The sequence below is a fragment of the Panthera uncia genome, chromosome D4 (genome assembly GCF_023721935.1).
Source record: "Panthera uncia isolate 11264 chromosome D4, Puncia_PCG_1.0, whole genome shotgun sequence".
Taxonomy (NCBI): domain Eukaryota; kingdom Metazoa; phylum Chordata; class Mammalia; order Carnivora; family Felidae; genus Panthera; species Panthera uncia.
The window spans coordinates 37,136,405-37,280,583 of record NC_064807.1 but is presented as its reverse complement, the minus strand read 5'-3'; the positions used below and the strand labels follow the sequence as shown (position 1 = coordinate 37,280,583).

Sequence of the window (144,179 nt, the reverse complement as noted above, 5' to 3'; positions counted from 1 at the left end):
TGAGTTCGAGCCCTGCGACAGGCTCTGTGCTGACAGCTCAGAGCCTGGAGCCTGTTTCAGATTCTGTGTCTCCCTTTCTCTCTGCTCCTCCCTCGCTCATGCTCTGTCTCTCTCTCTTGCAAAAATAAACAAACATTTTAAAAAATTTTAAAAAGAAAGTGGGCTGTAGATAGGAAATGAATGAGCATCAGGCACATTAAAAATGGATATAAATAATTCACAAATGTCTAAGATGTAGTTCGTGTCTTCAGGAGCACCCAGTACATGTAAAAACAACCTATTTGTTAATAGGTTAATTTATTAATGACTTATTCATTACATAAATGATTAAAATATATTATGATTTGTATACAGATCTTACTGGCATATTGCATTTGAAAGGAATACCAGTTAACAAAATAAATATTTTAAATTATATTGTGTTCACTTAGAAAGAGCAAGATTAGCTAGTTAAAACAAGGGATTCTTATTTGGATGTTTATAAAGTCTGAAAGCAAACAATACTTGAAATCGGGTTCAAGGGGCGCCTGGGTGGCTGAGTCGGTTAAGCGTCCGACTTTGGTTCAGGTCATGATCTCACAGTTCGTGCACAGCTTGTAGGTTCGAGCCCTGCTTCTGGCTCTGTACTGACAGCTCAGGGCCTGGAGGCTTCAGATTCTGTGTCTTCCTCTCTCTCTGGCCCTCCCCTACTCATGCTCTGTCTCTGTCTCTCAAAAATAAATAAATGTTGGGTCGCTTGGGTGGCTCAGATGGTTAAGCGTCCGACTTCGACTCAGGTCACTATCTCGCGGTCCCTGAGTTGGAGCCCCGCATCGGGCTCTGGGCTGATGGCTCTGAGCCTGGAGCCTGCTTCCAATTCTGTGTCTCCCTCTGTCTCATGCTCTGTCTCTCTCTGTCTCAAAAACAAATAAACGTTAAAAAAATAATAAATGTTAAAAAAAAATTAAAATCGGGTTCTATTTTTTTTTTTCTTTCAATTGTAAAGACTGAAGTCACTCAGAAAATGCATGCTGTGGGTGAGGCAATTCCTTAGTGGAGACAATGGAAACACAGAAAAGAAAAGGGGGCAATCCTGAATCACTCATCACAATGAGTTTGTGTTAAGCCTTAAGTTTCTGTCCAAGGGAAACAATTCGGCAGAGTGATTTAAGAATTATGCAATACCAAAACTCTCTGTCTTGGGTCAGTGGTCAGTGTATGTTAGACTGAAAGAAAATAAAAGAAAAACATTTCTATCGGAGCCTTAACCACTCATAAGCAATGCACAATGCAGTTTACTCAAAGGTAAATGGACTTACTGTGATTGAGCTGGTTTATATGAAGGATGATCCATTACTTAGACTTGCAGAGCATCTATGCAGGTGATACAACTTTTGACATTGTAGACTTCCTTAATGTATGGGCTGTGAAAAACCTGCTGGACCCTGAAGACTGTGTTCTGAACAGGAATGATTCAAGCTGTTGCAGACCTTAGTACTTGACTAATGGTAACTTTCACACTATTTCTTGAATTTATTTCTACCCGTACTTGTTAGTGACTACAACCTGCTCACTGTTTGAAGGTTTGCTTCTAACATGATCCTTTGGGCTTTGGGCTTTTTAAACTAACTGAGAACACATCCTTCAATTATTCATTCATCCAGTACATATTTACTGAACATCTACTATGTGCCTGCGACTATCCTAGGTGGTAAGGTACAACAGGGAACAAAAGAAAAGCAAAGGTTCTCTGCTCTGGCATTTTGGCCTCATGTAATTTGCATGTAACTTTGCTATACTGGCCATGTGCCTGAATTGAGAGGGGGTGGGGGAGTGGGGAGGGGCAGAGAGAGAAGGAGAGAGAATCTTTTTTTTTAAGTTTATTTATTTTGAGAGAGAGAGAGAGAGAGCGCACACATGTTCATGCAGGAGTGGGGGCAGGGCAAAGAGAGAGAGAGAGAATCCCAAGCAGGCTCCAGGCACTCAGCTTGGAGCCTGACACGGGGCTCGACCCCACAAACCAAGAGATCATGACCTGAGCTAAAATCAAGAGTTGGTTGCTTAATTAACTGAGCCACTCAGGTGCCCTGGGAGAGAGAGAGAATCTTAAGCAAGCTCCACACTCGATGCAGAGCCCGAAGTGGGGGCTCGATCTCACAACCCTGAGATCACGACCTGATCTGAAATCAAGAGTTAGATGCTTAACTGACTGTGTCACCCAGGTGCCCCATGAAATGCTTCCTTAATTCCTTCACTTCATGCTTGACTAACCCCTATTCATTTAACTTAAATGCTACTTGTTTAGGAAGGCTCTCATTTCCCTCCCTCATACTAGATTGGGCTTCCAATATGTAAATTTTTGTAACTCATTATATATTCTTCGAAGCACTTACAACAATTTGAATTGGGTAGTTACTTGCATAAGTAGCCTATCTTTGGACTGGCACTATGATCTGTCTTATTTACCACCAAATTCCCAGAATCTGTAACAGTCCTGGACACAAAAGAAAATGCTATAATATAATCCAGTTTTTCGAAAAAATTTGCATGAGATAGATTCATGTCAGGTTGGGTATTTGACATTTTAATGTATCAGCCTTATGTAATATAAAAACACTTTAATGTTTTGTCTGTTTTACCCCCGGCCCTGTACTCTTTCTGGTCACTGATTGCATCATATTATAGATGCCCCAGGTCTCGTTCTTTGACAGATGAAGTATTGAAACCTTCTGCACCACCCCCCCCTTTACACATACACCTGTACTTGTCCAGCTTCAGTGTTCACATTTATTCCCCTTCTTGCTTTTGTGTACTGGTTTACAATTTTCTCTATGCCATGGGCTCTAGAAAAACTGGGAGGGCGTCACGGATAAACTTCCCATCCCACACCATTCAATATTGTGTCATGTGTCCACCAAATCCACCTGCATTGTAAAATCCATTTCGGGGCGCCTGGGTGGCTCAGTCGGTTTGACGTCCGACTTCGGCTCAGGTCATGATCTCGCGGTCTGTTGAGTTCGAGCCCCGAGTCGGGCTCTGTGCTGACAGCTCAGAGCCTGGAGCCTGTTTCGGATTCTGTGTCTCCCTCTCTCTCTGACCTTCCCCCGTTCATGCTCTGTCTCTCTCTGTCTCAAAAATGAATAAATGTTAAAAAAAAATTTTTTTTAAATCCATTTCATTTCCAGTTTCTTTATTCTTTTAATTTTTTTAAATTGTTTTTTAATGTTTATTTATTTTTGAGAGAGAGAGAGAGACAGGCAGAGCGTGAGTGGGGGAGAGGCAGAGAGAAACGGAGACAACAGAGTCTTAAGCAGGCTCCAGGCTCTGAGCTGACAGTTCAGACAGGGGTGAAATCATGACCTGAGCTGAAGCCAGCCAGGTGCCCCCAATCTCTTTATTCTTAACTAGAGCAAAATAATTTTTTATGTCTCTTTCTTTCCATTCCAACTTTTCTGCTCTCTCTCTCTGCCCCAGGACCAGCTGAATCACTTGTACATATTTGCACAAAGCACCTGGCTTAGTGCAAATGAAAGCAGGAAGGAACCCTTTGTTACAGAATTAAAAATGTTAAGACACCTGACAGCAGGGCATTAAACCCAACTTGGAATCTTTCGAAGTGCAAGGCCTGGCCACTGTACAATGCTCAAGTCCAGGGATCTAGCCTTGTCCCTCTTTAATTTTATTCTGCCCCTTCTTTTCCTCAGTCTCCTTCTATCTACCCCTATTTCTTTCTCTCCCTGACAGATGTGACCAAGTCTCTTTCCTTCCCCCATGAATATTTCCATTTCCTGTGTTAGGCAAATTGGGATCAATCACCAAAAGTTAAAAATGCAAATAAAAACGTTTGTGGGCGGAAAAAAAAAGAGAAGAGAGAGCCAAGCCATATGAGACTCTTAAAAACAGAATAAACTGAGGGTTGATGGGGGAGGTGGGAGGGAGGGGAGGGTGGGTGAGGGGCGTTGAGGAGGACACCTGTTGGGATGAGCACCGGGTGTTGTATGGAAACCAATTTGACAATAAATTTCATATTAAAAGAAAAAAAAAGTTTGTGGTCTTGTCTGATTTTGTGGGTAAAATCAACATCAATTTCACTGAATACTTGCTATTCATTTTTAAAACTGTATTTTGAATGAACTTCCAAGTTTTAATGACCAGCCTAACACCATTTGCAGTTTCTAGCTTTATTTTTTAAAAGAAATTACAGCTGGAAATTCTTCAAGGATGGCTACTGTACATTTCTGGCTTTGCTCTACAAACCTGGCAGATAGATAATAATGTAATGGGGACCAGAAAAGGAATACATGTGTGGGGAAAGCCCTTGAAAGTATACTGTTATCCCCACCATATGAAGTGAAAATGATCGCTACCTGGGTATTCCAGCTCCAAAATCAGGGCCTGAAAGTCTTCTTTCAGGACCAGTTTAAATGTCTTACCTGGTTTCTCCAGAAAGCAGAGCTTGAGGCCAAGTGTTGTGTCCTCCTATTTTCCATTAGGCAATGCAATGCCGGGGAGCAGGAATAAAGAAAAAAGGTAGTGAGGCAGGTTAAACCAATATAAAGTTTGCAGCTTGGTCTTTTGGAAACATTCGCCAAGAAGGCTTAGGCATTACATTATAGGACTGTTAATCATGTGGGAGAAAAGGGAGAGAATCTAGCCACCAGTGACTCCTTCCCGCAGGTCCGTAGTTTGTCGACAGGATATGAACTCCCTTGGGCGTGTGTGAGTGTGACCAGGGCCTGCGGTGAGCCAGGCCTCTTGCAGAAGGCAAAAGGCGCTGTATCGACACGAAGCAAATTGTGTTAACTTGAGCATAAGAGAATCGGATAGAAATTAGGCAAAGCAGGCCATGAAAGCAGAGCGGAATTAGCAAAAAGGCAGTGTTAAGAGGCGAATCTGATTTCAAGCACGGTATGAAGTAAACTGATACGTTGTGTCATTGAAGACTAACAGTTCCATGGATCTATAATGTATATTTCATGTCATGGTTTCATTCATGTGCCCTGATCCATTGAAACATTTCCCGACTATTAGATTAGTAGGTTATTTCCGTTGTATTATTAATATATTGTCACATGAAGTACTCCAGCTTAGTTTGGATGCCTTATTAATCCTCTCTTCATATTTAACTCAGGCTTAACTCTGGGATCTTGGCTTCAAGTACCCTTGCAAGCGGGCTGTTTTCCCGTGATGTTGGTCTGTGGCTGACATAGAAAAATCCAAAATTCCGTTCAAACCGGATCTTACCTTTCTAAATGGTGTCACTGTTTAACGGGAGAGCCGGGCAGGCTCCCCTCTTTCCATACGATGCTTCATTTGGAGTCCATTTGTTCTTTCAGGATTTGTTGAGCTCTTCCTGTGTTTGGCCAGAGGCTGGAGATACAAAACTAAACGAGACACCACGGTCCCTCACAAAGCACTCCTAGTTCAGTGCCGAAACCAGCTGCCACAGACAGCAATAGACTTCTTAACATTTCCTGTGTACATAATAACTAGGAAACATAATAGCTAGGAAAATGGGGACGGTGTATTTGCAACTCAAGTAGTGGTAGAGCCCATAACAAGGATTCTGGTTCTACAAAATCCAGGCCAGGTAGGAAGATAACACAGTTTTTGTGGCAGAATGTTTCTCCGAGTTTGGGAAGATCGGATCCAATGTGATCTCCCGGCAGTAATAACACCACAGAGGAGAAAGATAAAATGTTACTGTTGATACATCTCCTTTTACCATCACTTCACTGGGAATTAATTCTCTGTGCCAGAATCGAGTGGGGTCACTTCTCCTTTATGTTGTCCTGGAGTGAGGTTGTTGGGGTGCAGGGAAGGAAATTGGCTTCTTTGCACTGGACATTCAAATATTTACACATTGTCCTTGAGGTAACACTGAAACGCCTATGAGCTGAAAAGCGGGTATTTTATACCTCAGTGGTGACAGTGACAGGATTTTAGGGTGAAAGATGTGGGTAAAATGCAATCTGAGTTAACTAACCCAATTCGAATCTGCATGACCGCCAAAGCACATATTAAACACTGTTCATTTTGCGGTTTAGCACCTTAATGCTCTCTGGCACACTGTAATGCTGGTCATAATCATCAAAATAACAAATGAACTCTCTTTAGTGGATACTTTTCATAAAGTAGTTACGGTCTCTATTCCAAAATCCTGATGGAGATCTCACAGGAATTAGGAGAGTCTGTGTATTTAGAAAATCACAAAGCACTTTTATTGTACTTCTTTCCCTAAGGTGATTAAAGCCATAAAATCTTATAAAATGGGACAGAGGAAAGGGAGAAGCAGCCAAATTAATATTGGTTGTGGGACTTCTCATAGCAATAATGCAAGATTTTCAGTATCCCTATCCATACTCCCTCCCTTCCTTCCTTCCTTCCTTTCTTCTTCCCTTCCTTCCTTCCTTTCTTCCTTCTTCCCTTCCTTCCTCCCTCCCTTCCTTCCTTCCTTTGTTCCTTCCTTCCTTCCTTCCTTCCTTCCTTCCTTCCTCCCTCCCTTCCCCCTTTCCCTCCCTCCCCTTTTCCCTAACTTCTTCTCCTTTCAAGGTATTGTAATACTGTGATATTTTTCCCCCACTGGTAACATTTCAGGTATTTCTTTCAAGTTCACCTGACTGCCATCCATTTCCCATCTTCTAAATGGTGTTACAACAAAGAGAATACTTTACTTAAAAATATCTGATAATTTTGGAATCACAGGAAAGAAGATGATTTTCTAACTTTATCCTGTTGCTCATGTGACATAAGAATTTTAATCCATTAGAATATGTTTGCTTTAAATATGCTCTGGTATGTTTAAACAGTACATACAAAACCAAGCTTTTTCAGTAGGATTACTCTTCCGTACTGATGACAGACAACATCTTTCTCAATGTTCTGCCGTTAACAATAGATTTTATAGAAATGGGAAAAAAAAGTTCAAGAGGATAATCTTTCTGATTTCTCTTTTCTGTACTATATGTCTTGTCAATATCTCCCGCCACTAATTAAATTCATCTCTGACTTTGTTCTTCTCTGTTAAGTCTTAGTTTTCCTCTATTGCCCAAATACCTTCTTGTCTTTTTGGTCCCATAAGGAAATCTTCTGAAGTTTAACATCAGATAATCTGGGACTGATGGAATTGTGTGTTCTCTCTCCAGGTTGCTTTGTGAGAAAGCTCTACTGAAAAAGCCTTGTGTGCATTTCTAAGTCAATGGCATCTGTCCAGCAATATGTCCAATTTGCAAGAAGGTCTGATTGAAGCCCTTCATGATCATACATTGGCGAAATTTTGCCTGAAGGGGAAACGACTCATTAATAAGAGGAATGAATTGCACATTGTTTTTGCCTAATAATCACACAGCTTCCTTGTAACACACGTTCCTGGCATTTGCTTCAAATTGTCTACCTGCTTAGTGACCCTGTGTATGAGAGTTGAAGCAACAGCCTTGAAGAGCTCCATGTTGTACATGCCAAAGTTACCTCTGAATCACAGAGTAGATCAGAAAGTCTTCTGTGTGTTCTCCTAAAGGGACTAATTATTACAAAATATATCTATCTAGGCTCGTAGGCAGATTCTAGATCTGGATTCAAATTAAGGCCAAAGGTAGTACTGAGAGTGCAGGTATGTATTTCAAGAAACAAAAGGCTCATTTTAGAAAAGACAGCTAGACTGGCTCAGTGGTTTGAGTCTTGGCCTCTTGATTTTGGCTTAGGTCATGATCTCATGGTTCACAAGTTCGAGTCCAGCATTGGGCTCTGCGCTGACAGCGTGGGGCCAGTTGAGAGTCTCTCTCCCTCTCTTTCTTTCCCTCCCCTGCGTGCTCTCTCTCTCAAAATAAATACATAAACTTTAAAAAAGACAGTTTATAGTTAAATATATTTAAGAAATATATTTAAATATATATATATATATATATATATATATATATATGTAAAATGGCCTTCTTATAGAAAACCTTTTCCCATCCTTTTCTAAAGGGGCTGCTTCCCAGCATCTACGTTTGTTTTGACTCCTTGTAAGGACCATGAAGAGGTTGAGGCAACCTCTCTCCCTCTCTTGAAAACTGAGGATACAGAACAAGAAACAATAAATTTAATTCTGCACGAACTCAGGAGAGTGGAGCATCCATATTCTCCCATGTGCATTTTGAAGCCGAAAGAGCCAGTTTTCACAGAGACATGTATGTAAAGAAAGTTGGGAATTCCCTCAAGGGTCTTGATATATTTCTTGTCCCTTGAGGATTGCCTGAATTCCTTTTTCTTTTTTCCTTTACTTGAACTAGACCGAATACTTGCCAATTATTTGCAGTCAACGATTGTGGACTAATACAAATACATAAGTAAATACAGGTAGATGCTTTCTTCTATTCCCACTTAGAAATCGGAATTGATTTACAATTGTACACAGAAAACAGCCAGAGGCAAAGCATTATACTTGAATAATATGCAGCAGACGAAACACAATAATTAAGAATTGACAAATCCCTTAAATTGTGCACAGGCTTATGCAACAATCAAAGCACTAGAGAACAGAGACACAGCAAAAACTCAAGTTTCTAAGGAGCCCACATCAATGGCAGCTTTAGTGGGAGTAACTCAGGATAAGTTGGGCTGGAACAAATATTTACATAGAAGAGAATTCAGTAATGCAATGTTATGGCAATGGTTATTTGTGAAAACAGATGTATCACTACAAATCATAGTCTCTGGAGGGATAATTTATAACCAAAGCTATTTTAATTGCTTTGCACCACCCTCCTTTATGATTGTTTTACTGGGAAAAGATGTTAAAAACAAAGTATCTGAAAACAAAAGGCTGTGGATTCCTTTTTTTAAATCAAGAAATAATTTATGTAACTAAAATGTGAATACCCAAGACTTTAAAAAATGCATTCCTGGTGTTTTGTTTTTGTTTTTTGTTTTCTGCTGTGGAGAATCTTCATTCTTAAGGGAAAGGCAAATGGTGTCTATGAGTCATCACAATAATGAATAGAACATTTCAGGCCACTGGAAATTACTCTTTAAATTTTCTCATCTCTTATCAAGCAATTATACTCCAATCATATATTTCAAAGGTAATTTTTGTTAATCGTCTAGGGGAAGTATGACTTCATTTCTCCTGAAAAACGAAAACATATTTCTTTATTAAAAAAATTACTCAGTACTTGATAATTGCAACATACATTTATTCAGCATTTCCACCATGGTCAGGAGTAATGTTGTTAGCCTAAAATTAGGAAAGAAATGGGATAACATCAATTTCCCTAGACAACAGTTTATTTTCATATCCATTTCTATTTTTTGAACAAGCGTCATTTCTATTCTTAAAGTTGGAAATCCAGATACAAATAAATTATGAAGTTTGTCCACACTTCCAACGGCAGGCTAATTGAGGAGAAGGCACTAGGCATGCGTTTGTTAACTGGCCAGCAGACCTGGATACCGGGGGCAGTCAGGGAGATGAAGACATATTGTACTGAAAGGTGAGCTATATTCAGCACTAAATTCCATGTGTCTTACTAGGGACGTGGAACTAGGTGTGGCAAGTGCTGGCAGGAAATCTGAATTATGCAATTATAATCTGAAAGGCTCATCTACTGTAGGGCCTTGGCTGGAATAGGAACTATCAAAATGACAGCATACAGGAACCAAATTAGGACTCTAGACTTAGTGACCCGGATACATAGGAGCTGGTGGATTGAAAACTCGGTGGTGTTGGTTGGAAAGTGGATATGTGAAACTGCTCTCAGGCCTGGAAGGAGGAAATACCGAAGTTGTTTCAACCATGCCTGCTCTATATCCGAGTGGTTTAGGGATATTGGGATGATACTGATTTTGCCCACAGGTCATAGGGAAAGCAAAGGATTAATCCAAGTTTTTTACTCACATAAAACACTATTGTCTTGGGGGTCCCTGGGTGGCTCAGTCGGTTAAGTGTCTGACTCAGTTTTGGCTCGGGTCATGATCTCAGTTTTGTGAGTCCCGCATAGACAGCACAGAGCCTGCTTGGGATTCTCTCTCTCTCCCTCTTTCTCTGCCCCTGCCCCCATTCATGCTGTCTCTGTCTGTCTCAAAAATAAATGAACTTAAAAAAAAAATAAAACTCCATTATCTTACTCCTATTGTAACCAATTTACTTAGTGTTCAGGGGTTTCTTTTGCCTGTAATGTTTCAGCTTCATTTCCTTTTTTTTTTTTTTTAAAGTTTCTTTCTTTTTTTAAATTTATAATAAATATAATTTATTGTCAAATTGGTTTCCATACAACACCCAGTGCTCATCCCAACGGGTGCCCTCCTCAGTGCCCATCACCCACTTTCCCCTCTTCCCCAACCCCCGTCAACCTTCAGTTTGTTCTCAGTATTTAAGAGTCTCTTATGGTTTGCCTCCCTCCCTCTCTGTAACTTTTCTTTTCCCCCTTCCACTCCCCCATGGTCTTCTGTTAAGTTTCTCAGGATTCACATGTGAGTGAAAACATATGGTATCTGTCTTTCTCTGCCTGACTTATTTCACTTAGCATAATACCCTCCAATTGCCTTCATATACTCATCAATATAGCCAAACTTGTCTGTTTTGTCTTCCCTTTGGGCCGTGCAGTTGTGTATCTTTGGAAAATCCTTTCATCCTGTCTTTATTTGTGTTAATTCTATCTGTTCTTCAAATCCTAGTTCAATTCTTATTTTCTGCTATTTCTCCAGAGTTGGAAAAAGCATTAGGGATTCTGAATTCCTTTTAAAAACAGTTATTACTATAAAATATATCACATTAGATATAAAAGTACAGAAAACAATTAATTTGAAAGACTCATCACTGTAACCACAACCCAGGTGAAGAAAAAAGGTAGTATTAACCTCCCAGAAGCCCTCAATGTGATTTACCTCTTGATCATTTCCTGTTTGTTCTTCTTTGGAGGTAATCACTGTCTTGACCTTCCAATAATCATGTCTTTCCTTGTACTTGTTCATTTGAGCTTTCACTGTTCATGCATATCTCCAAGTAACATTGTTGCTTAACTTTGCATAATGGCATCTTACTGTATGCATTTTGTACTTCTTTTGCTCAATATTAAATTTATTAAATTTATGCTAATAAATTTTATCTATTTCACTGCATGTAACCACAGTTCATTTACATTTTTGCATAAGATTCCCTTTTCTAAATATTCCACAATTTATTTATTCATTGTACTGTGTGCATATAGGATGAGTTCTTTGACTATTTAACTGTGTATTTGTATTTAACTTTATGAGAATAAAGAGAATAAAGATTCTCAATTTAAAAGAGAAAAATGACTTGCCAATGTTGTTGCACACATTTATATTGACTGCTTGTTTTTAGTAGAAAATTGTTTTTGGAAGGGAGACCCAACATATCTTGACTTTAGGATCAAATGATCTCATATTATAACCATTTATCTACATGTTCTTTCTCACCTAAGTCAGGAAAGAGATATCCTTTCTTCTTCTTCTTGGTTGCTAAGGACCACCTAATTTTTTACCTCTAACCAAAATTTTGGCAGGCTATTCTTGATATTGTCACAACTAGATTTCTGATGGAAGGTAGTAAGAACATTAGATTGATTTTAAATGGTAGCAACCTAGTAATTTAATGATCTTGGTGAGCAAAAAATGCATTAGAATACATATGTATGGCAATTGTCTGTTAAACAATTAAATATACTTTATTTTCAGTACTATCTCCAAACCAGGATTTTTGCTGCAGATTGGTTCACATGCACACAATTCTATATAAAGAAAAGAAATGGACAAATGCTTTATTAACGGGAAGGTGAAGTCAGTTTGTCCTTTTCACCAACTCATTACGTTCTTCCCAAATCCGTTTGCCTGAGGCTGACTGACCGTGACTCTCCTTGTTTACTCCCTCAGTGACTGAAATCAGTGGTTGCAATATGTGGAAATAAAAGGTGATGAATGACACTGCTTGTTCCCCCAAATTGGACAATTGCGGGTATCATGAATCAGTGCAATTATGACATTTGTGGAAAGGGGCAATGAAAACAATGACCATAAAATGACCTGCTGAGTCCACTCCTAATAAGGTAACTGGGGGAGTTCAGTAGTCAGTCTTTAGCTGTTCTGTAGGATTCATACAAGAAGAGGCTATTTATTTTATGTTTTTGCTTCCCGATGAAAACGTGTCCTACTTTCTATATACGTCTGTAACTCTGTCTTTTGCTTGTTATAGAAAAGGGACAAAGGTGTGTACGTGTGTATGCACTTTGGTATAGTTTTAGTATAGTTTTCTATATGAATGTATATTAATATATACTAATATGTTTAAAATTTATATCTATGATCAATATATTAATTTGATTATGTATTTACTATTAATATTTAATTCTAAATATTTTCATATTTATATATACTTTTGTCTAAAAATCTTGGTGTATAATAAATATTAATACTTATAAATATTAAATGTTATTATTAAATTATATGTTAAATATTAATATAGTAAGTTATATGTGCATATATTTACATATGCTTTTGTATTAATTATTTATATATTTATATATACTTTTGTCTATCTAAAAGCATGGAGATATATATGTGTATGTACATATATATCCACACTTAAAAAAATTTTTTGTAAATGTTTATTTATTTTGAGACAGAAAGAGAGAGACAGAGAATGAGTGGTAGAAGGGCAGAGAGAGAGGGAGACACAGAATCTGAAGCAGGCTTCAGGCTCTGAGCTGTCAGCACAGAGCTCGACGTGGGGCTCAAACCCACAAACCACAAGGTCATGACCTGAGCTGAAGTTGGACTCTTAACTGACTGAACCACCCAGGCTCCCCAACACTTTTTAGTAATACAAGTAAGATTTCATTTTTTTAAATTTGGAAAAGTGCTTTTTGTGAATTTTAACCACAGCATCATGCATAATACCTTCTAAGACTCATAAATTAACGTTAAAAATACAGGTTCCACATTTTTAGTGCTAGTCTTCTTGAAATGGATTCCTTATCTCTTTTTTTGACCACTGAAACCTTTTTTATTAATGTTCTTTTTTTTCTTTTCAAATTTTTATTTAAATTCTAGTTAACATACGGTGAAATATTAGTTTTCAAAATAGAATTCAATGATTCATCACTTATATACAACATTCAGTGCTCATCACAGGTGCCCTCCTTAATACCCATTACCCATCTAGCCCATTCCCCTGCCCACCTTCCCCCCTTAGTCCTCTGTTTGTTCTCTGTCGTTAAGTGTCCCTTATGGTTTGTTTGCCTTCTCTCTCTCTTTCCCCCTCTCCTGTATGTTCATCTGTTTTATTTCTTAAATTCCACATAGGAGTGAAATTGTATGGTATTTGTCTTTCTCTGACTGACTCATTTCGCTTAGCACAGTAACACTCTAGTTCCATCCACATCGTTGCAAATGCCTATATATATATATATATATATCATACATTATATATATCATATATTATATATATGTATAATATATATGTATATGATGTATACATATATTATATATAAGTTATATAATTATATTTTATATATGTACCACCTCTTCTTTATCCATTTATCATTCGATGGGCACTTGGGCCATTTCCATGATTTGGCTATTGTAGATAATGCTGCTACAACCATCAGGGTGCATGTACCCCTTTGAATCTGTGTTTTTCTATCCTTTAGATAAATTCCTAGTAGTGCAATTGCTGAATCACAGGGTAGTTCTATTTTTAACTTTTTGAGGGGCCTCCATACTCTTCCAGAGTGGCTGCACCCATTTGCATTCCCACCAAAAATGCAAGAGGGTTCCCCTTTTGCCACATCCTTGCCAACACCTGTTTCTTATGTTGTTAATTTTAGCTATTCTGACAGGTGCAAGGTGGTATCTCATTTTGGTTTTGATTTGTATTTCCCTGATGATGAGTGATGTTGAACATCTTTTCATGTGTCTGTTAGACAACTGGATGTCTTCTTTGGAAAAGTGTCTATTCATGTCTTCTGCCCATTTCTTAACTGGGTTATTTGTTTTTTGGTTGTTAAGTTCTCTAAGTTGTTTATGTATTTTGGATACTAACCCTTTATCAGATATGTCATTTGCAAATATCTTCTCCCATTCCAGAGGCTGCCTTTCAGGTTTTTTTTTTTTTTTAACGTTTATTTATTTTTGAGACAGAGCATGAACGGGGGAGGGTCAGAGAGAGGGAGACATAGAATCTGAAACAGGCTCCAGGCTCTGAGCTGTCAGTACAGAGCCCGACGCGGGGCTCGAATTCACGGACCGCGAAATCATGACCTGAGCCGAAGTTGGCCGCTTAACCGACTGAGCCATCCAGGCGACCCTGCCTTTTAGTTTTAACAAATGAAATATCCAATCTTACATCTGGAGCACTTCACTTCTCATGCAACTGCTATGGCTCTTTTCTGTGAAGAATATAGCTTGCTTACTTCCATAGAGGCTTCTTGGAGTTCCTGGGAGGTAAGGGACTCAGGACTGCAGATAGGGTTTCTAAGTTGTAAAAACAGGGTCATTATCTTGATACTAATCTCATCCCAGTAGAGGCCATGGATGATTTGTTTAGTTTTCTCTTTTATTCTTCTCCAGACATCATCTAGATTCTCTTCTAACAGTTTTCCTCCTTATCTCATCTGAGGACAAGAATCAAAGGAATTAGAGGGAATTCAATAAAGATATTACATGTATTTAAAGCCACTTGGTAGATGAAAAAACCCACTGAAGTAGCATGTTAAAAATGGTCATGGACCCCCATTAAGTTGTAAACGTTTCATAATCTTGTCCCATCTAAATTCTTCAGCCTCCCACCACTTATACCTCAAGGTAGTACCTAAACATATTGAATGCCTCCCATTTCACTAAAAATGACATATAATTCTGTTCAAATTCATTCTGGCAGACCCTATCATCCATTCCTAGTCATGCAAAAACAAAAGTTTTATCACCCATTTGCAATCATAGAATAATCATTTCTGGGGTATTCTCCCCTTTAAGTGTATCCCTAATATTCTTCACTATCTCTTTAATGTTATCCCACATCCCTTGTGCTTGTTGTAAGCATAGCACATACAATATAATTATCACAGTGTATTTGGCACTCTATCCTTTTTACTTGTTGCTTAAATACTACACTAGATTGAAGAATCTCTGACATTTCAGAATAGGTTTTGATATCATAAAATAAGTAAATGAATGAAAGTAGCCAGGGACACCTGGATGGCTCAGTCAGTTGAGCGTCTGACTTCAACTCAGGTCATGATCTCATGGTTCATGGGTTCGAACCCCGCATCAGCCTCTGTGCTGGCAGCTCAGAGCCCGGAGCCTGCTTCAGATTCTGTGTGTGTGTGTGTGTGTGTGTGTCTCTTTCTATGCCCCTACTCGCTCATACTCTGTCTCTCAAAAATAAATAAAAATGTTAAAAAAGTGTTAAATAAATAAATAAATAAATAAAAGTAGCCAGTAAAAATATAATAGAAAATACAGCTCTAACCTCACAATTTATGGAATAGGGCCAGATATTTTGAAAATAAAGAATCAATACTTTTGTTTGCCTGTTTATAAGTAAGTAAACTCTCCAAAATTCAATTACCAAATAATATGGATTCAATGTGAGTTGTCTATATAGCTACTTCTAAACCTGGGCTGATTCTTTCAAGTTTTAAAATGGAATGGAGTGGTCTTGTTTAGGGAGATTAAAATGAATCTTATGCATAATCTTTGAGGGAAACACTAAATCTGTTCCATTCCATTGTGTTGAATCAGACTAAGCATATTGCATTCAGTGCCTAAAGTCAGCTAGCAAAACTAAGATTTTATTACCACTATGTCACCATGTACATAAAGAAGATTCTCATATCTTTTAATGTAGAGTACTGATCCTTTTTCTTTTTTGGAAAATAGGAGACTGGAATGCAAAATCCAAACTTCTGTGGTTTTTTTCCCATACTCATTCTTGGAACAGAGATGAATAAAAATATACATATGGGCATTCAGATAATCAAAACTAAGGAGAGATTTCAGCCTTGAGGGCAATTATGCTTTTACTCCCATATGATTTAATATTTTAGTGAAACTTGTCAAATAAAAGTAGTTTCAAATCTACTTGGATTATCTCTAAAGGAATAACAAACTACTTGAGCGACATCATTATAAATGAAATGGAAAAACACATCTAGAATCTAACTGTTGGTTAAGACTGTGGTTCTTATTATTTCTCTGTGTCACAAACCTCCCGGAGAATCTAAAGAAAATGATGGTCCTTCTCCTCCTAATGTTGTTACACACAATTTTAATCAGTTAAAAAAAAAAAAAAAAACTGCCAAGTTAGAAACACTCTATGCCTCATATTAAAAAAAAAAAAAAAATACAGGGACCAGAGCAGAACCTAATCCTGAAAGAGATTGCTGGGCAAAGTAATCTTTTTCTACTAATTTAATTGAATGCATTCCTCAGATCATGTGAAGGTCAAATGGCAGAAAGCTGATGTATAAAAATTTAGATTTCCAAAGATGGAAACTAAGACTGGCTGAGAAGCTAAAACCGTAGGGGAGACTTCCTAGAAAATTGTATACAGAGAAAATGAGTCCCAAAATCTGGTATAAATTCTGCCCAAATCCTTGGCTGCATGCTAAATTATGCAGACCCAGGAGAAAATGCCAGGAAACTAAAAAAGAAAAACAACACAGATATTGAAGCAGATATGTCAACAACTATACACAACAGAAGAGATACAGTTTACAGTTTGAGTTGAGACAAATTAACAGCATATTCAAACAAACGAAAGGTGAACAACACTCAAAAGAGTGCAGAAGAATCCAAAGTTGCTACAAAGGATTTTATATAATGTCTGATTTTCAACTAAATATCATTGGACATACAAAGAAAGAGGAGACTGTGACACAAACTCAGGAAAACTAAAAATCAGTAATATAAATTGACTCACAATAGGTAGAGATATTGTATATATTGTATATAGCAGAAGGAAATTTCAAAGCAGCTACTAAAAAACATATCCAAAAATTTAAAGAAAATACATTGGATCAGATGGACTTGACAGATATATTTAGAACTCTGCATCCCAAAGCAACAGAATATATTTTCTTCTTGAGTGCACATGGAACATTCTCCAAGATAGATCACATACTGGGCCACAAACCAGCCCTTAATAAATATAAAAGAATTGAGATCATACCATGCACACTTTCAGACCACAATGCTCTAAAACTTGAAATGAACCACAGGAAAAAGTCTGGAAAACCTCCTAAAGCATGAAGGTTAAAGAACCCCTTACTAAAGAATGAATGGGTCAGCCAGGCGATTAGAGAAGAAATTAAAAAAATATATGGAAACAAATGAAAATGAAAATACAATAATCCAAACGCTTTGGGATGCAGCGAAGGCAGTCCTAAGAGGAAAATACATTGCAATCCAGGCCTATCTCAAGAAACAAGAAAAACCCCAAATACAAAATCTAAAAGCACACCTGAAGGAAATAGAAGCAGAACAGCAAAGACACCCCAAACTCAGCAGAAAAAGAGAAATAATAAAGATCAGAGAAGAAATAGACAATATAGAATCTAAAAAAAAACCCAGTAGAGCGGATCAATGAAACCAAGAGTTGTTTTTTTGAAAAAATAAACAGAATTGATAAAACTCTAGCCAGGCTTCTCAAAAAGAAAAGGGGGATGGCCCAAATAGATAAAATCATGAATGAAAATGGAATTATCACAACCAATCCCTCAGAAATACAAGCAATTATCAGAAAATAGTATCAAAAAATTATATGCCAACAAACTGGACAACCTGGAAGAAATGGACAAATTCCTAAGCACCCACCCACTTCCAAAACTCAAACAGGAAGAAATAGAAAATTTGAACAGACCCATAACCAGCGAAGAAATGGAATCAGTTATCAAAAATCTCCCAACAAATAAGAGTCCAGGACCAGATGGCTTCCCTGGGGAATTCTACCAGACATTTAAAGCAGAGATAATACCTATCCTTCTCAAGATGTCCCAAAAAATAGAGAGGGAAGGAAAACTTCCAGACTCGTTCTATGAAGCCAGCATTACTTGATTGCCAAACCAGACAGAGACCCAGCAAAAAAAGAGAGAATTACAGGCCAATATCCCTAATGAATATGGATGCAAAAATTCTCAACAAGATACTGGCAACATGAATTCAACAGCATATAAAAAGAATTATTCGGGCGCCTGGGTGGCGCAGTCGGTTAAGCGTCCGACTTCAGCCAGGTCACGATCTCACGGTCCGTGAGTTCGAGCCCCGCGTCAGGCTCTGGGCTGATGGCTCGGAGCCTGGAGCCTGTTTCCGATTCTGTGTCTCCCTCTCTCTCTGCCCCTCCCCCGTTCATGCTCTGTCTCTCTCTGTCCCAAAAATAAATAAAAAATGTTGAAAAAAAAAATTAAAAAAAAAAAAAAGAATTATTCACCATGATCAAGTGGGATTCATTCATGGGCTGCAGGTCTGGTTCAATATTCACAAATCAATGTGATACATCACATTAATAAAAGAAAAGATAAGAACCATATGATCCTGTCAATCGATGCAAAAAAGAATTTGACAAAATTCAGCATCCTTTCTTAGTAAAAACCCTCAAGAAAGTCGGGCTAGAAGGAACATACTTCAACATCATAAAAGCCATTTATGAAAAGCCCACAGCCAGTATCATCCTCAATGGGGAAAAACTGAGAGCTTTCCCCCTGAGATCAGGAACACGACAGGGATATCCACTCTCACCGCTGTTGTTTAACATAGTGTTGGAAGTTCTAGCATCAGCAATCAGACAGCAAAAGGAAATCAAACCATCAAAATGGGCAAAGATGAAGTCAAGCTTTCACTTTTTGCAGACAACATGATATTATACATGGAAAACCCGATAAACTTCACCAAAAGTCTGCTAGAACTGATTCATGAATTCAGCAAAGTCGCAGGATACAAAATTAATGAACAGAAATCAGTTGCATTCTTATGCACTAAAAATGAAGCAACAGAAAGACAAATAAAGAAACTGATCCCATTCACAATTGCACCAAGAATCATCAAATACCTAGGAATAAACCTAACCAAAGATGTAAAAGATCTGTATGCTGGAAACTATAGAAAGCTTATGAAGGAAATTGAAGAAGATACAAAGAAATGGAAAAACATTCCATGCTCATGGATTAGAAGAATAAATATTGTTAAAATGTCAATACTACCCAAAGCAATCTACACATTCAATGCAATCTCAATCAAAATTGCACCAGCATTCTTCTCAAAGCTAGAACAAGCAACCCTAAAAATTTTATGGAACCACAAAAGACCCTGAATAGCCAAAGTAATATTGAAGAAGAAGACCAAAAAGAAGCATCACAATCCCAGACTTTAGCCTCTGCTACAAAGCTGTAATCATGAAGACACCATGGTATTGGCACAAAAACAGACACATAGACCAATGGAATAGAATAGAGATTCCAGAATTGGACCCACAAAAGTATGGCCAACTAATCTTTGACAAAGCAGGAAAGAATATCCAATGAAAAAAAAAGACAGTCTCTTTAACAAATGGTGCTGGGAGAACTGGACAGCAACATGCAGAAGAATGAAACTAGACCACTTTCTTACACCATTCACAAAAATAAACTCAAAATGGATGAAGGACCTGAATGTGTGACAGGAAACCATCAAAACCCTAGAGGATAAAGCAGGAAAAAACCTCTCTGACCTCAGTCGCAACAATTTCTTACTGGACACATCTCCAAAGGCAAGGGAATTGAAAGCAAAAATGAACTATTGGGACCTCATGAAGATAAAAAGCTTCTGCACAGAAAAGGAAACAATCAACAAAACTAAAAGGCAACCAATGGAATGGGAAAAGATATTTGCAAATGACATATTGGACAAGGGGCTAGTATCCAAAATCTATAAAGAACTCACCAAACTCCACACCTGAAAAACAAATAATCCAGTGAAGAAATGGGCAGAAGACATGAATAGACACTTCTCTAAAGAAGACATCCAGATGGCCAACAGACACATGAAAAGATGCTCAACGTCACTCCTCATCGAGGAAATACAAATCAAAACCACACTCAGATATCACCTCATGCCAGTCAGAGTGGCTAAAATGAACAAATCAGGAGACTATAGATGCTGGCGAGGATGTGGAGAAACGGGAACCATCTTGCACTGTTGGTGGGAATGCAAACTGGTGCAGCTGCTCTGGATAACTGTGTGGAGGTTCCTCAAAAAATTAAAAATAGACCTACCCTATGACCCAGCAATAGCACTGCTAGGAATTTACCCAAGGGATACAGGAGTGCTGATGCATAGGGGCACTTGTACTCCAATGTTTATAGCAGTGCTTTCAACAATAGCCAAATCATGGAAAGAGCCTAAATGTCCATCAACTGACAAATGGATATTGAAGATGTGGTTTATATATACAATGGAATACTATTTGGCAATGAGAAAGAGTGAAATATGGCCTTTTGTAGCAACATGGATGGAACTGGAGAGTGTGATGCTAAGTGAAATAAATCATACAGAGAAAGACAGATACCATATGTTTTCACTCTTATGTGGTTCCTGAGAAACTTAACAGGGAGGGGAAGGGGAAAAAAAAGTTACAGAGAGGGAAGGAGGCAAACCATAAAAGAATCTTAAAAACTGAGAACAAACTGAGGCTTGATGAGGGGTGGGAGGGAGGGGAAAGTGGGCGATGGGCATTGAGGAGGGCAGCTGTTGGGATGAGCACTGGGTGTTGTCTGGAAACCAATTTGACCATAAATTTCATGTTAAAACAATAAATAAAAAATAAAAGTATAATCGTTATTTTATTCACTATAATTTTTTAGTTTCTCTCATGGTATTCTTATGCATTTTAATATTCTTTTTTTGATCATATCTGTAACAAATAAGAACTTTTGTAACATTTTTCTTTCTTCCAACATCCATTCTTCACCAGTACAATGGTATTTTACTTATTATATATTTTTTAGTTTCTCTGATGTTATTCTTATTCATTTTAGTATTCTTCTTTTGATGTTAATTTTGAGAGAGAGAGAGGAGGAGAGGCATTAAGAGAGGGAGAGAGAGAAAATCCCAAGCAGGCTCCATACTGTCAGTGCAGAGCCCCATATGGGGCTCGATCTTATAAACCAGGAGATCATGACCTGAGCTGAAATCTAGAGTCGGATGTTTCACTGACTGAGCCATCCATGTCCCCTGCATTTTAATATTCTTACACCCTTATTACTTTGTTTTAGTCTTAAGTAATTGCGTGCCCCTGTATGTGTGTGTGTGTGTGTGTGTGTATTATGTCAACTAAAGTTCCAAACAAACCTGGCACTACAATAGATAACAACAACAAATGGATAAAAATGTTTAAGCGATATGAATAACTGAATAGAAAATAAAAACGGGCAAATTTTAGAGGTAAGTCAACATTTGGAAGAAGGAAATGGTATATGGAGATTCTGCCATTTGTGTGACTGTTAGAATCCCAAGCAGGCTGAAGTTGCTGATTTATGGAGTGGTTAAAACTCTAATAAGAATCCTGCAGACTTCCAGGCCTGAAGAACCAAAATACTGAGTTTAAGGCAACCAAAGTCACTAAAAGTGAGGGAGAGTTCTCAAAAGGAGAGTGTGAGGGAGGATTCCCAAATGGCATATAAAACCACGCCCACATCTTTGAACCAGGCACAGAACAAAATCCTGATAAGGATACAAGGCCGGCATGAGATTGGAGCAGATGAATGGACAAAGTTTGCTTTTTCAGTCCAACCAAATTAATTAATTGCTAAAACTAACAAGCCAATGGATTCTTCAGAAGAATATAACGGAAGCCAGAGTCTTTACAATGTAACATTGACAAAGCCCAACATAAAATTCAAAGGTAAGTGACACACAAATCACTTCAAAATTCTTCAAAAAATGAAATAAAACAGAACAAAATGATGGAGACCAAGTCTGAGGTAAAAGAGGTGTTGGAATTCCCAAGGATTTTAAAACAGCTATTCCTTTGGTGTTTAAAGATATACAGGACTGGGGCGCCTGGGTGGCTCAGTAGGGTTAAGCGTCTGACTTCAGCTCAGGTCATGATCTCGTGGTCCATGAGTTCGAGCCCTGCGTCAGGCTCTGTGCTGACAGCTCAGACCCTGGAGCTGTTTCAGATTCTGCCCCTCCCTCTCTCTGCCCCTCCCCTGCTTGCATTTTGTCTCTCTCTCTCTCTCTCTCTCAAAAATAAATAAAAACATTTAAAAAATAAATAAAGATATAAAGGATAATACGTTCACCGTTAATGAAAAGATGGAAAATGTTAGCAGAGAAACAGAAAATACAAAGAGAAACCAACTAGAAATTCTAATAATGTGATTTCAGACAGGTAAAAAGGAACAGGGAGAATTTTACTATCTTTACTTTTTAACATTTTATCGTGAAAAATCTAAAAATTATTCAAAAGATAAAAACTATACCAAATGAGCACCTGTGTAATACTGGTCACTCAATTTCAAAAAAACACAACATGAAATGATTCTTTTATTTTATTTTATTCTCTGCCTCCTACGTTTTTGACTAGATATTTTAAAGCAAATTGTAGTTGTCACATCATTTCATCCACACGTATGCAGCTCTGATAAGGAATTTGAAAAATGTATCTATGTTTCCATCTACGAGAAATATCATTATTTCTTTAGTTATCTGATATCAATGATATGTTCAAATTTTAATTTTCCCAAGGAAAGCTTTATATCTAGCCAGTTTGTTTCAATTTAGCTTCAACAAGGTCCACATATTATATTTGTCTGCTAGGTATCTTAAATCTTTTGTTTAATTTTTTCACTAAAATTTCCTCTTCCTTCCCTTGTCTGGAGAAACCTGGTCTTTTGTGTTATAGAATGGCCATATCCTGATTTTGGGTGATTGCTTTTGCATGTACTTAACTTGCTTGTCTATCTCTAGTATGTTTTTATTCTCTGGTCATTAAATCTAGAAGTTCAATTAGAATAAAATGGTTCCTGTTTTCAGGTATTAAAATTTAGATGATGTTAATCACTTCCTATTACATGCCATCATTAGGTCCATAATGTCTGATGTTTCTAATTTTTTCCATTTATTTAAAAAAAATTTTAATGGTTTTATTTTTGACAGAGAGAGAGAGAGACAGAGCGTGAGTGGGGGAGGGACAGAGAGGGAGGGAGACACAGAATCCGAAGCAAGCTCCAGGCTCCGAGCTGTCAGCACAGAGCCCAATGTGGGGCTCGAACTCACAGACCACGAGATCATGACCTGAGCTGAAGTCAGCCACTCAATCGACTGAGCCATCCAGGCGCCCCTCCATTTATCTTAAATTGAGAACTCATCAGCCTTCCTTTGCATATGTTCTCTTTCTCTTGACAACTTTTTTAAAACTTTTTTTAATGTTTATTCATTTTTGAGAGAGAGAGACAGAGCGAGACACAGAGTCTGAAGCAGGCTCCAGGCTCTGAGCTGTCAGCACAGAGCCTGATGGGGGCTCAAACTCACAAACTGTGAGATTGGGACCTGAGCCGAGGTCAGATGCGTAACTGACTGAGCCACCCAGGTGCACAGGTAGCATCACATTTTAATTGATAAAACCCCACATAGCTCAGCTTCTGAGTTTCTTATATACGTAAATAAACATATTTTCCTCTTCACAAATTCAAGGAATTCTACTAGGTTCTGGGGATTAAAGTGAGGTTTTCAATTCTTTTGCGAGAATTTGATTCAGACTCAATCCCACCCTACACTAGAAACTAAAATAGCGGTTAACTTGGGAAGTTAAGAGAAGAAAGAAAGCAGGCATAAAGAGTGGGATATAGATACTCTCAACTGAGTGCTATTTCAGTGAGAACCATTTACCTAGTTTAATTAAGAAACCCAGCAGGGCCACACATGAACAATGTACAAATCAAAAAGGTAATTGTGCCAGGCTAAGAAGTAAAGCACATAATTATAAAATTGAATTATACCAAATCAAATTAGAAACTTGTTTTGAAACTAACTAAACAACATTAAAAGTCTTTCTGGAAAATGACTAGTGGGTGAGATATTTTTTCTGGTATTAATCATATCATACGTACTTACTGAGTGTCTATAATGCATTTGACACTACATGAAACAGATTCATTAATTCTTAGTTCTGATAGAAAACAGTCCTAAGTGCTGATAGCTTTGACTAGTTGTTTAAAAGTCTTTTCGTGGGTGGGGGTCAGATATTCCTTTGTGAAAATCTCAGCGTGAAACCAACACCTTAGGTTTCAGTAATAGCTGGTTACCTTATCTAGTTTTCATGAACCTGTAGCATTTGCAAGAGAATCTTGATTTTTAGAATATTTCATACAGAAGACTTTCAAACGAATCATGGACATCGCAATCAGCAAACAATAAATGATTGATAAGGGCTTCCTCTGAGAGCCGCCTTTTATGGAATAGTGCAGAACCATGTCAGAAGTAAAGCAGGAGGTGTGTTCTCTAAATTTTGTGAAGGATTTTCAGTTAGATACTGCTGTCTGATTTACTCCTCACGCAGTTTTCAAAGAGAACTTTTCCACAGAATGCCCGAGGAAACGGTTTTGCAAAGGATCATGTAGTTTCTCAGTGGAATCTTCACCTTGAAACCAGTTCAGTTGACTATGACCCTGAAGAACTTCGCAGTAGAGCACGGGAACCTCACGCTTACAATGGCATGAACTTGACATTTCCGAAAATAAACAACTTAACGCTTAATCCATAGAAATCTAACCTATAAAAATAAAATTAAATAATGTATGTGAAAATGCTTTACAAACTATAAAACAATAGAGACATTCATTTCTATACATGAATCCGTGATCAAGATATCAACATATGACACTAAGAATCTAACAGTCTTCATACTTAAAACAGCCGTTTAGAATAGATATTGCAGGGGCACCGGGGTGGCTCAGTCAGTGGAGTGTCCAACTCTTGACTTGGTTCAGGTTATGATCCCAGGGTCATTGAATTGAGCCTTACGTGGGCTCTGCATGGAGCCTGCTTCAGATTCTCTCTCTTTCCCTCTGCCCCTCTCCCTGACTCGTGCTCTCTCTCTCTCTCTCTCTCACTCTCTCTTTAAAATACAGTAGATATTGCAAGTTATTTTTACCATTAGTATAGAAAATCATCTACTTAACCATAAACGAAATACCAATAAAAATGGGCAAAAAGTAAACAGTCTAGTCATAGAAGAAAAAATAAATGCCAGTTAGGATCAACAGATGCTCCACCACACTAAATATTAGGGAAACAGAAAAAAATAACAGTTGAAAATATTTTTTAAACTAAATAAGTAAAGTTTAAAAAGTAATGTAATATCTAAAAATAGTGAAGGTGTTGAAAAATGGACTCGTTGGGGTGCCTGTGTGGCTCAGTTAAGTGCATCTGACTCTTGGTCTTGGCTCAGGTCTTCATCTCAGGGTTATGAGTTCAAGTCCCACACTGGGCTCTGTGCTGGGCTTGAATTCTACTTAAAAAAAAATTTTTTTTAAAGGACTCTTAAATGAATATTAATTAGTTGGTATACCTTAGTTTATCTTTATTTAAAAAAAATGTTTATTTTTGAGAGAGAGAGAGAGAGAGAGAGAGAGACAGAATGTGAGTGGGAGAGGGGCAGAAAGAGAGGAAGACAGAATCTGAAGCAGGCTCCAGGCTCTGAGCCTTCAGCGCAGAGCCCAACACAGGGCTCGAACTCACGAGTCGTGAGATCATGACCTGAGCCAAAGTCAAGAGTTGGACACTTAACCGACTGAACCACCCAGGCGCCCCTGCCTTAGTTTATGTTTAACTTAAAAAATGTAACTGCTATGTTAAAGTGTTTCGTAGTAAAAATGGAAAAAAATACCACAAAAATGAATAAGATAAATTTCAGATATGCACATATTCCTTTAGAAAGTTGCAATCATTCTTCATAAAAAGTTCAAGTATTTGTCACTTTATATTTCATGAAATATTTTATTTTACTGTGTAAGCTTCAAATTATTGTTATTAATAGTTCTATTAATGATTGTATCAATATCATTTCCAGTGCATACCGTATTAGCTTTTTCCCAATTGCTAGGTATTTAAGTTATTTCTACCTCACTAGTTTAACTAATGTCTTGATAAACATTTGTGTATTTATGGCTTTTTCCTCCTTTGGGATTACCTCTTATATGTTTTGCTCTCAAAACTTTTAAATTTAAATACTTTCAAATTGTAAAGAATAATACAACCTTACTTGTATACAAGCAATTTATGTATACCAATATATTTTTGAAGGTTTGGGGAATTTAAGAAGCAAAATAAAACCTTATTTTTGGTCATTATTTAATAAGTACTGAAATTACTTCCTATTTTGTTAACTGAGTTCCTCTTTTTTGAAATTTTTATGTCATTTATTTATTGGAGCACTGATGCTTTTCTTTCTAATTATATTCTTTTTTATCATTCCATTTGCAGCAATTATATTTGTCAATCTATTTTTTTCTGAATTTCAGAACTTTTAAGTGTTACATATAAAATTTTTCATTGTTTTAAGATCTGATTTTCATCTCAATATGTTTAAATTTTAAGACATTTTCTTCTCTAGCTCTCATGGTTATTTCAAAAATCAGCACTCTAATACACATGGGATTTATTTTGGTTTATAGTATGAGCTGTAGGTCTGAAACAGATTTTTGTCTTAAAATTCCTAACATGTTACCTCAGTGTCATTGATTAAATAAACTATTTCCCTATTGTTTTCATACGTTTCTTTTATAAATATTAAATCTTTATGTATAATTTTATCTATTCTATTCCAGGAGATCTTTTTTCTTATATCAGCAACACATTGTCTTAATTATTATAGTTCTAAAAAAATAATTGTGTGGTAGGGATTTTTTTTTCCTTTTATTCTTCCTTTACTGAATATATTCGTCCATATTTTTCCCAGTCTTCTCCCTAGATGAAAATTAGAGTGGATTCTTTTTTTTTTTTTCTTCTACAGCCACCTATATTACCATCTTATTTAGCTCCATAAACTAATTGGAAAAATTTATGCATTTAAAATATCTTTCTATTTTCCCAAGTTTTATATCATATCTTTCTGAAAGGTTCATAGTTTCTTGGGCTTTGTTTTGTCCAGATAGATCAAATCATTTCTCATGAATATAATTCTTTTTTTTTTTTTAATATATGAAATTTATTGTCAAATTGGTTTCCATACAACACCCAGTGCTCATCCCAACAGGTGCCCTCCTCAATATCCATCACCCACCCTCCCCTCCCTCCCACCCCCCATCAACCCTCAGTTTGTTCTCAGTTTTTAAGAGTCTCCTATGCTTTGGCTCTCTCCCACTCTAACCTCTTTTTTTTTTTTTTTTTCCTTCCCCTCCCCCATGGGTTTCTGTTACGTTTCTCAGGATCCACATAAGAGTGAAACCATATGGTATCTGTCTTTCTCTGTATGGCTTATTTCACTTAGCATCACACTCTCCAGTTCCATCCATGTTGCTACAAAAGGCCATATTTCATTCTTTCTCATTGCCACGTAGTATTCCATTGTGTATATAAACCACAATTTCTTTATCCATTCATCAGTTGATGGACATTTAGGCTCTTTCCATAATTTGGCTATTGTTGAGAGTGCTGCTATGAACATTGGGGTACAAGTGCCCCTATGCATCAGTACTCCCGTATCCCTTGGATAAATGCTAGCAGTGCTATTGCTGGGTCATAGGGTAGGTCTATTTTTAATTTTCTGAGGAACCTCCACACTGCTTTCCAGAGCGGCTGCACCAATTTGCATTCCCACCAACAGTGCAAGAGGGTTCCCGTTTCTCCACATCCTCTCCAGCATCTATAGTCTCCTGATTTGTTCATTTTGGCCACTCTGACTGGCGTGAGGTGATATCTGAGTGTGGTTTTGATTTGTATTTCGCTGATGAGGAGCGACGTTGAGCATCTTTTCATGTGCCTGTTGGCCATCCGGATGTCTTCTTTAGAGAAGTGTCTATTCATGTTTTCTGCCCATTTCTTCACTGGGTTATTTGTTTTTCGGGTGTGGAGTTTGGTGAGCTCTTTATAGATTTTGGATACTAGCCCTTTGTCCGATATGTCATTTATGAATATAATTCTTAACTATTTTATATATTTTTCCTTATTGTGAATGGTATCTCTTGCCCCATCTCTCAGATGATATTATTTTAAAACATTGAATTATTCATTTTACTAACTCTTATTAATTTAAAAATTTTAATATGGCAATTTTGGCTTCTCTTTGAGAGACAGAGTGAGTGAGCAAGGGAAGGGCAGAGAGAGAGGGAGGCAGAAAATCCCAAGCAGGCTCTGTGTTGTCAACTCGAGTCCAATGCTAGGCTCAATCTTAGGAACTGTGAGATCATGACCTGAGCCAAAATCAAGAGTTGGGTGCCCAACCGACTGGGAAACCAACTGGCCACCCAACCATTCTAATATGTTGATGGTACAAATGGTAATGGTAATGATAATATGTTGATGGTATGAATACTTCCTTCTAAAGATTTTAATGGCTGAGAAAATACTTTTATTTATTTGTCAGGGCTTAAAAACAAAGTCAACTAATTTACTTCTAGAACTATCTGTTGAACACCTATTGAGAATGAATATTATAAATTATATAACCTTATAGGCAATCAGGAGCTGAATGTGACTCCATCTTCAAAATGCTTATACAAACATACACTTGTGTACACATATACTCACATCATATAGCAAATTCTTAAGTAACAAGACATGTAGTATGTTCAGTGCATACTACTGGTTTATGGAAAAGCTGACTGCCACCTGGAAAAGATAGATCTTCAAAGATAAATGGAAGAATTAGGGTGTCTGTTTGCCTCAGTAGGTAGACCATACAGTTCTTGATCTTGGGGTTGTCAGTTTGAGCCCCAGGTTGGGGGTATGCATTACTGAAAAAATAAAAATAAATAAAAAAATAAACAAAGATGAATGAATTTGGATGGATAGAGCGCAGAAGGAAAGGAATTCTTGAGCACGAAGAAGAAAAGGCAAAGGCATGAATAGAGTACTCTCAAGGCATATTCTGAAAATAGGCAGATCCATGTTCAAGGAGAGAACAGGTGGTTTGTTTGACTTTCCGTGGCTCATTTATCTAGCTTGACTCACTCATGACCCATGCCTTTGCTGGTCTCTAGAACTGCCTAATCTCTTGGATAGTGGGTGAGAGTTTACCCATTTGAACCCACACCTCTCTCCCTGGTTTCCTTTGTCAAAAGGTCGCATACTTTTAGCTTGGTATCTTGATTAACTCTCTAATGTGGCCTCTTTCTGTTTATCTCCCTGGCCTCTGGACCTTGGCTGTTGGGCCTGATTTGTAGTAACTTTTGGCAATTTTTTATCATTGACTTTACTTTTGAATTTTATTGTTAAGAAAATCTTCAATGAAGATTTTATCATGTGGTTTATCCTTAGATCTTTATGACGTTTTTTAGTCTTTTTGCTCCTCCTGTTGGGAAGAAAGAATGCCCTTACATTGTAAAGCTAATACTGGGCAGATAAAGCTGTAGGTTTGAAGTATAAAATGAGGACACGATTTGCAATAGAAGGCTCTTAAAGGGAGTATGTTAGAGTACAGAACTACAGAATAACTATGATGAAACGGAAGTGTTTTTTTCTTAAAGTTTATATTTGTTTTGAGAGACAGGGCATGATCAGGGAAGGGGCAAAGAGAGAGATGGGGAGAGAAAGAGAGAGAGACAGACAGACAGACAGAGAGAATCCCAAGCAGGCTCTGCGCTGTTAGTGTGGAGCCCAATGCAGTGAACCGTGAGATCATGACCTGAGCCAAAGTCAAGAGTCGGGCACTTCACTGACTGAGCCTACCAGGTGCCCCACAAGGGAAGTTTTAAGTAAAACATGTTTTATAGTTATTTGTTCAAAATTAAGCTGTGTGAAATATGAAATTGGGTAGACTTTTATAGTTAGGAACTCAAGCCTCTGCAAGAATATGGAAGTATTGGCTTCATTAAAGAAAGGGATCACAGTATTTATTTAAAAGTAAAGTGTTTAACTTAAAGCAAACTTAATAATTCCCAGTTGCCAAATCACAACGACACCAGCAATGAATAATTTAGATTTCACTGTAGCATTCTTAAGATATAATCTTGTGGAGGGGCGCCTGGGTGGCTCAGTCGGTTAAGCATCCGACTTCAGCTCAGGTCACGATCTCACGGTCCGTGAGTTCGAGCCCCGTTTCGGGCTCTGGGCTGATGGCTCAGAGCCTGGAGCCTGCTTCTGATTCTGTGTCTCCCTCTCTCTCTCTGCCCCTCCCCTGTTCATGCTCTGTCTCTCTCTGTCTCAAAAATAAATAAACGTTAAAAAAAATTAAAAAAAAAAAGATATAATCTTGTGGAGAAAAGTCCATATGATTTGTTTTTCTTTTCCAAGTTTGTGAGCAAAACCTTGAAAGTGAGTTCTTAAGGCTTTCAAAACCTCTGAGTTCATACATGTTACTTATCAAACCTAGTAACCTCAAATCAAAAATGAAGGACTTTTTTTATGGTGATATTTTCATTTTTTTTTCCATAATAGCATTCAGCAGGCCCAACCTGCGTAACTTTGCAAGTTCTTTGAGAGACCTAGGGTTTTATGTTTCTGCATTAGTCTGCCATCTTAGAATGCGCTAGATGAGATTTCAGCCATTTTTATAGACCTGTCAGTGTTTTGGAATTTGGGTGTATTTGCATTGTGACTCTCATTACCTCAAGAGGAAGCCTCTAGTCATCAAGGTGATAAGGACTTTCACTCTAACGGCAGGCAAATAGATTTTTTTAAACAACAATTTGTCCTGCTAGCAAATACTTTTAACCTAACATCATGCCAGAGAAACTCCACAAGAATTTGAATGTTCCAAAGTTCTACAAGTGGCAACAAATTTGGAAGAAGGTAGAGTCTTGATACAGTTTTGATAAATCACTTGGTAAACTTCTACTGACTTAAAATGATCTCTTTGTTAAATGGCATCTCAGACTATAAATGATATCGCCAGCCATCATTTTTCACCTATTATCTTCTCACTGATTTCACAAACCTAGTAGGAAAAGTAGGTCAGGTTTGGTTAGATTTTTAATTCTACTCTTATTTATATTGGCTGTGTTTTTCAGTCTGTAATAAATCTACCAAAGTAAGTCATCATTTATCTGGTATTATATCTGTAAGGGACCTAAAAGAAGAAAGAGACATACTACATAAATACTTTTCCCCCCATTATTTTAAACATAGCTCCAAGTGAAATTTGTGACAGTAAATTAACAAGGCTTTTAGAAAATCTTGACATCTGAAGAATTCTTTATGAACCTTCGTTGGTTTCCAGAAGCTAAATTTGAGAAGACCGAATCTGAATTTAGCGCCTTCTCATTATTCTGAAAATTTGACTGTTACTCTAAAGCATGTACCACTATAAAGCCAAACGCTTGTTCTTCTTTTTAAAAGATCCCCAGATTTATTAGCTACATTATGTTGACCCTGAAGACAGAAGAAAAACAACTGTGTTTAGTTTCCTTAATTCACTTCTGGCACTGTGTGTTAATGGTCCTAAAATACAAGTTGTAATTTTAATGCGTTTTCTTGCAAGAGTTTCACAACGGCCATAGGAAATGAGGATGTACGAATCTCAAAATATTCTGAGTTCAAGAATGGTTTATATAAACAGTTCAGAGTCAGCAAAAGCTTTTCCAGAAACCCCTGTCAACTTTCTACTTACAGCTTATTGACCAAAATTTTGTTTCCTAGCCATGACTGACTACAAGGGTGTTGGCGACAAGTATAACTATTTAACCTCCGCAGTCTCTTTGGAGGAGGTAGTCAATAGAAGAAGTTGGTTAGAAACTGCTATTGGATTGGTCTTTCAATGCTATGTATACCTAAATTATTTGCAAGATGATGGGCCAGTCTTCATTTCTTTCTTCTTATATATAAAAGAGGGGCGCCTGGGTGGCTCAGTCGGTTAAGCGTCCGACTTCGGCTCAGGTCATGATCTCGCGGCCCATGGGTTCGAGCCCCGCGTCAGGCTCTGTGCTGACAGCTCAGAGCCTGGAGCCTGTTTCAGATTCTGTGTCTCCCTCTTTCTCTGACCCTCCCCTGTTCATGCTCTCTCTCTGTCTCAAAAATAAATAAATGTAAAAAAAAAAAATTTAAAATAGATTCCCTTACTTCATTACTTATTGTAATAACAGTGACGTTATTTATTAAGCATTTCCCTGTACTAGGTAGTATATCAAGCACTTTCCAAATGTGAGCTAATTCTCCAGCAATTCTGTGAGTCAGGTTCCATTATGCCCATTTTACAAATGAGAAAACTGAGATACCAAGAAGCAAAGTTACTTATTTCAAGTGTGCGCATCTTCTGATTGGCAGAACAGAGGCACTCTGTGACAGGGGACTTCACACTTTAAACCACCCCTTAATTATAGGTTAATTACAATGACATTTCACTCCTTAAATGTCTTTTTCCTTTTTACGTTACATTATTTATATTTCATTTTATTTTTTTAAGTTTATTTATTTGTTTTGAGAGAGAGGGAGAGAGCATAAGTGAGGGAGAGAGAAGGAGAGAGAATCCCAAGTAAGCTCCGTGCTGTCAGCACAGAGCCTGACACAGGGCATGGACTCATGAACCATGAGATTATGACCTGAACCGAAATCAACAGTCTAATGCTCACGTATAACTGCATGTATATACATATTTTATGTAAAATATTTTAAATATTTTAAAAATATTTTATTTACTTTTGAGAGAGAGGGAGAGAGAAAGAGAGAGAGAGAGAGAGCACAAGCAGGGGAGGGGCAGAGAGAGAGAGGGAGACATAGAATCTGAAGCAGGCTCCAGGCTCTGAGCTGTCAGCACAGAGCCTGATGCAGGCTCGAAGTCCTGAACTGTGAGATCATGACCTGAGCTGAAGTCAGCTGCTACTGATGGAGTACCCAAGCACCCCCTACATTATTTATATTTTAAATGGAATTCATTATTTTTGTTTGTTTTGGGTCAAAAACCTTGAGCCACTCACTCTTTGTGGCAAGTGTGCATCAGGTCATTTTCTGAAACATAATTTGAAAAGACAACTTGGCCATGTTGTCTAGCATATAGTACAAGTTGCCCAAGAATGTCTCATTTTCCTTATTTGCAGAATGAGGGATTATTTTACATGTCCTTCAGCAGATCTTGAAAAACTAATACCATATAATCACTGAATTTTTTAATGTTTATTTATTTTTGAGAGAGAGAGAGAAAGAGAGAGAGCAGGGGAGGGGAAGAGAGAGAGGGAGACGAAGAATCCTAAGTAGGCTCCAGGCTCCAAGCTGTCAGCACAGAGCCCCACGCGGGGTTCAAACTCATGAACCTCAAGATCATGACCTGAGCGGAAGTCGGATGCTTAACTGACTGAACACCCAGGCACCCCCATATAATCTCTGCATTCAAAAAAAAAAATTAGGTCTTTTAGGGCCCAGTGCAGTTCAATTTTTATGGTGGACAAAATTTTCTGATTGCTCAAGAGAGTCATTGCTAATAAGTTTGCAAAGAATCTTCAGTAAAAAATGTGAAGATAATGCTTTGAGGACAAGGCAAAGTGACAAGAAGCTGGAATCCATCAACACTAAAAGGAGTGAAAGATGTTATGACTTTTCACATATATTCTTTTGCATGAAAGGGAAAAATGCAGAGTGGACCACTAGAGCTGTCTTTGATTTATAGGTGGATTTGGGTGATGTAAAAATAATTGCAGTAAATTACTCTGAGGAGAATCTAAAATCATCAAGAATGCAGCATTTATCGGTACATGATCCCTCATTAGTAAAGAATGAAATAATGCAGGCTCTGACAATTCTTTCTCCCACATTGGACAAACGGGCCCTGTGCATGATGTTAATGACTTGAAAGAATGCCAACTTCGGGCAATGTTTGGAATTTAACTAGCACTCATAAATACAGGTAGATGTGATATGATCCCAGCACTGCCTCTGGTTTGACTTGACCAGACCTTAGGTTAAGCATGCTACACAACAATCATTCAGAATGATAGGTGAGGAGATTTGAAAGAGTGTTGCTTAGTGTTTAATGGGAATGCTTTCCTAAACATTTAGGCAATGATAACAGTGATTACATAGGCATCGTGTAAGATTGATGCGTTAGTCAATAAAATCCAAATAGCAACTATGTCCTGCTGGGCAGGGAATTCAAACGTTGTGCAAAACCAATTCTGTCTACTTTCTTCTCTCTCCTTCTATCACGCCCCTACTGCATTTCCACACTTACCCAGAGAAATCCTTCTTCTTGGCAAAACTGGACTCAAAAAGCACGATATTGGGCCATTGCAAAACTATGTTGGCTGTAAGTATGACTATGCTGACAAACTTTCTCTTGGTTCATCTCAGGTCAGGAAAAGCCACTTTGAGTTAAGTAAAATATTTTCGTGCTATAATCTGCATGCTGTAAGAATTGGAGTCTGTAAAGCTTAAGTTAGTGTCTAAAATCTGACCATTACTATTTGAATGAACTTGAGTCGTTTATGTGGAGATTTCCTAGGATTGAGATAGCATGGGTTTGCTGCCATATTCAAGGTCATCAGACTCCTCCAGCAGAATAGTGTTCTCAATTACATCTAATGCAGCTCCTGATATTCAGTATCTGGTATTAATCACGGAAATAGGTATTTTCATTCACTTTTGTATTTATGTTGGCTGTGTTCAATAACTCTATCCTTTGGAATAGGTAACATATAAGTGCTATGTTAGCAAGGAATCTATTAACAAACTCTAAGTCATCAATTTATTAGCATTATCTTTTTTAAATGTTTGTTTATTTTTGAGAGAGAGAGAGAGAGAGAGAGGGCACGGGTGGAAGATGGGCAGTGAGAGGAAGACAGAGGATCTGAAACAGGTTCTGTACTGACAGCTGAGAGGCTGAGGTGGGGCTCAAACTTACAAACAGTGAGATCATGACCTGAGCTGAAGTTGGACGCTTAACCAGGTGAGCCACCCAGGTGCACCTAGCATTGTCTTAAATGGTTCTCTTGGAAAATTGTCCAGGACAAGAACATAAGTTAATCTTGGTAAGGTTTATGCAGAGATAATTTTATTAAAGTATCTCTCTTAATAATTAATAAAAAAAACCCTAAGATATGGTTTTAACATTTCTCAAATATATAGTTTACTGATTGTTAGAAGGTGAGGGGGACAGTAAAGTATCCCACAACCTGAGAAGGCAAGTTGAGACCAGAAAACAAAGCAGGTGACTCCATGCAATTTTCAGTCTTATTTAGTAACTTATTGATGGGGGTGGGTGGGGGGTGGCATAGATCGGGTGGAAGATGACCCACGGCAACTGCATGGTTGTTGTCCTCAAAGTCCAGAGCTTAGTCTACAGATTTTCTAGAGCAAGGGGACACACAGAAGGGCATTACTGTGAGATCAAAGTGTTTACATGCACCTCAGAGAGTTTGCATGCTCTTAATTGACAGCTCACCTATAATTAGACCTTGTGGGGCACCACTTCTGTGTCAGGAAGCAGAAAGATTATGTTATCCCTAATAGATTCGTGGGAAGCCAAAATAGGGTTCCCTCCATCTTAGTAGGCATCCCTTGGTGGGCATTTCTAAGGTACGGATATTAATCTCCAAGCGGCCTGGAAACATGCATCCCTAAGAGAAGTCTTGAGGGAGCACAAACAAGATGGAGGGCTAGGAATGGAGTCAGTATTGTCAGCACTCCTACAGTGATTTTGTGATAATTCAGTGATGCCTCTTTCCCTATTAGACCATGCTTTTTATTTTTTCTTAAAAAAAAAACAAAAGGTTTTTTTAAATTTATTTTGAGAGAGAAGGGGGAAGGGCAGAGAGAGCAGAAGAAAGAGAGAATTCCAAGCAAGCTCCATACTGTCAGCACAGAGCCTGATGTGGGGCTTGAACTCATGAACAGTGAGATCATGATCTCAGCCAAAACCAAGAGCCTGTTGCTCAACCAACTGAGCCACCCAGGCACCCTGACCACGCTTCTTATTTGACAACTATCATACTGTATTATAGTTATCTTCATTCTTCCTTAATTATATGTTCCATATGGGCAAGAAATATGACTTTTCAATATTAATGACTAAAAATATTTTACAAAATGTTGGATTCCTTGCCTGTGGTTCAGGTGATATTTAAAATATAGAGAAAAAGAGGCGCTGTTACTGGTTACAAATGCACTTTATTGAAACTAATAAGTATAAGTACTTTTTAAATATCCATTTTGACAATACACAAAGTGTATATGAAGCTCAAGGGCTCCTCAAACAAATGACCATCAAGTGGTAAACACTTCACGGTGATTGATAACTCTGAAGGATCCATAAGAATCATTGGAGAAATAAGCAAGTGACAATTACAATCTTGTAGAAATTAAAATATGTAGTTTTACAAGATGGATGATCTCCCAGTTGCTCGGTGTACCAGAGAGGAGATTATAGTGCATACAACTGATCAGTCCATGCAATATGATTCAACTCACCCTCCTAAGTGTTTTTGTGCTTCTCAGGAAGAGAGGACTTTCAGGGATTCCTCCTAGAGTGGAGATTGATAGTGGTATAACTTTAGCTGTTAGGAGCGCAGGCATATTTACAGTAGACATCAGGTTTACTTACAAAGTCAGAAGGAATGGGAGTTTTGGGCCACATAAATTGTCTTAAGACATGATTTGTGAAAAATGTGGCCAGGTGGTCAGATCTTAATGTACTCACTTTCTTATCTTTTAGCCCAGAACTCCTCCTTGTCCAGATTTCTACTTTTTTCTCTGGTAGTAAAAAACAAAAAAAGCACAGAACTAGAGCAGAGAGAAAGGCTTAGGTAGAGGCAGTGTATTATTGAGGTAACAAAAGGTAACATAGTCATAGGTTTAAAGATTAAGAGGGATCTTTGATTAGGATGACTCTCTTGGGGGAGAGGGTATTGCACTGCATACCAAAGTTGACTCTGGCCCCCCATAATGCACGTCCATCTTATGTGCAAACTACGTTCACCCCATCCAACATTTGCAAATGCCTCAACTCATACAGCATCAACTTTGAGTCCAAATTCTCTTTTAAATCTCATCACCTCCAAAGTCCCCCATTTCCTTACCTAAATCATTTAAATCAGGTAAGGGTGAGGCTCTGGGGATAATCTCTTCTAAGGCACAATTCCTCTCCATGTTGAAGCCTGTGAAACTCAAGAAACAAGTTATCTGTTCCCCAAATGCAATGGTGGGACAGGCAGAGGAAACCGGAGCAGGCATTTCAGTTCACAAAAGGAGAAAAGGGAAGGAAGGGTACCAGTCCTAGGGAATTTAAAAATGCAGTTGAGACGCTAACATTGGCCCTAAGAATAACCCTCTATAGTTTTCAGCTCTGCCCTTTGGGTTTATGACTCATTCCACTGAGGCTGCACCTCCACCCTTGGAGTCACCCCCCACCCCCCTCTTTTTTTCAATGTCAAAGATAGCATGTATTTGTAGCTGAAGAGTTTTACCAGCCTGTCTTCTGCCTATGGAATTATGGGAACTCTACAGTCTTTTTTCATTTGGACCTCTCTGTCGCCTTCAGTCCAAACTGGCAGTATTTCTGCTGGCATGAAGTTACTATGAACTTCATGAGTCTCCTATGTAGGTCACAAGGATTCGCTCCATTAGAAAAGAAGCCCCTTCCACGGGCCTTTCTTAGATAACCTCATCTCTAGTTTTGGCTTCCGCTGAAATGGTGGAGATGGATCCATGAGTCACAGGCCTAATCTCTTCGAGGAAGACGTCTCTTTGTGACTGAATATGTTGACCTTTTGTCCCTTCTGAGGCACTAGAAGATGGTTGTCTAGTCACACTCTTGGCCATCTTTCCAGAACGCTCTTGACAGTGAATCTTGCGGTTTTAGAGTCTTCTGCAATCTGGATAGCTGAGAATTTCCCATTTCATCAAGTCCTGGTTCCTTTTTTATTTATTTCTTCCCCCTTCCCCCTTCTCTTCCCTCCTGCAATTTATTATAAGAAGCAAGAAGAAACCAAGCCCTGTTTTCAACACTGAGAATTTCCTCAGAAAAACCCAAGTCCATCACTTACAAATTCTGCTTTCCATGTAACTGTAGGACACAGTTCCACTCAACTTTCTTCCACTATATAACAAGAATTCTCTTTCTTCCAACTTCCAATATGTTTTTCATTTCCTTTTGAGCCTTTACCAGCAGTGCATTTACTATCCTTACTACCGTTAGTCAGCTTAATGATGATTTAAGTATTCTCTAAGACAATATAGATTTTCTCTCCTATGCTCCTCATTTCCTTCTGAGTCTTTATTAGCAGAGTCATTAAAATTCATCTTTTTACTAACAGTCTGTTCAAAGCAGGCATGGCTTTTCTAACATGCTCCCCAGAGTGGTCCAGTTCCTACCCTTTCCTCAATTCCAAGGCCACTTCCACTTTTTTAGGCATTTGTTACAGTAACATTTCATTCCACTTCCAATTACCAAGATTTGCAGTAATTTGCTGCTGTAATAAATTACTGTAAATTTAGTGGCTTAAAATCCTAATTTATTATCTTACAGTTCTGGACATCAGATATTCAAAATGGGTCTTACTTGTCTAAAATCAAGATGTCAACAGGGCTCTAAGGGCATATCTATTCTTTGGTCTTTTTCAGCTTCTAGAAGCTTCTCGCACTTTTTTTCTCATGACCCTTCTACTCTCACAGCCAGAAGTTTAATGTCCTCATACTTTTCCCTCTGACACTTCCGCCTTACTCTTATAAGGACCCTTATAATTACATGGGGTCCACTCAGATAATCTAGGGTCATCTTTCCATCTCAAAATGCTTCACTTAATTACATCTGCAATGTCCCTTTTCCCATGTAAGGCGTTCACAGGTTCCAGGGATTAGGCCATGGACGTCTCGGAGGGTGGGGCATTACATTTCCTTCCAGAGAAACATACTATAAAAATGAGTTCCTTGAAAGCAGAATTCATACCTTCCTCCTTTCTCTATCATCAGAACCTAGTACAATCATGTTCCGGCACCTAGAAGGCACCCAACAAATGTTTTTAATTGCTTTAATCAAGAAAAATATGTATTTGGTATCTGTTATGTGACAGACACTCTTTTAGGTGGTTGGGAGAAATAGTGAACAAAACACAGTTCTTATTCTTACAGGCCTTATATTCTAGTGTGGAGAAGCAGAAAGTACATGCCAAAACTATGTATTAAGTGATGATATGAAGAAAAACAAACCAGGATAAGGACAGAATGTGTATGTAAGAAGTCCTCTCAGAAAGGATGCCATTTGACTAGAGACCAAAAAGAACTGGAGAAACAAGATTTATGAGTATTTGGGAGAAGAATATTAAAAAAAATTAATGTTTTATATTATTTTTGAGAGAGAGAGAGAGAGAGAGAGAGAGAGAGAGAGAATGAGCACGGGAGGGGCAGAGAGAGACACACAAAGAACTTGAAGCAGGCTCCAGGCTCTGAGCCGTCAGCACAGAGCCCCATCCAGGACTCAAACCCACTAACTGTGAGATCATGACCTGAGCCGAAGTCAGATGCTTAACTGACTGAGCCACTCAGGTGTCCCTGGAAAAGTATTTTAGAAAGATGGAAGATAGGTGCAAAGATTCTGATTTAGGAACGTGGCTTGGATTTTGAGTTTTTAAGGATAGTAAGAATACAAATGAGGGTCACAATGAGAGAGGGAGAAAATAGTATCAGATGAAGTCAGACAGGTAGAAAGGTGACAGAATGCATAGGATTTTGTAGTCTGTGGTAAATATTTGGATTATACACAAGGAGAGAAATGGAGGTACATTTCAGGGTTGGAACAGAGGCTAGTAAATATCTGACTTGTATCTGAAAAGATTAATCTGGTTGCTGTGTTGAATACCAACTGTGGAAAGGTTAACGGTGGAAGCAAGGAAACAAGACAGGGCTATTGGAATAGACCCAGGAAGAAGTGATGGTGATTTGGATTAGTCTGGTAATAGTAGTAGGGGTAAGAATGTGTAGTCCATTCTGGACACATTTTTAAGGTGGGGCTTGTATGATTTGCGTGATGGATTGGATGTGGTGTGAGAGAAAGAATGCAATTATCTTTCTTGGATTTGGCTGAGCATTTGATGAGTGGAGACACCATTTTCTGAACTGGAGAAGATTAGAAAATAAGAACAAAATCCCAGTTTTGTATATGTTGAGACTAATGCTTATCAGACATTAAGTCAAATTCTTATGGAGGCAGAGAGACATGGGAGACTTGAGTTCAGGAGAGAAACTGGGGCAAGAGATATTCTTTTGGGAATCTCAGTGCACGGATGCCATTTAAAGCTCTGGAACTGGGTGAAATTCCCAAGGGAGACATTTTAGAATAGAAGTGATACCAAGATTGAGAAAAGGGGCATTCGTGTGTTTGGAAGTCAGGAATATGAAAAGAAAACAGCAACAGAGTGTGCCAACAAGAAGGTAAGTGGGGGATGATGGGACCAAGGGAGAGTGATGTCCTGGAAGCCAAATGAAGAAAGTCTTTCTAGAAATGCATAATCTAATGTGTCATCTGCTGCTAAGGTATAAGATAAGGACCTCAAAACAACTATTTTTTGACAGAATGGAGGTAATTGTGTTTTGCTGGAGTTGGGGATACATTAAATGCCTGATTGAAGTTGTTCGTGGAGCTTCAAATGCCTTTATAATTTACCCAACAGCAAAGAATCCTTATTGCATTTCTAAGTGTTGACAAATACTTAACACTTTATGTTATGCAACTTGGGGCTGACTGGTAGTATAATTATTGGAGGTTTTTGAAGTTTAATTAAGGCTTCTAAGTTGGTCAGAACGCCTGGGCTTGCTCAGCCTGTAAAGCACGTGACTTGATCTTGGGGTCGTGAGTTCCAGCCCCATGTTGTATGTAGAGATCACTTAAAAAAAAATCAAAAAGTCTTCTAACTGGGTCATCCAGCATTTCTTTATTTGCAATACCCTTAAAATGTATTCTAAATTTTCAAACTTCCTTACCTCCAATTATCTCCTTCTCATTATAAGGCAGATGGGTCTATAAAATGGAGAGATTTATAGAACCAAGGACAGTTTCCATTTCTCTGGGAGAAGGCAGCTCAGTGCAGGCAGAATAGTTCACAAGGCATTTTTGCTTTAAATTTTTACCCCATTTTCTCATGATGCTGACATAGATCAAATATCAGATGCTCCAGGTCAGAGATTAGTTACGGGGATTCTTTAGTTAAAAATGCATTCATTCTTTTGAAACAAATAAATATGTTAGTAATTAGTGTTGTTTGACTGTATATTTTCCTCCACTTAGTAAAATCAACAATCAAAACATTGTTGGCTTCGTAGGACTCTAATATTTAAATCATAGACTTTATAATTGGTACATTTTGCAAAAAAAAAAAAAATAAATCAATAGGAACACATACATACAGTATGTAAAGCACATACAGTAGTGAAACTCATAGAGCCAAAAAAATTCTCGAGTATTCTGCCAGTGTTCATGACAGTTTCCCTTAAAATACAATGGATCAATGAAAACTATTCCACACACTTTTCCCATATTATACTCTTTTGCTTTTATAATATCCTTTCCACAGATGGGACACATATAGAGAGCATGGGATTGGCAAATAGCAGGGGAAACTGATTAGGAAGAGGAGGATGTGAAAGAAATTTGCCACATTTGATTTACAATCTGCAGGTATGATCGGAGGACAGAAATCACTGTTCATGTACCTGGCTTGTTCTAGGCAAATGCTGGCTTGTGATGGGGTGAGAATTTTCCCTTGATGCCTCTTATACCCTTGCTGTCTGCTTCCTTCCCTCTTACTGAGGATGTTCTTACAGTGCTAGACATCTGGTTACATATTTCATTACCCTCTGCTTGAACGCATCAGTCTTGGTTCTAAGGATGTTTCTCTGGTAGGTCATAATGAACATTCTCAGATTTTAATTGGGTAAATAATCTGTGCTGAAAACGGCTTGGTTTAATTCTAGGTTAAAACTGAACAGAATAGGCAATCAGCCAGCCTTTGCTAAGTTGAAAGTAAAAATAAGCAGGAAGGGGAAAATACATTAGTAACGGTTGGCATGTCAAATCCCCAATTCACCTGTAGGAACAAAACTGACTCTGGACATGTGAATTCAGGAAAGGGCTTAGAAAGATTAGTATTGGGAAATGTGGGTTCTCACTCATTGGAAAGAAAATATTGGTCTTTTTTTTTTTTTTTGGTAATGGGCTTATATTTGCTTTTTTATCCATAGTTTATTATTTAACTTCAATAGGTATCAAAGGGGCCATTGTTATTGTTATGGCTAAGAGACACTCAAGTTCAAATCCTAGTCTTGACACTTACTGGTGATTTGATCCAGTTACCTACCTTCCATGTGCCTCAGTTTCCTCAAATATAGAAAAGAGACAATTTTCACATCATGAGATTGTTGCGATGTGGATTATATCAAGTAATTTATGAAAAAAAGACTGGTGTAAAATATAGACCCTATAGATTTTAATTGGAAATGGAATAACATATGTTCTGGAAGCAAAAAATACATTTGACAAGAGTGTAATAGTTATATATCAACAAAGGAAATTTGGGGAAACCATTTCTCAAGTATGGACATTTTTCAATTATAAATAGGAAGCCTTTTTGATTCATACTGTAAGGTGTTTAGTACAGAAACATATTTACAAAGAAAAGTTTGAAATCTCAATAATTCACTCATGAGGAATCATTAAGGTAAAAGAATGTGGAAGATTCATAACACACCAAAATGAAATGTTTGTTTACTACATGAGTTGTATTTTTGGATGTCATTTCAGAAAACTAAGAGATTATTTACTCCAGGATGACAGGATATATTAGACTTCATAAATGGTGATTCTAATTCCCACTTCATCCATCCATCCATCCATCCATCCATATATGTGATTTATGTGTTTGTATATCATATCAGAATCACAAAACACCTATAAACAAATGTCAACAAAATCTCAAAATACAAGTTAGAACCTCTCTAATCACCTTCATGTATCTAACCTCAATTATTCTTTGAAATCTGGGAGAATCATATATATTATCACACAACTAAGCTTATATAGTTTGAGTTAGAGTCACTAAAGACAAAAGTACGATCCAAAGTATGAACTCAAAGTTGAAGTGAGCAGATTTCACAGAGTTGTGGCTTCCGAATAATTGCCACGTGGAAGTATGTGACTAGCTGTATTGTTTATTTTATACTAGGAAGTTTTTGCCTACAAATAATGCCTACGTTCGTTGCAACTCTTTTGTCCAACCTATGATACAAATCCTAATAAACTTCAGTATGTTCTGGAAAATGAAACTTTGAATTGTTTAAGCATACAAAGAACAAAATAAACTGTTGTCAGACTTTGGTTTATTGTAAAATTTAGCAAAGATTTATTTTTTGGTAATCCCTGACCCCTTGCTCTGAAAACAAAAGCAAAAACATAATTATTGCTTATTCTTTTTCCCCCTACTTTACTTGTGTCACTGTAAAGAAGGGAGAAAAATCATTGTAATAAATAAAAATAGAGATGTACGAGAGAAAGATCAATCAGTCCAGATAAGAAATATTAGGAGCAACAGAATTATCATCAAGCAGTTTCAAAATAAGCTTCTTTTAAAAAGGTTGTCATATATATATAAAAAAAAAATCACACCAAAAAGATAGCAGCAGAGAAGAAGGATAAATACAAGTTAATTGCACACCAATCCCATGCAAAAAACTGGGTCATTAGCCAAAGCAGTAGTATTCAGAATCCAGTTTGGGGTGCTTGTGCAGTGCTTGTGAGTCCTCTATTATGGAGCTGTCACTGAATTGGTCCAAGTCTGATGGGGTCTGATGGCCTGGGACATCATCTGCCAGAGTGTCCAGAAAGCTCCCCACGGAGATGCCATCCAGCCCATCACTGCCATCATGCAGGCTATTGTAGCTGCCATGTAAGGAGGTGCTCTGACTCTCCAATAAACTGCACAGGCTGCCACTGAGACTGCTTCCTCGGCTGGTAATGGTGGCCTTCTCTTCAATCATCCACTTGATGGACTCAATGCTTTCGTTGATAACAAGCAACTGGCGCATGAGCCTCACATCTGTGGCTCTGAGGTTAACCTACAGGGAAGAGGGGGGAGACGAAAGACACGCCAGTTATTCTACCTGTTTTTAAAACGTGTATTTATTATTGAGAGACAGAGAGAGACAGAGCACGAGCATAGGAGGGGCAGAGAGAGGGGGAGACACAGATTCCGAAACAGGCTCCAGGCTCTGAGCTGTCAGCACAGAGCCCGATGTGGGGCCTGAACCCACGAACCGTGAGATCATGACCTGAGCCGAAGTCGGCCGCTCAACTGACTGAGCCACCCAGGCGCCCCATCTACATTTTTGAAAGACTCAAAATTCATTTGGATCCTGTCTTCTGCAGTCTATAACTTGCAATGCACAGAACAGAATACAAATTCACTCCATCTCAGGATCTTTGGAAATCTCCTGACCGATGGCAAAAGTCATAAACAACTCACTTCCTGCCAGATGCATCGGGTCCAAAGGGGACTGTAAAACTCCCACTGCATCCCTGGCCCTAACCAAGTTGCCTGGGAATACCATTTTGAATGTCAGGTTTTCTGCTCAGAAACACATCCTCTCTCTGGCCAGACTAATCACTTATCCATATTTACCTGGGGATATATATATATATATATATATATGTAGATGCTGTGAGGTGGGGAGAAGAGAAATGTGTCGAAATTAAGGAATCACTACCATTGTAGCAGCTCCTGGTTTTTGCATGATAATGTACCAGACATCATTATGCAAGGTCCAACCTTCATTAATAGCAACCCATTACCATAGATTATTATTTTTATCCCCATTATACAGATGAAGAAGCTGAAATCTACAGAAAAGAGTTAAGACTACAGAAAAGGTCTGCACTCTTTATAGCTATGTTGAAAAATATATAGTACTAAATAATGCTTTTACTTTTAAGAACAAATTGCTTTAATATTCCTTGAATCCAAAAGGATGCCAACCAATACTGTTCCACTTTACAAGATGAAGCATACAGGTGTCTTCTATAGACCTGGTTACTTGCCTCAGACATGTCAGGGGAAGTCCCGCTCCAAATTGGTATATGAAAATCTGAGAAAGTTCTAGAACTTCCCTAGATGCCTTCTAGGTGTGTAGTCCTAAACGACTTCAAAGAAATCTGTCTCACAGCACAAAGTAGAATTTCTTTATAGGTCCTACAGTTAAATGGGGGACATTCACTAATATCAAAAGTGTGGTGGTTCTGTAGAATATGGAAAGAGGTAGGCTGCACGAACTCTCATGATTGCCCCTATTCTAGTTGGAAGTGAAGAGACATAGCTCCCATAAAGATTCCAGTGCCTAGATTAGGAGCCAGGAATACATTTGGCCACCAGAGGTCCTGGTCACATTCATTATGGTTTGAAATGGATTTCTGGTTTTGTTTTGTTTGTTTGTTTGTTTCAATTTGGGGTCATTAATCCAAAAGGCTGGGCCCTGATAATTCTTTCTGTCTTTTTTTTTTTTAATTTTTTTAATGTTTATTTATTTTTGGGGTCATTAATCTAAAAGGGTGGGCTTTGCTAATTCTTTCTTTTTTTTTTAATTTTTTTAATGTTTATTTATTTTTGACAGAAAGAGACAGAGCATGAGCAGGGGAAGGGCAGAGAGAGAGGGAGACACAGAATCTGAAGCAGGCTCCAGGCTCTGAGCTGTCAGCACAGAGCCCGATGTGGGGCTCGAACTCACAGACTGCGAGATCACAACCTGAGCCGAAGTCGGACGCTCAACCGACTGAGCCACCCAGGCGCCCCGCTGATTCTTTTTTTAAGATACAAGGCTAATTCAGACTTGTGGGTTTCTAGAATTATTAAAGGCATTCAGTCATGAGTGACTCAAGCCTTAAGGGAGAAAGGAGCTATTGTCTTCAAATGTATGCATTCATATTATAAAAGTACTTCCTGGTTAGGAGTTAATCCATAACTGAAGGTGAACTTTGGATTGAGTGACTGTAGTGAACAAACATTAGGAGAGATGGAATGTCTATCAATGACTTCGAAGATGTGAGGTTACCAGTTATGTATGTATAAATACCAAAAAAGCATAAAGTACGATTTTAAACCCTTCATTTTGTGAGGATATTACATACAGTAACCAGGGTAACTTCCTTATCTTCTCTGAGAAAAGACCAAAACCAACTGTGTAGAAGGTAACAGTGACAATCATTCATCTCTGAGGTGTCCATGAACAGAAGAATGGAAACTGAGTACGTTTTGAGAGGCTTTCCTGTCTTAGTGTCTCAGTGACACTGCTGTCTCAGTGACCTTGCAGCGGTGTTGTGTTGAGGAAGGAGGCTTTCTGGCGGTCTTCATGCTCATAATCACCCACACACCCCATGGGCCATCAAGATACTGTTCAGGTTACACGTGATACAACAGATATTTGTCAAGCAACAAATTGTCTAGGTCTGCTGAAGAGCCCAGAAACCCCATATGAGCCAAAGTCTTACAAAATTCTTCTGTTAGGCATCTGTAGCTGATGAAACATGCTGTGCCCGCTGTAGGCATGGTGCGACATAAATGGGACCGTTTCCCGTCAGCTCACCAAATGAGCCACAGCTGCATTTGTTCGCAGCCCCGCCCTGTCGCGTGAAAATGTTCTGGTCTTTTCCAGCTGCGGGTGTGTTCTCTGTTAGTCCCCTCCCTTGAACTACTTCTTCTCTTCCTCTTCAAATCTTCCCCATTCCTGAAGTCCTCTTCTTCTATCAAGCACTAAAGCTGAGTCCAGCCTCCTCTGCTGGCCCATGTAAGAAATGTCTTACAATTTTTCCATATCTTAACGTCTGACCTGAGGACTGATTTTTTTTTTTAGAAATAGGCATAATGTTTTTAGAAGTAGGCCCCTGGGTGACGCAGTCAGTTATGCGCCCGACTCTTGATTTTGGCTCAGGTCCTGATCTCAAGGTTCATGGGATCGAGACCCGAGTCGAGCTCTTGTGCTGATAGCATGCGGAGACTGGCTGGGATTCCCTCTCTTCCTCTTCCTTTGTCCCTCCCCCCCCCCCCCAAAATAAACTTCTCAAAAAGAAAAAAGAAATAGGCATAATTTTAGATGTGTGAAAGTTCAGCTCTTAAGGCGGTAATAATGCACATTCCCAACAAATGTGTCACTCTGGGGTTTTAGCATACTCAGGACAATTTTTTTTTCCAGAAATTTTGGTCTGAGTCACACAGTGACTGCATCAGATACAAATTTTTCAATTTCATTGAGCAATGCAAATCAGAGAGGAGTAGACTATGAAGTCACAAAAGCTTCCTTTGACCATTTTTTTTTTTTTTTTAATCTTTTTCTACTGAAGGTAAACATTCACAGGCCATTGAACCACGGCTGGGGGAAACATGACGAAAGCAAGTCAGTTAGAACGAGTTGATCTGGCTGATAATGATTACAGATTTAACTTCCACCTCTGTCCTCCTGGGGAGAGAGTAAACAGCTGTCTGCTGTAGGAGTGCCGGGCCGGCCGGTTCACATGGCTGCCTGTCCATTACCTGGAGCTCTAGGCTGCTTCCTACCGCTTTCTTCTGGAACTGAGGTGTGGTTTTGCTATCGCCAATGAACCTTGAAAGGCTGAGCAATCTGTCACGGAACTAAATCACAATGATGCTTCTGTCTCCGGTAGCTACCCCGCCTTTCCTCCCTGTTTCTCATGTCCATCTTTAGAACGTCTGGCCATCTATCAAGGAGACAGTAGCCTGGCCCGTTGGTAGGGAACTTCCAGTTCTTTCACCTGAGACCTTATAAGGTCCAGTAACTTTAAGGATATAGAGAGTTGGGAGGCCCTGTTCATGGTCTGGGTTTACATTCCCTTTCTTGGAGAACTCTTTCCTGATCTATCATGGTATCCAATCTCCATGCTGAGTTCCATACTACTCTTCTATGGTTTTTGTGTTCCCTTCACAATATTTACAGCTAGTTGAAATCATCCTGCTTATTACATTTATGCTCTGTTTTCCCCATGAGCATGTAAGCACCACAGAGTGCAGGGAATTTGGTCCATTCTGGTCACCACTCTGTGCCCAAGACCTGCAAGAGTGCTGGGCACGTAGCAGGTGCCCGATTGGTATTCATTCAAGGGCAGAATTATTGCTTCAGATTGGACCATCTGTCAAGTACACCCCTCCCTTGGGTTCTGCGGTGGGTCAGTGATATGGGACTTGAGAGGGAGGAGAGAGGCAGCTTCTGGAAAGAGCATTTCCGTACTGAAGCATTCCCAGCATGCAGTCCCATCTGGATTCATTCACAGGATGCAAACACTGAGTACCTGGCACAAGGAAACTGGCATTCCTAGCTTAAATGTACAGATTCTGAGATAGTGTCTCTGAAAGGACGTGGACTTCAAGGTGTGACTCACATTCCAAACACCATTCTGTTTGTTCTGATGTGATAACTGGTACTAGCACAGCACACACACAGGTATTCTGTAGACACTTGATGAAATGAGTTAAACAAAGGGAACAAATAGGACATTTACAAAAAGAAAAAGAAAAAAAAGAAAAAGAAAGGAAAAAGGAAAAAGAAAAAGAAAGAAAGAAAAAGAAAAATAAAGGAAAAAGAAAAGGAAAAAGAAAAAGAAAGAAAGAAAGAAAGGAAGGAAGAAAGAAAGAAAGAAAGAAAAAAGAAAAAGAAAGGAAAAAAAAGGAAAAAGAAAAAGAAAGAAAGAAAAAGAAAGAAAAGAAAGAAAGAAAGAAAGAAAAAGAAAGAAAGGAAGGAAGAAAGAAAGAAAGAAAAAGAAAAAGGTTTGTACTGATTGATTCAAAGAGACGTGAATGTCACTCCCTCTTTTCTTCCTCCGCCTTCCCCCACTTTGGTCCTTGTAGTTATCGCAATGTAATTCACCTTCAGGCTTAACCGAAGTCTCTCATGCTTCAGGATTGTAACATAGCAGGTCTCTAGATGGGGTGAATGCTGAAATTTCGTATCATTTTTGGACAAGTAGTGAGCTGGGTGTACAGCAGAACTTGAAATGAGAGATCCGGAAAGAGGAAATCACCTTTATTTTTTTTTAACATTTATTTATTTTTGAGAGAGAGAGAGAGAGAGAGAGAGGGAGAGAGAGCACGAGTGGGGGAGGGGCAGAGAGAGAGGGAGACACAGAATTTAAAGCAGGCTCCAGACTCCGAGCTGTCCGCGCAGAGCCTGATGCACACCTTAAACTCACAAACCATGAGATCATGACCTGAGCTAAAGTCGGTCACTTAACCGACTGAGCCACCCGAGCACCCCAAATAGTCTTTTTAATATATATATATATATATATATATATATATATATATTTATTTTGAGAGAGAGACAGAGACAGAGAGACAGAGAGAGAGCATGCCTGAGCAGGAGAGGGGCTGAGAGAGGGAGACAGAATCCCAAGAAGGCTGTGCGCTGTTAGCACAGAGCCCAACTTAAGGCTCAAACTCACGAACTTGAGATCAGGACCTGAGCTAAAACCAAGTGTCGGGCTCTTAACCGACTGAGACACCCAGGAGCCCCAACAGCAAAATATTCTTAATAATAAGCTTTTCCAGATCTGTGTTTTCTTCTAGGCCATCATTCTAACACTGAAAGACTACAAAGGTTATGAATTAGCATAATGAATCCATGAAGGCAGGAATGTGGTCAAATTTGCAGTGAACCAGGGAGTTGCTAAACAAGTCAACTTCTTTTGTGCTGCTATGTGAGGAACGCGGCACAGGGTTCCAGTCACTGTCACTGTCGACCTGTGTGAGCTTTGGGCAAAGTGGCTGGGCACACGGGACCTCGGCCTCTGCGTTCATGAGGAACAATGATGAGGCTGTATTCTCAGCTCCAGTGAGTCACCTGCCTAGGTGGAGGTGATACAGCAGTTTGTGAACAAAGGTCATTTCTGCCGGGGTTGAAAATTTAACTCAACTCAGGACCTAGCACTTGTCTGCTTTTCACATTGAGGTTTGTTTTTTTTTTTTTTTTTTTTTTTTTTTATGATGTTATTTGATCCAAAGGATCTGCAGATCAGATCATGTCAGAATTTCCCTCCATTTTGACATCCTGGATCCTTTGGTCATTCCTGTGGCCATTTGATTACTAGGTTGTTTCTGCTAGGAGAAAAGTACGTGGGCTCTGGAGGAGAGGGAGCCATCAGTTTTGCTAGTCAACAGCTCCAGCCAAAGTTTTAGCTAGTAAGAACTCCTGGCCCGAGCCAGCAGTTTGAGCTCTCCGTGAATTTTAATCTCCTTATCAGAAATTGGGAGATGACAGTAATTTTGGCTCTTTCTGTTTGGCTTCTTGTTTGTGTTCTGCCCCAGGATAAACATACATATCATCTTCCATATGCCTGTTTATGTTCATAAATGTGTACATGGGCTGTGGAATGTGTCTTCCAAATACGGGCAGTGTTGGCTCTGTCTTGTCATACTGGAGGCGTGGACAGCACTCCAGCCCTTTTGTTTACAAGGATCGACTAGTCAGATAAAAGCAGGCCATCTCCTAGGTATGTACTTCTAACGTAAAATCTGCACTATCCATGACCTAAATCCCAAATGTCCAGCAAGCTGCAGTATGAATTAGAAGGGAGAAAGATGACTTTATAAGTCCATAATCACATACACGAAGAAAGGAAAACAGATCAGATTTGCCTTTTAATGTGATGCTCTAATCCTAGTTCCTAATTCAGAGGAACGTATTTTTCAAATTTGAAATTGGTAGAAGGCCTTTTTTTTCTAGCTGTATTTATTTCCAAATATGCAAAAAAAAAGTTAAAGGGATCTTTTTCTACCTTATTAAAAGGCTGCTATAACAATGTTTGGAATATTGTTTTCCCAGTTTATCCCAGTTTATTTGTGTGTTCCCTTGCCTAATCTAATCGAGTCCAAATTTGCTCCCTCTTCAAATTCACCACATCCTCAATTTGATGATCACAGAAGATTTTCTGCCTACCCATCCTTAAAATTTCTGGCGGTTTTATTAATAGCTGTATTTATAAACCACTTCTCTAACTGTATTCTCAGAGGACCCATAAGGATATTATTGTCTCTTTGCAGTCCGAGAAGGCACTGTACAACATTTCCATCCACAGCTTTTGGTTTCAAATGCTTCAGGAGAAAAGCCTGCGGCCTTTTACAAGTGCTATTTGCCAGAAATTCCCTCTGCCTTCTCACGCAGTTTGAAATTTACAACAAAATTTCTTTCTAATTGGGCAACGGAGGATTCCTTTTTTTTTTTTTTTTTTTTTTTTAATTTATTTTTGGGACAGAGAGAGACAGAGCATGAACGGGGGAGGGGCAGAGAGAGAGGGAGACACAGAATCGGAAACAGGCTCCAGGCTCCGAGCCATCAGCCCAGAGCCTGACGCGGGGCTCGAACTCACGGACCGCGAGATCGTGGCCTGGCTGAAGTCGGACGCTTAACCGACTGCGCCACCCAGGCGCCCCAGGATTCCATTTTTATATCAGCTTTGTCTTCCTCCATTTGTGGTGTTTTTCTGTGGAACTGAACAATAACTAAAACAGTTCTCTCTTTTCCCAAAACCGTATAGAAGAGTAATTTACCCCGAGACTAATTACGTACATAAAACCACTGTCATCTGCATAGCTAACTGATTAATGTTTTGATAAATTAGGAAGCTGCATCTGGTTTATTTGAAAGGGGGCACATGTGACTCTCCCGAATGTCAAATATAAATTCCTGCCACCAGGCCTGCTCACGAGTGCCACACAGTTCCCTGCTGGCGAATCCTCTGATCACCAAAATAAGACCAGGGAGCTTTTCAGTCCTCTTCTGTCCGGTGCTAGAATCCAATCAGTACTTAGAGCCTGCGATGTCAATTTCTTTTCCATACTCTGATACAGCGAATATTGTTTCTCCTGAGTGCTTTCAATATGTATATGCAAAACGTCGTTTCGGGCAATGAGAGAGAATATAAATCACCTGAGCAGAAATTCATTTGGAATGAGTTAAGAAAAACACGGACTTGAGATATCTGTAGCAGAGAAGCGCACGTGAATAGAGCAAGGACCAGACCAGAAGTGTCCCCACTAAGTCGTAACAAATATTCTTTCTGCCTGTGCATTTTTCCCGGTTAGAACTTAAAACGGCATTTTTACATGGCAGATGAGGCTATGACGATGTGCTCCTGTGATATGGAGTGGCCCTGCTCACACTGGGAAGGAAGGAGGAGGCAGGGTGGCGTGGCAAATGTCCAACAACTAACTCCCTGGGAAAACCACACTCACGTGCCACCAGAATCGTGCTGATATAACAGATGTGTAGCACACACTTTACAAATAATACTAAAATATACATTACCTTTTATTATGCTTGTGTATAGTTTTTTGTGTGTGTAACTAGTTGATTCTCAGAAAATGCCTTCTGTACATTTTTTGCTGAATTCTTATATGTACAGCAACCTATCGTTACAGTTCAATCATAATTTAACAAGGAGTTGACACCAATCACTCTTTTTTCAATCGTTTTGTCATTAATCTATGTGATCTAAAGTTTGGTTTGTTTGTTTGTTTGTTTGTTTGTTGTTTATAGGCAGGGAGAGGGCAGCAAGAGGGAAAGGGAGAGAATCCCAAGCAGGCTCTGCACTGTCAGTGTGGAGCCCGATGTGGGGCTTGAACTCATGAACCGTGAGATCATGACGTGAGTCAAAATCAAGAGTTGGATGCTTAGCTGACTGAGCCGCCCAGACGCCCCTATGTGATCCACTTTTAAACAATTTCTCACCCTGGCACAAATTATATTCATTAAAGGGAAGCCTGTTTCTGCTTCAGCCTAGTTACGTGGTTCAGCACTAGTCAGAACTTTACAGGTTTATTAGTGATCTTTAGTGACTTGGACAAGAGTTTTTTAATATCTCCCAACTTTATATGCTGTCAAAAATGTAATAACTAAGGACATGACACGCTTCTAAATTTAATCTGCCATATTAACATTGTCTCCATCACTGTCTTAAAGGCAGTCAACAAAATAAAAATCAAGTTCTGATTGACAGCGTTTTCTAATTTCTGTGCTGTCAATACTCCAACCATGGCTAATTGCAAGCTCCCAATGTGACGCCACTAAACACGAAGCTGAGAAAAGGTGCTCAGTAGCCCAGCATTAGGTAATATTTTCTCCCTGTGGGTACAGTAAATATTTTAAATAACCTCAAGAAAATTATTAATAGTGAAACATTTAAAAGTGATGGTTTTGAACATTTATAACCTTTGTTTTTCACATGGCGTCTTAGTTTGTAGGCTTCGTTGCATAATTTAAGGTTTTTTGAGATACAACTGACATATAACATTGTGTCAGCTTTAGGTGATGATGATGATGATTTGGTGTATGTACATACTGTGAAATAACTACCACAATAAATTATCTTTCGTCACCTTGCATACCTAACAATTATTTTTATTTTTCTTATGATAAGAATTTTTAACATCTACTCTCTTAGCAACTTCCAGATATACGATGCAGTATTGTTAAGAATTTTTAAGATCTACTCTCTTAGCAACTTCCAGATACACGATGCAGTATTGTTAACTTTGGTCACCATGCGGTACATGACATCCCCAGAATGTATTTATCTTGTAACTGGAAGTTTGTCATCCACCTCTGGCTACCACCAAGCTGTTCTCCGACTCTATGAGTTCAGTTTGTTTAGATTCTACATACAAGTGAGATCAAACACTATTTGTCTTTCTCTTTTTCACTCAGTGTAATGTCCTGAGTCCATCCACGTTGTCATGAATGGCAGAATTTCCTTCTCTTTATGGCTGAGTAATATTCCTATGTGTGTGTGTGTGTGTGTGTGTGCATGTGTGTATCACATTTTCTCACATTTTCTTTATCCATTCATCCAGTGATGGGCACCTGGTTGCTTCCATGACTTGGCTATTGTGACTAATGCTGTACTGAAAATAAGGAGTGTAGATATCTTTTAGAGATAGTGATTTTGTCTCCTTCAGATATATACCCAGAAGCAACATAATTTTTAATTTTTTAAGACACCTCCATATTGTTTTCCATAGTGGCTTCAACAATTTACATTCCTACCAACAGTGCACAGGGTTCCTTTTTCTCTACATCTTTGTCAACACTTAATATTTATTTTCTTTTTGATAACAGCCATCTTACCAGGTGTAAAGTAATATCTCATTATGCTTTTGATTTGTATTTCTCTGATGATTAGTGGTATTGAGCACCTTTTCATATACCTGTTGACCATCTGTATATCTTCTTTGGAAAACTGGCTATATTCCTCTGCCCACTTTTATTTTATTTTATTTTATTTTATTTTTTAAATTAAATTTTAGTTAACATACAGTGCAACATTGATTTCGAAAGTAAAATTCAGGGGTGCCAGCCTGGCTCAATTGGTTGAGCGTTTGACTTCTGCTCAGGTCACGATCTCATGTTCTGTGAGTTCGAGCCCCATGTCTGGCTCTGTGCTGACAGCTCAGAGCTTGGAGCCTGTTTTGGATTCTGTGTCTCCCTCTCACTCTCTGCCCCTCCCCCACCCCCCTTGTGTTCTGTCTGTCTCTAAAAAATAAAATTTAAAAAATTAAAAAAAAAGTAAAATTCAGTGATTCATATTGTTTTTTTGCTATTGAATTAAAGTTACAGGAAAAGTAAAGGCTTTGCCTAACCCAGTGCATTTTATTATGATAAGTAGATTAGAGAATTAGAGACTTTCATTTCTCCCCTAAGGGCTTTTATTTTTCTGTTCAGGATTAAAAACTTAATGTAATTTTATCCTTTCCACTAAATATAATTTGAGGAAAATTTAAATATTTATCCCAAAGTTATTAGTGTTTTCTATGGAAAGATTTCAAATATTGAATATAGATTATTATTTAAGCATTATTGAGACATGAAATATACTTGGAAAGGGACTAGAGATATCTAAAAATAATGTAAGCATTTGCATTTTATATTATAATTTTAATGGATATATTTCCAAAATATGCTGCACACTTCCCTATCTTGACAAAAAGAACCATGTAGAACTGAGCTGAATCAATTAGTAATGGGCCACCATTATAAAGAGCATTTTTAATGCAGAGTTATTTAGCAATGCACTTAAGAGGTTTTGAGGAAACAGTACTGTAGACTTCTTTTTAAAAAAATTTTTTTTAATGTTTATTTATTTTTGAGACGGAGAGAGACAGAGCATGAATGGGGGAGGGTCAGAGAGAGGGAAACACAGGATCTGAAGTAGGCTCCAGGCTCCGAGCTGTTGTCAGCACAGAGCCTGATGCAGGGCTCCAACCCACGTGCTGTGAGATCGTGACCAGAGCCAAAGTCGGACACTCAACAAAATGAGCCACCCAGGCGCCCCTAGACTTCTTGATGCTGGTATTCAATCTGTTCGACATAATCCTCATGCCCCACTTCTTCCCCAGTCTCCCGATTCTCTTTCTTTTAATGTTTATTTATTTTTGAGAGAGAGTGACAGAGGTGAATGGGGGAGGAGCAGAGAGAGAGGGAGGCACAAAATCCCAAGCAGGCTCCAGGCTCCGAGCTGTTAGCACAGAACCTGATGCAGGGATCAAACTCACGAACCGTGAGATCATGACCTGAGCTGAAGTTGGGCGTTTACCGACTGAGCCACCCAGGCGCCCCCGGATTCTCTTTCTAATCTGTCTTCAGCACAGTAGTATTTCCATAACCTTCCCTTTTTTTTTTTTTTTTTTCTTTTTGTGGGCAGGGGAGAACTGAGTCGTGAGGAAAACTGACTTTGCACTCCTTGGAAAGTAACATCAACTGGTAAGTCACATTAAGCTGAGAAGCAAGCCTCTGTGACAGAATAAAGGGCATGTGCCTTGCTCCCTAGAGGAGTGCTTTTCAACCTTTACATGCATATGGGTCACCCGAGAGTCTTGTTAAAATTCAGATCCTGTTCACTAGTCCCACGATCATGCATTTCTAACACATCCCAGGTCGATGCCAGGAAATCCTTGGGGGCTTCTCAGACGACTCCCGGTAACCCCCTTCTGGTATCCACACTCCCATTAGTTCCCTGCCCTGGAGTGTGGACTGGGCCTATTACCTTGTTTCTAAGGAACAGATTATAGTGAAAATGATGGGATGTCTCTCCTGAGAAAAGGTTACAAAGAGACCGGTTTCCATCTCAGGTATACTCTGTTGCTTGCTCCGAGGCAAACCATCCGCCAGGCAATGAACTGTCCTACTGTGAGATCTACATGATAAGGAACTGATAGCACTGGACAGCAGTTAGCAAGGCCTAGGCCCGCCAACTGCTACTGGCTATATGAGTGAGGCTGGAAGCAGAGCCTCCCGAGTTGAGCCTGGAGATGACTGCAGCCCTAGCCAACATGTTGACTGAAGACTTGTGAACAGACCCTGAGCCAGAGACACTCAGTTAATCTGTGCTCAGGCTTCTGACTCACAGAAGCCATGACATAGAACATGTCTGTTGTTTACATTGCTAAGTTTGGAGGTATTTGTTACTCGGCATGAACAACTGATAACCAGTGCTTTGTATATGACACGTTGAGTAGCAAGAGCCTAGAGATTTTTCTACTTGTGGATAATGTTGGGTGATGGATGCTGGACCGCAGTGCCCATGGAATGCTACTCTGCTGATTCACTGTTGCATAGTTTGGATAAAAGTTAACAAATAGAGTAGTTAAATCTTTATTGATGGAGACAGAAAATGTTCAAGGAAGTTAAGCTCTTCAAGAGGGGGCCATATGCATCTCCCACAGGATCACCATTTTCCCCATAAGAAATGGTAATTTATTACCCTAAAGGAGAAACAACAGACGATTCCTCTGGTATCTGACACAGGATGCTTTCAATGAAGGTCACTTATAAATATATTCTCTAGGGGAACCTGGGTGGCTTAGTTGGTAAAGCATCCAACTTCAGCTCAGGTCATGATCTCGTGGTCTGTGAGTTTGAGCTCCGTGTTGGGCTCTGTGCTGACCGCTTGGAGCCTGGAGCCTGCTTCAGATTCTGTGTCCCTCCTTGACTCATGGGGAGAGAAAGAGATGTGAATGGGGAGGGGCAGAGAGAGAGAAGGGGAGAGAGAGAGAAAATCCCAAGCAGGCTCTGCACTGTCAGCACAGAGCCTGATGTGGGACTTGAACTCACAAACCATGAGAACATGACTCAAGTTGAAATCAAGAGCTGGATGCTTAACCAACTGAGCCATGTGAGAACCCCTATACGCCATATACTTTAAGGGCCATAGAAAGTAGGGTATACAATGATAAGATAATCAACTAAACTTAGACAATAACATTCAGATATAATTTTAAGAGTTTAGAGTATAGTAAGAGATTAATGAAGCTGACATCACTGAATTTTCAATACTGAGGAATCTATCAAATTGTAAGCTTGCTTTTCATAATTCCCCATTTAATCCCCTTCAGTCTGGCCTCACTAGAGAAAAGGGGGAATGAGATTAAGATAGGGATAAAAGTTGCATTTATTTAGTGCCTTCCATAAGCCAGATTTGTTTTTCACACGTTAACCCATTTTCTTTATGAAGGGCCTTTTATAGAACGGTCCTTTTGCACAGGAAACATAACTGAGGCCTGGCATTTTGTTACAATCATTCATGTTTACCCAATGTTGATAATTTGGTAATATTTGAAATGCTTCACTTCATGATGCTGAAGATCAATTTTGTTTTGTATATGATGTCTAAACACTGACCATTTTCATTTGGGAAACTTTGGGTGGGACTTTCCAGATGATATTAGTTAGAGCAGTGATCTCACACCCTGAAGAGTGGCCAAAGACAAACACCTGCCACATTGCAACATTTGCTGATAAAGCATTGACTATCATGTCTAGTGATGTATTTTGTCTTGTTTCATTAGCTTTAAGAATATTACTAAAAACATCTGTCATTTATTGAATGCTTTCTATGTGCCATGGTCTTACATAGTAATTTATCTAATAAATTTAATGTCATTATTACAACAAATAAGTAATAAATCTGACTGTTACTCTCATTGGATTCCAGTCTGACATGTAAAGTGCATGGAAATTATCACTCCTATCTTTCTTTTTTAATTTTTTTTCAATTTGAGAGAGAGAGAGAAAGAGAGCAAGCAGGGAAGGAGGAGCAGAGAGAGAGAGAGACAGAGACAGAGACAGAGATAGAATCCCAAGTAGGCTCCATGCTCAGCAGGAAGCCCAAGGCTTTGGGGTCATGACCTGAGCCTAAATCAAGAGTGGGATGCTCAACCAACTGAACCACCTCAGCTTTGTTTTTATTGTGAAGACAGGAGTGATGGGGCTCCTGGGTGGCTTAGTCGGTTGAGCCTCCAACTCTTGATTTCAGCTCAGGTCATGATCCTAGGGTTGTGGGATTGAGTCCCCCCTAGGGCTGCTCACTGAGCATAGAGCCTTCTTGGGATACTCTCTCTCTCTCTCTCTCTCTCTCTCTCTCTCTCTAACTGCCCCCTCCCTGTCTTGTGCATGTGTGCCTCTGTGCATGTATGCTCTCTCTCTCTCTCAAAAACAAAAACAAAAACAAAAACAAAAAACAAAAACAAAAACCACCACCACCAACAAAACAGAGTTTAACGAACTGGAAGTCAACAACTCTTCTTAAATTCATCAGAGAACTGAGGTCACAGGGCAAACCACTGCCCCTGGGAGATAACCAAGTAGATACAGAAAGGCATTGGTTTCTAAGAGCATAAGGCCAGAAGCAGAAGTCTCCAGGTAGAGCTGGTATCAGTAGAAACACTTTAAACTCTAACTGAAGAATTGCTGGAGGTTCAGGGTAGACTAGATTGAGAGTTAAAAACTCCAAGAGGCCCAATTTCAGGGAGACCCCCACATGTTCATGAGTGTCACCTCCAGGAGCCCCACCAGGTTCTCACTATCCCCTATGCTTCTGGCAGGGGGAGGGGACAAGTTATCATTCTGAAATATTCTCAGAGCCCTCTGTTCTCCTTAACATTGTCTGTCCTCAAGGGAAACTATTTTACCAGAGCCTAACTTACTGGGCTGTTGCCAGAGCTTACCCAACACGGGGGAAGGGAAACATCCAATTCAGGCTCACTAATTCTGAGACCTAATCATTCACTACACAAGGGTTCTCCTTCCCTACAACCTACCACCAGGTCAACAAGGCTCCTGGGTACCAACAGGGGATTTCGGCTAAAAGTATCCCAAGCCTCAGACTCTATTTCAGAGTCTCCAGGAGAACCCAAAGATAACGGAATAGACAAAAACAAAGACACTAGAGGCAATTTTAATCTCTGACACCTACTCTACAGCAAACAATAAACAGTCTTACTCCTAATCAGACAAATACAAAACCTCACACTTCAGGCCTATCTATTCCTGTTCCTTTACATCATATCCAGCTTTCAACAAAGAATTACAAGGTGTGCTAAAAAGCAAAACCAAAGTCTGAAGAGACAAAGAAAGTATCAGGACCTGACTCAGATATTATACAGATTTGGGGATTACCAGACTAGGGACTTAAAATAACTATGATTAATATGATAATGGATCTACTGAAAAACAGTGGACAACATGCAAGAACAGATGGGTGATGTAAGCACAGAGATGAAAATTTGAAGAAGGAAAATGGTGTAAATCAACAAAACTGTAATATAGGTAAAAAATGACTTTGATGAATTTATTGGTAGACTGGAGATAGCCAAGGAAAGAGTCCAAAAACTTGAAGATACATAAATGGTTTTAATGTCTCCTCAAAGATATGTTAACTCATGGCCAAATCATTATTTAATCATCTAGAGGAGTATATCTTTGTGTGACCTGCTATTTACTACTACTTTGGCCCAGAGTTATAAAGTTATTAGCTAATTTGTAGATTCGTGTCTGGAGAACATGAAAATGAATCGTCTCCAGTTGAAAAAAAGTTCAAAGATTATAGTTTTATTGTCCTACTGCACATTGAACAATTTTGCCTCTAACTGAAGAAAATTATTTTATATATTTTCTGAGAAAATAGAGAGACCATTTCTATATTTCTTTTGAACCAGTTGATATCATCTTGCTGGTTCTCTCATTAAATGAACTAAATAAATCCTCAACATGTGCTCCATGTTTATATGACAGTAATGTTTAAAAATTTCATGAAAATTATACTTTGATGGATTTGGAGCTTTCCCTTGAGATTTCCAGTGGCTCACCTGCTACAGCTAGGTAAACCAAGTTGCCCAGGAAGTGGCTTCTGGAGTTAGTCACAAAGACCATTAGAACTTTATCTTTCCTGACTCTGTTTTCTTTTTCTGATTTGGTACCTTTTGTTCTGTTTGTTTGTTTGTTTTTCCTTTGTTGTTGTTCCAGATTCTTGGCCAATAGTTACATGTTTTGTTTACTCATTGTTTAAGTCGTGTCCATTTCCACAATTGAATACTGAATCCTCATGTATAAAACGTATGCAAACAGTCAACTCCAGGGATCCATGGGTACTGAACCACTAGGTTAGTCAAGGTCACATAATCTATTAATTCTTCCCCATTTGGGGTGACAATATTTGGCAATCTGGTATCATGATGGGATCACTAAGTGATCTCTATTAGGAAGATGTGAATCTATTCTCTGTTGGATGAGACTGAGAGACAACACAGAATATGGTTAGCTGGTCTATACCATTCATCTACTGGTGTGCTCAAATCCACGTAGAAGGTATTGCATTTCCACTGAATAGAAAGATAACCCTTTGAGAACGTGTGTTCTGTGTTTTCTAAAAAGTGCCTGAGGTGGCAGAATTGAAATTTCATGTCCTGTTGGAATCTGTGCGTTAAACTGGGAAAAACCTTTTACGGTTCATTGATAAGAAAATGAAATATTTTCCTATTTATAGAGTCTATTGATAAGTTATAAAGTCCCTTAAGAAAAAGGAGACTTTTCTAAATATAGAGGCTAATAAATATTCCCAGAATTTCAGGGAAATGAAGAAACTGAACTCCAATACACTGAATGTCCTGACCTTTTTCAGGGAAAGAGAAAAATAAAAAATCAAAACATTCCTCATGGATAATGCTAACTCAGAAGCATGTTTATGGCAGAATCCAAGTGAATCTTTAGCTATCCACTGGTTTGGAAATTTTAGGCTATAAATAACTAAATATCTTTTCCTTGCTTTTGTCAGTATTGAGAATAAACATATATATGTGACCCCTGAACAGTGCGGGGGTTTGGGGTGCAGAATGCTGCACAGTTGAAAATTCACGTATAAATTCTGACTTCTCATGGCCTCCGATCAAGCAGAAGCCTTATTGATAACATAAATAATCAACACATATTTTGTATATGTATCATATACTGTAACCTTGCAATAAAATCAGCTAGAGAAAAGAAAATGTTATTAAGAAAATCATAAGGAAGACAATATATTTATAGTGTGGCACTGTACAAAATTCTCATATCAAAAAAATGTTTAATTTCAGAGACAACATGAGCAGGAGAGGGGCTGGAGGACATGAAAATGAATTCTCTCCAGTTAAAAAAAAAATTCAAAGATTATGGTTTTAGTGTCCTACTGGTACAGGTGGGGGGAGGACAGAGGATCTGAAGTGGGCTCTCCACTGACAACAGATAGCCCACGTGGGGCTCAAACCTACAAAGGGTGACATTGTGACCTGAGCTGAAGTCAGAGGCTTAACTGACTGAGCCACCCAGGCGCCCCAAAATCCGCATGTTAAGTGGACCTGTGCAACTCAAACCTGTGTTGTTCAAGGTCAACTGTAGTTTCATTTTATTTCATTTTATTTTTTTAATATTTATTTTATGTTTTGAGAGACAGAGACAAAGCGTGAGCAGGGAAAAGGCAGAGAGAGAGGGAGACACAGAATCTGAAGCAGGCTCCAGGCTCTGAGCGATCAGCAGAGAGCTGGATGCAGGGCCCAAACCCACGAACCGCGAGATCATGACCTGAAGTTGGCTTCTGAACCGACTGAGCCACCCAGGCGCCCCTAATTTTATTTTTAAAGATTTCAATTATCTTCTAATGAGAGAGACTAGGTTAATGTTAACTTCCTAAATCTGTTGTATTGGTTTACTGATAAGAGAAGCTAAAGTTTCTTCCTTATATTGTTTAAGATTAAGAAAATATACAATACTTTCTACACTGAATTAAAATTCTCAATATTTTTAATCCAACTGTAATTATGATCCTTCTGTGACAGCTTGAACACAATCTGCAAGATATTTATTAATTTTAGAACTTAGACTAACATTAAATCAAACTAATAAAAATCTTGAGATCTGTACAATTTCTAAAGAAGACAGAATAGTGACACAGTTTACCAGTTGTCATGGATATCTTTGCTTTTTACTTTAACAGTAATAATGTGGCTATATTTTTGGGTCATTTTAATGAACATGAATTTTGTCATCTACAAAGGTGAAAAGTATGTTTTTCGCTGCGGAGATTTTATAATGCAATTGTGTAAGCTTTGCTGGTCGGCCAGCATAGGGACAGGAAATGATCACTCTCCAGTTTTCCTCTGAAAGACTAGTAACTTTAATTAAAAATTTTGGCCTATATGTATGGTTGAGACCAGACCAGGAATAATCATGACAAAGAACTGTACCTAAAATACGGTTTTATCAAAGAGAGGAGTATTTTTGTTGTCAACATCATTTGTTCCAGAATGTGACAGAAAGTAGTGAAGGATAGGACTTACCTCAATATAGAAAACTGATGTAAACAAACAAAAAAATACCCCCTTTATTGCCCTTGAATTGTGTCATTCACAAAGAATGATTCTGAAAAGTAGTAAAAGGTGTAAAAATTTTTGGGAAACTTTGCTCAGTTTTGAATGGACTTATTAGGAGATACATTTTTAAAAGAGCTCGTGAATAAATTACTGCTAAATATATTCATTCAAATCTAGAACTTGTTTTCATTTTCTTCTGTTAGAATGAAAAATTAGTATGGGAGCATTACCAAGAAATAATAAAGTTATTTTTCTGTGTAATCTGTCCGGATAGTAGAGATTCCATATCTAACCTGAAAAATATCTGTGCTCTGTCTTGACTTTGCCATGCCCTTGATCCAAAAAAGGATGGCAGGTGGGGGGGGGGGGAGCAATTTACTTATCAAAATTGTATTGTATTCTTCTTACTCCAAGCAATAATCGTTTATTGTCTCTAGGCACATATGATAATGTTTTAATGAAACAGCTTAATCTATTCTAATAAAACTTTAACCTTTTTAGTTTGGCCTTCCTAAAATACAAATGTAAATTCAAGGGAAAAAATTTAAGATGTCTTTTATACCAAAGTTATACTTGGGAGTCTGCAGGGGCCCCTGGGCAACCCTTACATGAAGGTTGTTGGACAGCAGCCATTGTAAGTGAGCAGGTATGCCTGTGTTCCAATAAAATTTCTACAGAAACAGGCAAGCTGGATTTGGGCAGTGGGTTGTTGGGGTCCCCATCTTACAGCTATTAAAACAAAAAAGATACTTCCTGGTGAATTTAACTCAGCACACCTTTCCTCATGGACTATTTTCCGCTCCTCTGTTTCTTCCTTTCTCCACTGTTTCCATCTTGATGGTTCTCTCTTCATTAAAGAGTTAAATCAACCTTTGCCTTGTGCTTGTTTTATATTTGTATGAGTCATGTTTTTGACTTTTTTCCTGAAAAATGTACTTGGAAAGAATCAAATAACAGAGCCACAGGGAGAAATCTTATTAGAACTGGCATAAATGCAGACCGGCCTGGAATAGTATAGATAATGCCGATGATGCAAAGGGACTTACTAATGTGACTTTCCTGTGACAAAAGTTTCTGTTAAACATGCATCCTTAGGTCTTCAACTCCTTTTTACTTTTACCTAATCACTTCTTATCTCCCATTTATTAGGGGAAAAGTTGCCTGTATTGCATGAGAGAACACTCATACCCTGACTTTACTTCTTCAAATTAGACTAAACGATTTTTGTCTTTTGAGTGTGAATTGCATGAGTGAATTGCATGAGGTGAATTGCATGAGGAAGGAATGGATTTCCTCTTTAATTTCCAATGAATTTATCTCTCCGACTCTCTTTGATTCAGCATATACCAAGTATTGTGATGATTCAGTGCTCATGATCTTACAGAGCTGTTTCCATTTTATTTCCCACAATTAGTTTAATGATATCTCTGGCACAGCAGATTACTAGTAACTAAATGCATGTGCTTCTAACTTTAGTCTTTTGGAAACTAGAGGATGCAAACTGTCCCTTTGCAGGATATCACTCTGAAAAACTATTTCATTTATTTTAAATGAAATGAATGTTGAAATGTTGCCTGAAATACCATGTTCATTTTTCCAATATAGTTTTCTCCTAGAATTTTATGCTAATTATGTAGATGATTTCACCTGGAAATGTGAGAGTTTGTTCTCCTTTGAATGTGATGTATGTAATTTGTCATGTTTATATACAAAAAAATTTAAAACAGAGGTGATGGCTGATTTGCTATTTATTTACATCTATGATACCCTCTGACCCAACTACCCATTGATGGTGTAGGGTTAGTGAGAACGGCAAGGATACCGACAGCTTGGTTCTGTTAATAACCTAACCTGTGACTTGTAACAAGTCACCTCACCTTCCCGTGTTTCCATTTTCCTGTTGGATGAGAATATTGGAAGCTATCTTTAAAATTCCTTCTAGCCCCCAAATCTGATTAATAGCACATTAACAGTGTATGTATGATGACTGTACATTATCATTTGAGCCTGCAATGGGGGAAAAGAAAGAAAGCTCTAGAGATGTAAAAGTTCATTTCACGCTCCGGATGTGGCAAGCCAATCAGAAGGTCTGAGGGTCTCGAATACAGTGGGAGGTGAATGTGGAGAGGTCATTTGTTGGATATCATGCCTGGAATGTTGAGCAAGGATAAGTCTGGAAAGGCGGTGACAGTTGATTCCATAGAAAAGCTTACCGGACTGTCTGAAACAGAAGCTCTTGATGGGACTTCCCTCACCGCTGTGCTGTCGGTTACTGACTTTGAGCTGCCTTCCAAACACCTTCAAAGGGTTTCATTAGAATCTTAGGCCTGTTCTTTAGTGTGGGCAAAATTTTACTAATTGCAACAGAAAAGGATATCAAAGAAAAAATAACTTGGCTGTGGATGACGTTAGATACGGACTAGAGCTTTTCTGACACCAGCTACCTTTATGCACAGCTCTTTCTGGAATGGATTGATTTTCTAAACTGTAAGTAACGCCTATTTCATTCTCTTGAATCCAAAGTGATACAGTCAGTTTTAGGTGGAATAGGGCCAAGAATTCAAAACAGAGTTCATTTGTATATGTGAAGCAAGGCTACTTTGCTTTGCAAAAATGGGGGTGAACTGCTTCAAGTATGTGCTTTTCAAGTATATGACATAGAAAGGCCCAGAGGTCTTGACTCCAAATTCTTATTCTGATCTCTCATTTCCACCCATAAACCCAGTCTTATTGTTCTTAAAATTCTCGTGACAAATATGCTTTTCCTCTTGAGTTTTGATTTGTTCGCCCTATCTGAGGACATACTTAAGTTTTTCTGAAGTCTATGTTTATTCTCCTTTTTTTTTTTAATTAGGCACAAAGGAAATTTGTTACATGCCTTTCCAATGCAATAACATTAATTGTTCCTAACTTAATTACTGAACACATTTAGTTTTCAATGAGTCCATTTAAAAATGTTTTTATAGCAGGATTTCCTTTTTAAATTATATCCTTATAGCATTTTAATGAAGTTAATATGGTAAAAATTTCTTAAAATGATAGATGATTTGAGAATCTCATGTTTCCTTTTAGGAAAAAAAAAAAATAGCCTGGTGCTCCATTCAAAGGAACAAGGATACAGATTTCTAAGAAATACTTCCAGTAATTCCTAATTTACTACATTAGAAGCAAGGTTTCTTTTAATTTTTTTTTTAATTTTTTTTAACATTTATTTATTTTTGAGACAGAGGGAGACAGAGCATGAGCAGGGGAGGATCACAGAGAGAGGGAGACACAGGATCTGAAACAGGCTCCAGGCTCTGAGCTGTCAGCACAGAGCCCGACGCGGGGCTCGAACTCACGGACCGTGAGATCATGACCTGAGCCGAAGTCGGACGCCCAACCGACTGAGCCACCCAGGCGCCCCTCTTTTAATTTTTTTAATGTTTATTTTATTTTTGAGACAGAGAGAGACAGAGCATGAGTGGGGGAGGGGCAGAGAGAGGGATTCACAGAATCCCAAGCAGGCTCCAGGCTCTGAGCTGTCAGCACAGAGCCTGACGTGGGGCTCGAACATGTCAATGGCAAGATCACGACCTACACTTAAGTCGGACACTCAACTGACAGAGCCATCCCAGGCACCCCAGCAAATTTTTTTAAACAGCTTTAGCCATCATTAATATACTTAACCACCTTTAAAATAATATCCTGATGTTACTTCAGGGAGACGTAGTATATATATATATATATATATATATATATATACTCAACTAGTAGTTGAGTAGTATATATAACTCAACTAGTTATAGCCTACGGAATGATTAGATGTTCTTGAATGAAAGATATTATTAAAGGCAAGGTGCAATGTGGAACTACAATGCGATTATTATAATTAGGACGTCACATCTCAGCTTGTGCAACTTGTTGGGAGAATATTTTTGCACCAAGGATAGGAATTTTATTATCATCATTATGTAAAAATGGTAAGTATTTTCCGTTGCTTTTACACCTTAAGTTTCACAATTAATTTTACGCCTTGTCTAAATTAAAATAAGAGGTACCAGTTTCTGTTTTATCTTGTCAAGAAGGACACTATGCAGACATTATTTCTTTTCCATTGTAAAAACTACAAAGAATCAGCCATTCAGATGATCTTAACAGAGTGTTGCTCACACGCTGATTATATCACTTACGGAAAGATTTTACCTAAGTGCTTTCTCTAAAACCAGCTAATGAACAATAGATTTTGCTTTATTTTGTATGTTTTTTTCCTTTGGGCATTTGAGTGTTTCCTTGCTATATCCTTGTGAAGGTCCAAAGGAAACACTGTAGGAAAATTGTTTCCCAGGCAGACTGGTACCCTAGAAGGAACATGGGTTTGATCTTGAAAGACAAAGGATAAAGTGTAATTCTTCCCCTAATTAGCTCCTTATTTTGATCAATTGGACATGTAACTTAGTATTTTCTCTATGTCAATTTTCTAATCCATAAAATAGTGTTTATTTTCTATTCAATTAGTAGGTTAGTATGATTGGAAGAACTATATGAGATAAAGTACACTCATGGCATGAATCCTGGCCCAATGGCACTCAATAAAATTTAGTTTACCCCTAAAGTTTAGAGTAGTAAAACACCTACATCAGAAAAGGAAAAAAAAAATTTTCAAACAAACAACCTAACTTCACACATCAAGGAACGAGAAACAGAAAAACAAATCAAAATTAACAGAAAGAAGAGATCTGAAAAAATATTAGAACAGAAATAAATGAAATAGAGGATAGAAAATAATCAATGAGACTAACAGTTGTTTTTTTTTTTTTGAAAAGATAAAAAAATGACAAACCCTTAGCTAGACTAAGAAAAAAAGAAAAAAAACCCTGAAATAACAAAAATCAGAAATTAAAGAGGAGACATTATAACTGATGCCACTAAAATAAAAAGGATTCTGAGATTACTGTGAATAATTATATGCCAACAAATTGGATAACCTAGATGAAATGGGTATATTTCTAGAAACACAAAACCTACCAAGTCTGGATCATAAAGAAATAAAAAATGTGAACAGACCTATGATGGCATTTAGGAAAGAGTGCCCCCCAAAATGGTACCTTGCTGTATTGATTTTTTTTTTAACGTTATTTATTTTGAGACAGAGATATAGTGAGTGAGTGGGACGGGGCAGAGAAGGGGAGAGAGAGAATCCCAAGCAGGGCTTAAACTCATGAACTGTGAGTTCATGACCTGAGCCGAAATCAAGAGTTGGAAGTTTAACTGACTGAGCCACTCAGGTGCCCTGGTACATTGAACTTAAAAAAAAAAAAAAAAAATTATGTTTATTTATTTTTGAGAGAGAGAGAGAGACAGAGAGAGAGAGACAGAGAGAGAGAGAGAGACAGAGTGCAAGTGGGGGTGGGGCAGAGAGAGAGAGAGGGAGACACAGAATCTGAAACAGGCTCCAGGCTCTGAGCTGTCAGCACAGAGCCTGATGCAGGGCTCGAATTCACAAGCTGCGAGAGCATGACCCGACCCCAAGTCGGATGCTCAACTGACTGAGCTACCCAGGCGCCCCGGTGCATTGAACTTTTTAAACTGAAAGAGTTTGAGAAAACAGCAGAAGCAGGAAGGTCACTCTGATCACTTTCTTTCATTCTTCTCTTGAAACAGGTCATAAAAGTTTCATGGGAGAGGTGCTCTCCCTATGCCCAGAGGAAAGCATTCTTTTCTCCAAAGACAAGTGGATGCTGAGAAGAATCTGAACAAACAGGCCTTGTTAAGATTCCCCAGAGTTACAGTTAGGCATACTCTTTGATCTGTCATATTTCTCCATGACTGTCCACCCTGCACCAAACCTAACATAAAAATACTCAGGGTTAGTCATTTCTGCAGCTTTTCCCATTTGTTTATGTAGGCTCCCATGTCATGCAAAGCTTACATTAAATAAATTTGTATGCTTTACTTCTGTTAATATGTTTTTGTCAATATAATTTTCAGACATAGCTGGGGATCCTGTAGGGGTTAGGAAAACTTTTTCGTCCCGTGTAACTAGTAGGAAAATTGAATAAGCAACCCAAAACCTCCCCCAAACATAAGAGCCCAGGATTAAATGGCTTCACTGAAGAATTATACCAAACATTTAAAAAAGAATTAACACCAATCCTTCTCAAACTCTTCCAAAAAATTGACGAGGAGGGAACACTTCCAAAGTCACTTTATGAGGCAGCATTACCCGAATACCAAAATCAAAGATACTATAGGAAATTAAAACTATAAACCAATAACTGATTACTGATGCAAAAACCCTCAACTAAATACTACCAGATATAATTCAAAAATACATTTGAAAGGATTATACACATGACCAGGCAGGAAATATTCCCAGAATTCAAGGATGGTTCAACATAGGAAAACTCATCAAATACACCAAATTAACAGAGTGAAGGTCAAAAACCCCATTATCATCTCAATTGATGTAGAAAAAGCATTTGACAAAATTCAACACCCTTTCATGATAAAAACACTCAACAAACTAGGAACAGAAGAAAATTACTTCACTGTAATAAAGGCTATCAATGAAAAACCCACACCTAACTTCATACTCAGCAGTAAAAAGCTGAAAGCTTTCCCATCCAGATTAAGAACAAGGTGAAGACGTCCTCTGTATCACCATTTCTATTCAGCAGGACACTGAAGGTTCTAGCCCGAGAAATTAAATAATAATAATAATAAAAGGCATCCAAATTGGAAAAGAAGAAGTATCTCTGTTCACAGATGATATAATGTTACAAGTTGAAAACCATAAAAATTCTACAAAAATAAAACCCTGTTAGAACTACTAAATAAATTCAGCAAAGTGGAAGAATATTAAGTCAGCATGCAAAATTCAGTTGCATTTTTATACGGAAACAATGAACAATCTGAAAGGAAATTAAGAAAACAACTTCATTTATAATAGAATCAAGAAGAATAAAATACTTATTAGGAATACACTTAAACAAGGAGGTAAAAGACTTGTATACTGAAAACTACAAAATGTTGAAAAAATTGAAGAAAAAACAAATAAGTGGAAAGACATTGTGTGTTTCTGGATTGCAAGCTTTACTAGTGTTAAAATATCCATAATTTTAAATATAGAAAATCCTAAAGACTCAACTAAAAAGCTGTTAAATCTAGTCAATGAATTCAGAAAATTGTAGGATACAAAATTAACATAAAAAAATCAGTAGCATTTCAATACACTAACAACAAATTTTCTGAAAAAACAGAAATTGATCCCATTTACAATAGCATTAAAATAATAAAATACTTAAGAATATATTTAATAAAGGAGGTGAACAATCACTACACTGAAAACTATAAGACACGGGCAAAAGAAATCAAAGAAGAAACAAATAAACACAGGAAAGATATCCTGTGTTTATGGAACAAAAGAATTAATAGTTAAAATACCAGTATTACCAAAAGCCATCTATAGATTCATTGCAATCCTTATCAAGATTTCAAGATCATTTTTTTATAGAAATAGAAAAACCACTACTAAAATTTGTATGGAACCACAAAAGACCCCAAAGTGCCAAAGAAATCCCAAGAAAGCAGAACAAAGCAGGAGGTATCACATTTCCTGATTTCAAACTATATAATAAAACTGTAGTAATCAAATAGTGTAGCACTAGCATAAAAACAGACAAATAGATCAATGGGACAAAACTGAGGGCCCAGAAATAAATCCAAGCATATAGAGTCAACAAATATTTGACAAGGGAGCCAAGAATACTCATGGAGGAAAGACAGCCTCTTCAGTAAATGGTTCTGGGAAAATTGGATATTCACATGTAAAAGAATGAAACTGGACCTATATCTCTTAAACCACTCATGGAAATTAACTTGAAATGGATTAAAAACTTAAATGTAAGACTTGAAACCATGAAACTCCTAGAAGAAAACAAAGGAACAAAGCTCCTTGACATGGGTCTTGGTAATGATTTCTTGGCTATGACACCTAAAGCACAAGCAATAAAATAAAAAACAGACAGTGGGGCAACCTGAAACTGAAAAGCTTCTGCACAGCAAAACAAGCCATCGATGCTACAGAACGGGAAAAAATATTTGCCAACTGTATTATCTGATAAGGTGTTAATATACCAAAAATAGAAAGTACTCATGCAACTCATTAGGAAATAAAATGACACAATTTAAAAAATGGACAAAGGATCTGAATAGGCATTTTTCCAAAAATGATATATGAAAGTGCAACAGGTACATGAAAAGATGATAAACATCACTAGTCATTACAGAAAGGAAAATTAAAACCACAATGAGATATCACTTCACACCTGTTAGAATGGCCATTATCAAAAAGTCAAGATGTGACAAATGTTGGCTTGGATATGGAGAAAAGGGAACCTTTGTGCATTTAAAAAAAATAAATAAGATTTATTCCTTTTTTGAGAAACAGAGAGAGACAGAGCGCAAACGGGTGGGGCAGAGAGAGAGGGAGACACAGAATCCAAAGCAGGCTCCAGGCTCGGAGCTGTCAGCACAGAGCCTGACGTAGGGCTCGAACTCACAAACTGTGAGATCATAACCTGAGCAGAAGTCAGACCCTTAACTGACTGAGTCACACACTCAGGCGCCCCAAATCCTTGTGCATTATTGGTGGGAATGCAAATTAATACAGCCACTATGGAAAATAGCATAGAGGATCCTTGAAAAATTAAAAGTAGAACTACCATATGATCCAGCAACTCCAATTTTGTAAACATATCCAAAAATAACAAATATACTAACTCAACGATACCTTACCTTCCGTTCATGGCAGCATTATATACAATAGTCAAGACTTGGAAACAACCTATGTGTCCACTGATGGATGAATGGATTAAGAGGTTGTAGTATATGCATATAAAATAGAACATTATTCAGCCACAAAAAACAAAAAAACAAAAAAACAAAAAACAAAAAAACAAGGAAATCGTGCCATTTGCAACACCATGGATGGACCTTGAAGGTATTATGCCAAGTGAAATAAATCAGAGAAATATGAATACTGTATTATCTTCCTTTGTTGTGGAGCCTTAAACAAACAAATAAATAAAACTCCCAAACTCACAGAAAAAGGGATCAGCGTTATGGTTACCAGAGTTGGGAGTGGTAGGAGGGAGAGCTGGAGGAAGGTGGTCAAAAGGTGGTACAAACTTCCAATCACTAGAGGTATAGTTTATAAGCTGATGACCATAGTGAACACTGGTGTATAATATATAGGAAGTTGTCAGCATAAATCCTAAGAGTTATTACAAGAAGAAAGTATTTATCCTTTTTTCTTGCCTCTTTTTTTTTATTATATCCCTATCAGAAGATGGATATTAGCTGAACCTACTGTGGTAATCATTTCACAATATATGCGAATCAAATCATCATATCATACCCCTTAAGCTTATACAGTGGTGTACGTCAATGATTTCTCAACAACAAAAATATAAAGTAAAAATAAATAAATAAATAAATAATCTAAACTAAAAAAAAAATGCCTGTCACATCCAATGATTCTGAAATTCAATGTACATAAGCAGGTCAATGATACTGAATGAACTGGTTTCTAACAAATCTGGTTGTTCAAAAATATTTATATGTTGAATTCTGCTTAGCAAACCTGCACAATACACATTAGTTAAGTCATTTTTATTTTCATCTGTTAAAGACAATGTTATTTTAGTCTAAATATCTAGTGTGTGTTGCATTCAGAATTAAATGTATACATGAAAAACTAGACTGATGAATTCATATATGATGAATTCCATGCAATCCAAAAGTATATACTCTAAAGACAGGCATAAGCATCTCGGATCGTTAGTGCTAAAGATACCATAGTTAATAATCGAGTCAGGTGACCATTCTATCAGATACTCAGGTTGATGAATTTTGCCCCAGATTTATCACTACTTACTGGAAGACACAGGATTGGCAGCTTGATTGTCTGATTTCAGTTCACTGGTATTTCCACAACACTAAAGGACTGAGAATATTACATTATGATCTGATAAGTGTGGTCTTAGCCTTTAATATTACCTTACCGCCCTCTGATGATAGTTGAGCTCCGGATAAAAATGAATCATCTTTAAAAAAAAAAAAGAAAGAAAGAAAAAAAGAAAGAAAGAATTCTGTAACTTGGATTAAACAGGCACTGACCTGAATAAGCAATAAACTTCCATGAGCAATTCTAACCTATTATATTTGATGTCGTATTTACTTTGATGTAAATGCAATACATGTTTTATAATCAAGGATCTCTCCTCATATTTTCCTGTTAAAGAAATGGAGCTTTAGGGGTATCCAATTACCTAAAAGTTATACACCTATTCAAAAAAGGTAGCTGGGAATAAATATACATTGCTGATTTCTATTTTTATCTTCTTGCATTTGCTTACATCTGAAAATCAGTGCCGCCAGATTAAATGGTTTGCAAATAAGCTGTTCTCTTGTAATAAAAATTAGCATAAACTCAAAGTTAATTCATCACTTCCAGCATTGAAAGACCCAAATGAGGGTGATAAAAGCAGATGCCTGGCATATGGCAACAGATGGGTCACAACACTTAAAAAGAGCTACTGGGAATAGGATGATTCACTCTTCTCAATTCTTATCACATAAGGTAAAAAGGTTGGAGAACGAAACAGTCAAAACAATATAGACCTAATTAGGTCCTAATTTTCTGATAGTTTTTAAGTGCCTATTAAATTACCGGACTTGCAATTTGCTAGTAAGTTTCAGGTCCTTGTACTGTCTATAAAAATCATGTAGAAAATTCCATAATAGAAAGAGTCAAGCAAATACAGTAGGAACCTACAATACCCACCGGCAAAATATGGCTGCTGGTGGCAAGAATTATTGGAGCAGATGGTACATGATGAATTCATCAGGATATGTCCCGACACCCAGTTTCATAATCATACCAGGTTTTTTCCTATTTTTGCTCACATGACACCTTATCCTAACATTACACTAAAAATGTCATCTGTGAATCATTTACAAATTTTGTAATTATGCATGATTTTCATCGTAAATTAGAAATAGTAATAATGATGCTTATGATAAAAGTCTGATATTCTTTTATCCATTTGGAGTTGGTTTCATAAATACAATTCACAAACTCTGATAGAAAAAAAAGTGTATTCATGCAGGTTACACTAAACAGATGGATTTTAGTGGATATAGCTGTTTGCCACATAAGTAGGAAAGATGATGTCAAGTCATATTTTCCTTTGAGTGTGAGTTTTCTCAATAAGACTGTGTTTGGATCGATTTGACATCTATTAAGGAAAATATATAGTTCTTACTCAACTAAAATCCCTAAAAATTTCCTGAAATTAACATAAAACTCAAAACCTTATCTTAAATTGTAATACAGGAAAAAAAAAGACAAGGTCACCACAATAAAAGCTTAAACTCACTTAAACTATCATTAGAATTTGAGATTATTCTCTACTAACTAAAATCCTGGTGAATGCAGCTTAAAAAATATAATCTATGTTGTATGTAGGCTCCTCTAAAAGTAGTGGGGGGGGGGGGCGGAAAGCCTGTTTTCCTTCCCCACTGTCTATCTCCTCCTTGAGAAATGGAATTTTTGCAATCAGCTGAAACTTGGCGTGGGTCCCTTGGAGCCCTCCGTATGTGCTACTTTTATAAATTAATCAGGGTGTGATTCCCATTGCCACTCTTCAGTAGTAGCAATGGCAACTTTTTAAGCTGGTTTTGCAATGACCAGAATTCACTGCTCAGGAGGTAGGGTAAAGAACAGGTAGAGGTGGTATATGGAATTCTGGAAAATAAGCATAGTACCCGTCAGTAAAGCCTTCCGGTTGAAAGCAGAAATGGGCAGAGCCCTGGTAGCAGTGCCGTTTCAAGGCAGTGTGGGTTTTTGTTGTTGGCCATGCATGTGCTGTTTTGCTTTTTTTTCTTACCGTGTTTGTAACCCCACATAGAAATTTAAACCCATTGACTTGTTAACTTCCACGGTGACAGCAAAGAATACCAACCATAGCATAAATGACCAGAGCTGGCCTTTGATAAAGCACTAGTTCCAGATACCATGAGAAGTACCCTATAGGTGTTTTTTTGCACCTAATCTTCATAAAAATTCTAAATGGTAAATACTATTATCTTCAAATTGCAATGCAGAGAGGATCTGTAACTTGCCAAGGTTACATGATTAGGAAATGATAGAGCTAGGATTCACACTTCGATCTCTCTGGCCTTGAAGCCCACGTGCTTCCTTTCCCCTCCGCAAGAACTCAAAAACACAGCAGTCATGCACCCCTTTAAAGAAAACAAACTAGGGGCACCTGGGTGGCTCAGTCAGTTAAGCATGGACTCTTGGTTTCGGCTCAGGTCATGATCTCACAGTTTGTGGGTTCGAGCCCCGCCTGGGGCTCGGCACCGAAAAGCATGAAACCTGCTTGGGACTTCTCTCTCCCTCTCTCTCTCTGCTCCTCCCCGACTTGCTCTCTCTCTCTCTCTCTCTCAAAACATAAATCAATGTTTAAAAAAACTAATGAATCTACCCAAATACTTAGTCTGACAAAAGAAAAAGATTTCAAGGGTTGGAAAATCATGTTGCAAAAGGAAAGACATGTATTCCCCCAACTTAGAAATTATTAAGGAAATAACCTGAAATATTATAACATCACAACAAAAGTATAAGAAACAAGCTATCCAGTACTAGGGGAATGTGCATAAAAGGGACTATTTCTCATACAATACAAATTACGTTTAGGAAAATCATACAGGAAAAGGTTTATGATACAATGTCAAGCAAAAAATACCACAAAAAGTAAGATATAAGGTATATATTCTAGCCTCAACAATGCAAAGGAAAAATTACAGAAGAAAAATACTTCAATAAAATAAGACTAAAGTGTTATAATAACAGCCTCAGAGTAACGTAATCATATTTTTGTCTCCCTTCCTTATATTTTATGTACTTTCATTCAAGAGTACTATCATTTAAGAGTACACATTGCATTTTAATCAGAAAAATCTTTAATTACAAAATAATTCAGTCATAAACAGAATTATATAAATAACTAATCATGGATAAATGTCATTTGGATGATTAAAACATTTAATTATTTTATTTAGAAAATGTCACCATACTAATAAAGCCTACTTAAATTTATTGAGGGCATATTTTGTAATCAATAAAATCTGTGTAAATATGGAACTATATGTGATAGGATGAAAACAAACATTTTTGAAATATGCATATCCTGTGCAAGTATAATCCCTCTTTCTTTGTTCCAAAAATATTTTTATCATTTTTTATTTTATTGCAGACTTTCATTCCTAGGCAATCAGTGAACTTTCAGTGAGCTTTCTTGTTTATGAGTATTTCAAAAGTACAACATACTTTAAGGAGCCCATAATATAAAACACATGGAAACTATTTAGTTGTCATGAAGAGGATTGTTAGAAAAACAAAAACAAAACAGAACAAAAAACGATCGTAAGTATACAAAAATATAGCAGCTTTTATTTCTTAAAATAATAACTATAATTGGTCCTATGGCCCATGAAACCATACTCAAATTTCTCAGCCTAGTATTCCCATTAACTGGGATCATTTTACCTTTTCTATCTTCTTTTCATTAACTTTATTAGAGTTATTCATTCACAGTATCCATGAATTTTCAGTACAGTAGCCCCAAATTTGCTCAAGCTATTACCTTTACCTGTTGCTAACCCCTCTCTAATCATGCCTTTGGAGGTCACTTCCTAAGTAGCTTTGTTAATGTATTCTTTGAATCCTGAGCTCTTACACTCTGCTAAATTCTAGAGAGGAAATATCTGGACACGGTTCTACCTATGAAAGAACATATAGTCTAGTGAGGGATATCAACGTAAAAAAAAATAAAAAATGAAAACAAAATACTATGCCATCAGTGGGACAGAAGGGTAGAAAGTTAGAGCTAAATGGGTATGTCACCCAGGGGTGGGAGAGGAAGAAAGATACAGGCAAAAAGAATACCATGTATGAATGTCAAAAGCCAGTAATAGATACAAGGCACATCTGAGGAACTGAGATGGGGCTGGGTTCGCACATCAGGATGTAAATGGCCCGTTCCTAGGCACAGTATTAAGTGGTTGTAATATAATTTGTTTCTTACAGAAATTAATTTTTTTAAGGTTATGGATCTTTGGGATTAAGCCAGAACTCTCAGTACCATGGAGACGAAATATTGCTGTTTTAGTAGTAACCTTGTGCCTCGTTTACCTGATTAATTGGTCAATAACCTGAAATCCACGTCTTCAACATCATGTGCATTTTTTCTGGAGCTTACACAGGAATGGGATATAGAAGAGTCTTAAAATTATGTGTCATTTTTACTTGATTCCTATGAAAGAAACATTTCTAGAAGCAGAGATGGCGAACACGTCCAGGGTGGATAGTTACATAGTCAAAATGATATGTAGCTGAGAGTTTCCATCTGTCTCTAAGGCCCAACAAGGAGTGAAGATTTGGAAGTACTTATATTTATTCATCATCATTGTTTAATTCGAGCAACAAAGATTTTTGACCGGGGCAAAATTAATTGCATGTGTGTGGTCAAGAGATGGCAAGTAGATTCTTGTTGGACTCATTTTCAAGTGTGTGAATCAGTGTGACATTCTTAGCTTGTACTTATTTTATTTGTTCTCAAAAGAGTTAGAACACTTGAGCAGCACCAAATTCTGCTTACAGAAAGGCATTGGGTTATTTTCATGTAGAGAATAAGTTTTTCAAGTTATTTGATCCTACTGCACAAAATCAAGTCAATGTAAAAAAAAAAAAAAAAAAAAAAAAAGTAAAAGTGTTTTTCTCCTTAAAGAATTTTGGGTGAAATCCAAATAGAATCAATTTGTCTTAAGACTGAAAGCAAACAAGAACAACCTAACACTTAATGTTATGAAGTTGCTGAACATTCCCAGTAATCATGTCTGGGCTTTTGGAATTAAAGTTTAGCTGGAAATGCATTTCCTCTATTTATAGTGGCTGTTCCACGGCACTCTGGACAACCAGTTTGGAAAGTGGGAAATCTGGCCTTGTCTTTATCTACTATGAATCACTTGGTCTCTGTATCTCCACTTCCAACTCAGCAATGTGAGCATTTGATAGTGCTCCTAGGAGCCCAATTGATGGTTAAGGTTTTGAATAAAACAGTATATAGACTCTAATGATAATCGTTTCAACCCACTTGCTTGTGAATGCCAGTAAGATAAGATAGCTATGCTGTGATTATTTAAAAGGCTCCAACATAGAAAGCAGTATCCATTTATGAGCTCAGCCTTATTATTTATTTACTGACTTCTAATCACCATATTCTGAGCTTATTTTATTTATTAATTAAGTCAAAATGTTTGGGCAGTTCCATTGTGTGCGGGCACTGCCCTTTGGAGCATGTTGGTTTTCCATATGTTTCGTGCCAAGTAAAGATATGGTTCACTAAAACGATTGCTTTGTATCATGACTGGAGGGAACATTGTTGGAAGAAGCTTTTTCACTGTGTTGTTGAAACTGCTCTTTAAAGTCACAGTATGGGGGTGCCTGGGTGGCTCAGTCGGTTGAGCATCCGGCTTCAGCTCAGGTCATGATCTCGCAGTCTGTGAGTTCGAGCCCCACGTTGGGCTCTGTGCTGACAGCTCAAGCCTGGAGCCTGCTTCGGATTCTGTGTCCCCCCTCTCTCTCTGCCCCTCCCCCACTCATGCTCTGTCTCAGAAATAAGTAAACATTAAGGTCACAGTATGGATCAGTAGACTACATGACAATCATTAAGATCTTCTCAAAATTCCTGATCTTATCATATAGGAATCCATGTAAGATTTCAAATTCAACAGAGTAGAAGTAGTCAGTTGCTTCACTAAGTTTCCCATCTTCCATGAAATTAATCTCTTTAAATCCCACTTATAAATGTTAATTATAACATGGTTGGAGGAGGGCAATTAAAAAGTACGGTCATTGCGTAACCAAACAAGTCCGAAAACTGCTTAGCAGGACATACAGGATGTTCATCAGTCTAACTCTCCTCCAAAGTACAGATTAAGTCCCTGGACATCAAATACGTATGCTGATAAAAATCAATTTGATTAACTGACAACCCAAAGAAATCATACCCAAACTGATATCTAAGGAAACAGTTTCATTTTTATATTGAGCACACTGTGTGCAGAATCTAGATTTTATTTCTCCATGGCACTAGATTAACCTTCTAGCAGGATGTATGTTGGTAGACACAGTGGTAATTTATATAATTTCCTAGGCTATTAATGGATGGTGATTGGAAGGAGGGGATTCAGACAGAGTGGGGGAAATTCAACATCCGTTTCTAAGTCCTTAAATTTGTTCCCTATGAAAACAGCATGTAATCTGAATTCATCATCACGAGCCCAATGTCTACCAAAATAAACCTTGTCACACACTGGTTCATTTCCCCCCCACCCCTGACAAAAACACAAATATAGAGAGGATCATTAATCTCTTAGTTACCCTGACTTTCTTCTCACGTATTTATTCTGGCATTTCCAAACTAATTTTTTAAACTTCCAAGTAAGGAATAATTGGAACCAGGACTACATTACAAAGAAAACACAAAAATAAATTTTAAAAATGAAGTAATAAACTCAAAGCTAAGAGGCAGAATACCAAAGTTAAAATTCTATTTCGTTTCACTGGGGTTGTCTGGGCCATTTCCTGGCAAACCCTGAATATAGCCAGATTAAAGGAAAACAAGTGGGTATTTTCAAGAGTTAACTCAACATATGGATTTTACTGTTAAATATAATCTCCAAAAAGAGTTTGTCTGAGTTTTTAAAACTAAATTTCATATGGGTCATGGTAATAGTATCGCTTGATTCATTACTTCTTTGACCAAGTAACTAGAATATGAGGCAGAAGGCTAGTATAATAGTCATATGTATTGGGTAAATACTATATTCTAGCAAACATTACTACAAACACTGTATTGAACCATATATAGCAAATGCTATATTCATTGTGTTATTATTGTAGCTTCATAGCTCCAGGACTGAGGACGGTATAGCAAATGCTTTGTAAACAATGGTGTAGAGTGCAAGGTAATGACTCACAGGAGAAATATCTTATTAGACCAAAATGCCCAAATATTATTTTCCTTTTCCTGTGTCCTTTTCCTTCTTTTTCCTTACTTTAAAAAAAAAAAAAAAAAAAAAAAACAAAACAAAAAAACTGGCTCTCAAATCCTTACTTCCATACAGTTTAAGTTGTAGAAGGTAATAGTGTTTTTACTGTATTCAATATTGAAAACGTATTTACTGCATACCATGTAGAGTCCAAAATCTTCCACTTATTATTTGATATCTTCATCTGAATCAGGAGCTCTGGCTGACAGATGATTTTGTGAGGGCAGAATTTCTAGCATTAAGTCAATAAGAAAGTGAGAAATTGAGGGCATGCTCTTCTAATTGCCCCTACTACCCTTCAGGTAGACCCAATTCTATTATTTAACTGAATGCTAGCCTCAGGCAGCTTTCTGATTGATGCTGAGTGGCCACTTACAGGGCTCTGTTGAAAAAAATTCTTAGGACTTGTCTGAACTCAGCAGTAATGTAAGTCATTAACTATGACCGCAATGTACTCAGGAGGGAGGAAGGATACCACTTAGGTCTTGCTAACTGATCTTGATTTTGAGAAATGGTCACTGAAGTATTTAGAAGTAAAATAATATCATGTCTGCAACTTTTAAGGTAAGGACGTTTAAGAATATGTGTGTGTAGAGAGAGAGAGAGAGAAGGGAGGGGAAGGGAAGAAGGAAAGGGAGGAAGAGAGTACGTGAGAGGACACTGATACCATTCATCACCATCTCACAAAAAATTAAGATATGGGGGGATCTGGGTGAGGGGTATATAGTGATTTTTGTAGCTTTTATGCAAAGTCTACAATTATTTTAAATTATAAAGTTTTGGGGGTGCCTGGGTGGCTCAGTTGGTTAAGTGTCCAACTTCTGCTCAGGTCATGATCTCACAGTTCGTGGGCTTGAGCCCCGTGTCCAGCTCCGTGCTGACAGCTCAAAGCCTATAGCCTGCTTTGGATTCTGTGTCTCCTTCCCTCTCTGCCCCTCCCCCACTTGTGCTCTCTCTCTCTCTCTCTCTCTCTCTCTCTCTCTCTCTCTCTCAAAAATAAATAAACACTTAAAAATAAATAAATAAAATTCAAAGTTCAAAAATAAATGCCTGCCCCATATTTGGAATTCCTCCTGTGGGAGATATAAATAAGAAAGACCAAGATTAAAAGTAGGAAAAGCCCATTATAGCAAGAAGGTAGTCAAACTAATATTTTTGGGGAGAGGATGTTAAAAGTTCACACAGGGACAAAAAAAAAAAAAACAAAAACGGAAGGAAACCCATCCAATTGCTGCTTTAGAGGCAGTACACGAATATTTGGTAGCCATTTTTTATCTTTTGATTGTAGTTCCAAATTAAAAACAGAAAAATGGGTTGATTCCTTGAAATTCCTTTCAATTCTAGAATCTTAGAAAAGCACTCAAGAAGCCTAGTCTTCGTCATCCTGTTCATGCAGCTTACCCACGTGGACATGTATACCCATCTAGACAAGTATCGCAAACACCTCAGACACGAGTCACACTGTACTCATCAGTTTTCAAGTCTATACCGAGGGCTGTGTCAGGCATAGTCAGAGACTTCATGCCCTCGTGATTAATGCTACCCATGTACGAATTTAGGCTGCCAAATTAAATGATCATTATTTTCAACCAACGCCACAGAAACCAGACCATATGTTAATATACTACGCATGGAATACTAGACTATAATGTTACTAGAATGTTTTCCTTTTCTTTAAAGTTCTTTCTTTTCACTCCGAAACTTCAAAAGCTCACTCTAAGCAGGAAAAGAGGATGACAAAAATCTAAGGTGTGTACATTCTTTGTTTACTTATCAGAGAAGAAAAACAACTCTTTTCAGTTTTAGGTTCAGCTACTACTCCTGGGAATAATGTTTCCTGAGACTGACAATATCTAAGGATAGAGCAGGTCCTGCAACCAAGAGGAAATTTTGCTGTACCACCTCTAAGCAGGCAGAAACGTTCTTTTTCTCTCTCCCTTTCTTTCTCTCTCCTTTCTTTTCTTTCTCCCTCTCACTCTCTCCCTCTCGGTCTCTCTTTCTCTCTTCCCCTCTTCCCCCCCTTCCTCCTTCTCTCCTCCTTCTTTCTCCCTCCTTCTTTCTTTCTCCTTTTCTTTCTTTCTCCTTTTCTTTCTTTCTCTCTTTCTTTCTTTCTTTCTCCCTTTCTTTCTTTCTTTCTTTCTTTCTCCTTTTCTTTCTCCTTTTCTTTCTTTCTTTCTTTCTTTCTTTCTTTCTTTCTTTCTTTCTTTCCTTTCCTTTCCTTTCCTTTCCTTTCCTTTTCTTTTCTTTCATCACAATAACAGATTGGAGAAAAGTTATTTTATTCTTTTTTTAACCAAGGGCCTACATTCCTTGTGACTGGGTTTGGCTGGTGGGATACAGAGGACGGATTGAGGTTCTATGTTCCAATCCAAAAAGGAAATGTTGCTAATGTGTTCCAAACACAAAAATTAGAAGCAGGCCTAAAGTGTCCTTTAATTCACACATTTAACAAATGGGGGTCCCTAAATACTTGGCTGGCCATTAAGGAATACAAGGATTGGTTAGTCACAGCTCTGCTCACATAATTATAGTGAGGAGGTAAAAAGATAATGAGCAATATTATTAACAAAGCTGGAATATACAGCCTAATTTTAGGAAAATGACAAATGAAGTCACGTATACAGAATTGTGTCAAGACTTTCACTCTGTGGAAATCTTTAGCCCCAGAGACTTATAAATATACTTTATTTTTATAAACATATTTAACATTTTTTAAATATTTATTTTTGAGAGGGAGAGAGAGAGAGAGAGAGAGAGAGAGAGAGAAAGGCGGAGTGAAAGCGGGAGGAGGGACAGAGAGAGAGGGAGACACAGAATCTAAAGCAGGCTCTGGGCTCTAACGCAGAGCTTGAACTCACAAAGCGTGAGTTCATCACCTGAGCCGAAGTCGGATGCTTAACCGACTGAGCCACCCAGGTCCCCCTATTTTCATAAACATATTTTAAATAATAACGTGCTTTCGCTATGGGAAGATTTTTGTCAATGCACGATATTTAGTCTACCATTAAATCATTAAGTGTTATAGTGTGACCAAAATCACTGATCCATGTGATTAAATTAAGTTCTACTTGGTGGCTCCTTGTATATTATTTCCTGACAATTTTGTCATCAGATTTAAAAATGGAAGAAGTCTAGAGTATGGTTTCAGATTCTCGCCTGTGGTTCTTGGGAAATCCTAAAAAGGTTTCTGTCTATAATCAATTATTTCTAATCCTTTTCTGCATCCTGGGCAAGAACTAATTTCCTCTCTATGTGAACATCTATCTGAGGGCTAATATATTCTACCCACCTATTTCTGGCAAGAGGCATAACGTTCCCATTAGCTCATATGGAGAGACTGTGGAATGCTTTGCAAGTATCTCTGAGAGTAGCTGTCAATTCCATTACCTTCTTAATGTGGACTTGTCCATGATTTGAAACAGCCACTACGACTAAAATCCTGAGGAGGCAGTTGGTTGTTAATTTACGTTGCTCTACAGAGGGGATGTTCCAGAGTTTGAAGTGGCCAGTTCTCCCTTGGGCACTAATCATTTCAGGTATCATTTCTGTGCAGGGACGCCTAATGCCAAATTTAGCAACTCAGATGTGGTACATGCAAGACAAGAAGTTATTTTATATATTGCCATGTCCCTTCTTCTATGAAATGGAAGAAAAGGAAGAAAGAGAAAGGTGAATAGCAGGAAAAATTCTAGTCTCATCCTTTCCTATAAGCGTCAAAAGAGTTAAGTCATTCATCAAATGGAAGGACCAAAAAAAAAAAAAAAAAAAATCAATGCTTAATATGTGCCTACTATTTGGCAGGCAGAATCCCAGCTACTTTACATAATATTAAACTCACTAGGTGCTTAAAACCATAGCACTGGTTAAAGGAAGAGCCGTGATTCCTTGAATCAGCTCTACCTTATTCTAGAGCCCATACTCTTTGATTTTTATTTTTTTAAAAACTCTATCTACCTATAATTTTTTTCTTATCAAAATACAATATATACTTGGTGCGGAGAAACTGGATAAAACAAAAGAACTCGGGGCGCCTGGGTGGCTCAGTCGGTTAAGCGGCCGACTTCGGCTCAGGTCATGATCTCGCGGTCCGTGAGTTCGAGCCCCACGTCGGGCTCTGTGCTGACAGCTCAGAGCCTGGAGCCTGTTTCGGATTCTGTGTCTCCCTCTCTCTGACCCTCCCCCGTTCATGCTCTGTCTCTCTCTGTCTAAAAAATAAATAAACGTTAAAAAAATATATTTAAAACAAAAGAACTCAACAGAGAAACAAAAACAGACACCCATAAACCCACCATTTTATGATACCATGGTTAACACTGGATGGTATTTCATTTCAGCCTTTTACTCTATACATGAATATATCCATAACCACTTTCTCTCTTCCATAAACAATTCTGCAACACAGTTTTAATAGCTACATAAGGTTCTATCACACACACATAAATAACCTACTGTCATTTATCATTCAGATTACTCCAGTTTTTTCAGTCACACAGAATACCAAATATATAAACTAAATTTTTGAACAAATCCATTATTGTTTCCTCGGGGTAAATTTCTATATTTCTCCTAAGTATCACTGGCATCAGAACTGCTATGTCAAGGAGATTCTCTTTTCTGCTTTTTCTTTTAGTACAGCGTCAAGGTTACCTCTCACGGTTTCTTCAGTGCACCCTCCCAGCAGCAGTACAGGACGGCACCCATTTCTCTCCATCCTCAGCAATGCGCTGCACTGCTGTTCTCTTCTCATTTTGCAACAAAGGCAAGAAAGTCCTTTATTTTAGCCACATACACACAAACCTATGAGAAACTCACTGACCTTTTGTTGCACTTCGTACCTGAAAATGCTTTCATCTTAAATTATAAATCCACAGCTGGAGGCTCACACGCTGGAAAATTCCTCCCTGTGGTGAATGATCATAGAGGTTGCTTTTGATGAGCAACCGGAAGGGCCGAGTAACAAATATAAATGGACGGAAGTGTCTGGAAATGGAATGGTCGGCCTTGGGAGCCAATGAAGTTCTCATCCCTGAGGTCGTTCAAGCAAAGAATGCATGACGACTGGTTAGGGTGATAGTATGGAATTGGTCTAGATGAACTCGGATGTTTCTTCCCACCCTAGGGTTTTATGATGCTCTATTCTACTTCTAGAGATTATTGACTCTGTTTCTTTATCTCATCAACTGCAATCTTTGTATACAAATAGAGTGACTCTTTCTAACTTCTGTCCTTGACAGTAATTTATCCAAAGTGGCCACAATGTAAATTGTGCTTTGAAGCAAAGTGTGTATATGAACATGCGCACATCATATGTTATATATACACACGTCAAATATACGTCATATATGATATAAACCAGAGTATTTGCTATATCTAGAAATCTAGCTGCAACATGAGCTCCAAAGAGTCTCAATTTTAAAATTATACATACGTATATCTTTCCAAATAGGTACCTATAATTATAGCTAAAGGTAAAAACAAAAAACAAAAAACTACACGTATGCTTGCATATGTTCAGAAAAATTTTAGGACACACGGAATACTATTCATAGCAGTTATTTCTAGGGAGTGAGAATTGGGAAAAGGGATGCAGGGAACTTATATTTTCCACTTCAGGTCCTATTATACAGTTTGCATGTTTAGTATCATTTTAATAAGTTTTACATTTTATGAAATTAAGAGAAAACCTGGAAACACAGTTAATTTCATACCAATCAAAAGTCAATAGTAGCTATTTATGATTAAAATCTCAGCAAACGAACTATAGGTAGATCTCTGAACTTAACAGCCTTGAAAATTGGACTTCAATCAGCATGAGGAGAGACATTTCCTTCTCAACTTTGATCTCATGCTTTGTTTGGTTAACAATAAAACAACAATGATATAGACAACTTTTGCAAAAGAAAAAAAATCAGGGAACCTATTAGAATAATAGCCTATGCCAGCAATCAGAGTTATAACCGACATAGCTCACTGTTTGGGATGCTGGTGTTACATTTTTGTGAATTTACTCACGGTGATAGGTATGAATACGACAATTTTATTCTGCCCGTCAAATATATGGAAAGTCAAAGACTTAATTCTAGCTCACTTCAGGTGTCCTAATTTAAATACAGAGGAAAAAAGAGAACATTCCATAATTGTAATTAAAAATAGATAACGCTAATGATTTTGTAGCTCACACACATTATCTAGTGAATTTGTTAAATTAAAAACTATTCTACAAAAGCAACGCTATGCTGATAGTAGAGGGGTGGGGACATGCCTGTGAATGTGATGGAAGGGAAGTGATTATCCTATGAAAATCTGAAATCAATCATAAGACATCACAGGTCAGGTCGAGAACTCACCCCTAAAGACAGTCCAATGTGGCTATCTCCAGACTGACAGGATTAACAAGCACTGTGAATAATAAAATGTATCAGAATTATAGGCTGAGCTGTAATGGCCATGCTGGCAGACCCAATCAAAGAGGGTCCTGTCCTGAAATTGCCAAATGAAGCCCTGGGTCCAGCAGTGCCAGGTCATAATCACATTCCTATTTCACTCATGCCCTGATTCCTTGCTTGCCCAGTCTTCTAGCTTTCCACTGCATAGACCTGCAGAGAGAGGGATTATTAGTCAGTGACATATTATAGTTTTAGTTTTAAACATCACTTGCTTGCAAGAGTCAATTTGAAAGATATGAATCATTTCTTTAATTGAGAACTCAAATATTCCGATTATGTCTAATCTCTTGGAATATCACGAACATTCCAATGTCTGACAAAAATCGAAGATGTTTTTGAGCCATGAAGACTGAAGGCACATGAAACCCATGGGTTGCCCTTCTGCCTTCTCCATGTGGCATGGATCGCTTTATGACTGTTAGCCTTTAGATCCAAATTTTAGAGTTTGTATTTATATCATTATCACCAGGAAAAAACTCAATAAGAAGATTATGTTAACATGGTATGTGAGGGGCACCTGGGTGGCTCCATTGGTTAAGCAACTCTTGATTTAAGCCCTGGTCATGATCTCACGATTTGTGAGATCAAGCCCCAAGTCGGGCTCTATGCTGAGAGCATGGGGCCTGCTTGGGATTCTCTCTCTCCCTCTCTGTCTCTGCCCCTCCCCAACTCATTCTCTCTCTCTCCCTCTCTCTCTTTCTCTCTCCAAATAGGCATTTTTTAAAAAAAAGCAGTATGTGATTGAAGATGAGTACATTCCAATTGGAAGACTTTGTTATTTCTTAAATCGAAGACTAGTCTAAGTCCGATTTCTAAGAGCAGAATTTACTTTGTAAAAGAACTGTTACAAGTTGGATAATCAGTTATTATGAAAAGTGAAGTAACTACTTTTCTTTCTGATTAGTAATTAATTAGGTTGCTTATAAAAGTGAAGGAATAAGATAAAAATTAACCAGGTAAAAATTTCTTTTTTTTTTTATTTTTCATTTCTTTCTTTTGAGTGAGAGAGAGCAAGCGCAGGGGGAGGGGCAGCGAGAGATGGACAGAGAGAATCACAAGCAGGCTCCACTCTGTCAGCACGGAGCCCAATACGGGGCTCGATCTCATAACCGATCGTTAGATCCTGACTTAAGCCAAAATCAAATTCAGACACTTAACCTACTAAGTCGTCCAGGTGTCTCCTAGGTAAAAATTCCTTAAGATGTCAGGAATCTGTTTATATTACCTAACATCCCACAGTGCCTACCTCAAAAGTGGGTGAGGAGTGAGAAAGAAATACCATAATACATCAAGCCTGTTTAGAATGCTAACTGGCATATCGTAACGCTCCAATAAATGTCAGGTAATATAATAAAAGATTATTATGTAAAATAAGGAAAACAAAATCCAATCCACACACACACCAAATTTATGTAAGCATATATGTACCATTTATATGCTGGCAAAGATACAGAAAAAGACCTGAGAGGATTCACACCAAACTGTCAGCAGATGAGTGATTCCCTTGGGGTGTGGAGTAATAAGGAGGAGGTGTGGTGTCTGGGGGGAAGGTAAAAGGGCACTTTTTTTTTCTTTTTATAATATATTTCTGGAAGTCTTATAATGAGAAAACAGATGTTAACTTCTAAAAAAGAAAGCAATAACATTTTTAAAGGAATACCAAAAGATCCATTGGTGGCTATGATGAAATTTCTCTAAAAATGTTCATTGGTAATAAACGGGCATTCTCCATGGTACATAGACACAGTAGGGTTTGGGAGTGAATTGGATCCAGCCTATAACCAGGCTCACAGAGGTTCTTGTTTGAATGGAAGGCTGGGAAACCACTTATAGTGACTTAGTGAAATGATTTCACCTCCCCCTACCCCAGCCCCAGAAACAATAGTTTTCCTCTCTGTAAAAGGAACATAATAATAGCTATGTATGAAAATCTAGCTCAATGTTTATTCCCCTTTAAAAAAACGAATTGGGGTGCTTGGGTGGTTGAGTCAGTAAAGCGTCCGACTTTGGCTCAGGTCATGATCTTGCAGACTGAGTTCGAGCTCCGCGTTGGGTTCTGTGCTGACAGCTCAGAGCCTGGAGCCTGCTTCAGATTCTGTGTCTCTCTCTCTCTCTGCCTCTCTCTCTCTCTCTCTCTCTCTCTAAGAATAAATAAAAAACATTAAAAAATGAATTATTCAGGTTTTATTTTTAAGTCTTAGACTGAGGTGTTTGAAATGTATGTTTGAAAACATAACCTTGTTTCTTGTGAAATCTATCAATACAATTTACATCGGGCTCCATCTGGATCAGTGCAGTTCAGCCACCCAACGTGGGAAGTCCCAGCACAGTGCTGTGCAAACTGGTACCACCACAGAAACATAGGATCACAGAGCTCCTGTCAGAAGAACGGCAATCCGAAGGTGCTGCTCAAATGGACACAAGATGGTGTCACAATTCCCGGTTTTCTGGTTCTTTCTAGTGGGTTACCTAAGATCCAACCTCATCCTGAACAGAATCTCTCAGAGAACCAAAATGCGACCAGTTGGAAGCGTTTAAAAGTGTAGGTCATGAACACTGTTGAGTTCCACTCCTGAGCTCTGGTCTTGAACTGGTCCAGAGAATCCTTCCCTAGCAGCATTTGTGGAGTGGGAGGAGGTATTTATGAAGATATTGGTGACAGGAAGGGTACAGTTGCTGGGAACCAGGTGACTTTTGGATGTGTTCATCCAAGCCTTGGATCCAAGTCATCCAAGTCTGACACAGGGATGGTCTATGGATGTTACTCGTGAGAGGGAGCCCACAGTAAATAAACACATAGTTTAACATGTTTAAAGTTTTAAAAATCTGGAAGAGTATATCATCTCGGGTGTCACCATGGGCATCAAGATATTCCGAAGCATGAGAAGTAACAGCACAATCATGGTTTAAAGCTCAGATTCTGACCTTGACCTAGCTCATCTCTTTACTGTGTCTTGAGCATTGACAATTATCCGCAACGCTTTACCTACAACGTAGATATGAAAATTATATTTAGTTAAGATTATTATAAGGTTTCACTGGGATGATACATATAAAATGCATGGTGCTTTGCCCATTAGAAAGCTTTTGTTGTTAACGAACCAAATACTAGTCTCTGTTCTCAGACTTCCTAGGCTAACCCCAAAATTAGGTTCTTACAGCTCCTTAGCCTAGGCTACCCACACACTGCAGAGGGCTTAGTTCACAGCACATGCTTCATAAATGTTGAGTCTGAAATCAAAATCGACATTTCAGTCGGACTGAAGCTAGGGAAAGGCCTCACGTATTTCTTTTTCACTTCTATACAGAAATATAGTGTCTCCTTGGAACATGTGACGCAGGAGGTGCTGTGATAGTCAAGCAGAGGAGATGCTTAAACTTTAATCAGTCCCCAAACCACAGTGCCCATCTGCAGCTACTTGTAGAAGATCAACAGGACAGCCGTGTCATTGACATACTACCTCTTACTGCCATCGTCCTTACTGTTTTGAATGCCTATGTAATTGTTGATTTTCTTGTATTAGTTCATTGAATTCTTACAATGCCTACATAGAGATTTTTTTTTTCCCTATGTTAACAAGAAAGCGGAATCCTTGAGTGGTTATATAATTTTCTCAATGCCACGCACAAAGCCAAAAGCAGAAACAGAGCCACTGAGGGCTAGACAGGCCTTCCGTCTGGGAAGATGGGCTAAGAGTCTCCAGAGGGAGAGGGTACAGGGCCTTGGCAGCCGGCTGGGCTCTCCTGGTTTGTATCTCGACTTGCTCTAGACTTGGCCAGAGTCCCAGCTTGTCTAGGTCCAAACCCATGAAGATTCCACCAAACCAGAAGCCTACCACTTGAGTAGTGAAGAATAACCTCTAAAGAAAAATAAAAGGAACATCCTTCAAAGAAAAAAAAAAAAAAAAAAAAAAAAAACACCACAAGAATGTAACAAGTACTCAGGGACTCCAGAGACTCCAGCCATAAATCCCCATTTCAGAAGCAGTATTTAAAAAACCAGAAATCAGGCGCCCGGGTGGCTCAGCCGGTTAAGCATCTGAGTTCGACTCAGGTCACGATCTCATGTTTCGTGAGATCAAGCCCTGCATCTGCCTCTGTGCTGACAGCTCAGAGCCTGGAGCCTGCTTCAGGTTCTGTGTCTCCCTCTCTCTCTCTCTCTCTCTCTGCCCCTCCCCCGCTCAGACTCTGTCTCTCAAAAATAAGTAAACATTAAAAAAAATGTGACAAATTCTTTTAATTGTGACTTATTAACTACAAAATGGAAAGCTAAGTATATGGTTTTTGTGCTGTCATGGAAATGGACATAATCTGTCTTAAAAAAAAATCTCACAATATTTGTGGTCTCTCACAGTATCACGGCAGTATGGTTGTGCAACTTGAGTGCAATGGAAAGGAATTCTCTTTGGTCAGAAAGTGTTCTTCAAGTATGTGCCAGTAATTCAACATACATTCCTAGGTACAGGGCGGGGCTCCATCAGGTTTTGGAAATGTCACTGTTTTCAAGGTAGGTATAAATTCTCTAAATTGTGTCTATGTGTTTCTAGCAGAATGACACGAGTGCCTTTGTGTTCACTTCTGTCAATTTTCGAGCCACTGTGTAAGGAAACATGTTTCAACAAGATTTGTTTGTCAGGTTTAGGTAAGTATAATGACACTCCATGTGCATAATCGCAGAAGAAGCCACAGTTAGGAATCAGATTTCCTCATCTCCTTGATGTCTTTGTCCCTAATATTAAGCCCCTTACTTCGTATCATTATCAGCAATTTCAATTCCTTGCCCGGGGCGCAGTCAGAAATCTCCTCACTTTCCCTGATAGCCTGATCTCTGCTATGGCATCGGGCACCTGCTGACCTGGTAGTTTGCAATCTTTCTCTGGCCAAATGATACTCCCATTTTATCTTTTCCACTAACTTGTGACCTCATCCAGGAAGGAGCCTTCCACTGTACAGATTCTCAATTACATACATAAGGGGTTTTGCTTAAACTTTTGTCTAACTTTAAAAAATCGCTAAGTGATAAAATAGGAAAAATATTGTTGAAACTGTGAAGTTATGAAAGATGACTAAATTATAGAACAAGTGATCTATAGATCAACATGTATGGAACAAGAAACCTCCTAGCCTACTCTGAAGCATATCCTAAGCAACTGCGAAGTTAACTTAATGAATTTTTTTTCGAGAGAATATAAGAAAACTGTTTATTACAAAGTCAGCAAGCCATTGAACAGGGGGTGGGGGGAATTAGAAACGATCCATGAGAGAAAGTATCAAAAACCAAATATAAGTCTACCACTCTTAAAATCTTTGACATTTTGATTTATGTTCTGCTAATAATCATGTATGCATTTGTCTGAGTATACGTGTGTTTGTGCCTAGTCCTGGGTATTGCCTCGAAACTTTATTAAAGCAAGATTTGAGGAACTTGGTGGGGTACTAGAAAGGATCGGTAACTAGCTTGAGATTGTTTATTCTATTTGCTGCATTACACAGCTGTGATGCGAACAAACCCCAAAAATATAGAAATTAGAACATAGTATTTCCATAGCAGTTTTCATGATGGCATTGTATCATGTGAAGATTAGCAGTCATCTTGACATAACCCAGAACTGACTGGAACCAGAATGTGGCAACATAGGTTTTGACAGAGATTATTGACATATATTGGAAAAACACTTTTTCTTTCTCTGAAAACAAATACATAAACATTAAAAAAAGTAAATAAAACGCTCTGAACAGAAAAGTAGTGAACACATACTGGGCAGACTTTGTACAAGAGGCCTGACATCTCTTTCCAATCTCGTTAGAAATTTCCGAGGTATATCTCTGTGTTTGTTTATTGTATTGTTAAATTTCCTGATCTCTAAATTCAACATAAAAATACTTCACATACTGGGAAAATCTGTCTCAAATAAGAGAGAAGGAAATGATCCATGAAAGCATAAAAGGAGGTGAGAGAAGCTACATAAACTCATGTGTATGTAAAGAACTTTGTGTTCAGACTACCTCCCTTCAAGTCTATGCTATATTGTGTCAATGGTATACACAACCATCTAACAGGAAAAGAAGGGAGGCTTAACTCCTGGAAGTCTCTAGAAAGGTTTGTGCATGGCTCAGGTGTTTCTTAGGGAGAGAGTTCCAAGGGCAGGCCCAAAGCCTGGTAATTCCAGACAATCCAGAAGAACAATGTGTGAACTAAAAGTAATAAACATGAAATGTGGGGTCATGCTTAATACCAAGGAGGTTAACTCAGTGCACATAGTATAGGGCAGAAAAGCACATAAGAAATCACAATTAAGAAGTCATATTCCACTCCATCCCTAACTTCTCCACATGGGGATGTGGGAAGGAGACAGGCAGAACAGCAGAACACCTGCTCAGTGTTTATAACAAACCTGCCAAGTTGACACAAAAAACAAATCTGTTGCTTCCCAGATATGCTGAAGCTGGGGTTTTTACCACCCAAAAGAGTTATGTAAAATGGGGGAAAAGGGTCTCACTGGCAGGGGAATATACCTGTCCCAATCTTTTCTCTAAACTCCCAAGGCTAATGTTATTTTCTTTGTGGAGCACAAATTTGAACACAAAACATCTGTCTGGTGTAAATTCTGTGGATCCTGATGTTAAACATAGAAAATATAACAAACAGTCAAGGTAGCAATCTGCTGCTGATAGCATTGTGGTTTCTGTTTGCTTTTTAAAAATGTATTTATTAATACACCCTGATCATACACAGCAAGTTCTGGTTTGGGGAAAACACAGTCTTACTGCACTTATGGTATTTTCATTAAGAACAACAGATAAGTCTAGAAAGTGTCCTTGGTTGAGAATAACCAGATCCCCGCCCCCCCTGGAGTTCTTCAACACACTTGGCTTAATTTACTACAAATAATAAATGGCAAATGAGTGCAAGAGATTTGAGAGCCCTAAGTAGACAAGCTCTTGTATTTTCAGCACCCATTTACCCACAGTAAATGCTTAGTACTTTTTGAAGAAGTAAGATATATAACCTGTGTGTTAGACAGTGAAACATGAACAGAATAATAATTTGCAATATACATGATGCATGAATATATATGCCTATACATGGATAGGTGTGTGTTTGTGTGTGTGTGTGTGTGTGTGTGTGATTTGCTTTCAACATCTGAACACTCCAAGTAGGAAGAAAATAGAACATAAAACTACATAAAACTACAGTTATTAGGTAGACCAACTTTAAAGATCTTAAGATAGGTTTTTAGAGTGTATATCCTAGGACCTTTATGTAGAGAACACGGTGAAAATTCTGAACACAGGACATGATCTCTGAAGACTGGCTTTTTACCCTTATATATTCGCCAAGATTACTTTATGCTGTGGAATTTATTACCTCTTGAGTGTTCCAAATGCAGAAAGAGAGGAACCAGGGGAAACACCTCTGGTTACTTTTTAATGCAAGGCCCTAGGAGACAGGATCCTTTAGGTGGAAAATCCTTGCCATCCTCCTGGTTGACTGCGACCACTGTGGCAACTTCCCTCCGCTCCAAGTTGGTAGAAAATGCTGTTGCTTTGTCATTTTCTTCAAACGATTTAGGAAGGAATTATTTCCTCCAACCAGTTCACTGGATAAATAAACTGAGGTTCACAGAGGCCAAGTGTCTGGCCCCAGAGCTCAGGGCCACTAAAGTTTGCCCGTTTAAGAACATACGGAATGACAAGTATTTTCAGACCCTGTACTAGTCTCATTGTCTTACTCTTAAGGTAATGTTTGCAAGCATCACAGAAAACAATTGCAGCTTGAGGACTGGGGTGGGGGTAGGGGGAGAGGGTAGGAAGTGGTCGTTAGCAAATCCCTGGGCCTGGGGATCACCTGCTCCCTAGGATCAAAACAGTGAAACAAGCTATTCCTAAGGACATCAAGGACGAGTGGGCCATTGTTTTCAAAGCCAGCTGTGGAGAATCAGCTGAACGGTGGCCTTGGAACAGCTGCGGCTGCCGCACCACTGGGCGGGGGCGGTAGCGGGTGCAAGAGTGAGCCAGGAAGGAGCGCCGGTGGAGACCCTGCCTCGCCACCTCTCGGCAAACCAGGAAGTCCTTTTTGCTGTGGGTGCAAAGGATGGAGCCACCTTTCGAACCGACAGTCTGAACGGCACGCAGCAGCCCCCAGACTGGCTTAGTAACTGCAAACCCTCGGCGGGCAGGGTGCGCGGGAGGCCGCGGACCGGCAGCTACACGGTCAGGGTCTGCAGCACGGAGTCGGCGCTATCACAGAGTACACAGAGCAAAGCAGGCTCTGCCGTCTTAGCAAACCCTGGCCGAGCAAAGTCCGGGGTAAACAAGTCTCCAGACGCGCGCCCCCCGCGCGCTCCTCTGCCCCCCGGATTGCCCACGCGCCCTGCCCTCAGCTCTGCAGCGTCCGCGGCCCTCTCCCCGCGCCCCCCTCCTCCGATCGCCCCACCTTCCGGCGGGGCCCTCATTCCCACAGCTGGCGCGCCGCACTCACCATCTCTCGCCTGAGGAAGTGCAGCTTGGTTTCCAGCCTCTCCAGGGCGCTGCAGTGGCTACGACGTGGGGAGCCAGAGGTTGGAGAGGACGAGGAGGACGACGACAGGGAGGGGGGGAGGCTGCAGCTGCTGCTGCTGCTGCTGCTACTGCAGCCGCCGCCGCCGCCGCTCCCCCCGCAGGGGTCCCTGTCCCTTTCCAGGGGAACCGGCTCCTCCCCACGGAGCGAGCGCACTAGGCTCTCGGGTACTTTGCGCCCTAGCTTCAGCTCGATGTCTCTGAGGTCTGGCAGCGGGCCGTCTTCCATGACTTTTCAAGAACGAGGATAATGGTAATGAAACGCAGCGGAGGAGAGGCGGCCGCGGCTTCCGAGGCTGCGGCGAAATGAACCGACCCCTCCCGGCGCCCGGGTCTCTATCCTCGGCGGCGGATGGAGTGCACCGTCCGCTCCATAACCGCTTGCGCTGTTACCAACCCTGAAATCCGCACAGGACGAGGCGGGTCGCAGCCGCAGTTTCCCGGGCGCTGTGGCTCCCCCGACACTTACTAAGATTTTAGAGATCGCTTCATCCTCTTCCCTTTTGGCCACCCCACTGCAAAGTTGAGTCAATTGATATTGCAGAGAGGAGAAAATCCGAGTATTATAAGCCCAAAGAAGTGAGAGGGAAAACGAAGTCTGGTTGTTGGCGTTACGGGGGGAAAATTCACATTATAAAACTGTCCGTTCACATCTCTGCCTCATTCACTGATTGCCCATCTGGTACCACGCGACACAAAGTAAGATGTGGCCATACTCCGGGGTCGTTTCATTTTCCAGCCATATGTCTCCAAGCTTTCGGGATATCCTGGATTGGCAGAAATAATCCCTGGTCAGTGAAAGAGGAGGTCGGTCGTGTGCATGGCCGCGTGAAAGAGGTGGTTAGCTTAGCGGGAGTTTAACGGCTTTCTCCTTGCAGCAGAAATTCCCTTCTTCTCATTTAGGCAGTTTGGTCCTAGTCACTGTGTTCTTCTGAGCCTTGGAAACTTTAAACTCCGCTGGCAGGTGGACCAAACCACGGCCAACCCTTGTACCGTATATCCCAGGCAAGAAGAGCAATAGAAATGTTCCCAGCCCTGCTGTTAGTAGGAGTTTCAGCGAACTGCTTTAGGTCGAAGTACCTCATAGGGGTGTTAGGTCGCCTGGTAGCCAGAACCTTTAAAACAGTTAACAGAAGTCGGAGGGAGAAGAATGAGTTGAAATGGACCGTCCTTCCCCGCCCCCGATCTTCCCACACAGCAAAAGTCTACCTTTAGAAAGAAGCCTTTTCTACTTGTACGCTAGTAAAAAGTGAAACTGTTTCACCATAAGTTCAGTGAGAATGCCCGGCCAAAGTGAATTACCTTACCAAATGTTACAGTATTTCACTGCCGGAAGTGAAGACTTACGTAGCCAGAATAATTTAGATGAGTGCGGAGGTAGGGGTGGATTTTAAAAGGCTGAAGTTGCTGAGACACTTTTAATCGGGGAGAAAAAAAGTACTGAACAGAGCTAGTGAAACGTTGTGTTTGATAATTTAGCTATATTTTTCAACTACTCAGAAGATACCCAAAGCGTATAATCTATTTATAAGATACTACCCAGTAAATTGCCATGGGCTACGTGGATTATAGGTTGGACTCAATATCGAGTTTGTGTGAATGATCTTCAATTAGAGGATACTCTTTCCAATTCAGTAGGCTGATTTGGGGGTTCCTTTGGGATATTTGAAAATATGGGCTCCTCTATTTGGGGGGGACAAATAATTACTTGTGTTCTTGGTCCTTTGTGGGCTCCATTCCCAAACATCGCTGGGGTTTTATACTTGGCACGTAGGCAGATCCCATCTCAGAGTTTGTTCTCTTGTAGAGCCTCATCTAGGAGTGATAAGGATAGACAACACAGGCCTTCAGAATGAAATATTTCATGCCAGGGAGAAAATTGCTAAAGTTCTCTTATCAGCATGCCAGAAATTGGTGTGTTAGTTCTCACTCTTAAAAATGAATGAAGAAAACAGTTGTAAATTTAGTGGCCCATTTTAAAGTTGGAACAACCATTCACGAAATCAAAGGAGAACAATGCTAAATCTCAACTCACTGATAAAGCAACGTGCTTTGCCCTGAATTTGGAAAACCACAAACTCACCAGATAAGAACCGCACTGGGATGGACATATAATCCAGGAAGGTTTGCACTTCCCTCAAGAGCAGTTTGTGCATTGTTGTTGCTGTTGTTGTTGTTTTCAAACCCTCACAAAGTTCAGCACAGGGTGGGCCCAGAGGAATAGCTTTACAAACGCAATAGTTTAGCTTGTACTTGGTCAATTAAAAAGTGTATTGTCAAATTATCAGTGTAACTGTACAAAAACCAAACACCTCCTTTGCTGTGAGTCACGGACAGTAAAGCTGGTATTTGATACTGAGGTGGATAACTCAGAAATAGAAAACTTGTAAGTATGTATGTACGTATGTATGTATGTTTTCATTTTGAATGTCTGCAGAGAAACCTTCTCTGAAAGTAAAAATAAGCCCTGTATGTGTCCAGCTTCAGCTTGTATGACTTCTTTAGATAGAAGATAACGTAGCATGCCCTTAAGGATCTGGGTAGTCAGCTTCTTGTTCTCAGTAGCTGTACCACCGGAGGGTGGGAGAAGAAATGAAAACACTCATTTGGAACGTTACTGCCAGATACTGGAGGAAACTAGAATTGAAAGTTTGGTAAGGTCTGATAAAATATGAAAGACGGTAGGTCCAGTTTACAGCCAGATGAAAACCCTCCAAGGCAAAGAAGGACCAGAGTCTGATAACTCACAAAGGCATGCTATACTTTTCTTGTAATTTCTGAAACATAAATGTTTCCTATAGTTTACGAAACATGAAATGTCTCTCTATAGTCATCCTCCTTTTTTGGTTCTTGTTTACAAAATAAATCTGGCCTCGTTAAGAAAAAAACCTGTATGTAAAGTAATACTTTGTGCTAGTGGAATATACAACAAAGGTAAAAATTTTAAGAAAAGCTTAGTTATGTTGAGCCTTTCCAGCTTTCTCAGTTTAATGGTTTATAACATTTTAGTTTAAAATAGAGACATTCTGGGGGCGCCTGGGTGGCTCAGTCTGTTAAGCTTCAGACCCTTGATTTCCACTCCAGTCATGAATTCACCCTTTGTGAGTTTGAGCCCTGTGCCCCCAGGCTCTGCACTGACAGCGTGGAACCTGCTTGGGATTCTCTGTCTCCCTCTCTCTCTGCCCCCCCATCCCCCAAGCGAGTACGTGCACTCCCTCCCCCATACAAATACTTTAAAAAGTAAAAAAATAAAATAAAATAGACACATTCTGAATGCCAAAATGCTAATTTTCAAAACATATTAGAATCCCAGGACCCTTACTAGGCTTCTTACAGGTTGTGTTAACTTTTATGTGGTCTGGTATGAGGACATTCCTTACCCAAAAAGTTCAAAAAAAAAAAAGGGTCTTTAAAAACAAAACAAAACAAAACATACAAACAAAACCTTTGGGTCTTGAGAATATTTTTTGTTTGCAAGATTCTCCTATCATTAAAAAAAAAAAAAAAAAAAGCATGAGACATTGAACCACTTGCTAACCTTGTATGTTAGCCCCGTGGATTCATTGCACATCTTGATCTGGGGAATCAGCTGTTGAGAACTGGCAGTGGTGGGTCTAAGATGGGAATCTGGACTGGGAGTGAGGTCATCACGAATAAGAGGAAGAACAGAGAGAAATGGGGGGGGCGGGGAACCTCTCTGGATAACCTTTTCCTATTTCCCCAGCTGTCACTCATAACAGCATACCCTCCCTGCTCTTTCCTGTCCATCTCCAACCAGCACGTGGTTCCCTGAGCCTGATCTACTGAAAAGTAAAATTATAAAAATAGTTCTCATCCTATTTGTGATCTAACTTTTTAGATTTTCATGCTTCTTTTTCTGACTGCCGTAAATGTGACCTGGATTGGCCTTTTTCTTTTTCTCTTTTTCTATTTAGAATGCCTAGGAAATCTGAGAATGAGGATTAAACTATGGAGGAGAAGAAGAGACTTTCCTTCCTAGTTGGATTGTGCTCATTGAAAAGGAAAGGGAGCCTCTTGTTTGTCAGTGCAAACAGAACAAAACAAAGCCAACCAAAACAAAAAGAAACTTAGTGGCTAATTAAATAGGAACGCTGTTGGACCCAGACGACAGGTTCTCAAAGAATGCCTCAGTCACAGAAGCAGACTGATGTGGTGCACACTGAGAAGGCTTCCTGGTAGGGGACGCACTACTTTCAGCCCAAGTAGACTCAGCCAGCCCTTGCGTGGTGTGAGTAATGCCACTCCTTAATCTGCTGCTGGCATTGTGGTTAAAAGAAAAAAAAAAAAGGCCTCTCACCTTCTCTCTGGCACTGATTGAAAGTTTGCAGCTTTCCCAACTCTTGCTGGCAGAGAGTTCAAGCGCTGGGGCACAGTCTCTAACCTGAGACTCCACTTCCCACAGTGCAGGATAATAGCTCCAGCTAACAGCCTCAAATTACGCTTAAGAATTTTAGGAAGTAGCTATTTCATGGGTAACAGATTCTTTGAATTTCTGCTTTAAATGTGGAGAGCTGCTGTTCCTATAAATGTTTTTGTTCGGCCGATGAACTGCTTAACAAGGAAGATGTCATCGCAAAACTAAAGAATGTTGAGCCTATCCACACACAGTGGAATTAGATATCTGTTAAAGCTGTGAAGACTTTACCCTGCCTGCTTATGGCCATTTAATTCACCTATAATTTTGTAGCTGGGTTGGGTCTGTTTTACTAAGTAGAATCATCTAGTTTATTACCACCCTGAGCAGTTTACACATCTTATGCTGTGTATATTGCCCTATCTATCTATCTATCTGCCTATCTAAAATGTCTCTCCCTCAGGAGCACAGATCCTTTAAATAGTACTCTGATTGGAATCTAATTAATATTTATAATCACAGCTAAACACTTCCCTGGAGATTTAGGAGACAATACTAAAAGTAGGTCACCAGCATCTAAGTCTGCCTTATCCCCTCTCGACAATCCCTGTCAAATCTCTCTGCCTTCATTATTTGTAATGGAGCCCTTTATTTGCTTTTACTTTCTTTCCATGCTTTTCTGAATTCCTACTGAAAGGTGCCAAGCAGGGCCCAGAAGAGTGATCTCTTAGGTGAAGCTAGCCTTGGTCAGTTCCTCCGTAGCCATCCAGGTTGGCTTCTAGAGTGGACTTGTGGGTTGTTTCAAAGGCGTGCTGGTAAATGTTTATACCTAGCTCTCTGCAAATGGAAAAATAACCGATTTGTAGCTTTCGATAGTTCTCCTGGTGTAAGTACTCCCACCATGGCTGATTTCAAGCTTCCAGTGTGAGTTGAGAAAAGATGGGTCCCATCTTTTCTGTGCATTATAATGCACAGCATTATAATAGGATTTCTACCATACAGATGCATGAGACATAAATAGCCCCAAGAGCATAGATGGTAGTAAAATGCAGTCAAATTATTAGGAAGAGATGCATTTTGATTACTTATCCCCTTTGTTTTAGCATAAGTTACCTAACTTAAAGCTTACACAGTGTAATTTTTGAAATAATGGCTAAGTCTAGCAATCCACTTGCAAAATTCCCTCAAATTTAACAATCTGCTCCTGAAAGGTGCTCCCAGCACACCTCTGGTTCATAAAATATTGGAGGATGATCATTAATTACAGTTAAGAAAGGAAATAGAAATTCAAAGTCAGAAAAAAGCAGTGCAGTTTGTGGGTTGAAGGTTGGGCAAAGTGATAACTGGGGAAACGTGTACCAAAGTCAAAAGCAGGATGATTCGGAAATTCATAAAACTGTGTGTGGCCGTCTCCTAGGGGGCTGCCGTAACCAAATACCATAAACTGAGCGGCTTAACACAACAGAAATGTACTGTCTTGCAGTTCTGGAGACGAGAAGTCCAAAATCAAGATGTGGACAAGGAAGGCCTTGTTCTCTCTAAAGCCTTAGGGAACGGTCCTGCCTCACCTCTTCCGGCTTTTGTTGTCCAAGTATTGGCATGTGGCAACATAGTTCCAGACTCTTCCTCCAACATCACATGGCTGTCTTCTCTCTGTGTCTGAGTCCAAATTTTTCTCTTCTTCTAAGGACACTAGAAGAAGGGCCCACCCTGCTCCAGTATATTTTAACTTAGCAAATTAAAACTACAAGAACCTTGGGGCATCTGGGTGACTCAGTTGGTTGAGTGTCTGTCTGGCTCTTGATTTTGGGTCAGGTCATGATCTCAGGGTCATGGGATCAAGCCCCGTGTTGGACTCCATGCTGAGCCTAGAGCCTGCTTAGGATTCTCCCTCTCTCTCTCTCTCTCTCTCTCTCTCTCTCTCTCTCTGCGTGTATCCCTCATTTGTGTCCTCTCTCTCTAAAAAAATAAAAAATAAATAAAAAATAAATAAATAAATAGAAATAAAACTACAAGAACCTTATTCCCACATAAAGTCACATTCTGAGGTAGCATTGAGTTAGGATTTCAGCATATCTTTTTTTGCAGGGGGTCATATTTCAACCCATAACACTGTGGAATGGCATTTGATCTTGGGGGTTCATCTCAGACATGAGACCATGAATAATAAGAAAGAACTGGAATCCACAGCGAAACCCATAGGGAAGAAACAGACAACAGACTTTGCCTCCATCAGGCAACAAATATTGAAAATGATAGTCTAGGCGCGCCTGGGTGATTCAGTCAGTTAAGCATCCAACTTCAGCTCAGGTCATGACCTTACGGTTCATGGGTTCGAGCCTTGCGTAGGGCCCTGGGCAGACAGCTCAAAGTCTGGAGCCTGTTTCAGATTCCGTGTCCCCCCTCTCTCTCTTTGTCCTTCCCCTGCTTGTGCTGTCTCTCAAAAATAAATAATTATATCTTTTAAATGATAGTCTAGTTTACTCCTTTATTAATCATCACCTGTGAGTTAGATAATAATAGCTATTAGATATTTTTAATATGCTTTTATAGGCTAGAAAACTTTGATTAGAAACACCCTTATCCTGCAATACAGTGTCATAGTCAAAGGCATAATTCCTATAATCAACATTTGACATCTTTTACCAAATATCTTGATGATATCTAACATTGAATTTGAGGTGGGCTCTTACAATATATAGTATAAATTCAAGACAAACATGAAAGGCCAAAAAAAAAAAAAAAGAATGCTGTTTCTAGGTCTTAGTTTAGAGGTAATCTTATGAATTTGCTTTGAAAATGACTCCACAGATATCATTTGAAAAATTGGTTTTTACACAGCATGGAAACCAAGCACATTGAATAAGAAGCCCAGTGAGGGTAGAGTAAAGCAATGTTGAACACTCACAGAGAAGATGATATCTAAGAAGTTTAGAGAGAACTGTGAGTTTCTGCAAGGGTTTTAACCCACAGATGTGGCACATGGTGTAAAATACCCACTCGAATACCCTGACTTCATGATCAATGCCCATTTCTGGCAATGCCTTCTGAATACATTATTCCTCGCCCATATCTAGGTATCTAGCTTCTCCTTAGTCTTGGTGTTACAAGTATAAATGAAAGGTAGAACTGCCTTCCAGTAGTCTTGGGAGAAAGAGAATGAGGAATACAAGTTTTTACATATATTTTTTTTAATTTTAAAAAGATCGCCAAGATTCTATGTAAAGAGACACATGAATTAACATTATTTGGGTGTTAAAACTCAAGAACTCCCCATATTAGAATTGCGGATCTTAGTCTTACAACTTAAGAGCATTACTAGACAGTTGAAAGTTAGCCTTCTTAAGCTATTAACTAGCATTGCTACATTGGAGAGAGAATGAGAGAGAGAGATACTGAGAATGTGGTTTTCCTTCAGAAGGAGGTATGATTCAATGACAATACTTCTGTGACCATAATGAGACACATTGGGTATGTGCGCCTTATATAAAAGATAAATACTATAATGATGTTCTCCAAATATTAAGGGGGATAGTTACTGGTTATTATATGCATTTGATGCATCAGCAAGAACCCTTTTGAAATAGAAAGCACTTTTAAATGAGAGCAACACAACTCACGGTGATAAAAAAAGTAGGGGAAACTCAAAAATCACTGACTACCAGCGGAGCTGTCTTAAACATTGTATGATGAACTCCTTATAACAGCCCAGAAAAACAAATGTTACCAATCCTGGTAACATTAAGATTAATTTGAAGCTCCAAGAGGTGAAGCCCCTTGCCTGATGGTCTGCTGGCCTCAAGAAGGGAAGCTGGGATTTCCCCAAGTTATAATTTACCCCAAAAGCCTTGTTGTTTCCATACCTACTGATGGACTGTTTAGGGTTTTCACTGTTAAACATATAGTTTTGAAAAGGCCAACACTGAGTTACTGTTTCTGATGTTTTTGGGCAATTCAAGTGCAAGTGAGGCAGTGATAAAAATAAAATACAGTTGCAAAAAAAGAAGATAAATGCATTCATGGAAGATTCATTTACGATAAATCATTAAGGGGCATTAGAATGTTGTAGAAGGCTGTTCCCATTCTCTGCTCTTGATTTCATATGAATTATCACTCCCTTCCAGCATGGGGCCAGTATTTCAGATTGAAGCTGGCACTTGGTGGGGCCTAGATCTGAAAAGAAGTAGAAGTTAATTCTCTGGTCACAAGGTGATGGTCCTAAAAAAACAGAGTGGAAATGTGGGAACAAAGCAATCAGGCAAGGGTGCTGCATGAAAGCTTGTGCAATGATCAGGGCTGGGCAGAAAGGTTTATGACCTTCCTGCCAGTGAGACTGGTCTTTGCCAGTCTGATGAGGCAAATGCCAAGGGCATGATAAATTCACAGGGGGGAAAAAAAAGCCCAACTCACGCTGCCATTCCAGAAGATAAAAGGCAGCCAAGAGTACAATTGTTCAACCTCTTCTCTCTTTTGTGGCTTTCCTATACCCCACCACGCGTGAGAGCTGATTTTGTGGGACCTGACCCACAGTTCCACACTGACCTTTGGTTGTGGTAGTTCAAACGCTTCCAAGTGGGACTTAAGAACATTGCTAATTCTATTTAAATTTCATCATGTTCTATCAGAAGCACTTCCTGTTTGTTTTGAGCTTTTGAGTCCATGCTGGTTCATAGGGGGTCAGTTGCAAAGACGTGATCATAAATGTCTGAGGTGCTGTCGAATACCCAAAGGGAGGGTCCCCCTGCCACAACAGCAACCAGTTTCGTGTGACAGCTGTATAGAAATCTGGAACCGAAACCCCTCTTATTCTCATTCTCATTCTCATTCTCATTCTCATTCTCTCAGTCTGTTTTGGTTTCGTGCTAGAGATGATTTGGGGGAATAGTGGGGTCCTGAAAAGATGAACTTTGATGATTTGTAGGCAGGTTGTTACAACTTCTTGGCGAGAAAAACAGAGAGCCAAGTGTTGGTTTGTTTGCTAACTTACCTCAAATTTCAAAATACTTAAAGACAATTCAAAACACCCGATGTGACTGTATTGGGGGTGGGTTCAATATACTGTGGTATACTTGTGAATTGGTAACATTGTATTTCTCTTTCTTTCTTTCTTCTTTCTTTCTTTCTTTCTTTCTTTCTTTTTCTTTCTTTATTTGAAAAATGTTTATTTTGAGGGAGGGAGCGCACGGGCAGGCGTGAGGGGCAGAGGAAAAGAGAGAGAGAGAGAGAGAGAGAGAGAGAGAGAGAGAGAGGAAAGATGCTCTATCACAGTCTGGCAATAAGGAATTACTTAAGTAAATTACGTGTAGCCATAGCTTGGACAACACTGCAACTAATAAAATGGAGTGCAGAATACTTAATGGAGAGGGTAGTATTGCCAATATATTGTTAACCGAAAAAAAAAAAGATAAAAAATGCAAGTAGCTATGTTTGCATATGCACACACATGTATATAGATGTACATACATATATATGTACACAGACAAATATGCTACTTATAAAAATATATGTGTATTTATCAAATAACGAAGCTATACGGTGGGGTGAGATTATGAGTGGTTTTGATTTATGTCTGTGTTTTTCTACTTAACTTTAATTAATTATAAAAAGAACTCAGAATATCATTTTTTAAATGTCTTTTTAGTGCTTTCCATTTTATTTTTAAATGTTTAGGCAAACCTTCTATAACAAGTATAGTAGGAAAACCTTCTATAACTCTGAAGAAAGAAATTAGGTGGAATATTTTTGAAGGGGAACCTGGGTGTTTTAAGAAGTAAAAATGTCATTTACTGAATATACCTATATCTTAATTATAGGGAATTTTCTGAGTAGCCTTTGTCAGTACTAAATATTAAAACCCTAACTGTATACACACAGTGCCAAAAATATTATCATTGTTTGGCTATCTCATGGAAGATTTGTGTCTACCTCTCTCATAGTATGGGGTATGTGGCACAGTATATGATTCTGGAATAACTCCTTTGAATGGAGAGCAAAGAATAACTCTCGAAACTGGGCAGAATTACTGCCTGATGCAACGTGGAATAAAATAATCAAAGCAAACCACACAAGGCTTTTATGAAATGAGTCCTCTATATTTTTCATAAATGATCTAACAAAACTATCTTCTCCACAGCACCACCACTGAAGAAAACAAAAAACAAAACAAAAACCAAAAAACAAAAAAACTTTACCTTTCAATTTCAAATATGTTAACTAGAAAGGAATCCAATACACGAATGTTCTGGAACACCTTAGCCTGATTTGTTGTTATACCACGTTGAGTAGCAAATAACTGAGTAGGGGGTATTGAGATAAAAGATAATATTATAGGAAGGGGTCAAAGCCAAAGCTAGAGTGTAGGGACTCAGTTGGAAGTCCTGTGTAGGGAGAGACAGATGAGTCTCTGGGTATGTGTATCTGGGTATGAGGAAGGGAGAGAAGTTGAAAGGTGATCGGTCATTAAATATAATTGCAGAGACTACATAATTTTTCCTGTGACCAACCCTCAATGTACATGTCTTACAAAGTTTTTACGTGTCGTTCAAAGCTTGAAAAAAATCTCTTGGTGACTAAATCTCTAAATCCCAGTCTATATGAATGATTTCCTTTTTTTCCCTACAGTTTCTTTATTTATTTTGAGAGACAGAGGGAGAGAGCACAGGTGGGGGAAAGGCTGAGAGAGAGAGAGAGAGAGAAAGAAAGAGAGAGAGAGAATCCCAATCAGGCTGTGCTAACAGCATGTGGGGCTCCATTTCACCAACTGTGAGATCATGACTTAAGCTGAAATGAAGGGTCATTTGCTTAACCCACTGAGCCACCCAGGCGCCCCAAGGATTTCTTAACTCACAAGGAAATTGCATTAAGTCCTAACTCAGTGAATTTGCATCCCTTGTTAATATTCATTTCCTAAGCATAATATGAGCATCTTAAATTGAGTTATTTTTGGTCCTTGTGGAAGAACTGTAGTAATATATAACAGATACACTACAGACTGAATTCATTTCTTCAACATGCCATCAACTCCAGACAGATTTTTCAGGCATTTGGGTGAGAGATTCAGTAAAAGAATGGTTTAGTTGATATATAACCTGGCATTACATCATTCTGAATTGTGTATGAATAGGGATTATAAAAAAAGGTTTGCTAGTTTGTTGGAATGCAGCCTCTGCTTTACAGGACTTCAGTTTCCTGGTGTAATGTAATATCTTTGCTTTGTATTATAGCACCATTCCTAATGATGTAAGTGTACTTTGTTTAAAACAGTGTATATAGGCCAAACCATATTTGACTAAGAAGGCTTATGTTGTGCATTATTTAAGCAACCATTTTTATATGGCTATAGGAATAAGAAGAAGAAGACACAGAGGATTAGATAAAGTCATATTTCACTCTTTTATTCCATTCCCATATATCCAACACCAGGCACTTTCCTCCCTTACCCTTCTGCTCACCAACCTGGCTTTCCAGTGAGCTTCCAATTAACATTTGTTTCCAGTTTCATTCGGAATTCTATTTGATTGTGTCCTGCTTCCATTTCGATGACAAAGGAACAATGTATGGAAATTGCAGACTGTAAGTATTAATTTTAAGAATCCTTTCCTTGTTCCCTTTTACCGTTGCTCTTTGACTTTTTTCCTGTCACTTTTCTCCCTTATTCTCCCTCATTTTTGTCTCATTTCTCCTTCTTTACTTATCTTTGCTGCTGTCTCCTCTCTCCCTCCCTCCCTCCATCTCTCTCTCTCTCTCTCTCTCTCTCTCTTTCTCTGTACTAGAAATGACTGCTGTCCTTGTGCTGACTAGTTTTCCTGCTGTTTCCTTTTAATAATGTTAGCTAGTGCTCACTGGGTACTTACCCTGCGTGTCGTCATATCTTCACTCTAGTAGGTGGGTCCTCTTCTGGGCCTCATATTACAAGTTGGGGCTTAGCTGACTTCTGCAATTTTCCCATGGCCACATAGCTAGGAGTTGTGTTTTATCTCAAGATGAACTCTCTTCTGACTGACTCCAGATTCCATATGCCTACTCATTATCTAATGTTTTCTCCCCTTCATTTATTTGTTAATATTTATTTATTTTGGGGAGAGCACAAGCTGGGGAGCCAGAGAGAGGACAGAGGACCCAAAGCGGGCTTTGCGCTGACAGGCTCACAGCAGTAAGCCCGACGTGGGGCTTGAACTCATGAACCACGAGATCATGACCTGAGCCAAATGCTCAATCTACTGAGCCACCCAAGTGGCCCTGAATGTATCTCCCCTTTAATTGAAGTCCCCTGTGATCAGGTATTTTCCTTCTACATGATTCTACTTCTTTGCAGATCTGTTGTAATTCAGAGAGCCATATATCCTTGTCATTCAGCATCGCTTTGTCCCTCTACAACCTATTCAGAGTCCTCTTCTTGTGTTTGCTGAAGCTTGTAGAACAAATCAGTTAAATCGAAAAAAGGTTGTCTTGTTCTTATTTTATAGTGAGGAAAGCAGAGGTGCTTGGTTGACAGAAGAAAGCTCAGCCAACCCTATGGTTTGTTTTTCAGAAACATAAATCCTGCGTTCTCTAGAGTTTGCTATCTTCCGTCCATTTGAAGGTGGATATAGGAGATCTTCCTCTAGTCTTTTGTAGGGCCCTAAAAAGAGGAGATAAACCACCTCTATGGGGATCAGGCAAAAATGCACACCTCTGTTCTGCTCTCTAATTTATAACTTAATATAAGATTAGACAATAGCCACAAGTTCTAACAACCACCATTTTATTGTATTCTCACAATGTGGTAATGAGAGCAGGAGTTTATGTGCCTTTTTGTATCTTAGGAAACATAATTACCTAAAGATGTTAAGTTACTTAATGAAAATAGTAATTCAACATCTTAACCACCTTCTCCGTGCTCTGCACAGAGCTAGAGATTTGCATGTCTTATCTCTATTATATGTTTCTTTTTATGATCTCATGCTATATAGAATAATCATGTCCAAAATGAAATTTGTCATTTTCCTCCACTACTTATTTTCATTTATGACACCACAATGTGTGAGGGCAACCTCTCTTTCTAGTTAGAAGTTTGGGAATAATTACTCTCTCTGTCTCTCTCTCTCTGTCTCTCTCTCTAAAAGTTCAGTTAATCATCAACCCAATGATTTAAAAAAAGGAAAATCCATTTTGGTGACATTGCTACATAGTTCCAGCTCATCATTCCATGATTACATTATCACAATTGTATCTAAACCAATTTTCCTTCCTTAATGTTTCTTTTCTCTTCCTCCTTGCAATGATGCTGTTTCGAAGTCACTTTGCTAAAAATGCTTTTCATCATCTTAAGAACCTGTAATGGCCCCAGTGCCTCCAGTGCCAATTCTGAATTATTCATTCTAACTTTCACACTATGACCCCCACAGCATGAAAAATACCTTTCTTGTTCAGCATAATGTCCTGTGCCGTCATAAAGCAGTTTTTGTTCCAGTTAGAATAGCTTCCACATAGTTTCACACACACATATACATACTCACATGCTGCCAGCTTCAACCACTATTCTTTTGTTGATGATGTCCTTCTTGTCTAGAACTCCTCACTTTTTCATGTATCCGAGTCCATTCTTCAATACCTGGGGCCATCCCTTTCTCTTTCAATTCACCTTCCCTTTCTACTTTCCTTCAAACATCGCTCTGTGTTAGGTATCCTGCTAGGACAGAAACACGGGATGCATGTGAAAAAGCCATAATCCTTATGCTTAAGGAACTCATAGTCAAGTACATCCAGAGTGTCTGCAACATAACGTCGTATCAATGTTGCCTGTGGTTGCTCGATTCTATGAATTCATATGCCACTAACAATTGTCATCATTTTAATGATCACCAGGAAAACAAATCAGTAGTGTATCCATTGTGCAAAACAAAGTGTCTGGCTTTGAAAACCTTCGAATCAATCCTCTATGGTTCCTGAACAAGAGATGTATGATTTAGCTGGGAAAGCAGGTAATATATGAACAAATTTTGAAATTCAAACATCTATATGATAATTGATAAAACATGACTCAACCAGTAAACAAGGGAGGAAACTATGAACTAGAAAATTCAGGAAAGATTTCACAGACTAAATGGGGCTTTAGTTTTTTTTTTTTTTTGTTTGTTTTTTGAAAAAAATGTGAGTAACAATAGTGGCTGGATGGGAGCAAGATGATTCGTATCTTTTGAGTCTATATTGTCTTCTAGTGCATTCTAATTCCTTTCTGTCTGTGAATTCGGTCTCACTGACTTCCTGGTAGGCTTCTCCAGGATGGTATGTGTATCATGTGTCTGTTTATGTCTCGTAGGGCATACAGAATTGACTTGGGCAATACGGGGTGACCGTAGATTGTGTATAAGCATTAAACTGTGCAGGCAATAATATTGTGAAGTTAAATTTGTCACCATCAAGTTACCCTTTCTACAGCTCACTTCAAGTTGTACAATTTTGAGTTAATCGTTGGGAAAACCAATACATGCATGAATTAGACAATCTCATCAACTACCTTTCAGTAATATTAGAAGAATCCTCAGTGTGACCTAGAATCCAAACACTCACATCTTCCCATTTTCCATCAAAATTATTTGTAGATACCTGTGAAAGAAGATTATCATTTGGTTTTTAAATACATCTATCAGTTTTCAAAAGCATTCACTCTTTTGTGTTTTGTCTTCTCTACACGCAGACCCGGTGGAAGCCGACAACAGGAGCACTATTCTTAGTTGTGCTGTTTGCCTTCATTAAATATTTCTTAGGCAAAGATGTTCCCGAAACGTTATTTTTTGAGCAATCTTCATGAATACAGTAAAAGGCATAGAGAGGTCCAAATTGGGAAGAATTGAATAGGATTTCAGAGTAACTGGGCTTTAACCTAGGCTCTCTTGTTCTTAAAGTAAATTAAATTGTGGGTTTGTTACAAATTGCTTACTGTCTCTGAATCCAATGTTCATTATTCATAAGAGCAAGCTAATAATACCTACCTCATAGGATTGTGTGGAGGGTTAAATTGATTGGACTTAACAATCTTGGTGAAGAAAGGTGACCTCTTATTTTCATATCAGAATGTTTTTCTCCATGAAAGAAAATATGAGAACACATAAAAGCCCCTACTGTCCCCCTCTGAAATTAGGAATTCTGCAGTAATTAATTCAAAAAAATGACGACAAACCCAGTCTCGCCATTACAGTTTTTCCACAGTATAAAGGACAATGAGAAGACCTTGCAGGTTCTCCTTGAGGGAGGTTTGGGAAATGGCTCGCCCTGAGCAAGGACTCATTTGCTCTGGCCTTATTTCTGTACACCTCGAAGTGCACAGAAAGAGTGAAACTCTCTTTAAATGGCAGAGTGAAACTCTCTTTAAATGGGCAAGGCACACAGTGTGAGGCCCACAGAGCTGCTAACATGATCGAAGGGAGCAGAGCAAATACTTCAAATTGAAGACAGTTGCCAGAGCTTCCTAGAAACCATGGCACGGACTGTGTTGTCATAGTAATCCAGCCACTGTTTGTGTTTTGTTTGACTTCAGTCGCGCAAAGCACCGTCTACTATGCTACGAGTTTCCGTGTGCGTGTGCCTGTTGTGTGTGCGTGCGTGCATCTGTGCGTGTGAGACCGAGAGAAATGATATTGCGTTAAGCATTGTATTTCTGCCATTCGTGACATTGCATCAGAGGGATTCTGTCCCATTTCACTGCCACAATCTCGGCAAGTTGAACAAAGGGAGATGAACCCCGAGGGTTCTCTACTATTACGCTTTAATTCGTACCTGGTTTTGTTTCAGATCACACAGAGAGTGTTTGAGGGGTCAAATAAAGGATATGAAAAGAAAAAAAAAAGAATAATTTGTATTTGGGGAAATGAGTACAGGGGTATGATTTTGTCTTCTTTCTGAGTCACTCACCCTTGTTCTGTATGTGGTTAGTGATGTCTGACTTAAAGAGGAGTAGGTAGAAAAGTTGGCATCCAAATACCTCTGCAAAGAAAAAGATTGTTAATTCCGGGAGAAATACTAGATACGGAGACATATGTCAAATTTGTGCCCAACTGCAGCTACTCAGAAAAGACAGGCATGCGAGGTTATTTGCTTCCAGAATTTGCGTCAAGGAATGTTGTTCTCTCCATTTCGGGCTGGAAAAGAGTGTCCCAGTAGATGCTCCTTGAATCTTCAATGTGGCATAAATTGGAACTAGCTTGAAAAACGTACTGACAAAATCAAACATGATTTCTATACACATTAGCCTTGATTTCTATACACATGGGCACATGTGTTATTTTTAAAAACTTCGATTTTAGTGACACTTCTACCATGAGGCTCTTCCTTACACGATTACTGCTGCCTTTTGATAACTCACTATGTGCCAGACATTTACATACCTCATCTCAATTATTCTTCAAATAGCTATTATAATTCCATTTTAAAAATGAAAACAGGGGTACCTGGGTGGATCACTCGGTTAAGCGTCCAGCTTCCGCTCTGGTCGTGATCTCGCGGTTTGTGAGTTCGAGCCCCGCGTCGGGCTTTGTGCTGACAGCCTGCTTCGGATTCTGTGTCTGGCTCTCTCTCTCTGTCTCTTCCCTGCTCACGCTCTGTCTCTCTCTGTCTCAAAAATGAATAAAACATTAAAAAAATTTTTTTTAAATGAAAACAGCATGTCCCAGAGAGATAAAGTAACTTGTGCAAGGTCACCTAGAATCCACCCAGTTCTGTTTGAATCCAAAACCATCTCAAATTAGAAACCAACAGTTCCCCCAAATTCCTCTTTTATGGGTAGATCATATGGCTTAAAGGGTAAGACTGATTATACATATTTGCTTACATATTTTTCCTGCTTTTGTACACGTCGTGCCTTGGGCACAGTTTATTCCACTCTTCATTACTCTACAGAATACAAAACACAATGAAAACATGAAAAGTGTGTGTGTATGTACGTGTGCGTGTGCGAATGGGGGAGGGAGGTAGAGAGTCAGAGACAGAAGTTGTCCCCCAAATTATCCTCTGCTAATCCTTGTGATAGAAATGAAGAAAAAATAAAGAAGTGTTAAAAAGTGGTGTTTTGGGGGCACTTGGGGGGCTTAGTCGGTTACGTGCCTGGCTCTTGATCTCAGCTGAGGTCATGACCTCATGGTTGGGTTCATGGATCGAGCCTCACGGCAGGCTCAGGTCAGGCTGCATGCACTGACAGCGTGGGGCCTGCTTGGGATTCTCTCTCTGTCTCTCCCTCTGCTCCTCCCCTGCTCTCGTGTGTATTCTCTCTCTCTCAAAGGAAATAAACTCTAACAAAATAAATAGATAAAAATAAAAATAGAAAGTGTTTTTTCAAACAACGAAGTTGGAGGTAAATGCTGTGTAAAGCCTGATTCTGGGGGAGGTAGTTGGGATTTATGACCTGAATGAATTTACCATGCACCCTTCACAGGAACAGGAAAAACAACGCCACAAACTTTTCCAATGCATTTTTCAGTAAGGATCGGCATTTGTGCATTTTATGATAGAAATTATATGCAATGGCATAAGTGCGATGGCATTTATGAACTTGGGGATTTGTAAAAGCTGGAAAATATATCCTTCCCAACTGACAAGAGGGTACTAAAATGTTTCCCCAAATATGCTATGCAGTGCACTGGTTCACAATATTAATGGGTGTTAAGTGAAAAGAAGAGTTTAGTAGTCTAATCAATTTGGAGAAATTTTTGCCAAAAACAGTTAGATTTCTTTCCTGCGGAGCCACTCAGAGCCTTTTACATGGTTAAATACGTTTTAAATTTCCAAGGGGGGATATAGTTTATAACTCTCCCTAAACTTGTATAGCCACAGGTTCCTTTCTTCTTAGAGCCCTTCGTAAGACTATTGTTCTACGTAAAACACTCTATGAGCCACTTGTCTACAGTTTAAGTAAAAATGTATACAACTCATATGTAATCAGTTATAATGGCTACACGTGGGTGAAATGCATCTTTTCTGTGTACTTGTAGGACCACTAATATGACTGAAGAATAGGAAATGTTTTACAAATCGTTGCAGAACATTATTACATTATCGTCACACACAGCTTGTGAAGAGTTTCTGTGCATTCAGTTTGAGTAGTTACATCAGAGATACAGTCTAAGGAAACATAATAAATCTTGTGTCACTCATTTCTCTCTCTGATTTTATGAGTATCTGGAAGCTTAGAAATACGTGGGCGATGACATGTCCAAATGATGCCTGTTAGACACTCATACAGAACCCCTCCTCAATTAAACAAGACAAAATACTGTTTCACTTTCAATTCTTTATAGTAGCAGAAGGGATTTTTTAGGGGTGCCTTTGCTTCATACTAGTTCCTCTTTTCAAGCGTCACATGCTAGAAAATCTTGAATTAAGATAAAGGAGCAGTAGCCTGTTTTGACAAGCTTATTTAAATGTGAATGCTCCCTTGAAGGAGCATGACTTTAGCAGTTCAGGGTGATTTCATGTATCCTAATAATCCCCCACGCCCACCCCCTTATGCAAGAGAGCGGCAAGCCTGAGGATCCGAGAATTCTGCTCAGTTACATAGCTTGAACCAAGTGCTGAGAAGACAAAAAGAGGAACTGAAAGCGGAGGCAAGGGAAGAAGCAGGCCACCGAGGTCGCGTCTTCTACTTACACGCTGATTTAGGGTGAATCCATTTCTAGCGTTCAGAGGAGGGTGGGTTCTTCATGTCTAGTGTGCATGAAGAATAATATAGCTCACTCCTTGGAAAAGGTGAAAGACTATCCATTTAGGTGCTGAAGTCATTTTCCTCTGATAAACTAGATTTTAGAAAGCAAGATTAAAGCGTAGTCAGATAATAGTCACTATTGCCAGGAGACGGATAGGTAATAGATTAAACCGTAGTTCCAACCATTGGATTTCAGCAGATAACATAGGTCAAAATTAAAAGGATAAAGATGCATTTCAAACACTGGGCCAGGAGAGAAATGTCTGATATTTTTTGGATATTTCTTTTTTTTTTTTAATTAATTTAATCCTTTTTAAAAAGTTCATTTATTTATTTTGAAAGAGAGGGAAAGAGAGAGAGAGACCAAGTGAGGAAGGGGCAGACAGGGAGAGAGAGAAAATCCCAAGCAGGCTCCATACCACCAGCACAGAGCCCAATGTGGGGCTCAAACTCACCAACTGTGAGATCGTGACCTGAGCTAAAGTCAGTCGCTTAACCAACTGAGCCACCCAAGCTCCCCTGGTTTAGATAGTGAGAAAAGGAAAAGGGAAACATTGAATACATCCCTAAGAGGCAGACAGGGTGGAATTGAGTGGGAGCCCATGAAGTACAGATATAAGAGTTTGGGTGACTTTGTCCAACAGCTTCAGTAGAGCTAAAGCTGAGTGAAGAACAAGGATGCTTAGTTTGATGTTTTGCCAGGTTGGTAGGATTACATTTTAAAAATAAGTAAAGAAGTTGAGAATACTGGCAAAAGTACCTGCTGTAGGTCCTAGTTTGGCAAGAGAAGACTGAAAATAGGTAAAGTTCCCAAACCACAGAATCAGAGATTTTCAGGTCTTCCAGAAGAGAAAATGAAAACTTAGAAAAGTAACTTGTCAAAAGCTACATGGACAGTTGGAGTCAGGAAAAAAAGTCTCTTTGTGTTCCTGCCTCCATCCTGTGTTGCCTCTGATAGAAGATGCTTAATACTCTTTGGATTCCTGGTGGTGCAAAGTTGATTATTCTACAGAGCACTCATCCAAAGATATGAAGGAAAGAAAGAAAGAAAGAAAGAAAGAAAGAAAGAAAGAAAGAAAGTTCATAAACATTTATACTCACAAAAAATTCCTAAAATTTCATCAGATTCATAGGCTCTGAAGCTTATCAGTGACACTTTTAGTCTTTCCAAGAACCAGGTCCTGACAGCCAACTCATTCATGGGCAGTGTGCAGTAGAGTGGGAAACTCAAGCCTTGACTTTCTAGGCAGAAGACCCAAAAGGGAGGCCTCTGAGTGCTGGAGAGTGGTGGAGAGACTGAATGGAGGAGACAGCCTGAGAAGACAATCCTATAAAATACATATGAACTCTTGGGCTCATTCCTAAACCAGAGGTAGATGTGCTGCTAAACAGCATATCAAATACTTTGAGAACTGAATTTACAGGGTAGACCACAGCCCAGGTCCCAGACTGGCTGCTAAGTGATGGTGACACAGCAAAGGGTAAAGGCTTTGGATAGTGACCTGATGTTGGAACCGTAGTTCCAACCATTGGATTTCAGCAGATAACGTAGGTCAAAAGTAAAAGGATAAAGATGCATTTCAAACACCAAAGGGAAAAAAAAAAGCTGGAGGGATATATTTATATCCAACAAAATAGGCTTCAGAGCAAGGAAAGTTGCCAAGAATAAAGAGAAGTATAATGTAACGATAAAATGGTCAGTTCACCAAAAAGACCTAACAATTCTAAATGTGTGCAGTTTTAATAAAACTTGTAAATACAAGAATCAAAAACTGATAGAACTGAAACAAGAAATAGACAAATCTATAAATAGAGCTGTGAATATTTCAATACTGCTTTGTGTTTGATGAGACAAGTTAACAGTAAATCAGCAAGTATAAAGAATTGAACAACACATCATCCAGTTGGATCTACTCGATATTCACAGGGCATTCTACCCAACAATACAATATGCATTCTATTTTGAGTGTCCAAGAAACATTCATCAAGGCAGACCAAAGTAGGACCGCTGGGTGGCTCAGTCAGTTGAACTTCTGACTTCCACTCAGGTCATGATCTTGCAGTCTGTGAGTTCGAGCTCCGCATTGGGTTCTGTGCTGACAGCTCAGAGCCTGGAGCCTGCTTCTGATTCTGTGTGTCCCTCTCTCTATGCCCCTCCCCTGCTCGTGCTCTGTCTCTCAAAAATGAATAAACATTAAAAAAATTTTAAAAAATAGACCAAAGCCCATCTCATAAAACAAACCTTAGCAAACGTAAAAGAATTGAATTCTACAAAGTATATTCTCTGACAATAGTAGGATTAAACTAGAAATCAATAACAAAATTCTGAAAAATCCTCAAATAAAAACATTCTTACAAATAATTTGTGAGATAACATATGAAGGATTAAGGGAAATTAGAAAATATTTTGACCTGAACTAAAATGTAAATACAGGAATGAAGCTATATCAAGGCTTTGAAGGAAATTTATAGCACTAAATGCTTACATTAGAAATGAAGAAATGTCTCTACTACACAATTTAAGTTTTCACGTTAAAAAACTAGAAATTGAAGAGCAGTATTAGCCCAAAGAGATCATTAAAAAATAAATAATAAAGGTAAGATAATAAATAAGTAGAAAACAAAACAACATAAAGAAAGAAAACCAATGAAATCCAAAGCTGTTTCTTAAAAATGATTAATAAAGTTGTTAAACCTCTATCTGAAATGACCCAGGAAGCAAGCAAAGAGACAAAATTATCACTGTCAGCAACAAAAGAGGACATTATTACAGACATTAAAATGGTAATAAGGAAATAACAAGAACATACATTCAACAGTGTAGACGAAGTGGATCAATTCCTTGAAAGCCAGAAAATACTAAAACTCACCAAAGTAGATAACATGAGTAAACCTATTTCTACTAGAGAAATTGAACTTACAGTACATAATTTTCCAAAAAGGAAATCACCAGTCCCAGATGGTTTCAGTGGTGAATTCTACCAAACTTTTGAAGAAAGAACAGCACCGAATTTACAATATTTTCCAGGAAACTAAGGGAGAAAATACTTTTGGACTTATTTTATGAGAGCAGAATTCCCCTAATGCCAAAAGATGGTACAAGGAAACTAGAGACCAATTTCCCTCATGAACATAGCCACAAAAAACTCTCCACATAATATTAGCTATTCAAATTCAGCCAGATATAAAAAGAATAGTACGTAACAGCAACCAAGTGTGATTTATCCTGTGATGTAAGACTAATTCAAAATTAAAAAAAAAACATTTTATGTAATTAATCATTTTAATAGATTAAAAAGGTAAACCACATATTTATAACTATCCATCATGCACAAACAGCATTTGACAAATTTAACATGTGTTCATGAGAAAAACTGAGGAAACTAGGGAAAGAAGGGAACTTCTTCAAACTGATAAAGGGCATCTACAAAAAAAAAAAAAAAAAAATAAAGAAATATATATATATATATATATATATATATATATATAGTTAACATCATACTTTCATGATGAAAGGCCAAATTACTTATCCATAAGATTTTGAACATGGCAGGATGTCTACTTTTTCCATGCCAGAAGCATTGTGCCAGAAGTCTTAGCCAGTGCATTCAGGCAAGAAATGGAAGGAAGGAAGGAAGGAAGGAAGGGAGGGAGGAAGGAAGGGAGGAAGAAGGAAGGAGGAAGGAAGGAAGGAAGGAAGGAAGGAAGGAAGGAAGGAAGGAAGAAGGAAGGAAGGAAGGAAGAAGGAAGGAGGGAAGGAAGGAAGGAAGGAAGGAAGGACGGAAGGAAGAAGGAAGGAAGGAAGAAGGAAGGAAGGAGGAAGGAAGGAAGGGAGGAAGGAAGGAAGGAAGGACGGAAGGAAGGAGGGAAGGAAGGAAGGAAGGAAGGAAGGAAGGAAGGAAGGAAGGAAAAAGGAAAGAAATGGAAAGGGAAAATTAAAATAGTCTCCATTTTCAGATGACATGATTCTACATAAAAATTTCCAAACAAAGAATCCACAATAAAGATCCTGGAACTAATAAGTGAATTTAATAAGTTCTTGTTATACAGTGTTAACATAAAAATAATAAATCATATTTCTTTACATTATCAATGAATAATTGACAATTGCAATAAAAAATACCTTTTGTGGTAGCTCCAAATAGGAAAACACTTGAGTATAAATCTAACAAAATGTGCAGAATCTGTATGCCCAAAACTGTAAAATACTGATTTTAAAAACAAAGAAGAAAAACCACGTAAATAAATGGAGAGACGTATAAGGCTTGTGGATTAGAATACTCAACATAGTTAAGATAACAATTCTTCCCAGGCTGATTTACAGTTTTAATGCAGTACAAATCAAAATACTAACATGATTTTTTGCACGTGTAGATAAACTGAATCTAAAATTTACATCTTGGCAATGTTTGGTCAGGGAGAAACCAGCCGCCTTCTAGGTTGTAAGTCTACCTTGAGTTCCCCATGCATGGCTAGAGAGTGATGTTGTCCAGCCTACAGAAGTTACAGGATCTTAGCCAGGGCATTGGACATGTGAGTGAAGGACTCATCTTGCATATTTCAGTCCAAAAGACTTTATAAGGAAAAGGACCAGGACCCTGGGTGTATGTCCCACATTGAGCCATCCCAGTGATCTCTAGCTGCCCAAATCACCAAGGTAAAAGTCCAGATATATGCAGCTCTATTAGTCTATTACTTATTTGACAGAGAGACTGAGGTTCTTTCTTTTCAATTTTGTAAACATTTATTGAGTAATAATCGTATGCCAAGTACCATGGTAAGTGTTTTGTATCTTTATTTCCATTAATCCACGAACCCCTATGTAGTAATTACTATTAACACTGCATTACCATTTTATAGATGAAGAAACTGAGATACAGATAGAACATACGTTTTCCTCAAGATTCCCACTCATTCAGTAGGCTGAGAAACTTTCGCCAAACACTCTATTCCAAATTCTCCTCCTAATTGAAGAGTATGCATTCTGCCCTGATAAACTGGGGCATGGCCATTAGTGATGGGGGTAACATTCAGAGAAAGAAGCTTCAAGAGTCAGGTTATGGTTTGACATGCCTCTTTTCCCCTGGTCTCAGTAGCTGGCAATATTCCAAACGCAGACTGCTTTACTAACCTGATTCCCGGAATGACGACAACATCAAATAGGACTGTGGCTGATCCATTGTAAGTCCTGTAATGTGAGGGAGATCACTGTGATTTTCAAGGTCACTCTTAACCCAGCCTATCCTCACTGGTACTTTCACACAACCACTGATTAGCAGAATTGGGTAAGTGGATTACTTGTTACTACACTTTCTTTTCAGAATCCCAAATAGCGTGCTAGAAGAAATTTAATTTAGAAGACAGTAAGCTACACGTAATAAACTGCTTTGAGAAGATATACCTCAAATGTCCTAGTGCAATCAGTATTTTGATCTCCGTATATAAGGAAACTTCAGAATATACACTAGGTGAAATTACACATGTTGTTTGTTAGTCTTTCGAGGGAGTTGTTTTCCTCCATTATATGATACAGGAAGATGGCCAAAGTTTCCAAACCAGATGATTAGATGTGAAATCCTGTATGCAACGTAAAATAAGAATAAGTATGTAATAACAAAATATAAATATACTTCCGGGTAAGGTGGAAGAGATTTGAATTTTAAACTATGTCATAAAATTCAAATCCTTCCATTCAGAAAATCTATAGTTGTGTTTCTTGTTTTAACTCACTGGGGTGCAAAGAAAGACTATATTTATGCTTTCCAGAGGCTCACGTTAAGGAGGCGGTGTGCAGGGAGGAGACAGAAATCTAGGATGAATAATTAGAGGAATACGGGTAAGTGATATAATACATTTATGACCAATGTGCCATGGGAACATTTAGGAGGGAATACTAAACATTGATGAGATTGAAAAAAGTTTCCTCCACTATGAATAGAGTTTCTCAGACATCAAGAGAAGGGCATTCTGGGCAAGGACCATAGCATATGCAGATCTCTCGAAGTGAGAAAACCCTGGGCTTTTCTGGGAATCAGTATGTAAAGAATCATTGAGGACAGAGTGTCTGTTAGGGAATGGTAGGAGATAAACCACAAACCACAGCTGGTAAACAGCACTAAAGGAATTGCCATATGAATCAAAGCTAACTCATCATTTTCCTGGATCTCTGAATCATCACAGTGTTTCAGAGTTTTCTTATTCTGGGTAATAAACAACCTTTGTCTATGAGAGGGAAATGACAGTGTGGGCCAGATTCACCTGGTCTATTATGACTGGCTTTTGCTGGGGAGGATGAGGCAGGTTTTATAGTATTGATACAAAGTAAAAACTGCTTGTCTTACATTTCCCTTAAAAATGAATAAGCACATGATACTTTGAACAGATACTTTATAAAAAGAAGTTACAGTAATGGTAATAAACCCAGGAAAAATAATCAGCATCAGTAGTCCTCAGGGAAATTCAAAACTTAAACTACAATGAAATACCATTATATATTCACTGGTAAGTGATTTTTTTGTAAGTCTAGATTTTTTTTAAAGCTATGTTTTTAAGTTTATGTATTTATTTTGAGAGCTAGAGTGCAAGAAGAGGAGGGGCAGAGAGAGAAGGAGAGAGAATCCCAAGCAGTCTCCACACTGTCAGCTCAGAGCGCGATGCAGGGCTCAAACTTACCAACCATGAGATCATGACCTGAGCTGAAATCAAGAGTCGACGCTTAACCGACTGAGCCACCCAAGTGCCCCTAGAATTTTTGAATCAGATAAACCAAATACTGGTAAGAGTGTGGAGCAACTGGCACTCTTACTGTTTGGAATATAAAATAGTACATTTGGAAAATTTCTGGAAGTTACTAATAGATCTAAACATGCACCTACGTGATGACCCTGTAATTCTAATCTTAGGTATGTACACAAGAGAATAGCACTATATTTCCCCAAAAGACTTGTTTAAGAATGTTCATAGTGGGGCACCTGGGTGGCTCTCAGTTGGTTCAGTGTCCAACTTCGGCTCAGGTCATGATCTCTCAGTTTGTGAGTTCGAGCCCCACATTCAGCTTACTGCGGTCAGCCTGTCAGCATGGAGCCCGCTTCAGATCCTTTGATCTCCTCTCTCTGCACCTCCTCCACTTGGGCTCTCCCCAACATAAATATATACTGAAAAAAGAATATTCATAACAATTTACTCATAATAGCAAAAACTGGAACAGCTCAGCTAACCATTGTTACAAGAATGGGTAAACAAATTACGGTATATCCATATAGTGGAATACTGCTCATCAATAAAAAGGAATGAAATACTGGTATACACAATAACATGGATAAATTTCAAAAACACTTAGTTGACCTAAATAAAAACACACAAGAGTATCTACTATATAAATTCATTTCCATTAAGTTTTAGAATGGAAGACATCAGAGTATTGATTGATTCTGGGGAGGCAGAAGTAGATTACATGAGAAGGAATATGAGAAATATTTCTGGGATGATGATAATTGTATGTATTTTAACAGGTTTTGCGGTACATAGACGTATAGGTTTGTCAAAATTCAGTGAACGTACACTTAAGAATTGCACATCACATATATAATTATTTTTCACAAATGAAAAAACACATATATGAAGCCTATTTAATGATATGCATGATGAAGTACGCATCGCGGGAAGTGTACTATCGACCGTTTACTTTGAAATGCATCCAAAATTAAGGTGAATTAATGAGTGGAGAGAGAGATGGATAAATAGATATATTATAAAGCACCTCTGCTAAAATATTACTGATGCAATCTAGGTGGTGGGTGTGTAGGTGTTCACTGTAAATTTTTAAAATTTTGCTGCATTTTGAATATTTTTCATAATACAAATATACAAGATATTACTTCTCACAATTTTCCAGAATATGCTAGGTTGAGAATAATAATTCAGTCTCACAACTCGTAAGCAGACAGCCCTAGAGCCATATCCACCCACCATTCCTTCTATTAAAGCAGAAATGAAGTCACAGGGTGGGTGGATATTGTCATGACTAGTTAATAGGCAGCCTCTTGTCACTCCACATTCCAGCATGCTGCCCCAGGGCCTCGGGCTGACAGCTAAGCAAAACGCAAGTTCCCACTGGGAACACAGACTCCAAGCGGAAGGACAAGAATCAGGCCAGTATGGACAGTGAAGGTTGAAGGTTCTGTTAACAAAGCATGGGAAGAGGGTTTTCACTAAAGACTCACATGTCCAAGTTAATAGAAACGTGAACAGATCTTTTTGAATGCTTGCAACCTGAAAAGAAAAAAAAAAAAAAAAAAAGATATGACTGTCAGTTCAATTATCCTTTAGCATCTAGTGTTCCCTACTTATTCTCTTGTTTCCCAAGTAACAAATTGCATAGATGGTGTCTTAGAAAACTGTCAGTGTAATTCATATCTTTTCCCCCATCCCACTTATCTCCTCATTCACCATCTCCCATATCTCAGAAGAATGATCAGCTAGCTACACAGTTACACAACCCAGAAAACTAGGAGTAATTTCCAGTTGCCCAATTTCCCTTGCCCCAAGGATTCAATCCATCGCTGTCTCGGTAATTCTCAATGTTCTCACATTCTTCCATTTCTTCCGTCTCTTTCTGTCTACAGCCTTTGTCTTTATTCCAGTCCATCTTCATCTTGTACTTGGACCACCGCACAAGACTCTTTACTCGTCTTTTATTTTTTTCTCTCCCCATTCCAACCCAATGCCTACGTAACAGCAGAAGGGATTTTTCTCAAGATGTAGCTGCATTATGTCCCTACCTTGCTTAAAATGCTTCATTGCTCTTTCCTTGTGCTTAGCCTCAATCCACACTCTTTATGATAAGTAGGAAGAAACACTGGCACACATCTCACCTCTCTGGAGCCCTGCTACCCACTGTACCCACCGCCAAGAACAGCATGCTTTACCTTTCAGGCTTTGACAGGCTGTACTCTCTGGAATGCTCTTTCCCTGGCTCTGTGTGCCTAGCTTTTCTGTCCTAACACTTTTTGTTATCTCTTTAGGTGAGTAAGATCTAGCTTCTATTTAGGGATGTTCAGGTTTATCTCTTCAGACTCTATTTCAGTAGTTTACCAAATATTCTTGGAGTTCTTTTTGGAGTTATTGTAAAGGGTCCAAGAATCTTTATATAAACTAAGAATTGCTTTAAATTCAATCAGTTCTATTTTGTGTCCACAGATGCTATTTTTTGAGAGTATATAGATGCTGTTATGATTGCTAAAATAAAAATTAATAAAATGAAAATTCATCAATAAAAAAAAGCGTATTCCTGGATTTCTAGTAGAATTTGATATTATTTTTAATCAATATGTAGCCCAAATAAAAATACTATCACATGTGATTCATAGTGTTATCTTTAACCAAAGACCTGCCCATCCACAAATGTTTCCAACCACTCTTCCATATGGTTGCAAATAAATTAAAAGTAAATTAATTCATTCTTATGATATATTTTACTTTCTATTAAGTAGGATAACATTTTCTATATTTAGTATTAGAATGTTAGAAATTAAAGAAATCTTTGGTGGTACTTCAGTTTAATCCCTTTACGTTATAGAAAAGGAAATGGTAAGTGAGAAATTTAAAATATCTATCTAATCACACGAATAGTAACAGAGTAGAATTAACAGACTGCTGTCTTGTCCTGTAGTCCAGTGTTCTTTCCATCTCCCTCAGCGACATTTGCAAGGGGTGGGAACCAGAATCCTCAGCCAAGTGTCAAATGAGAGGTCTAGTCGATTCATTTTCTTTCTCATTCCTTCCTGCTCGCTCTTCAATTTATCCAGGCTATAATCTCACTGTATCAAGTGTTTATTTTTTACTGGTAGTTAAAGAAATATTTAACCAGCTGCATGTTAACATGAAAATGACCACATAAGAAAAATGGTTGCTAAGCGAAGGTAGTATAACTCCCCACAAATAATCAAGTCATTGTACTGAGGGCTATAAAACATGCACATAATCATGCATCACCACTAAAGCATCCTTTCTACTCACATTTTTCTCATAGCCTCCTAGACCAGCATAAAACTAGTTCCTTGATGCCAATGGCAACAAACTTAAAACCTAACTTGTAATAAAGCTTGGTTCCCAGATGTTCCGATTGGCCATACTGTTACACAACAGATTTAATATCATAGTTGGACATAGATTTCTGCTGCAGTCGAGTTGACGTCAATTTTAAATAGGAGCACTGAAATCCTAAAACTCAGATGGACCAGAATTCAGTCAGCTAGATCTAAATCTACTATGAAGACCTGGGTTTCATTGAAGTAGAGAGTTTCTAAACCCACAGACAGAAATAGAAAACCCTCTCTGTTTAAATTCATTTTCAGACCAAGTTTGTCTTCTGAGGACCACTAGACAGCATGTCCAGATAACGAGTGTATCTCTGGACTGTAATATTACCATTCTACGTTTCCTCTACTGGTTCTCAAATGAATGCTTGAAAGATTCACTTGGGAGCCTTGCAAAAAGCAGATTCCTGGGAAGCACTCGCAAAGCCTGATTCAGTAGGATGGGGTTGAGAGCCAGTACTTTATATTTTTAGCAAGCAGCCCTCGAGTGATTCTGATGCAGGTTTCTGTGGACCACAGTTGGAGGAAACATTGCAATGCCAGCAATGATCATGTGGCACACGATCTTTCCTCATCCAGGCCTGTGTGATGCCAGGGTGGCCAGAGACAGGGCAGTGGCCTGGGGGAGCACAGCTTTCCAGCAAGTAGGGCTTGGTTGGGAAAATTCTTCCTGTGATTTATTCATTTTTCAGAGACAGAGACAGAGTGTGAGTGGGGGAGGGGCAGAGAGAGACGGAGACACAGAATCCGAAGCAGGCTCCAGGCTCTGAGCTGTCAGCACAGAGCCTGACGCGGGGCTCGAACCCACAAACCGCAAGATCATGACCTGAGCCGAAGTCAGACGCTTAACAGACTAAGCCACCCAGGCGCCCCAATAATTTTAAAAAGACCTATGGCATTCCTGAAATAAAAGCGTTCTCTTTCTTTACAGACTGTGAGAAGATGAACCACAAATCTACTCCCTGACAAGACAATGACATTATCCCAAAATTGGTCTGTGACATTCCTCATTCAGCCCATACCTGAACATGATGGAGAGCTGCCATCTTTTTTTGTTGTTGTTTGTGTGTGTGTGTGTGTGTGTGTGTGTGTGTGTGTGGTTTTTGTTCTTGTTTTGTTTTGTTTTGTTGGTTAATGTTGATTTATTTTGAGAGAGAGAGAGAGAAAGAGTGCTAGCTGGGGAGAGGGGCAGAGAGAGAAGGAGAGAGAATCCTAAGCCAACTCCATGCTTAACATGGAGCCCAATTTGGAACTGGATCCCACGACTGAAATCATAACCTGAGCCAAAATCAAGAGTCAGAAGCTCAACCAACTGAGCCACCCAGACACCACAAAGCTACAGTCTTTTAAATGAAACAAGTAGTTCAAGAACACTCTTTGTTAGAGAGTCCTACGGAAGACTGAAGCTACACATGAGATGATCTCATTCTATTGTTAAGAGCTGGAAAAGCCCCATTAAGAAGATACAAAAATGATATGAGTTCAAGCTCTGCATTGGGCTCCGTGCAGACGGCACAGAGCCTGCTTGGGATTCTCTCCCTCTGTCTCTCTGCCCCTCCCCTGCTCATGCTCTCTTTCTCTTTCAAAATAAATAAATAAACTTAAAAAAAAATCATGTAAAAATGAGCAACAGGTGCTGCTTACCCACGTGTAACCACATGGTTAAGACTCTTAAAGGATCTGTAAGGGGAAGAGAGGCCAGATTCACTTTAAAAATGAGCTCGTTAATGGAGGCTAATACATTTAATCCCAATAAAAATAAAAATAACAATAAAAATAACAATAACAATAACAATAAAAATAATAATAATAATAATAATATAAAACCAGTTCTAGTATTTACATTATCATCCTTGTCAAACTAATTTAGCCTGGCCACACCTTCCGTTCAAATGCAGTCAAGCCCTGTGGCTTAAAATGAACTCAACCGAAGAGGCTTTGTATCTTTAGACTCAAAAGTTGCTATCACCCTAAATTACCACACATTTTCTGCATTGACATTATGTCACGGCTCTAAATAGGGTGATGGGGCTTCATTTTACTAAACCTAAGCAGGTGAACTAGGCTTCATTGGGCAGTGGATTTGGGGCCCAACCTTGGGGCTGAGAAAAAAACCGTTTTGTAAGATCGATCCATTTTCAGTGTCCTTATGGACAAAGGACAACTCTCCCTTCTGTAATTTCTCAGTTACTCTCACAGGTGCCGCCACACTTTCAGCCCACGTCCCTGTGTGCATTACTCTGTGTTTATTGGGTTGAAGTCATTCGCCAACTGTGTTCAGATTTAGTACTTGTGTTCCCTGATGACATAAAATTCTGCAACAGGAATCTTATACTCAGGGAACCAATATAGCCCATGCATGTATAGAATTTTCTTAACTTTGAATTTTTCTCCCTATCAGTTTTTCAAACCTTTAATGTCTGCTACCACACATCTATCGTGAGGCTGCAAGTCATTTAGAGTAAAAGGATGCATTTGCTTATTTTAACCACGTACAAATACTCTGTAGCGTGTTGCTCAATGACCCATCACTTCCAGGGGCTCGGCCACCTGAATGAGTGTAACCACAGAGGTGCCGACTTAGGCTGCAAATACAAGACTCTGCCTGAGTCATAATGGGACGCCTGTCGACGAAAGCCTTGGGGGCCCACCTTCAAAATGAGATCCTTGCTGGGACAATCACCTGGTAGGACTCGTTTATTCAGATGGGAAAACAGAAGTGAGATGGAAAGCCCTAATGGGACTTCTAGGGGGTCTCCAGTTCTTAACCTTGGAGGTGCCAAGATGTCTACAAGAGAGCTTCTTGGGAGGTGAGTAGCTGATTTCATTCCATTGATGAGGAGACTGGGAGGTCAGATCAGCTGCTGTGATTCTAAAGTTCCAGGGCTGCTCAGAGCTCGTCTCTACCGGTAGAGCCACAGACGTGCTTACGTCGAGTCAAAGTTCAATCTCATACCAGACCACTGATGTAAAGGTTAATGCACATGCAGCGTAGCTCACACCCACATGCACACTCTGAAAAGGCGATTTGAATGAACTTAGTTTAGCAGAATAAATATATAAGGGAAGAGCTAATTAAAAAAAATAAACCATTAATATTTCATCAAAATTATGATTGTATATACTTCTTGATTATTAATTCATTTTCTAATGTTTATTATTTATTTTGAGAGAGAGAGAGAGAGAGAGAGAGAAACAGTGTAAGTGGGGGAGGAGCAGAGAGCGAGAGGGGGGAGAGAAAATCCCAATCTGGCTACACACCTGTCAGCACAGAGGGGTGATGTGGGACCCCATGTGGGACTTGAACTCATGAAACTGTGAGATCATGACCTGAACCAAAATCAAGACTCAGACACTTCACTGACTGAGCCACCCAGGTGCCCCTGATTGTTTATTATTAAATTGATAGATTAAAAATAATTCACCATGGTGCTTGCTTTTTTGATGCATGATTTATTTATTAAAAAGTTAAATAGAAGCACACCTGGGTAGCTTAGTCAGTTGAGTGTTTGACTCTTGATTCTGGCTCAGATCGTGATCCCAGGGGCATGGGATTGAGCCCCATGCAGGGCTCCACATTGAATGTGGACCCTGCATAAAATTCTCCCCCCCTCCTCTCTCTCTGTCTCTCTGTCTCTCTGTCTCTGTCTCTGTCTTTCTCTCTCTCTCTCCCTCTGCTCTTCTCCCCTGCTGGCACTCTCTTACAAAAAAAATAAAAGTTAAATAGCAATAAATGAAATAAATGAAATGGCCTAGGGAAAGATGCGTTTAAATATTTTAAAAACTGATGATTAAATGTGCAAGTTTGGAAATAGGATCAAAATATTGGGGCAATTAAATTTTAAATAATCTTAAATTTTCCATCCTTGTTTCATTGTCTCTGATGCCTACAGGTATCGTATGTAAAGCATTTCAAATTGTCTTCTCAATGTAAGCAGATGGAACTGGAAAGGAAGAACAATGATCTTTGTCCCATCACCCATTTTTAGTGCTATTGAATGTGTACGAGCTTTTGTGTATAGCATTATATCCTGTTGTTCCTGTCCTCCTTGCCAAGGGCTCTGCTTTTTAAATTAAAATTGGCTCTCAATAACTGCCTTCAGGAAATCCCCCAAAAGTATTTTTGTAACTTCCTGCATCCTGAGTGCAATTTTACTTGGGATATCTTGAGAAAAGAAGAATCCTTAGAACCTCTTATCCTGTCCTGACCCAGATAGTTTTGCTGCTTGTTCAGTCTAATCAAATGACCTCACGAAAGCATAAGGATGTAAAGCTGTGTTTAAAGATGCAGCTGGTAATAGATATTTAGTCATTCTGTTTTTCTCAGTAACTAGGAGACTTTCAGGTATCCCACTTGAGTCTGTTGTAAACTGACCAGATGGACATTTCCATTTACTTTTTAAGGATGCTCAGAGCTACTCAGAACTGGTTTGCCAAAGCAATGCTATTTTATCGTTAAAACTACTACAGTGAAGCACATTGAAAATTCTTGTGCAAAGGTCTAGGAAAACGGACTTCGTTGTGATAGTACGAGGATACAAAATTCCCCTTTGGCCTTCCCAATAATAAGGGAAGGGTCATTAGAGTGCTGATGACAGTGGCTGGATTATACTTCCCACAGCATGCTTGTAACTTTCTGGACATAAGAAATATGGTAGGTTGTCTGTTCCAGAGAGGGTCACACCCACAGCCATATTTAAGGGTAATTGTACATTCATGGGATCCTTACTGAAGGACCGGCCGGAGGCAGCCATGTTGGTACCATGAGACCCACGCTACAGCTGAGATCTGACCCAAGAGAAACAAACCCAAAGTAACTTGTGGTATGCTGGGCCAACTCTGTTCACCCTCTTAGGATTTAAACTGGAAAAGAAGGAAATTATTCGGCAGCTGGGAACAGGCATGAGCATGGAAAGGATGAGAAGAGTGATTCCATGATGTGGAATCAATTATGTGAGAAATAATGAAAAGCTAAAATTGTGAGGTGCCACAAGGTCAGAGCAAGGGGAAACTGAGACAGAGGTGAAAAACTCCATCAAGAAAAAGAGGAGATCAGGATATAGAGAAAGCAGGGCATTTGGATAAGAGAAATAGAGGGGAATGAACAATTTCTGAAGCTGCCCAGATCATCGATGGCGTGGCTGCTTCGGTTGCATTCCTATTTATGCTAGTTTCCTGTAGCTGCTGTAACAAATTACTGCAATCTTGGTGGCTCAAAACAAAAGAAGCGTATGTTCTCACACTTAAGGAGACCGGAAGTCAGAAATAAGGTGTCAGCAGGGCCATGCTCCCTCTGAGGTCTCTGAGGAAGAATCCCTTCCATTCCCTCTTCCATCTTCTGGTGGCCTAAGTCATCCCACATCACTCCAATTTCTGTCTCCGTCTTCGGTTCGCCTTCTCTTCTGTGTGTGTCCAATCTCCTTCTGCCTCCTCCTTTCTTTTTTGTTTTTAAAGTTTATTTATTTATTTTGAGAGACAGAGACAGAGCCAGAGCAAGCCGGGGAGAGGCAGAGAGAGAAGGAGAGAGAATCCCAAGCAGGTTCCACACTGGCAGAGCCCAATGCAGGGCTCAACCCCGTGAACTGTGAGATCATGACCTGAGCCGAAATCAAGAGTTGAACACTTAACTGACTCAGCCACTCAGGCTCCTCATGTAAAACCCCTTTTTTCCAAATAAGGCAGCATTCACATATTGTTGTGATAAGTATACAGACACATCTTTGGGAGCCATTCTTAGCTCACCATATTATCCATTTGATTCTTTATAACAAAGTTGTAATCTCTGAGAGACACTTGACTCTGACAGAGAGCTTCAGAAATAATAAAACAAAATGTACAGAAATGCAATAAAAAGGTAAAAGAAAATAAATATATAAAGAAAAATCTATGCAAAAGAAAAATACGGAATGAAATATCTAAAATGAAGATCGATAAAAGAGAAACTTAGGTTTCACCCAGTACTCCCATAAGCAGCACCCCCTTCTCACTCTCAAGTTTGAAGTTCAAAGCTGGGGTATAATATGGATGGGGAAAGAAAGAGCGTCATGTCTCATCTTGAGAAAGAAGCCAGGAAACCGTTCAGAAAGTATCCAGGACAATTCCATGATAGTCCCTGAATGTTTATGTTCACAGTTAGGGCCTACAGAGAAAAAAGGGTTGAAATCCCTTGTGCTAAATTAGTAAAATGACCACTGCTTTGCTCTCAATAGTTTTTTTAATCATTTATGCAATAAATGTTGATAATGTGGGTTTCTACTTTCCCCACAAGGCCTGAGTTGCCAATTTAGAAAACCAAAAGCTTTCCTTCAAGCAGCTTGCAAGCTGGTAGGAAAGAAATACATGCAAACAGTAGCAATGCTATTTGATTTCTGCCATGCTACCAGGCAGTGAGAGTGCAGAGACAGGAGAGCTTGAAAGCTGGATGGTATTAAGGAAGAATTTGCTGTTGGAGTGACTTTGGGAGGAGGTGATCAGTGAGGAGCGGAGAGCATTTAAGGAACACTGGAAAAGATCTCCCGTCTACGAGAATATCTTTTGCAGTCATCACCTGATGCTTAAATTTCACTATTATAGAGTTTTGTTTTGTTTTGTTTTGTTTTGTTTTGTTTTGGCTTAAAGCTTATGTAACCTGGTAAATCCTTTATCAGGTCTTTACATGAGAGCAAGCTTTTTAATGAAGCTGGAGAGAGAGTTAAATGAGGTTGTTGGAGTCAGCCCGTGTGTGTGTGTGTGTGTGTGTGTGTGTGTGTGCGTGTGCGCGCGTGCACACGCTGAGTGGTTACTGCAAAGGGAGAAGATAAAAAGTATTTTACATTGAGTATGTTCCCGACACTCTGCTCGGCATATTGTGTTATATTAATCAATTACCTTGACAATCCGGCAAGGTACATAATTTTTATTTTCTTACCTCAGTTTCATGGATAAAGAAAGTGAGATTCAAAAAAGAATTGACTTGTCCAAGGCCACACAAGCAATAAAAGGCAGATATCTTAACCTCACTCTGTTAGGGCAGGCTACTTCATTCTCAGGGAGTAGATTGTGCAAGATACAGAGGCAGGAGAGAATATGCTATTGTTTGAGAATGATGAATAATTCGGTGTGCTTGAGTAAAAATATACCTGAAACCTTACAGGATATGAGGAAGAGAAGGTAGACAAAGGTTAGCTCCAGGTGACTTTTCAACAGCTGAGAATTATGGAATTAGATCCAGTTTTCCTCAAAGCCTGTGAACATTTGGTAGGAACCTACCCCAAATGGGTTAGCATGCAGTCAGGTGTCAAAGCCCATTGTTTACCGTCCACTTCAGAATTTTATGACTTCTTTCCTGGACAATTACAACAGCTTTCTACCTGTCTCTCTCCACCAGCTTCATTGACTTTTCAGTTCTTCCTCAAAAGTATGGCATGTTTCATCTTCAAAAGCATGTGCCATTCTCTGTCATGTGTGTACGTGTGTATACAATACTTTAGTTTTTAGAGCAGTTTTAAATTCATAGCAAAACTGAGCAGAAAGTGGGGAGAGTTCCCATATACCCCCTGTCACCGCTATCTGTAACTTCTCCCCTTGTCAAACCACTAGTGGTACATTTGTTACAACTGAGTCTATCTTGACACGTCATTATCATCCAGAGTCCATGGTTTAGGTTAGGGTTCATTCTTGGTGTTATACTACTCACTGTCTATGGGTTCTGACAAACATATAATGACCTGTATCCACCATTATACCATCATACATAATAATTTCACTGATCAAAAAATCCCCTGAGCTCTGCCTAGTCATTCCTCCCTACTTCCAAAACTCCTGGCCGCCATTAATCTTTTTATTGTCTCCATAGTTTTGCCTTTTCTAGAACGTCATATCGTTGGATTCATACAGTCTATGGCCTTTTTAGATTGGTTTCTTTCACGTAGTAATATGCATTTAAGTTTCCTCCTTGTCTTTACACCTCATTTCTTTTTGGCACTGAATAGTATTTCATGGTTTGTTAATCCATTCACTTACTGAAAGATACCTTGATTGCTTCTAAATTTTGGCATTTGTAAATAAAGCTGATATAAACATCTGTGTACAGATTCATATGTGTAAATGCCAGGGAGCACGGTTGCTGGATTGTATGCTAAGAGTATATTTAGTCTTGTAAGAAACTGCCAGATTATCTTCCAAAATGGCTGTACTATTTTGTATTCCTATCAGCAATAAATGTGAGTTCCTGTTGCTCCACATCCTTCTTAGCATTTGATGTCGTCAGTGCTTTGGATTTGGTCATTCTAATACGTATGTGGGGGTATCTTGTTTTAATTTTCAGTTCCCTAATGACATGGTGGTGAACAACTTTTCATGTGCTTACTTGACATCTATAATCTTCTTTAAGTCCTTTTGCTCATTTTCCAATCAGGTTGCTTGTTTTCTTATTGTTGTTTTAGGAGTCTTTTGGTGTATTTTGGATGATAACAGTTCTTTGTCAGATGTGTCTTTTGCCAGTATTTTCTCCCAGTTTGTAGCTTGTCTTCTCATTCTGCTACATTAATTAATTACCTAACATTACTGTGCATTTGTCCTTGACTCTGAGGTCTTTCAACATCCTTTTAAGAAAAAGTAGCATGCAAAAAAAAAAGAAAAAAAGCCCAAATTCCTCATTTTTGCATTTAAGGATGTCCATAGTTCAGGGGCAACCGCGTGGCTCAGTCAGTTAAGTGTCTGACTTCGGCTCAGGTCATGATTTCATATTTTGTGAGTTCCAGTCCCACTTCAGGCTCTGTGCTTACAGCTGTGAGCCTGGAGCCTGCTTTGGATTCTGTGTCTATCTCTCTCTCTCCCCTCCCCTGATCTCTCTCTCTCTCTTTCTCTCTCAAAATAAGTAAACGTAATAAAAAATTCAAAAAGAAAAGGATATCTATACTTTAGTCCAGTCTAAGTATCTAATCTACCCAAGTGTCAGCCACTTTTGTACCAGCCAAATATACCCTTTCTGGAACTCAGACACTCTCGGAAGGACTATACGTTGGTTTTGCAATTCTCATTAGCCACTTGGCATTGAATAAAAAAAATAAAAATAAAAAATAAAACCCACATTCAGAAATATCTTCTTTGCTCTAGCAATTCCTCTTCTCGGAATGAATTCTAAGGACATGATTTTTATATCCAACCACCTTTCCACCTCTCTACCTTTCCTTTCCTAAAGGTGTTTGTTGTGTTGCTATTTATTGTAGTACACACAACTGGTTGCTCATCTAATTTCTTTTCTCCTCAACAATTTTTTTTTTTTTATTTGCATTCCGTCATCCACCTCAGCCCTATTGCTTCAGGGCTGATATTTTCCTATTCCAGTCCTGAAGGTGAGCCTTGTAGGTTTTAGGATAAATCCACTTTTTATTTCCAGGCATTAATTCAGAAACACTGGTCTCTACTAAAGTATTGATGACTTCTGACCCACCACAGGAAATGGTTCACAAATGGGTATATGAGACATAATAGAGCACTTGCTGGGGCACTCGAAGAGCTGGTTTCCGTTCTGGTTGTGGCTGTGTTTTGATGCAAGGCCCAGAACTGCTGCTCTCATCTCTTTGCCAGCCAGAGGACTAAGCAGACCCTTGGAGAAAAGCAGGGCCAAAAGTGTCTCAGAGGAATGGAGCCTTAGCTCTGATTGAACCGCAGCTGAATGGTAGATTTTAACTGATTGTGTCAGCTTTAATAACCTACCTAATGTTGTTCTAGCTATTTAAATTGGATGCCCTCTTGGGGCGCCTGGGTGGCTCAGTCGGTTGGGCGGCCGACTTCAGCTCAGGTCATGATCTTGCGGTCCATGAGTTCTAGCCCCGCGTCGGGCTCTGTGCTGACAGCTCAGAGCCTGGAGCCTGCTTCATATTCTGTGTCTCCCTCTCTCTGACCCTCCCCTGTTCATGCTCTGTCTCTCCCTGTCTCAAAAATAAATAAACGTTAAAAAAAAAAATTGGATGCCCTCTTTTGATCAAATCCATCAAGCTGATACTTGATAGAGGAAAAAAAAAAAAAACTACAAATATCTTAAATGCCCATCAATTGAGAACTGATTCAATAAATAATCACAGATTTATTTATTTATACAATAGAATAGTAAGCAGGACTAAAGATGACACTGTAGAAGATGACATAGAACAATATTCATAATATTTTTGTGTATAAATGACTTAGAAAACAGTATACATATGATCAGTCTTGGCTTAACATCTATATTTTCGTAGAAAATGAGTGAGGACTTAAAGAGTGCTCAGTACAGTGCTTACAGTACAGCAAATATACAGAAAATGTTACCTATTATTATTTTATTTAACACAATGTTAATAGTCATATTTAGGTGATAGAATATGGAAGACATCATTTTTCTATCTTGGCTTGTCTGTACTTTCTAACTTTAACATATTTCATTTTGTAACAGTAAGAAAAAAACACCTCTTTCAAAATGGTTTAGATCTTAGATGCTACTATATTATCATCATCGTCTACTTAAAAAAAATTTTTTTAAACATTTATTTTTTGACAGACAGAGCATGAGCAGGGGAGGGGCAGAGAGAGAGGGAGACAGAATCCGAAGCGGGCTCCAGGCTCCCAGCTGTCAGCACAGAGCCCGATGTGGGGCTCCAACCCAGGAACCGTGAGATCATGACCTGAGACGAAGTCGGACGCTTAACCGACCGAGCCACCCAGGCGCCCCATCATCATCTACTTTTCAAAGATCAATACATCACTGTGACATAAAGAATTCTGATAAAACCCCTGCCTATATGCTTCTTAAAAGCATTTTCCAGCTGATTTCTCATTCTTTAAGCATTCGCTTCCATTTGAAATACTTATTTTCCCTACTCTCTTTTGAAACATTTATTTCCTCTTCAAGACACAACTAAAATACTGCCTTTTGCATATATAGCCTTTCCAGGCCATGCTGATCAGATGTGGTTCCCTGCTCTTTTGAAAACTATATGAATAGAATTGGCAAGCTGATTTTTTTTTTCTTTTGTGTTTTGTGTATATATGTACTTTTTTTAACTTGTATAGTTTTCTTTTTTTAATATGTAGGCAATACCAATTAAATATTGGGAGATTTCCTCATAAGATAAGCATTCTGGATTTTCTTTTGAAAAATAGTGAGACCTGATAGCCTCACACGTGCAGGATGACGATGACAGTCAGCTGAGATGAGACAGCAGCTGCCCTTTGCAAGTTCAAATGCTTCCGGAAGCACCCTTTCCTTTGAGTGACCTTCTGACCCTAACACAGATTGTGGGACTATAGCACCTGCAAGGTTATTTTGGTACTTACTTGCATATCCTAAGCTACTTTGCATGGTTGTTTTTCATATGTAGATATCCTAAGCTGTAAATTTCTTGGGGCCCAAAACCCATGCCTTGCACATATTTGTAAACTTAGTGCTCTATGCCCAGTGGGCTTGTAATTCATTACTTGCTGAATGAACCAGTGAACAAATAAATGAAACCTTTGCCACATCTTACAAATTCTTTAACTGAAAAAGCTTTTTTGCAGTTACTTTGATTAGTCAACTGGAGAAAGCATATAAGAAAGCCACGTTCGTACACAAATAGGAAAATTGCATCATGGATCGTGATTCCTGAACATGCCTCTTGTATCGTTGAATTTCAACGAAGTGGTTGGTTTTTAAAGGTGATACGTGGGATCTGATCTACCATCGAACTAACAAATATTATTTGCTTACAAAGGTTTGGATGAATTCACTTTTGTTCCTTTGCTGGTAGAAATGTGTTTACCGCCTGGAAAACAAGACAGTGACAGAAATGTCGAAAACTCCAGGATAGCACCATCACTTTTGGAAAATGCCATTAGTTCTGTCAAGCTGGGTTCACAGTGGTGAACTTGGGGAAAGAATCTTAACAGTAGTCAGTTTCAACTTCTATATTTAATTTTGTGAAGGAAGGCAGTGTAGTATCATATTGGGTTCCCTTACAACATCTCTTATAATTGTAGTTGCTTTAAGTTGGGGAGGAAAAGGGTGGAGAGCAAGTGACATAATGTTTGGTTGTGGGGAAAAGTTCTCCTGGTTATGATATTTTCTGTGAACACTCAGCTTCCAAAAGCCTAGAATTTGAAACATATTCTTTAAGATCCTTACATATATGAAATCAAGCTTATTAACCTGTGTGGCAGGACAGGGGAGAAAGATCTAGACGTATGGGTAAAAGCTATAAAGTTGAGGTTGCCATTTTAACAAAAGGTTCCTTGTTTAGAGGGTTCCTTTTCTCTGAACTGTCCATAACCTGGCAGCTTTCTGGCCGTATGATATGGGACAGGCAGTACATCTTACACTGGACTGTGACATTGATAAAGTCAGTCTTGTCTCGGTCTTATAGTCTGAACTTTGGAGATTATATATATGTGTGTGTATATATATATATATATATATATATATATATGTATATATATGTGTGTGTGTATATATATATATATATATGTGTGTGTGTCTATATATGTATATACACATATATACATATACACATATATATACATGTATATACACATGTATATACATACACATATACATATACACATATACACATATATATACATATATATGTGTATATATATATACACACATATATATATACATATATATAGAGAGAGATACAGATATTATATATATATTATATATGTATTATATATATATAATATATATATTAGAGATACAGATTTTCATCTGAATACCAGCTCTGCTACTTGATGTTTAATGGTCTCTCTGAGCTTCATTTTATCTGTAAGATGTCAATAAATATCTTAAAAATATGAACTTCATAACGTGGCTGGGAATATTTAAAATCATAGAGTTAGTGTACGGCAAACAGTCTCCCCATTGTCCTCCAGGTTTTGGAACCTTTTTGCTTTCTTTACCTTCGTGTTTTCAAAGTGTGCTCAGTGGGGGAAGGGATCTGATAAGATCACTCATCTTTAGATGCAAATATTTGATAAGGCCTCAAGAGTCATCTGCCCTTGGATGTGTTTACCAGGGGTCAAAGGTTTTAAGTCAAAAGAATGAATCTTAACTGTGGAATTTTAGGAATTAACTACTGATTGAGGGAGATATTCATTGCTCAGATGTTCACTTCCCCATGCTTTTGTGTTCCAATCATGCAAACGGTAGGCAGTCTGCATGCTTCCAGTAGCCATTACCCAAATAATGGGTATGGGACATAAAAAGATATTATATAAAAAAAAATACAACATTAGGGGCACCTGGGTTGAGCATCCAGCTGTGGCTCAGGTCACGATTTCAAGTTTCGGTTGGTGAGTCTGAGCCCCGCATCGGGCTCACTGCTGTCAGCTTGTCAGCGTAGAGCCTGCTCCTGATCCTCTGTCCCCCTCTCTCTGTCCCTCCCTTGTTTGCACTCTCTCAAAAATAAATTTAAAAAAACATAAAAAAAAAGTTTTAAAAAATAAAATAAAAAAATTAAAATATTGAAAATAATAGTAGCTATTAGTATTAAATATTAAAATATTTTAAAGTATTAAAATGATTTCCTATGTTTCTATTTTAAAGACACCGGGTTTCTTCTGTTCCTTCTATGGTTGCCTGATACTTAAGAAATAAGTGCCTAATCTCTGTTGAAGAAAGGCAGAACTCCAAAATAAAATACTATTGGTAACAATGACATTGTTATCAAACATTTTTTTCACTCAACTAGGGGAAGCACCAGCACAGAAATTAAGGCAGCATCTGTAGGATGGAATTTGCCAGGTAAATAAATATATAGAGTAAGCCAAGGGCTTTGTCTCCTTAAAGGGAAAGAACACCTTGAAGGTGGGAGAGATTACTGAATATACAGTAAGTTTTATTTTTAAAGCCCATTGAAAGACTAAACATTATTTTTTGAATCCAGAATCAGTGGGATCAACATTTTTTTTATTAAAGATTTTTTTAAGTTTATTTTTTTATTATTTGAGAGAAACTGAGACAGTGTGAGTGGGGGAGGGGTAGAGAGAGGGAGAGAGGAAGAGCGACAGAATCCCAAACAGATTCTGCCCTGCCAGTGCAGAGCCGATGGGGAGCTCGAACTCACGAACCCAACCGTGAAATCATGACGTGACCAAAACCAAGAGTCGGAGGCTCAACCAACTGAGCCATCCAGGCGCCCCGGAATCAGCATTCTGAACTGAAAGGTGAGGTTTGGACTATGATTGGGGACTAATGGATAGAGCTTTGGGCAAATAGAGCTTTTGCCACATCCTGTATTGCTAGCACTCCTGCTCCACCATTACCATTAGACTTGTAGCTAATTTTGAAGTCAACCCCCCTAACAAGCAAATGAGGCAGAGATTCCCTTAAGATCCATTTTATAGCCGATAAAAATGAGGCCTGCATGACTTGTTACACATCAAAAAAAGTGGCTAAAATAGATTCCAGCCTAGGCAACCTGCCAAGATGAAAAAGCACTTCGATTCTTTAAACTTGTTAAATTAAAGAAACAAGGAGGCTTGATGTAGCTCAGTAGAGCTATGTGATCTAGATACCCACGTTGGTCTAAGCCTGTAAACGCCTCAAGGTTGGGAAATCAAAACACTAAGGACAACCAATCATTAACAGCCAAAGAGGCTTTAAGCTGTAACCAATCAAATAATTTCCTTTCTTTGCTTCTGTACTTTCTTCACTCAGGTCTTTACCCTGGTTCCTGCAGGCAGGGTGCCCCTTGCCACTTTCAGTTTGGCACTCCCTGCTTGCAAATAGATTTTCGGTCAAACTCTTAAAAAATGTTTAATATGTATCAGTTTATCAATTAACGAACATCAAGGCCGCATGAATTTTGTAAATCTCCTCATCTATCTAATTTCCTCAAATCATCGTATCCTCTATTTCTTCGCTGTGCCAATACTTGAAGTGTCTTATAGGTTGCACAATGTTTAATGTTTCCCATCAGAATTTAAAGTTAAGCATTACTGTCCAGTGTTTGTACTTGAGACTGTGAATGTCAGTTGTACCCAGCAAAGGCTCTCTGCTCATAAGCCCCCCTGCAGTCTTTCCATTCTGTCTCTCTAGTTGGGAACACCTTGAATTATCGCAAGAGTGGCCATTCACTGTCATAACTACTCTGAAAACCTTTGGGGGCTAACGCTATAAAAGAAAAAAATATATACCAGGTCCTTTCTGTTTAGGTAGATTGGCTATGATGACTGCCCAGGAATTTAATATTTTTTAAAACTCTGCGTTTGTAAAGATCAAAAAGGAGACACCAAAACGACGGTCCGTATTTTGCATTGATGTAAGTGGGTATCAGTGAGGAGAGTTCCACTCTGCACATGCACAGACACGTGCGGGATCTATACAAATACACTGAACACCGCCCTTGTACTTCCGGGTGTTGGGATCTTTTTTTGGTCTCTGTTGAAAATAGAATAGTGCCACCCCGTGGAAGTTAGGAGTTGTGCGAGCAGCTCCTTTAAGTTCACTCTGCTCAGTTTTTGTTCAATTTAGTATGTATCTACTTGCTTCTACCCTGCACTAGGTAATCTGCGGAGTATCTGGTCACAAAAAACAAGTAAGACATAGTTTCTGTTCTCAAAGAATATGTAGGATCGCAAGGCTGCTAGCATGGAAACTGCCAAGGCTAAGCCTTGGTCAAATTGCGGTGCAGAGTAAGACTGGTCAGGTGCAGAAAAGGTGGAGCAGAGAGAAGAGCATGAACCATAGCCAGAAGCAAGAAAAAACATGCTTTTTTTGAGAAAAGCCAGTGGTTGGTGGTCCTAGAACTTAACCTATGGGAAGAGGGAGAGACAGTTTGCAAAGCTGTCCCAGACTGGTTGCAGAAGGCGCCAAAGGCAAGCTAAGGAGATTGCACTTTAACTGACTCTTTTAGGTGGGGCAGGGGCATAGTTAAGATTTAGCAGAACAGTTTGGTAGTAAGAGGAAGAAGTGAGAGGGGGAAGGAAACAGTGGTTGATTAAATTTCAAGTCCTATCAATGAGGGAGAGGCAGGGCAGAGGGAAGATCTAGGAAGGAGGTGTCATATCGGACTCACATTCACAAAGAACCTCAAACATAGATTAATATCATCTCCAAGTAAAATTATGCATTCAGGTTCAGGTAAACACTGCCAGGTTTGAAGGAATATGTTATGAAGCAGTTTTAAACTTGTGTTCCAATATTAGACATATTTCTTATAATAGAGTCTCAATTTTCAGTAAGTCCTATAATTTTTTCACAAATAGCACAGTGTTACTTGCCCTGAAAGCATTACTCAACCTATGTATTTAATAAATGCTTTATGGTTTGTAACTGATTTGGCTTGTTAACATTCTGAAAGTCTCACTAAATGAAAATACCCAAGTTCCGGAAAAATTCAGCTAGGCAGTGGTAAAAGGATTAAAGAAAGGGCAATGAAAACTATCTTGGGGGACAAATGAACAGATATGGTGTGGATTAGTTATAAAGATGATTGGTGGCTAGCTAGCAGATGAAGGAGAAAGGAGGAATCCAAAATGGCTCCCAAGGTTCTAAGTGACTTGTAGATGGCAGCACTTTTTTTTACCTGAGGCAAAGGCTGAAGGAGGATGAAGCATTTTTATGTAGGAAAATGAAATAGTTGCATTTTGGAAATACAGCATTTGAAGTTCTTTAGAGCAAGTTGAATGGATTTGTCTAGCCCACAGTTACATACATGAAACTGAAGCTTGTGGCAGGGGCTAAGGTTAAATATAGAGATTTGGGCATTAGCCACATTGAGAGGGAAATGAAAAGTAGAAGGGTTGAGACCCCTTGGAGAGTTTGTAGTCTGTAAAGAGCAATGGAATGACGATGCCCCTTGGGACACTTTTTAAGTCTGAAATATATTTTTACAAGGGCAAGTGACTTACCTTTCTTGTGAAAATTGTAATATATAAAGCCATCTTGCTTGCATGGAAGTTTAAAGAAAAGGGGGACAAAAAAACCCAAAAAACAACTAGGATTAAGATGAAGAATGTGGAAATTTCTGCTATATGGTTAAACCAAAATGTGTATTCTAGAAGTATTAGAAAAGAAACATAGCAGAAAATGAGGAATCCAGGTAGAGAGGAGGGAAAACAATTGGAGAGCAGGAAGCTTCGTGGAAGATTTATGAGGATATAGCAGAAATCCTCAGTCAGTTTTCCAGTCTTGATTCAGTGTCCTCTATCATTGCTGAAAGAGAGGCTAAGGATAAAATTTTCATGGCAGTTTAATGAAGAAAAATGTAGAATTTGGAACTGGCTAAATTTTTCTCTATTGGTAACAAGCAAGCCAATTTCTCAAAATGGGCACACAAAGAAATTATTTATGGTCAGCTGGAAAATGGCCCTCAAAGATATCCAGGTCCTAATCCCTGGAAACTGTGAATGTTACCTCACATGACAAAATGGGTTTCGCAGTCTTGATTAAATTAAGTGTCTCAAGATGGTGACATTATCCTAGGTTATCTAGGTGGTCCTTAAATGCAATCACAGGTATCCCAAGTGGAAGATTTGACAAATAGAAGAGAAGAAGGCCATATAACCAGAGAGAACCCTGCTGGCTTTGGAGACGGAAGAAGAGGCCATAAACTAAGGAATGCAAGGAATAATATTCTCTAGAAGCTGGGAAAAGCCAGGAAAAGGATTCTCCCCTAAAGCCTTGTGAAGGAGCACAATTCTCCCCACACCTTGATTTCAACCCAGTGAAGCTGATTTTGGACATCTGGCCTCCAGAAGCGTAGGAAAATAAATTTGTGTTACTGTAAACCATCAAGTTTATGGTAATTTGTTACAGTGGCAAGCAGGAAACTGAAACAGTATTTTAAACTTATAAAATAGCTTCTCTAGAGATCTCCCAAAATATTCTTAAATAAGAAAAAATCCTTTACTTAAGCAAATATAGAAATATTTTTAAAAGTGTTTTGGCACAGTACAAAATAAAGCCTCAAAAAAAGTGGGCATAGTTCCAATTTAATTCTCTGAAGAACTTTTATAAATGAACTTTAACCTTCAGCTATAGGAATGACATGATCAGTAGAGTTGGCCAAAGGGCTATGGAAGCAAATTGAATAACTGAAGATTTGGTGTCCAGGATAGGGTAATAATTTTTCAGCCATTCAAACAGGCAAATTAATAAATATATATTAATTTCTTTAGTAGACAATGTGACTTCCATCATGGAATTTCATTTATTTCCTCCCTCTCTCCCTTCCTTTCCTTCCTTCCTCCTTCCTTCCTTCCTTCCTTCCTTCCTTCCTTCCTTCCCTCCCTCCCTCCCTCCCTTCCTTCCTTCCTTCCTTCCTTCCTTCCTTCCTTCTTTCCTTCTCTTCTTCCTCTTTTTCTTCCTTTTCTCCTTCCTCTTCTCTTCCTCCTCCCTTCCATCTCCCTCCCCTCCTCTTTTCCTTCTTTATTTTTTTCCTGAAATTTCTGTCACTGGGGCGCCTGGGTGACTCAGTGGGTTAAACGTCCACCTTCAGTTCAGGTCATGATCTCACGGTCCATGAGTTTGAGGCCTGCTTCAGGCTCTGTGCCGACAACTCAGAGCCTGGAGCCTGCTTCAGGTTCTGGGTCTCCCTCTCTCTCTGCCCCCCCCCCCCCACTCACACTCTGTCTCTCTGTCTAATGAATAAATGTTAAAAAAAAAATTTTTTTTGAAATTTTTGTTACATTTGATCAGAGAGGGAACACTTTACATTTTGCTGTAGATGAAAGGAATTGTCTGTGATGTCATTAGAACCACCTTTCTAAATTCTCCAGTGATGTCTTCCAGACCCTTATAGTTCGGTAACCCAGGCCATCTAGCTTTCTCTGTAATTGTCTCCCTCCTCAGATGATAGGATAATGTTAGTGATGTAAGACATGAAGTGCCCCGGCTGTTTGGAGGAGACCGTGGTTGTGCAAACTCTGGAAGAGATCCTGTCATCTTCTTGTTTCCTGACTGCCTTGTGTGTCATTATCTGCCTGATTCAGATCTTCAGCTATTTTTTTTGGGGGGGGGGAAGAGGGGGGGCAGCTACAAATCATACCACTGCGATTGGACACATACATACATACATGCAGACTTCCTGTGTCATGTGGTATCAGAAATGGACTGAAGAAGACATGTGTGTCAGTAGTCACGGTTTTGGTTTTCCAGTCATCTGAGGACTTGATGTTTTTTCAAATAAAGTTTGGAGAAAAATTAAGAGGTAAGCTCTAGTGGATTTCTTTTTTTTTTTTTTTTTTTTTTTTTTAACGTTTATTTATTTTTGAGACAGAGAGAGACAGAGCATGAATGGGGGAGGGTCAGAGAGAGGGAGACACAGAATTGAAACAGGCTCCGGGCTCTGAGCTGTCAGCACAGGGGCCCGATGCGGGGCTTGAACTCACGGACCGCGAGATCGTGACCTGGGCCGAAGTCGGCGCTCAACCGACTGAGCCACCCAGGTGCCCCTCTAGTGGATTTCTGAAATGCACTAGATCTGTAAGTTTAGAGATGTCACTCTTACTTCTCTGGTTTGATCCTGGGGAGGCATCCAGAGGACAGATACAGCCGACCGAGAAACTTAATTTGAAGAGGAAACAGAAAATGACCTGACTAAAGGGATGGGCGTTTTCATAGAGAGCATGCTTTGATACGTACCAAATACACACTCTTCCGAATCACTGTATGTGGATGTATTACTTTATTTGAATGTAAAATATTTTTATTTACTTTTTTATTTTTTTATGTTAATTCCAGCAGAGTTACCACACAGCCCTATGTTAGTTTCTGGGGTAGAGCTTAGTGATTCAGAAGTTCCCTGTATTACTTGATGCTCATCAAGATAAGGGTGCTCTTAATCCCCTTCACCTTGCATTACGTTTTAACCTCTGTGTTAGTCTCATTAAACAAATCTGTGCTGTTGGTGAGAAAGATGTAATTCAAGACTCCATGCTGATGGGCTTGTTGAATTGAGTCCGATTCCTATAATAGATAGCAATAATGACCTCAGATAAGGTTTAGTGAGTTTCTAAAACATTATGTGTCTGGAAAGGAGAAGATAATTTATGATGCCTAAGAATGAATGATAGGGCCTTACAATGCCAAAAAAGGTATGGAAAATAATGTGTGTTTGCAAAAATGTATCATTGCCACATTTTGTTCCTTCTAGTACAAAATCCATTCTGTCATCTGCAGAT

General features: G+C 38.8%; 1 protein-coding gene across 1 annotated transcript; it reads right to left on the bottom strand.

Annotated features, from left to right (window-relative positions):
• Positions 1 to 40,982: 40,982 nt before the first annotated feature.
• On the bottom strand, positions 40,983 to 96,533 carry LURAP1L (leucine rich adaptor protein 1 like). Its single transcript, XM_049617060.1, has 2 exons — positions 94,836 to 96,533; positions 40,983 to 44,133 (listed from the first exon to the last, which is right to left on the bottom strand). The coding sequence occupies exons 1-2, from the start codon at positions 95,139 to 95,141 to the stop codon at positions 43,759 to 43,761; spliced, it is 681 nt and encodes a 226-aa protein (XP_049473017.1). The 5' UTR covers positions 95,142 to 96,533; the 3' UTR covers positions 40,983 to 43,758.
• Positions 96,534 to 144,179: the final 47,646 nt, after the last annotated feature.

What these genes read in the sequence shown, in the direction of transcription:
- LURAP1L (XM_049617060.1), bottom strand. Translation starts at nt 95,141, where the DNA reads ATGGAAGACGGCCCGCTGCCAGACCTCAGAGACATCGAGCTGAAGCTA. An exon ending in ACTTCCTCAGGCGAGAGATG is followed by an intron (nt 44,134 to 94,835) that starts GTGAGTGCGGCG and finishes TCTTCCCTGTAG; the next exon opens with GTTAACCTCAGAGCCACAGA.